This window comes from Saimiri boliviensis, chromosome X, assembly GCF_048565385.1.
Source record: "Saimiri boliviensis isolate mSaiBol1 chromosome X, mSaiBol1.pri, whole genome shotgun sequence".
NCBI lineage: Eukaryota > Metazoa > Chordata > Mammalia > Primates > Cebidae > Saimiri > Saimiri boliviensis.
This window is the reverse complement of record NC_133470.1, coordinates 95725665-95869843: the sequence shown is the minus strand read 5'-3', so window position 1 is coordinate 95869843 and position 144179 is coordinate 95725665. Positions and strand designations below refer to the sequence as shown.

General features: G+C 37.1%; 1 long non-coding RNA gene across 1 annotated transcript; it reads left to right on the top strand.

Annotated features, from left to right (window-relative positions):
* The first annotated feature begins 27228 nt into the window (after positions 1-27228).
* On the top strand, positions 27229-116989 carry LOC141582829 (uncharacterized). The gene is made up of 5 exons (XR_012515741.1): positions 27229-27308; positions 41470-41571; positions 42264-42317; positions 107097-107192; positions 108203-116989. It is a non-coding gene; the product is annotated as an uncharacterized LOC141582829 (long non-coding RNA).
* Positions 116990-144179: the final 27190 nt, after the last annotated feature.

The window sequence follows — 144179 nt, the reverse complement described above, 5'->3', positions numbered from 1 at the left end:
CTGCCATATCGCTGGTAACTGTTAACTGTTAACTCCTAATTCCCCTATCGCTGTTAACTGTTACCTCCCAACTGCCATATCACTGTTAACTATTAACTGTTAACTCCCAACACCCATATCGCTGTTAACTGTTAACTGTCAACTCACAACTGCCATATTGCTCTTAACTGTTAACTGTTAACTCCCAACTCCCATATTGCTGTTAACGGTTAGTTTCCAAGTGCCATATAACTGTTAACTGTTAACTCCGAATTCCCATATCGCTGTTAACTGTTAACTGTTAACTCCCAACTCCCATATTGCTGTTAACTGTTAACTGTTAACTCCCAACTGCCATATCGCTGTTAACTGTTAATTGTTAACTCCCAGCTGCAGTATCACTGTTTACTGATAACTGTTAACTCCCAACTCCAGTATCACTGTTAACTGTTAACTCCCAACTCCCATATAGCTGTTAACTGTCAACTCCCAACCCTGTATCGCTGTTAACTGTTAACCTGTTAACTCCAAACTCCCATATCGCTGTTAACTGTTCACTGTTAACTACCAACTCCCATATTTCTGTTAACTGTTAACTCTCAACTGCCATATCGCTGTTAACTCTTAACTTTCAACTCCTAGCTGCAATATCGCTGTCAACTGTTAATTGTTAACTCCCAACTCCCATATCACTCTTAACTGTTTACTCCCAACTCCCATATCTCTGTTAACTGTCAACTCCCAACTGCCATATCGCTGTTAAATGTTAACTCCCAACTGCCATATCGCTGTAAACTGTTAACTCCCAACTGCCATATGGCTGTTAACGGTTAACTCCCAACTCCCATATCGCTGTTATTGTTGACTCCCAACTGCCATATCACTGTTAACGGTTAACTCCCAACTCCCATATCGCTGTTAACTTTTAACTCCCAACTGCCATATCGCTGTTAACTGTTAACTGTTAACTCCCAACTCCCATATCGCTGATAATTGTTAACTCTCATCTCCCATACCACTGTTAACTCTTAAATGTTAACTCTCAACTCCCATATCGCTCTTAACTATTAACTGTTGACTCCCAACTGCCATATCGCTGTTAACTGTTAATTCCCAACTTCCATATGGCTCTTAACTGTTAACTGTTAACTCCCTACTCCCGTATTGCTGTTAACTGTTAACTCCCAACTGCCATGTCACTGTTAAGTGTTAACTGTTACCTCCCAACTCCCATATCACTGTTAACTGTTAACTTCCAACTGCCATATCACTGTTAACTGTTAACTGTAAACTCCCAACTCCCCTATCGCTGTTAACTGTTAACTTCCAACTGCCATATCACTGTTAACTGTTAACTGTTAACTCCCAACTCCCATATCGCTGTTAACTGTTAACTCGTAACTCCCAACTGCCATATCGCTGTTACCTGTTAAGTGTTAACTCCCAACTCCCATATCGCTGTTAACGGTTAGCTCCCAACTGCCATATTGCTGTTAACTGTTTGCTGTTAACTGTTCACTGTTAACTCCCAACTCCCATATTTCTGTTAGCTGTTAACTGTTAACTCCCAACCGCCATATCGCTGTTAACTCTTAACTGTCAACTCCCAGCTGCAATATCGCAGTAAACTGTTAACTTTTAACTCCGAACTCCCTTATCACTGTTAACTGTTTACTCCCAACTCCCATATCTCTGTTAACTGTCAACTCCCAACTGCCATATCACTGTAAACTGTTAAATGTTAACTCCCAACTCCCATATCGCTCTTAACTGTTAACTGTTAACTCCCAACACCCATATTGCTTTCAACTATTAACTGTTAACTCCCAACTGCCATATCGCTGTTAACTATTAACTCCCAACTGCCATATCGCTGTTAACTGTTAACTCCCAACTGCAATATCGCTGTTAACTGTTAACTCCCAACTCCCATATCGTTCTTAACTGTTAACTGTTAACTCCCAACTGCCATATCGCTGTTAACTGTTAACTCCCAACTGCCATATCGCTGGTAACCCAACTGTTAACTCCCAACGCCCATATCGCTGTTAACTGTTAACTCCCGACCGCCATATCACTGTTAACTGTTAACTCCCAACTCCCATATCGCTGTTAACTGTTAACTGTTAACTCCCAACTGCCATATTGCTGTTAACTGTTAAGTCCCAACTGCCATATCGCTGTTAACTGTTAACTGTTAACTCCCATATCTCTGATAACTGTTAATTCCCATTTCCCATATCGCTGTTAACTGTTAACTCCCAACTGCCATATCGCTGCTAACTGTTAACTGTTAACTCTGAACTCCCATGTCGCTGTTAACTGTTAACTCCGAATTCCCATATCGCTGTTAACTGTTAACTGTTAACTCCCAACTCCCATATTGCTGTTAACTGTTAACTGTTAACTCCCAACTGCCATATCGCTGTTAACTGTTAACTGTTAACTCCCAGCTGCAGTATCACTGTTTACTGATAACTGTTAACTCCCAACTCCAGTATCACTGTTAACTGTTAACTCCCAACTCCCATATAGCTGTTAACTGTCAACTCCCAACCCTGTATCGCTGTTAACTGTTAACCTGTTAACTCCAAACTCCCATATCGCTGTTAACTGTTCACTGTTAACTACCAACTCCCATATTTCTGTTAACTGTTAACTCTCAACTGCCATATCGCTGTTAACTCTTAACTTTCAACTCCTAGCTGCAATATCGCTGTCAACTGTTAATTGTTAACTCCCAACTCCCATATCACTCTTAACTGTTTACTCCCAACTCCCATATCTCTGTTAACTGTCAACTCCCAACTGCCATATCGCTGTTAAATGTTAACTCCCAACTGCCATATCGCTGTAAACTGTTAACTCCCAACTGCCATATGGCTGTTAACGGTTAACTCCCAACTCCCATATCGCTGTTATTGTTGACTCCCAACTGCCATATCACTGTTAACGGTTAACTCCCAACTCCCATATCGCTGTTAACTTTTAACTCCCAACTGCCATATCGCTGTTAACTGTTAACTGTTAACTCCCAACTCCCATATCGCTGATAATTGTTAACTCTCATCTCCCATACCACTGTTAACTCTTAAATGTTAACTCTCAACTCCCATATCGCTCTTAACTATTAACTGTTGACTCCCAACTGCCATATCGCTGTTAACTGTTAACTCCCAACTTCCATATGGCTCTTAACTGTTAACTGTTAACTCCCTACTCCCGTATTGCTGTTAACTGTTAACTCCCAACTGCCATGTCACTGTTAAGTGTTAACTGTTACCTCCCAACTCCCATATCACTGTTAACTGTTAACTCCCAACTGCCATATCACTGTTAACTGTTAACTGTAAACTCCCAACTCCCCTATCGCTGTTAACTGTTAACTTCCAACTGCCATATCACTGTTAACTGTTAACTGTTAACTCCCAACTCCCATATCGCTGTTAACTGTTAACTCGTAACTCCCAACTGCCATATCGCTGTTACCTGTTAAGTGTTAACTCCCAACTCCCATATCGCTGTTAACGGTTAGCTCCCAACTGCCATATTGCTGTTAACTGTTTGCTGTTAACTGTTCACTGTTAACTCCCAACTCCCATATTTCTGTTAGCTGTTAACTGTTAACTCCCAACCGCCATATCGCTGTTAACTCTTAACTGTCAACTCCCAGCTGCAATATCGCAGTAAACTGTTAACTTTTAACTCCGAACTCCCTTATCACTGTTAACTGTTTACTCCCAACTCCCATATCTCTGTTAACTGTCAACTCCCAACTGCCATATCACTGTAAACTGTTAAATGTTAACTCCCAACTCCCATATCGCTCTTAACTGTTAACTGTTAACTCCCAACACCCATATTGCTTTCAACTATTAACTGTTAACTCCCAACTGCCATATCGCTGTTAACTATTAACTCCCAACTGCCATATCGCTGTTAACTGTTAACTCCCAACTGCAATATCGCTGTTAACTGTTAACTCCCAACTCCCATATCGTTCTTAACTGTTAACTGTTAACTCCCAACTGCCATATCGCTGTTAACTGTTAACTCCCAACTGCCATATCGCTGGTAACCCAACTGTTAACTCCCAACGCCCATATCGCTGTTAACTGTTAACTCCCAACCGCCATATCACTGTTAACTGTTAACTCCCAACTCCCATATCGCTGTTAACTGTTAACTCCCAACTGCCATATTGCTGTTAACTGTTAAGTCCCAACTGCCATATCGCTGTTAACTGTTAACTGTTAACTCCCATATCTCTGATAACTGTTAATTCCCATTTCCCATATCGCTGTTAACTGTTAACTCCCAACTGCCATATCGCTGCTAACTGTGAACTGTTAACTCCGAACTCCCATGTCGCTGTTAACTGTTAACTCCGAACTCCCATATCGCTGTTAACTGTTAACTGTTAACTCCCAACTCCCGTATCGCTCTTAACTGTTAACTGTTGACTCTCAACTGACATATCGCTGTTAACTGTTAACTCCCAACTGCCATATGGCTGTTAACTGTTAACTGTTAACTCCTAACTCCCATATCACTCTTAACTGTTAACTCCCAACTGGCATATCACTGGTAAATGTTAACTATTAACTCCCAATTCCCATATTGCTGTGAACTCTTAACTCCCAACTGCCATATCTCTGTTAACTGTTAACTGTTAACTCCCAACTCCCATATCGCTGTTAACTGTTAACTCCCAACTGCCATATCGCTGTTAACTGTTAACTGTTAACTCCCAACTTTTTTATCGCTGTTAACTGTTAACTCCCAACTGCCATGTCACTGTTAACCGTTAACTCTTAACTCCCAACTCCCATATCGCTGTTAACTGTTAACTCCCAATTTCCATATCGCTGTAAACTGTTAACTGTTAACTCCCAACTTCCATATCGTTCTTAACTTGTAACTGTTGACTCCCAAGTGCCATATCGCTGTTAACTGTTAACTCCCAACTGCCATATGGCTGTTAACTGTTAACTGTTAACTCTCAACTCCCGTATCGCTGTTAACTGTTAACTCCCAACTGCCATATCTCTGTTAACTGTTAACTGTTAACTCCCAACTCCCATATCTCTGTTAACTGTTAACTCCCAACTCCCATATCGCTGTTAACTGTTAACTGTTAACTCTCAACTCCCATATCGCTTTCAACTGTTAGCTTTTAACTCCCAACTGCCATATCGTTGTTAACTGTTAACTCCCAACTGCCATATCGCTGTTAACTGTTAACTGTTAACTCCTATTTCCCATATCGCTGTTAACTGTTAACTCCCAACTGCCATATCGCTGTTAACTGTTAACTGTTAACTTCCAACTCCCATATCTCTGTTAACTGTTAACTCCCAACTCCCATATCGCTGTTAACTGTTAACTGTTAACTCTCAACTCCCATATTGCTCTTAACTGTTAACTGTTGACTCTCAACTGCCATATCGCTGTTAACTGTTACCTCCCAACTGCCATATGGCTGTTAACTGTTAACTGTTACCTCCTAACTCCCATATCACTGTTAACTGTTAACTCCCAACTGCCATATCGCTGGTAACTGTTAACGGTTAACTACCAATTCCCATATCGTTGTTAACTCTTCACTCCGAGCTGCCATATCACAGTTAACTGTTAACTGTTAAATCCCAACACCCATATTGCTGTTAACTGTTAACTCCCAACTGCCATATCGCTGTTAACTGTTAACTCCCAACTTTCGTATCACTGTTAACTGTTAACTCCCAACTCCCATATCACTGTTAACTGTTAACTGTTAACTCCCAACTGCCATGTGGCTGTTAACTGTTAACTTTTAACTCCCAACTGCCATATCGCTGTTAACTGTTAATTCCCAAGTGCCATATCGCTGTCAACTGTTAACTGTGAACTCCCAACTGCCATATCGTTGTTAACTGTTAACTCCCAACTGCCATATCGCTGTTAACGGTTAACTCCCAACTTTCGTATCACTGTTAACTGTTAACTCCCAACTCCCATATCACTGTTAACTGTTAACTGTTAACTCCCAACTGCCATGTGGCTGTTAACTGTTAACTTTTAACTCCCAACTGCCATATCGCTGTTAACTGTTAATTCCCAAGTGCCATATCGCTGTCAACTGTTAACTGTGAACTCCCAACTGCCATATCGTTGTTAACTGTTAACTCCCAACTGCCATATCGCTGTTAACGGTTAACTCCCAACTCCCATATCGCTGTTATTGTTGACTCCCAACTGCCATATCGCTGTTAACTGTTAACTTCCAACTCCCATATCGCTGTTAACTTTTAACTCCCAACTGCCGTATCGCTGTTAACTGTTAACTGTTGACTCCAAACTGCCATATCGCTGTTAACTGTTAACTCCAAAATGCCATATGGCTCTTAACTGTTAACTGTTAACTCCCAACTCCCGTATTGCTGTTAACTGTTAACTCCCAACTGCCATATCACTGTTAACTGTTAACGGTTACCTCTCTACTCCCATATCACTGTTAACTGTTAACTCCCAACTGCCATTTCACTGTTAACTGTTAATGTTAATTCCCAACTCCCATATCGCTGTTAACTGTTAATGGTTAACTTCCAACTGCCATATCGCTGTTAACTGTTAACTCCCAACAGCCATATCGCTGTTAACTGTTAACTGTTAACTCCCAACTCCCCTATCGCTGTTAACTGTTAACTCCCAACTGCCATATCACTGTTAACTGTTAACTGTTAACTCCCAACTTTCATATCGCTGTTAACTGTTAACTGTTAACTCCCAACTGCCATATCGCTGGTAACTGTTAACTGTTAACTCCCAACTCCCATATTGCTGTTAACGGTAAGCTCACAACTGCCATATCGCTGTTAACTGTTCCCTGTTAACTTCCAACTGCCATATCGCTGTTAACTGTTCACTCCCAACTCCCATATTGCTCTTAACTGTTCACTCTTAACTCCCAACTCCCATATTTCTGTTAACTGTTAACTGTTAACTCCCAACCGCCATATCGTTGTTAACTCTTAACTGTCAACTCCCAGCTGCAATATTGCTGTTAACTGTTAACTGTTAACTCTGAACTCCCATATCATTGTTAACTGTTTACTCCCAACTCCCATACCTCTCTTAACTGTCAACTCCCAACTGCCATATCGCTGTTAACTGTTAACTGTTAACTCCCAACTCCCATATCTCTCATAACTGTTAACTGTTGACTCCCAACTGCCATATCGCTGTTAACTGTTAACTCCCAACTGCCATATGGCTCTTAACTGTTAACTGTTAACTCCCAACTCCCGTATCACTGTTAACTGTTAACTCCCAACTGCCATGTGGCTGTTAACTGTTAGCTGTTACCTCCCAACTCCCAAATCGCTGTTAACTGTTAACTCCCAACTGCCATATCACGGTTAACTGTTAACTCCCAACTCCCATATCGCTGTCAACTCTTAACTGTTAACTCCCAACTGCCATATCGCTGTTAACTGTTAACTCCCAACTGCCATATCACTGTTAACTGTTAACTGTTAACTCCCATTTCCCATATCACTGTTAACTGTTAACTCTCAACTGCCATATCACTGTTAACTGTTAACTCCCAACTCGCATATCGCTGTTAACTGTTAACTCCCAACTGCCATCTCCCTGTTAACTGTTAACTCCCATCTGCCATATCACTGTTAACTGTTAACTGTTAACTCCCAACTCCCATATCGCTGTTAACTGTTAACTCCCAACTGCCATATCAATGTTAACTGTTAACTCCCAACTCCCATAGCGCTGTTAACTGTTAATTGTTAACTCCCACCTGCCATATCGCTGTGAACAGTTAACTCCCTACTGCCATATCGCTGTTAACTGTTAACTGTTAACTGCCATATCTCTGTTAACTGTTAACCCCCATTTACCATATTGCTGTTAACTGTTAACTCCCAACTGCCATATAGCTGTTAACTGTTAACTGTTAACTCCCAACTCCCATATCGCTGTTAACTGTTAACTCCCATCTCCCACATCACTGTTAACTTTTAACTCTTAACTCCCAACTCCCATATTGCTCTTAACAGTTAATTGTTGACTCTGAACTGCCATTTCGCTGTTAACTGTTAACTCCCAACTGCCATATGGCTGTTAACTGTTAACTTTTAACTCCTAACTCCCATATCACACTTAACTGTTAACTCCCAACTGCCATATCGCTGGTAATTGTTAACTATTAACTCCCAATTCCCATATCACTGTTAAATCTTAACTCCCAACTGCCATATCACTGTTAACTGTTAACTGTTAACTCCCAACTCCCATATCTCTGTTAACTGTTAACTCCCAACTGCCATATTACTGTTAACTGTTAACTGTTAACTCTCAACTCCCATATCGCTCTTAACTGTTAACTGTTGACTCTCAACTGCCATATCGCTGTTAACTGTTACCTCCCAACTGCCATATGGCTGTTAACTGTTAACTGTTACCTCCTAACTCCCATATCACTGTTAACTGTTAACTCCCAACTGCCATATCGCTGGTAACTGTTAACTCTAACTACCAATTCCCATATCGCTGTTAACTCTTTGCTCCCAACTGCCATATCACTGTTAACTGTTAGCTGTTAAATCCCAACACCCATATTGCTGTTAACTGTTAACTCCCAACCGCCATATCGCTGTTAACTGTTAACTCCCAACTTTCGTATCACTGTTAACTGTTATCTCCCAACTGCCATATCACTGTTAACTGTTAACTGTTAACTCCCAACTGCCATGTGGCTGTTAACTGTTAACTTTTAACTCCCAACTGCCATATCGCTGTTAACTATTAACTCCCAACTGCCATATCGCTGTCAACTGTTAACTGTTAACTCCCAACTGCCATATCGTTGTTAACTGTTAACTCCCAACTGCCATATCGCTGTTAACGGTTAACTCCCAACTCCCATATCGCTGTTATTGTTGACTCCCAACTGCCATATCGCTGTTAACTGTTAACTCCCAACTCCCATATCACTGTTAACTGTTAACTCCCAACTGCCGTATCGCTGTTAACTGTTAACTGTTAACTCCCAACTCCCATATCGCACTTAACTGTTATCTGTTGACTCCAAACTGCCATATCGCTGTTAACTGTTAACTCCAAAATGCCATATGGCTCTTAACTGTTAACTGTTAACTCCCAACTCCCGTATTGCTATTAACTGTTAATTCCCAACTGCCATATTGCTGTTAACTGTTAACGGTTACCTCTCTACTCCCATATCACTGTCAACTGTTAACTCCCAACTGCCATTTCACTGTTAACTGTTAACTGTTAATTCCCAACTCCCATATCGCTGTTAACTGTTAACTGTTAACTCCCAACTCCCGTATCACTCTTAACCGTTAACTGTTGACTCTCAACTGACATATCGCTGTTAACTGTTAACTCCCAACTGCCATATGGCTGTTAACTGTTAACTGTTAACTCCTAACTCCCATATCACTCTTAACTGTTAACTCCCAACTGCCATATCACTGGTAAATGTTAACTATTAACTCCCAATTCCCATATTGCTGTGAACTCTTAACTCCCAACTCCCATATCGCTGTTAACTGTTAACTCCCAACTGCCATATCGCTGTTAACTGTTAACTCCCAACTTTTTTATCGCTGTTAACTGTTAACTCCCAACTGCCATATCACTGTTAACCGTTAACTCTTAACTCCCAACTCCCATATCACTGTTAACTGTTAACTCCCAATTTCCATATCGCTGTAAACTGTTAACTGTTAACTCCCAACTCCCATATCGTTCTTAACTGTTAACTGTTGACTCCCAAGTGCCATATCACTGTTAACTGTTAACTCCCAACTGCCATATGGCTGTTAACTGTTAACGGTTAACTCTCAACTCCCGTATCGCTGTTAACTGTTAACTCCCAACTCCCATATCTCTGATAACTGTTAACTCCTAACTCCTATATCGCTGTTAAATGTTAACTGTTAACTCTCAACTCCCCTATCGCTCTTAACTGTTACTTGTTGACTCTCAACTGCCATATCGCTGTTAACTGTTACCTCCCAACTGCCATATGGCTGTTAACTGTTAACTGTTAACTCCTAACTCCCATATCACTGTTAACTGTTAACTCCCAACTGCCATATCGCTGGTAACTGTTAACGGTTAACTACCAATTCCCATATCGCTGTTAACTCTTCACTCCGAGCTGCCATATCACAGTTAACTATTAACTGTTAAATCCCAACACCCATATTGCTGTTAACTGTTAACTCCCAACTGCCATATCGCTGTTAACTGTTAACTCCCAACTTTCGTATCACTGTTAACTGTTAACTCCCAACTCCCATATCACTGTTAACTGTTAACTGTTAACTCCCAACTGCCATGTGGCTGTTAACTGTTAACTTTTAACTCCCAACTGCCATATCGCTGTTAACTGTTAATTCCCAACTGCCATATCGCTGTCAACTGTTAACTGTTAACTCCCAACTGCCATATCGTTGTTAACTGTTAACTCCCAACTGCCATATCGCTGTTAACGGTTAACTCCCAACTCCCATATCGCTGTTATTGTTGACTCCCAACTGCCATATCACTGTTAACTGTTAACTTCCAACTCCCATATCGCTGTTAACTTTTAACTCCCAACTGCCGTATCGCTGTTAACTGTTAACTGTTAACTCCCAACTCCCATATCACACTTAACTGTTAACTGTTGACTCCAAACTGCCATATCGCTGTTAACTGTTAACTCCAAAATGCCATATGGCTCTTAACTGTTAACTGTTAACTCCCAACTCCCGTATTGCTGTTAGCTGTTAACTCCCAACTGCCATATCGCTGTTAACTGTTAACGGTTACCTCTCTACTCCCATATCACTGTTAACTGTTAACTCCCAACTGCCATTTCACTGTTAACTGTTAACTGTTAATTCCCAACTCCCATATCGCTGTTAACTGTTAACTGTTAACTTCCAACTGCCATATCGCTGTTAACTGTTAACTCCCAACAGCCATATCGCTGTTAACTGTTAACTGTTAACTCCCAACTCCCCTATCGCTGTTAACTGTTAACTCCCAACTGCCATATCACTGTTAACTGTTAACTGTTAACTCCCAACTTTCATATCGCTGTTAACTGTTAACTGTTAACTCCCAACTGCCATATCTCTGGTAACTGTTACCTGTTAACTCCCAACTCCCATATTGCTGTTAACGGTAAGCTCACAACTGCCATATCGCTGTTAACTGTTCCCTGTTAACTTCCAACTGCCATATCGCTGTTAACTGTTCACTCCCAACTCCCATATTGCTCTTAACTGTTCACTGTTAACTCCCAACTCCCATATTTCTGTTAACTGTTAACTGTTAACTCCCAACCGCCATATCGTTGTTAACTCTTAACTGTCAACTCCCAGCTGCAATATCGCTGTTAACTGTTAACTGTTAACTCTGAACTCCCATATCATTGTTAACTGTTTACTCCCAACTCCCATACCTCTCTTAACTGTCAACTCCCAACTGCCATATCGCTGTTAACTGTTAACTGTTAACTCCCAACTCCCATATCTCTCGTAACTGTTAACTGTTGACTCCCAACTGCCATATCGCTGTTAACTGTTAACTCCCAACTGCCATATGGCTGTTAACTGTTAACTGTTAACTCCCAACTCCCGTATCACTGTTAACTGTTAACTCCCAACTGCCATGTGACTGTTAACTGTTAACTGTTACCTCCCAACTCCCAAATCGCTGTTAACTGTTAACTCCCAACTGCCATATCACTGTTAACTGTTAACTGTTAACTCCCATTTCCCATATCACTGTTAACTGTTACCTCTCAACTGCCATATCACTGTTAACTGTTAACTCCCAACTCGCATATCGCTGTTAACTGTTAACTCCCAACTGCCATATCCCTGTTAACTGTTAACTCCCAACTGCCATATCACTGTTAACTGTTAACTGTTAACTCCCAACTCCCATATCGCTGTTAACAGTTAACTCCGAACTGCCATATCAATGTTAACTGTTAACTCCCAACTCCCATATCGCTGTTAACTGTTAATTGTTAACTCCCACCTGCCATATCGCTGTGAACAGTTAACTCCCTACTGCCATATCGCTGTTAACTGTTAACTATTAACTGCCATATCTCTGTTAACTGTTAACCCCCATTTACCATATTGCTGTTAACTGTTAACTCCCAACTGCCATATAGCTGTTAACTGTTAACTGTTAACTCCCAACTCCCATATCGCTGTTAACTGTTAACTCCCATCTCCCACATCGCTGTTAACTGTTAACTCTTAACTCCCAACTTTCATATTGCTCTTAACAGTTAATTGTTGACTCTGAACTGCCATTTCGCTGTTAACTGTTAACTCCCAACTGCCATATGGCTGTTAACTGTTAACTGTTAACTCCTAACTCCCATATCACACTTAACTGTTAACTCCCAACTGCCATATTGCTGGTAATTGTTAACTATTAACTCCCAATTCCCATATCGCTATTAACTCTTAACTCCCAACTGCCATATCACTATTAACTGTTAACTGTTAACTCCCCACTCCCATATCGCTTTTAACTGTTAACTCCCAACTCCCATATCGCTGTAAACTGTTAACTGTTGACTCCCAACTGCCATATGGCTGTTAACTGTTAACTGTTAGCTCCTAACTCCCGTATTGCTGTTAACTGCTAACTCCCAACTGCCATATCGCTGTTAACCGTTAACTGTTAACTCCCAACTCCCATATCGCTTTCAACTGTTAACTGTTAACTCCCAAATCCCATATTGCTGTTAACTGTTGACTGTTAACTCCCAACTGCCATATCGCTGTTGACTGTTAACTTTTAACTCCCAGCTGCAATATCACTGTTAACTGTTAACTCCCATCTCCAGTAGCACTGTTAACTGTTAACTCCCAACTCCCATATAGCTGTTAACTGTCAACTCCCAACTGCCTTATCACTCTTAACTGTTAACTCCCAACTCCCATATTGCTGTTAACTGTTAACTGTTAACTCCCATCTCCCATATCTTTGTTAACTCCCAACTCCCATATCGCTGTTAACTGTTAACTCCCAACTCCCACATCGCTGTTAACTGTTAACTCTTAACTCCCAACTCCCATATTGCTCTTAACAGTTAATTGTTGACTCTGAACTGCCATTTTGCTGTTAACTGTTAACTCCCAACTGCCATATGGCTGTTAACTGTTAACTGTTAACTCCTAACTCCCATATCACTCTTAACTGTTAACTCCCAACTGCCATATCGCTGGTAATTGTTAACTATTAACTCCCAATTCCCATATTGCTGTTAACTCTTAACTCCCAACTGCCATATCACTGTTAACTGTTAACTGTTAACTTCCCACTCCCATATCGCTGTTAACTGTTAACTCCCAACTCCCATATCGCTGTAAACTGTTAACTGTTGACTCCCAACTGCCATATCGCTGTTAACTGTTAACTCCCAACTGCCATATGGCTGTTAACTGTTAACTGTTAACTCCTAACTCCCGTATCGCTGTTAACTGTTAACTCCCAACTGCCATATCGCTGTTAACTGTTAACTGTTAACTCCCAACTCCCATATCGCTTTCAACTGTTAACTGTTAACTCCCAAATCCCATATTGCTGTTAACTGTTAACTGTTAACTCCCAACTGCCATATCACTGTTAACTGTTAACTTTTAACTCCCAGCTGCAATATCACTGTTAACTGTTAACTGTTAACTCCCATCTCCAGTAGCACTGTTAACTGTTAACTCCGAACTCCCATATAGCTGTTAACTGTCAACTCCCAACTGCTGTATCACTGTTAACTGTTAACTCCCAACTCCCATATTGCTGTTAACTGTTAACTGTTAACTCCCAACTACCATATCGCTGTTAACTGTTAACTCCCAACTGCCATATCGCTGTTAACTGTTCACTGTTAACTCCCAACTCCCATATCACTGTTAACTGTTAACTGTTAACTCCCAGCTCCCATATCGCTGTTAACTGTTAACTCCCAACTCCCATATCACTGTTAACTATTAACTCCCAACTGCCATATCGCTGTTAACTGTTAAGTGTTAACTTCCAGCTCCCATATCGCTGTTAACTGTTAACTCCCAACTGCCATATCGCTGTTAACTGTTAACTCCCAACTGCCATATCACTGTTTACTGTTAACTGTTAACTCCCAACTCCCATATCGCTGTTAACTGTTAACTCCCAACTGCCATATCGCTGTTAACTGTTAACTGTTAACTCCCAACTCTGATATCACTGTTAACTGTTAACTCTTAACTCCCAACTCCCATATCGCTGTTAACTGTTAACTCCCAACTGACATATTGCTTTTAACTGTTAACTGTTAACTCCCAACTCCCATATCGCTGTTAACTGTTAACTGTTAACTCCCAACTGCCATGTCGCTATTAACTGTTAACTGTTAACTCCCAACTCCCATATCACTGTTAACTGTTAATTCCCAACACCCATATCTCTGTTAACTGTTAACTCAGGACTCCCATATCACTGTTAACTGTTAACTCCCAACTGCCATATCGCTCTTAACTGTTAATTCCACCTGCCATATCGCTGTTAACTGTTAACTCCCAATTGCCATATCGCTGTTAACTGTTAACTGTTAACTCCCAACTCCCATATCGCTGTTAACTGTTAACTTCGAACTGCCATATCACTGTTAACAGTTAACTGTTAACTCCCAACTCCCATATCACTGTTAACTGTTACCTGTTAACTCCCAACTGCCCTATCGCTGTTTAGTGTTAACTGTTAACTCCCAAATCCCATATCACTGTTAACTGTTGAATGCCAACTCTCATATCGCTGTTAACTGTTAACTCCAAACTTCCATATCACTGTTAACTGTTAACTCCCAACTGCCATATTGCTGTTAACTGTTAACTGTTAACTCCCAACTCCCATATCGCTGTTAACTGTTATTTGTTAACTCCCAACTGCCATATCGCTGTTTACTGTTAACTCCCAACTGCCATATCACTGTTAACTGTTAACTCCCAACTGCCATATCGCTGTTACCTGTTAACTCCCAACTCCCATATCACTGTTAGCTGTTAACTTCCAACTTCCATATTGCTGTTATCTGTTAACTGTTTAGTCCCAACTCCCATATCACTGTTAATTGTTAACTGTTAACTCCCAACTTCCATATCGCTGTTAACTGTTAACTCCCAACTCCCATATCGCTGTTAACTGTTAACTGTTAACTCCCAAGTCCCATTTCGCTTTTAACTGTTAACTCCCAACTGCCAAATCACTGCTAACTGTTAACTGTTAACTCCCAACCCACATATCGCTGTTAACTGTTAACTCCCAACTGCCATATCGCTGTTTACTGTGAAATCCCAACTGCCATATCGCTGGTAACTGTTAACTGTTAACTCCCAACTCCCATATTACTGTTAACTGTTAACTCCCAACTCCTGTATCGCTGTTAACTGTTAACTCCCAACTCCCATATCGCTGTTAACTGTGAACTCCCAAGTGCCATATCGCTGTTAACTGTTAACTGTTAACTCCCAACTGCCATATCGCTCTTAACTGTTAACTCCCAACTGCCATATCGCTGTTAACTGTTAACTGTTAACTCCCAACTCTCATATCACTGTTAACTGTTAACTGTTAACTCCCAACTCCCATATCGCTGTTAAGTGTTAACTCCCAAATGTCATATCGCTTTTAACTGTTAACTGTTAACTCCCAACTGCCATATCGCTGTTAACTGTTAACTGTTAACTCCCAACTCCCATATCACTGTTAACTGTTAATTCCCAACACCCATATCGCTGTTAACTGTTAACTCACAACTCCCATATCGCTGTTAACTGTTAACTCCCAACTGCCATATCGCTGTTAACTGTTAACTCCCAACTGCCATATTGATGTTAACGGTTAAATCCCAACTGCCATATTGCTGTTAACTGTTAACTCTTAACTCCCAACTCCCTTATCGCTGTTAACTGTTAACTTCGAACTGCCATATCACTGTTAACTGTTAACTCCCAACTCCCATATCACTGTTAACTGTTACCTGTTAACTCCCAACTGCCCTATCGCTGTCAAGTGTTAACTGTTAACTCCCAACTCCCATATCACTGTTAACTGTTAACTCCCAACTCCCATATCGCTGTTTACTGTTAATTGTTAACTCCCAACTGCCATATTGCTGTTAACTGTTAACTCCCAACTGCCATATCACTGTTAACTGTTAACTCCCAACTGCCATATCGCTGTTACCTGTTAACTCCCAACTCTCATATCACTGTTAACTGTTAACTCCCAACTGCCATCTTGCTGTTAACTGTTAACTGTTTAGTCCCAACTCCCATATCACTGTTAACTGTTAACTGTTAACTCCCAACTGCCATATCGCTGTTAACTGTTCACTCTCAACTCCCATATCGCTGTTAACTGTTAACTGTTAACTCCCAAGTCCCATATCGCTGTTAACTGTTAACTCCCAACTGCCAAATCACTGTTAACTGTTAACTCCCAACTCACATATCGCTGTTAACTGTTAACTGTTAACTGCCAACTGCCATATCGCTGTTTACTGTTAACTCCCAACTGCCATATCGCTTCTAACTGTTAACTGTTAACTCCCAACTCCCACATTGCTGTTAACTGTTTACTCCCAACTCCTATGTCACTGTTAACTGTCAACTCCCAAGTGTCATATCGCTGTTAACTGTTAACTGTTAACTCGCAACTCCCATATTGCTGTTAAATGTTAAGTGTTAAGTCCCAACTGCCATTTCGCTGTTAACTTTTAACTGTTAACTCCCAACTCCCATATCGCTGTTAGCTGTTAACTGTTAACTCCCAACTCCCACATTGCTGTTAACTGTTAACTCCCAACTCCCATATCACTGTTAACTGTTAACTGTTAACTCCCAACTCCCATATTGCTCTTAACTCTTAACTCCCAACTCCCATATCGCTGTTAACTGTTAACTGTTAACTCCCATATCGGTGCTAACTGTTAACTGTTAACTCCCATATGGGAATTGGGAGTTAACTGTTAACTTTTAACATATGAGAGTTAACTGTTACCTTTTAACTGTTGACTCCCACAAAGAAAATTTGGAGCATAGTTGTTTCTCTCTACCTGATTTTCTCCATAATTTGGAAACCATCTGTGAGTATTCTTATGTTATTGCAAGATAGTTATTTGCATACGTGTAGCGAGAATCTATTTTCTTTTGTGACAGGACCCAATTGGAAAAACTGGTTATTTTTCCCAAGGCTTTAACTGGAATGGTGTGCTTTCCTTTAAGGAATCAAACTTAACTTACTAAGGCAATAAAACCCTTTAAAAACTGGCCTTGTATTTTGTGTACACAGTCCCTGTACTGGGTATCTAATCTGTGGTAAGTAAAAGATGTCACTTTCTAACAGGCTGGGGACGTCAAGTTATCTTGAAACATTAAGTGGAGAGGAATTCACCCAACTCATAGGTATTTAATGGTGCAAATCCTTGGCTGGGCTTGGCTTTAAAAACGTCTTATTTCAGATTCATTCTACAAAACAAAGTTACATCAAAATCAATTTAAAAGTAACAAATAACTATGTAACAATAATTACTCTTGCTGCACTGTATGCAAATAATAAAGCCAAGTATATTAAAGCAAACCAGTCCTGCCATAATTTGTCTTTTAACAAAAATGGGAAACTGGGGAGAAAAAATTATGTTTCCAAAACTGTAACACACCTAATGTTAATTTCTAGTGTTGCCTGTTTTTCAGTTCTTATTATTTTCTGCTGTTTAAATTAAATTGTAATTTTTCTGCATACAAGTCTCCAAAATAAGGTGTGCTTTCTTAAAGTGCTATAAACTAAAAACTGGATTTTTCAGCAGGTGCTGCCTCTAAGACCCCTACTTCTCACAGGAGAAAATAAAGAAATAGGAAACCTTAAGCTAAAATCATAAAAATTAACCAAGTAAGAATTACTCTTCTTACTCTATCTCACCCTACTTCACCAAATACTTTTGTTATTCATACCTCTCTTTTTAAGCCAAATATTAAAACTTTTTAATGGAAAGTATTTACTATGCCACCCTTGTAGAAATTGCTTTTACCCACTCTACTATTTGTAGTAAAACTATATGCTGTAGCACCCTCAGGGTCAAATATCAGACAAAACATCTCAATTACTGTAGCATTTTGCTCAATTATTAACCTCCTAGCTGGAGTAATGGTTACTAACAGAAACTAACTCATGGGCCTTTCTAAACCTTCGCTTCTGCCTCTCATTAGGTAAGGAATGTTGTTTCTATATCAATCAATCAGACCCAGTAAAAAAACACTGCTAAAAGGCTTAAAGAAAAGACTAAAAAGTTAAGGGAGTACCAGCACAACCAACTAAATTATTGGTTTGGGAACAAAATCATAGCATGGGCCACCCATTCCCGGGCCCTCTTCTAATAATATTCCTGGGACTAATGTTCTTACCCTGCCTAATTAACCTTTTTCAAAAATTTTTGACTAAGAGGATCATGGCCATTTCACAGACAACTGCCCAAAAACATCTACAGACGTCATTGCACCTACAGTCAACCCAAAATAAAAATACTCTCCATCCCCTCGTCAGCAGGAAGTAGCCAAAAAGAACATGCTATCCTCATCCTTTTTATAACTATAGGGTCTGGATTGACAAAGCAGGAGTATCGCCATCTTGAACAAACACTGTCATTTTAAAATTCACCTTAATCCAAAACTGCCTAAATCCAAAGGGCATTGTCCTAATGGCTAAGGTCAGCATGACCACAAACCACAAATAACATCTGCAAGCAGACATATTCCAAACTCCTCCCAAATGAGAGACAAGCTAGCCCCAAGGTTACCCCTGCTCTGGCTAGGAAGATGCCTGCCCCACGATAACCTCCCTTCCACCCTGAGGCATTCCAACCCTGCCATAAACGTCTCCCCTACACCAAAACATTCCAAGCTTGTGATGAGCCCCCTCACCTTAAAACCAACATACACTTTTAGTCTGTAAAAAAAAGTGCTCCTAACCGAAATCAGCCAGAAGCCCATCTCAGTTTTTTTCTAAAATAAACCTGTCTTTAACTGTCAAGCCATGTTTCATGTTTCTTTCTTCTCTCTTTAACTCTTACAATCATAATATTCATTAGATTGCCCCACAAATGCCTCCCAAATAAGCATATCCAGGTAAGAAACTGTGAGTTCTCTATGTGACTTCAGCCCAGGACAAGGCCTTTTAGCCTTTTACTCTAATGTCCTCAATCAATTGCTGATAGCAGCGATCTCTATTGTTGTCACTGACATGCATTGAATAGAGATTTTAATGTAATTTCAAGAGTAAATCATTTATAGAATTTTTACATTTTTGAGTCACACAGGATTTTGAAAAATGTAAGTATGCCTTCATATGAATGGAGAAATAATGTCATAGATGTAGGCTTACTTACGTGTAATTTCCTTTTCTAAATGATAGGAGTGAGAGTGAGTTTGCAGCTGGGATGAACAAACATTCCAATTCAAGTGTCAGGTCCCTAAAGAAGGGAAATTAAGAGTCTTATTATTAGTTAATTCCAAAACTTCAATGTATCAAACACACATACAATGGTGTTTATAGCAAAAGCATTCACCTCCATCATTATGTCTAGTTCTGTTGATTGAATGACCAGTTCCTGCTGTTACTAAGAAGGAAATTGCTGCTCTGCTTCCCTGTGGAGAGGAGCTATAATTTACTCAGTGGAGTGGCTTTCCAAAATTTATTGGCTCTGTCAATGTGGCCGACTTACATTAAGGGAATAACTTGTCTTTAGTAAAACCTTGCTGGGTAGACAACATGTGTAGTCTATTTGGTTCCACTATGAAGTCATATTATTTATATATACAGTTAGCTTTGTTTTTTAATCTCAATAGTGATTATTTTTCCTTGTACTTAAAGGAATATAGGTTATTTATTTTCATTTTTGACCTGGGAGCACATGAGCAGCACCTCACTCAAAATGGGAGTCCTAGAGGAGGCTTCTCAGAGGCAGTAAAAAGAATAATTGCTTAAAGCGGACCTTTTAGGACTAGCAGGAGAGTGTATATTCCCAGTACTTGTGCAGAAGCAAAGAAGCAAAAAAGAAGGAAGTCTATTTGTTTGAGAATTGTAAATAATTCACTATTTGTGTTGATTTGAAGATTTCAGTGCAACATGGCAAGAGCTAAGACACTTTGCAAATTATGTTAAAGAAATTTCAATAACCTCCTAAGGGTTTTTGAATTAATCTGGAAGGTTATGGGAAACCCTTGAATGGTTTTGAATGGAGAAGTATCATAAACAGTCTTTTTTGAAGAATGAGTCAGGAGACGGATATGGGAAGAGATGGATGTGGCTGTAAGTAAGATGTGTCAACAAAAAGAGTCAAACTTTGTAAAAATCTTTGAAGAGATTTACTCTGAGCCAAGTACGCGTGACCAGCCCTCAGGAGATCCTGAGATCATGTGCCCAAGATGGCCAGGCCACAGCTTGGTTTTACACATTTTAGGGAGACATAAGACATCAATGAATACATGTAAGATATATATTGGCTCAGTCTGGAAAGGTGTGACAACCAGAAGCAGGGACTTCCAGGTCATAGGTAGATTCAAAGATGTTCTTATTGGCAATTGATTGAAAGAGTTTATCTAAGGATTTGGAATCAATAGAAAGTAATGTCTTGTTTAAGATAAGAGGTTGTGGAGAACAAGGTTTTATCATGCAGGTGAAGTCTATAGGTAGCAGGCTTCAGAGAGAAGAGACTATAAATGTTTCTTATCAGATTTAAAGAGTCTCTTCTATCAGTAATTCCAAAAGGGAGGACCATATGATGAGGCATGTCCAACCCCCTCTTCTTAACATGGCCTGAAGTTAATTTAAGAATGCCTTTTGCCCAGAGGAGGGGTCCATTCATATGGTTGAAGAGGGGGTGTGTTTAGAATTTTATTTTTGGTTTTCAGTTTCATGCTTTTGAATTAAAGCCTTTTAATACATATATAAACAGATTCTTTCAAAGTAAAGTGAATTCAAGTTTTAAACCTGCCTCCAAATGAAAAGTTTAGGGGCAGAAGAATACATATCCCTTAAACATGTAACTGACAAGTGAGTTAGTCGCTGGCTGCATGTAGAGTCCAATTAACGACAGCAAGTTCTGGTACAATAAAAGTGAAAAGCGAATTTATTTCTGAAGCTAGTTTAAAGGAAGCGCACAAAGTATCTGCTTTAAATGTGCCTTCTGGCCTTTGGAACAAAAAGCAGACACTTGTATAATTACTTTTATAAGGTAAGGGGGGAAGTGAGCAAGGCCAGGGGTTCTCCTTGCTATTGGGCACTTACCTATTGGGCAGTTGTCCAAGTGGGCATGCTTTTGGCATATCCTCTTGAGGTGAATACCTGGATGTGAGAGTTCCACAGGGGCATGCTTTGATTTGCAAACAGGCTGTCAACTCTAGAGGAGAGATCCAGAGCACATAGATGAACTTGCCCCATAAAGAATGTCTGCTGAGGGAGACATGAGAAGTTATTTTTGCATTTCAAAAAGCACTAAGAAGGAAGTGTAAAGTGAACAGGGGTGGGGGGGAAGAGAAAAGAAAAGCATTAAATTATCTCTTAGAAAAATGGGGGTACTTGATTACAAAAAGTCAGAAAAGCTTTTATTTCTTATTTTTCTTTTTGTTTACACTTATTTTACATGCAAAGAGTCCAACATTTTCTCATAGTTATATTTATTTTTATTATGAATATTGTGCCCTGTATGAATTTTATACCTATCTTACAATTTAATTTCATTTGACTCTTTTTTGGCCCAAACCTAGAGCATAATCATTTAGCACTGGTAGTATCCATAGCTTCATCCTATAATCCTGGTCCAACCTTAATGTTTTGTATTAACATTATAGAAATGTTTTCTATTAACAATAAGAACAAGATACAATATGTGTAATTAAATAAAGAAAACTATTTTCTTTGTTGTTGTTGTTCTAGTCAAAGCAGTCTGAGATTTTTAAATGATAGCAATTCAGATGACTTGTAGCTGCAAAGACTGACTCAAAAGTTTTAATGTAAAAACTCTCTGAGGGTATTTTTCTATCAAAACACATCAGTTAATAAATTTCTCTGTATAAGTCCATAATATCACCTAACTCTTTAATATCATTTGAATAGACGCTTGTACCATTCTCCCATAGGCAGACATTTGAAATCAGAATAACACTTTGGCTCAGTGGAGACATTTTATTATTCAAATTCAAGGTGATTTGATAGTGAGATAGAGATGTTCAGCATATTAATTTGGTTTCATCACAAAGCTATATTATAACCCAATGTTTCAACATTTTTTCATAGAAAAGAAACTGTCACCAATTACAATATTGATGTTACTCTTCCTTTACAATTATAGAAAAGTTAATTAAAATATAAAATGTGAGTTTTTACTTTAGATTAGAAATGGGTTTCTAAAAATGTTCCCTGTGTTTTTGAGAACATTTAAAAAAACCATACATATTTGAGTATACTTGATTATTTAACTTCTTCAACAATATGTATTGATTATAAATTATATGGTACTCATTATGCTAGAAAATATTTATACAATGTTGAACACAGACATGGTTCTCATAGATCTTATATTCTAATAGGTGAAATAGATATTAATTAGCCAATTATATAAGTATTTCATTCCAATCTAAAATAAATTTTATTAAGGCCAAGAACATGATTACATGGAACATATTATAAAAGAGCCTAACCTAGTCTAGAGGGGGAAAGGCTGTCCAGGAAAAATTTCCTGAAGGAGTGTTCCTTGAGCTAAGACTCACAGTATCAGTATGCTTTAATTAGGTAAAGGGCATAGGTGTATGAGAACATTCCAGATGTTCTCAGTACATTGCAGAAGAAAGCAATATGTACAGTAACTGCACCGCAGGAGAGAATGACACTTTAAAGGCACTAAAATCAGGCTAGAGGGAGTGGAGTCTAGAGGGTGAGGATGAGAATGCTGCCAGACATCACTGGAAAAGTAAGGGGAGGGTTAAAAATTTGAGTCTGTCTTTATGAGTTTGGCATGCTCAGTTTTGTGTTTTGAAACACTATGGTTGCAGGAGGGTAAGTAGATTGAAGTATCCAGAGCAGAAACAAGATCAGATATGAGGTTATTTCAGTTGACTAAGGGAAAAATAATGGTAGCTTAGGTTAGACTTGTAACAATAGAGATGAAGGGAAAGAGATTTAAAAAATATCGGGGAGGAAACCTTGACAGTCTTAATGGATTGGAAATGTGTGGCAAGAAAAAGCATCAAGAATGACTGTGTGGCTTTTGAGAAGCAATACTGAGTGGGTATGATATGGAGACGTTAAAGACTTCTGGATAGGGCACTTCTATTTTAAAAATGGATCAGAATTCATTTGGAAACTGAGGTTAGAGCATAAGGAAACCAAAACCATTAGAAAATTCTACAAATAATGTATAGTCCACGTATCTGCTGTATGAAAGGACTAAAATGTTGCTATCTTGTAAATGTCATGCATTGCCAAGTGAATTATTGTCTCGTAGGTTAAAATGGTTAATCATTATTAACCTATTTATTCATAAGTCATGTTGACTGCACTATACAAAAAACTTTCATACTCCTTTTCTCCATCTTCTTTCTTCTTTTTTTGCATCTATGTCTTCCTTTGTTTTCCTTCCTTCTATTTTCATTTCATTTCATCCTTCTTTCCTCTCTCTCCCTCTCCACATATTTATGGAGCCTTTATTAGGAATCTTGCATTATGCTAGGCACTAGAGAAAATATGGCAAATCAAATGTATTTTTTGTCTTCAGGAAGTTTAAAACTGATCAGGGTAGACACTTTAAAACAGACAGTAAGAAAGAAAGAAAGATTTGATTATATCTTGATAAGTAGCATATAGAACCTTGTGGGTCTAATAAGTAAGTAAAACACATAGGATGCAATGAAGCTATAACCAGCATGTTTGGTCACTTGGGTATGAAGGGAAGATGGCTACCTTGTGGTGAAGTAGCCCATTGCCTTTTGAACTGTGTTTCCTGAAGAAAGAACAAAATGGACCATCATCTCCACAACAGGTCTTAACATGGAAAAATTATTTTGTACTGTCATGTCAGCTCCTGTATTTTCTCTTCGCTAGAATGAGTAATTACAATTCTAGACAAAAGCTGGATGCCTAAACTATGCTCTGAAATTTACTGAGATGTATAATGTTTCATTGTCATAATCCCTAAATAATTACCTACTGGAAATGGTCCTGTTTTAGGAAAACTATCCTAGTGTAATAGCATTTGGAGACTAGAATTGTCCGTTTGTTTGGGGTTATATTTTAAACCTTATGAGTTTATTATGTTATGCAATTAAGCACTTAAAACTGTGATCTGTTATATTAAGTAAAGCCTTTTAGATCCTATTGCATTCATACATGTGTATACAGTTGTTTTCCTTGAAAGAGCATAGCATAATTCGCCAGCTGAGATGCACTTTATGTAGGAATGTTACCTTCTCATGTAAGTGGACAAATATTAATTGAAAAGCATCCAGTGATCAGAGAAGGCCACTCAACATGTCTCTGCATTTCGCATTTACCATCATCTGTCCTATTAAGTCACATCTGTGTTTTGTGGGGCCCAAGCACTCAAGAAAGCCCAGGCATTGGCTTATCCTCCTTCACCTGAATTTTGTTCATTGCTAAGTGCTCTGGGCACACTGCTTCCAGATTGTACAGTCACATCTGTACACAGAGGGGATCTGGTGCCCTGAATGGAGAGGACAAAAGACCCACTACTCCACAACAAGCTCTCCCATCACATTTCTGGTGACCTCACCTAAACCCAGGCTTAGGTGCCAAGGGATTGGAGATGTAGAGTCACGCCTACTTATGACGTGTGGGCCACAGAAACACAGGTAGTTGGGATTGTTGGGCTGAGGATAGAAGGCAGGGACAGAGTAAGAATATCATCTTCTGAAGAAGAGCCAAGTGGAAGTACTTCTAGTATGTTTTTTCCAGGAAGGAAGAAACTGTCTAAAATCTCCATAGAGTGACCCAGTGCAATGGTAGTCAATCATAGGCCCCCAATTGCCATCTCATCCCTAGCTCCACCTGCTCCAGGTACCTTCTCTGGCCCTGACTGCATTTTTCATTCTGGCTCTGTGGGCCCCCATGTAACCTGCTGTGCCCCAGGCCTGGCCAAAAAATTCAGCCCTAATTACTTCCTTAGCCTTAGCTCCCTCCTGGCTTTAGCCTCCTCTTTGTCCCTGATCCTTCGGCTCTGTTTCCCACTCTGCCTCATTGGCCCCAATTACCTTATCAGCCCTGGCCCATTAGTATCTAGTGGCCCCAGGCCCCTCAGGCCCTGTGGGGCTCAGCCACCCCAAATGGAGGGAAGGACCCAATAACCATTTTTGAAGTCAAGGGGAGAAGAAAAAAAAAATTCAATTTTTCACTTTTTTTTTTTTTTTTTTTAACATTCTGTTGCTTCTTGAATGCAGTCTTCTGTGCGACTGGACCTGGAAGCCAGGAGCTGACCTTTCTATGGGATATACAGTTTTGTGCCCCAGGGTGAGGTGAAATCAGTGTCTTAGGGAAATATATTTTGTTCACTTTATGCTGTATACATGTCTCATGGCCCAGAAACATTTCTCCCCTTTGTTAACACAGTTCTTATAGCAATTTGAAGGGAATAAAATGGTGCCAGGAAAATATCTCGAATTAGATGTAGGGTAAGAAAAGAAAGTTTTAACTGGAAGAGCACTACTCCTTATGTGTTCCTCATCAGCCACGTTTTACGTGCAGTTCTTCATAAGTTGTGCAAGTGTAACTTGGTGAATGTCTGCTGTACATTATGAATTGCATCTACAAATTTTTAAAGCCTTGTTGAACTTTATATTTACGCATATAAAATCTTTCAGATGACAAGCCTCTGTTCTTTTTCCATAGACAGAAATAATGTTTTTCCAAAACTACCTATTTTCTAAGAGATTAAAAACCCTGTTTTCAGCAAATCTACTCAGTTCTTCAAATTGCACTGCAGTATTTGGCTGTGCAAATACAGATGCCACAGACAAAACCAATTGAGATGGGAGCATGGGTGAAAATAGCAATGATATTTCTCTAGGTATCCTGATGATATTTTTAATTCAAAACAGTCCATGTTGTGCTAGGAACAGCCTGCATGAGGAATTGAAAGGTCCCAACATTGCAAATTTTCATTCCCATTCTTTTCAAGAGGTGAAAGATTTCATGATTTTGCATTACTTTATATTCTTTAATTGTATTCCTGTATTTGCATGGTAATGTTTAAGACAACATGGTATCTTCTGGAAGCTCCCAGTGGTCCTGCTGGCCAACACTGCAATGTATCCTGTGACAGGGCTGTTTCTCTAGGGACAGTTTCTCTGTCCACCTTCTCTGACCATTTGACTTATAAGGCCTGCAAGCCACATTTTCTAACATTTTCCCCAGCTCTGTCAGTTAACAGACACTGTTATTCGCCTTTTAAATTCAGCTCTATATAGAATTACTACCAGTGATTTTATATTCTACCAAATAACATTTTTATGTTACCAACCTAATCAGAAAATCCCAGTTCAATCAGACTTTCCCAGAGCAAAGGTACAAAATGTCCTCCTATTCTAGTTTTTAATCTCTACCTTGAGAGAAATATGCAGAAAGGGTCTATAGGCAGCAGTTAATCTGACAGCAATTTCTTTACATCAAAAAATAGTTTCTAAAAATTATTTCTAAGTTTAAAAGAGTCACCTTAGGAAGAAAGCATGCAGCAGTCTTTGTAGATAGAATTTTGCATAAGGAAAGGCTCTTCAGATCGTGCTTTCCATTTCCAAAGCAGGATGGAAAGAAGGAAAGAAAGTGACATGTATTGAACACTTACTACATATAAAATGATGTACTGGACGTTTTCACTGACCTTAAAAAACTCATCTAATTTGACTTTTATCCCAACCCCTTGAGGTAGTTACTATGCCTCATTTTTACATGTAAAGACCCAGACTCAGAGAAGTTCAGTGACTTCCCTAAGTTCACACAGGTTTCAAGTTATTTTTTGAATCTAGGCCTGCTTAATTACAAAGCCTATACACTTTTCACTATGTAACACTTCCTCCTTATTTGGGGACATATTGCTTTCTTCATTCTAGTTAACTTTATAGTTTAACTAAATGTCAGCCTTCCACACTCATTTTGTTTCTTTCTCAGGTCATCATTATGCTTATTGTTCAACTGCTATCAACTTTCAGTGAAACAAGAGACAGATGAAGGTCAAGAGCACCAACGTAAGTCACCTGTCCTGTTATACTCTGTAGTTCCTTTTTTTTTTGTCAGCACAAGAAACAACTTTCTAAATTGGGTTTATTATACTGAAAAAACTCTGTCTCTTCAATTTCATAAAAACTTGTAAAGGAACTCAGGAGAAGTGAGTCAGTGAAAGTGCAGGAGAAGATTCATTCTTATCAAGTCATTTTTAAATAGCTGGGGCAGAATCATTAAGTTGGAAAAGCACAGGAACTTAAGTTCTTGGAACTGGAAGCCATTTTAGAGATTATTTCCAAGAAAGATGAGTAAGTTTCACCTTGGCATGTTAACTCTGATAGTCTGGTAGCAGCTGTCTGGATGGTTGAGTTTAGGATTGTGAAGATTATTGTATGTTTTGGTATACCTATTATGTAAAAGAGTGCGGTGAACCATTACGAGTATCTGCCTTAGCTGGAAGAGAAGCTAGTGGAAGCATGTAACTTTTTTGAATTTATTTTAAACTCTGTCAATGTCAAGATATACAAATTGAGACCCTAAGAGTGCATGCTTGAGTCAACTTACCTAACTTCTTAGATCTTATCAGAAAGCTGCTGATCACCAGTTTCGGGTGTTTTTTATCTATGGTGAGACTGCCTTATTCTGGCGCTGCCTGTGACCAATTACTATTTTAGAGAGACAGTTAACAACTGCCTTATCATCTGATGATTGCCTGACAGTCCTGGTGTGTGACAGGGGGAGGAAGAAGGGGGAATCCTCTCCTGCCCTGTTCATGCCTGACTAGCTACCTACTATAACAACAGTATTCGTGTCTTCTGGCTGCTATAACAAATGATTATGAACTTTATAGCTTAAAACAACATAAATGTATTATCTTACCATTGTACCTATCAGAAGTTGAAAATGCACATCAACTGGGCTAAATTCTGCAGAGGGTCTGCAGGCCTATGTTCTTTTCTGAAGGCTTTAGGGGAAAATCTGTTCTCTTGCCCCTTTCCAGCTTCTAGAGGTTTCTGCATTCCTTGACCTGTAGCTCTCTTTCATATTTAAAGTAAGGAATGGCCAGTGTAGTCTTAGGATGCCATCGCTCTAGTTCTGACTCATCTTTCTCCACCTCATTTAAGGAAGGACCTTTGTGATTACACTGATCCCACCTGGATAAGTGGGACCACTCCCCTCATCTCAAGGTCCTTATTTGCAATTTCTGATAATTAAAATTTAGAAATGTTTGGGCAGTCATTATTCTCTCTACATAGTTGATAAAAGGGGGTTAAGATAACATACTTAGGAAACTTAGTATCTTTTTTTCAGCATTGAAAAAATTTTTTTTTCAGCATTGAAAAAAATGTGGCCAGGCACAGCTGGGTTCAGAATAGATATAAGATTTTAAGTAACTTACTATATGGATATGGAAACAGACTTAACTACACATTGAACTATTTTTAACATTGGCAAAATCAGTTTCTACCTACTTGCTTCAGGCATGTCATTGCACCAATGAACACATTAAATGTGATTAATTTCTTTGTACATGGAAGTTAAAATTGCTATCAGCAAGGCCTGAATAAACAGGAAAAAATTAAACAAATCATTACCCTATTAATTTATTCTATCAAAGAAATAAATTGCATTTAATCTTATCTGTAAATGCTGTAAAATTTAACCTTACTTTGTCTAACTTACTGTATATTTTGGTTTACCTATTATGTTATGATAAAGGTAATTTTTGAGTTTATGGTATGATTTAGTTTATTATACTGAATGTCTCTATTATATGGAAAATACATCCTTGGGTTTTTTTTTTTTTTTTTTTTTGGCTCCTCTATGTACTCAAAGGAACTTGGGCTTAATAATGACTCCACAGATAACAGAGCTTTCCCATGATAGCAGAACCAAAGCAAATATTAAATCTGTGATTACTGATGGCCTGATTCCTTGATCGATTCATTTATTCAAATTTTGTATTGGTTCGTAACTGTTTATCACTAGTTAAGAAAGGCAAAATGAAAGAGAAAAAAGACATAATCATATAAATTCTGGTTTGCTTCCTTGTGAGGCTTGTAGTCCTCCAAGATGAAAAATAATCCAAAATCACATTGAGTATGGTTCGGCTAATTTTAACAAGTGTAGTCATACCATCAAATATGGCCAGCCAACTATCATAACAAACATATCACATCTATTTGGCCATGAAAGTTGTTGCCTTTGATTTTTACACAAGGTAAATAATTTCACTAAAATATGCAAATGAATTGGCAGACCAAACAAATGGCATTACAGGAAAAATATGAGTCAGGATGTGTTTCTAAACAACACAATGGAAAAAGATAAAGTGTTGATAGTTATAGAAATATGACTCCAGAGCTCTCATAGCATGTCTACCTTATACTTTACGGGCTGCTTCCTGAAACAAAAATGTCCTATAACTCTAGAGGGGCAAACTGAAACTGTGATTTTATTTATGAAAAGTTATTAGGCTCTCTGTTGCCACAGGAAGCTTACATGCCTTTTCTCAGTCCCTATTTCTGAAAAAAATCAGTATAGTTCTGGATGGGCTCTGTTCATGCCTCTTGTCAATTTTACTCTATTTCAGTCTACTAAGCTAGCATACTTTGGAGTTTTACTTTGTGGCCAGTGTGATTTCAAAATAATTATTTGGTTGAAAGGCAGAAAATTCCATTGATAGGCATTCATTTACCAGTTTACTGATTGTTTTGTATAGGTGGGGTCTTGCTGTATTGCCTAGGTTCAAGCAATCCACTTAAAGTGTTGAGATTACAGGCATGAGCTACCATGCCTGGTCATAATAATAATTTTAAAACTAAATTAAAAGGTATATCAATTTCAATGTATGGTCCTTATTTGGATTTTAATTCAAACAAACTGTAAAAATGAAAATTTATAAATTTGTGAAATAATTAGATATTTGAACTATGGCTGGATATTAGATGATATTCAAGAATTACTGTTAATTTTTTAGGTGTGATAATGATACTGTGGTTACATTTTTAAAACTCTAGTTACTAGAGATTTATACTAAAATTTTAATGGTTGAAATTATATAATGTCTAGCATTTGCTTCAGAATAACTGAGTAGCAGGGTAAAAGTAGAATGAGATATAAATGAAACAAAATTGGTCACAGATAGACAAATGTTAAAGCTGGGTGTTCAGTATATTGGGTTTCATTATGTCATTCTGTCAACTTTTGTGTATGTTTGAAATTGCCTATTAGAAATTAGTTGGGTCCGGGCGCGGTGGCTCAAGCCTGTAATCCCAGCACTTTGGGAGGCCAAGGCGGGTGGATCACGAGGTCGAGAGATCGAGACCATCCTGGTCAACATGGTGAAACCCTGTCCCTACTAAAAATACAAAAAATTAGCTGGGCATGGTGGTACATGCCTGTAATCCCAGTTACTCAGGAAGCTGAGGCAGGAGAATTGCCTGAACCCGGGAGGCGGAGGTTGCAATGAGCCAAGATCAGGCCATTGCACTCCAGCCTGGGTAACAAGAGCGAAACTCTGTCTCAAAAAAAAAAAAAAAAGAAATTAGGTGGAATGCTAGTTTGGATAGTTCCCTTAGGGCATTTTCAATTTTATTTTCACATATCTTTTCTAGAAACACAGCAACCATGTAAAGCAAATAATGTACATACCAAGTTCTATTTATTCTACCTCCTCCTGAATCTTTTTTATTTATTTATTTATATTTTTGAGACAGAGACTCATTGTGTTGCACAGGCTAGAATGCAATGGTGCAATCTCGGCTCACTGCAACCTCTGCCTCCCAGTTTCAAGAGATTTTCCTGCCTCAGCCTCCCGAGTAGCTGAGATTACAGGCCTCTCCCACCATGCGTGACTAATTTTTATATTTTTAGTAGAGATGGGGTTTTGCCATGTTAGCCAGGCTGGTCTCAAACTCCTGACCTCATGTGATCTGCATGTTTCTGCCTCCCAAAGTGCTGAGATTACAGGCGTGAGCCACTGTGCCCGGCCCCTAAACCTTTTTCTTAGTTTCATATTTTTACTTAAGAAAAATTAAGATATTATTTATATATAATAATATTCATTCATTTTAAGGGTAGCATTAGATGAATTTGATAATTGTATACAGTATGTAACCACAATCAAATATAAAAGAATTCATTCATCCTAAAATCTTTTTCATGCCCATTAAAAGTGAGCCTTCTCCCACCCCTACCTGCCAACCGCCAACCATCGATCTGCTTTCTGTCATTATAGTTTTGCCTTTTCTAGAATTTTATATAAATAGAATCAGACAGTATCAAAAATTTATTTAAATTCATTGATAGATTGACCTGTTTTAGACTCAGGTGGATATAGTGTTGCTATTCACATTTAGTAAAATCATGTTTTAGGGATAACTGAACAGCATGTATTAGATTATTATATTTCTCTTTTTTTTTTTTTTTTTGAGATGGAGTCTGGCTTTGTCACCCAGCCTGGAGTGCAGTGGCACAATCTTGGCTCACTGCAACTTCTACCTCCAGGGTTCAAGTGATTTTCTTGCCTCAGACTCCTGAGTAGCTGGGATTACAAATGTGCACCACCATGCCAGGCTAATTTTTGTATTTTTAGTAGAGATGGGGTTTCACCATGTTGGCCAGGCTGGCCTCAAAATCCCGACCTCAAGCAATCCACCTGCTTCAGCCTACCAAAGTGCTGGGATTACAGGTGTGAGCCACCAGCCCAGCCAAATTATTATATTTTTTAAACTGAAGTCAGATATGTTTGAAAGGTCACTGACTATTTTAGTCTCACAAACACTCTAGTTACCCATTTTGATGCCTTATGACAAGACACATACAACATATTGCTAGATAATACTCTCTTATCTTGTGGGGGAGTTTTATCTACTTGTATATTTCTTAAGTATCTTAAGGTTAGAAAAACACTGGGTTCATAGTCATGAACTAGGTCTTACTAGTTACTTATAGTCATCAGTTGTGTGCCTTTCTGTTTGAAATTTCTTGCCTCTTATCCCTCTGTAGAATCCTAATTGAGAAAGAGAACAATCTCAGGCCTTTGTGCAGTAGTGTATTGGTAAAAGTTTAACAAAGGATCTCTGCAAAAGTAAAGCCCTGGTGTTATGGGGTGAGCTGTGTACCATGCAGAATTTATATGTTGAAGTCCCAACCTCAGTAACTCAGAATGTGATCTTATTTGGAAATAAAGTCATGGCAGTTGTAATTATTAAGTTCAGATGAGGTCATAATGGGGTGGGGTGAGCCCTTAATCCAGTATAACTGGTGTCCCTATAAAAAGAATGCCATGCAAAAAGAAACAGATACATATAGAGGAAAGATGATATTAAGAGACATATACTAACAACTCTTCAAGGCTGGTTCAAATCAGCAGATCATGCCCAATCTAGGATACATATAAAAGCAGTGAACAGATAGGTGGTCCTAAGGTAAAAAAAGAATGCCTATTACTGAAATAATGTTTACACTTTTGTTTATTATCCATTCTGTAAGCCGATGTAATTACAAAAAGAAAAAATGCAAGTAAATTAAATAAACTGGAGGTTGAGTATTTATGGCCTGTGATCTTTTGTATGGCCATTGAGCTAACAATATGGCTTAAACATAGTTTTAATGTGTGGTGAAGAAGAAAAAGACCAAAAAAGCGAGGAAGAAGAGAAGGAAGAGTAGAAGGACTAACAGAAACCCTATGGCTCACAGAGGTTAAACTACTGTCTCGTCCTTTGCAGAAAAAGTTTACCAGCCCTCAAAGAGTAATTTGAAGTAGATAATCTCCTGGTCAAGTTAACACCACTCTGGGGAAAGATATTTGGAAAAAACTTGGTAGGATGTATGTCATTGACATTGAGACCACAATTGAATGATCTAATAAGTGTGCATTTTTAAGTAAATGCTTGTAATTGTTGGACATTAATGTTTTTGTAGAAAAAGAACCATGTGAGGGGTTTCAAAGATGCATCTTCATTTGTCTCGTAGAACTTAAATTTGCTTGTAGCTCTGCATTTGATTCATAGAGTCAATATTTGTAATCTTTAGTCTAGGTCCAAGAAAAAATGAAGATTAATCTGACTAACCCTCATAGAAGAGATTTGATGGCTGTATGGTTTGAAGAGCTCAGGAAGAAAGTAGCCCCAACAAGGAAGGTTGGCACATTCAGACTAGGAGAAAAGAAAAAGAATAGTAAATTCTGATGTCAGATATTTATATTGGCCTTACAAGCTGTGCCTCAAGGTTGCAGGGCCTTGGATGCCAATGACTGGAGGAGGTGGGACAGCTATGGTTTGGAAAACGTTGGTCGGGGAGCCACACCACTGAGATCCTGAGAAACATTATGAAGGAGATCTCTATAGTCAACTGAAGCAACAGTTCCTAAAAATTATGGAGAACTTTAATCTAGCAGTGCTGCTGGACAGCAAGAAAAGCCATGGTATTTAACAAGATCACTTTCGTTACCCAGTAACATCTCCTTTGTTGTCCCAAATTCTAATTCCTAAGGTTCGAGGTTCGATATTATTTAAACATAACAAAGCAAAGCAAACATGTACCGTATATCATGCCCTATGGATTTAGGGGCATTCGGTATCTGCTGTAGAAGAAATCAAGGAATATAAATTAAGACATAGTTTTCATCTAAAATTCAGCAAAAGACAAAAAATGAATGAGAAAGTAGTGTAGAACATTTTGAGTCACCAATTTTGGCTACAAATACCAATTCTGCTTCCTCCCACTTCTGTGTCCTTCAGCAAGCAATGTAACCTCTCAGCCTCAGTTTCCTTATTGGTAAAGTAAAACCAGTAATAAAACCTACTTCATAGGATTGTTAGGGGGATCAGTTAAAGCAATGCATGTAAAGTGCTTAGAACAGCGTCTGGGACATGGTAACATCTTGTTCAATGCTAGCTCTAATGACATTATTACTGAAGAAATTGTTCCGGATAGTGGCATGCTGGTCGGGCAACATGAGGTGGCTCTGAGGAATCTGATAGAGAAGCTTTCAGCATGGCAGTGACGTTGGCATGGCCCAGCAAGATCATGGACAAGAGGAATTTATAAGAGACAAAGCCAAAAAGATAGTAAAATGGATCTGATTCCATAAGCACGAGTGAACCCAATGAATTGACACAGAAGATGGGAGGAGTGAACAGAAATAATGCTACCAGACCAGAGTAAATCTATAAAGAGATTTTCCTCTCAGGGACAATCTCTGTGACCTTCAGGTCATCCTGTTCTCAAAAGCAGCATCCTGCCATTTCTTCCAAGGATTAAAATTTTCACACTGACCTGTCACATGCTTACATCTTGACAAGACAAGTAGAGACTTGCTGCTGGGCACAGCTTAACAGACAGCCTGTAATGTATGTTTTGCTTTTGTTAATGTTTCTGTTAAGTTAGTTTAAAACAGCTAGAACTCCAGAGCTAAAGCATAATGTTGGAGCTATATATGAAGACTGAGACTTTTATAGACAATTCTTTGCTACATTTCTGAATAAAATTTTAAGGTGTAAAAATGTGTTTTATTCCACTGTAGAAAAATTTAAGCTTGATTACAAAAGTACATATGGTTATTTTTAAATTCAGTGAATGCGTTTCTACTTTATAGAATGAAATTTGAAAGGCTTCATAGATTTTGTAAAAAGTCACACATCTGGGCCGGGCATGGTGGTTTACATCTGTAATCCCAGTGCTTTGGGAGGCCAGGGCGGGTGGATCATTTGCAGTCAGGAGTTTGAGACCAGCCTGCCAACATGGTGAAACCCCGACTCTACTAAAATGCAAAAATTAGCTGGGCATGGTGGTGGGTGCCTGTAATCCCACCTACTTAGGAGGCTGAGGCAGGAGAATCACTTGAACCTGGCAGGCGGTGGTTGCAGTGAGCCGAGATCATGACACTGCATGACATGACTGAGACTCCATCTCAAAACAAATAAAAGTCACACATCTGGATGGATGGTATAGGGCTGTGGCAAAATGGTTCTTCTCTTTAATCCCTGGCGTGAATAACATAATTTGTTCCAGCAGGGATTTTGTGGAGGTTTCATCTTCCTTTTTTATATTAAAAGCAGCTGTGTATTGATTTCCAAGCACATCTTGACATGTTATTCAACATCTTGTATTTTTTTTTCTTTTTCTATTTAAGTCACTGATTTTGAGCAAATCTGAAAAACACAAAACCCTTTAAAAGTAAAAGACTTCACAATAGCACGATCTTGAATTAGCTCATAAGAGTTTTCACTTCTGATGTTAGCAAGCATATTCATTAAATCACATTTATTCCATTGACTTCACTTAACGATTTTCTTATAGGTAGCCAAAGAGAGCAGCAAAGAAATACCAGTGGCTTATTAAACAAAAGAAATAAGAACTAGTATTTGATAGTCCCAAAGCATGACTACAATAAACAATAATTTATTGTACAATTTAAAATGACTAAAAGAGTACAAGTGGAATGTTTGTAATAGAAAGAAATGGTAAGTGTTTGACTTGATGCCTACCCCATTTACCATGATGTAATTATTACACATTTTATGCCTTTATCAAAATATCTCATGTACTCCATAAATATATACATTTGCTATGTACCACAAAAATAAAAAGTAAAAGAGGAGTATCTTCTAACTCAATGAGCATCAGTGACTTGTATCTATCTGCAAGCTACCTCTAGAAGACAATGAGAATAAAAATGCAACCTTTTGTGTAGTGCTCCCCTCCCTGTGTCCATGGGGAGGTGGGAAGAGATAGCATGGGGAGAAATGACAGATACAGGTGAGGGGACGGAAGGCAGCAAACCACACTGCCAAGTGTGTACCTATGCAACAATCTTGCATGTTCATCACATGTACCCCAAAACCTAAAATGCAATTAAAAAAAATAAATTAAAAAAAATAAAAAATAAAAAATAAAAAGAAAACAAAAAAATAAAATAAAATAAAATAAAATAAAATAAAATAAAAATGCAACCTTTTGGAATACTTCACATTTTGGCAGCTGACAATATTTAAGCAGCAAACATTATTATTAGAAGCAATTTCCAGGAACTGTTTTATATTTTAAATGAAATTATTAACATATAAACATTGGAAAGATCTTTTGTGGGCATTTGAATATGCCAGACATTAGCTCTAAATAGGGGAAAGTAATTTTTTGCTGAGTGCCAATCACTGTATTGGCCTCAGCACATATCTTATTTTGTTTACTTATAATAATAATTATATGAGGCAGGCACCATTATTATCTCCATCTTATAGATGAGGAAACCAGGAAATTAATGTGCTCATATGTTAGTGATGGTAGATCCATAATTGTCTGGCTCCGAAGATCATTTCCTCGATGATAATCATCTCTTGGTCACATTTAATTTCTTACTACCAATCTAGTCATTTGCTATGGATTGATTTTGAAACTGACAAACTGAATTGGTCTGAAGAATATTGTAAATGGTGGTAAAATAATAATGGATGCTATTTAATTAGCATTTATTGTGTTCTGGGTGCTGTGCTGCACACTTTTTCTTTCTTGAGTTACTGCAACTCTGCTCCACTAACCCTTGCTAGCACACAGGCTTTTAAAACAGCTTTATTGAGATATAATCAATGTACCATATGATTTATCCATTTGAAATGTATAATTATATGTTTGTTAGTATTTCAGACATATGTGCAATCATATCTCTGAACAGTCAATTTTAGAACATTTTTATCACTTCATAAAGAAACCCTGTACCCTTTAGCTGTCATCCCCCTGCGCCACCAACTCCCACCCCCAGCCCTAAGCAACTCTTCTAGTACTTTTTGTTTATAGATTTTTTTGTTCTGGTTATTTAATATAAATGAAATCATATAATATGTGGTCTTGTTTGTCTGGCTTATTTCACTTAAGATAATGTTTTCAAGGCCCATGCCTGTTGTAGTATGTACCAGTACTTCAGCCCTTTTGATGGCTGAATAATATTCTGTTACATGGATTATCAAACTTTGTTTATCCATTCATCAGTTGATTAGCATTTGGGTTGTTTTCACCTTTTGGCTATTGTGAATACTTTTGAAAGGTAAATTTATGTAAAAGTTTTTGTGTGAACATATTTTCAGTTTCTTGGATACATACCTAAGGGAGGAATCTCTGGGCTATATGTTAATTTCCTAGGAATCTCTGTGCTATATGTTAATTTTACGTTTAACATTTTTAGGAACTTCTGAACTATTTTCTACAGCAGCTGCACCATTTTACACTCCCATTATCACTGTATGAGGGCTATAATTTCTCTGTCCTCATCAACTCTTGCGAATATCTGACTTTTGGATTCTAGTTATCTTCCAGAGTGTGAAGTTCTATCTTTGTGGTTTTGATTTGCAATTTCTTGATGATTGATGATGTCAAGCATTTTCTAATGTGCTTGTTAGCTGTTTGCATATCTTTCTTGGGTGAAATGTCTGTTCATATCCTTTATCCACTTTAAACTGGATTACTTATCTTTTCTTCATTGAATTGTATGTTTACATTATATATTTTGGATAAAAATCCCTTATTAGGAATATGATTTGCAATTATTTTCTCTCATCTGTGGATTGTGGTGCTACAGTGTTTTCATGTATCACTTTATCTTTACCATAGCCTCATATGGAATTATCCACTCATCTCTAGCTCTTTTCATTTTTTTTAGAAATGCAAAAATAGGCTGAGTGGGTGAGCACTGAACTCAAAGTGTGACTAAGGGATTCCAGGGTTTGAGCTCATATCTCTATTGGGGATTCAGTGAATGTTTTCCTTCTCCTGCCATTATGTTCACATACATTGTGAGCATTTGACCAAAAACATTTAAACCTTAGGATTGCATTGCCCTGACTGTGCTTCGCTCCTAGACATTCAAGTAAATACACATTGAAAAACACACAAAAACAACACTTTGACAATACTCTCCAAATTTATTCTCTGGAGACTGTGCTGATTCCTAGCAGGAAGGTATAACCACAAAGCACCTGAGGCAGGTTGAATTCATGTTCTGAGTCAGGATTTATAAGCATGGGGAACTGTTCTTTTAAAAGACAATAACAAAGGTAAACCTTTTAATGCGAGCCAGATGCAGTCATGATTTTGATTAAATGTTTGCTAGTAACTATACTTATGTGAGAACATCTGCCCACTGATGAGCTCCCTGGAGTTTTAGCAGGTGAATTTATGTAGGAAATACAACTTCAAGTGCTTCTTCCTGAGGAGAAAAGTTAAATAAAAGGCCTCACTTACCTTTCTTTCATTCTTCTCCCATCTGCCATTTAGAAGGCCCAAGTAAATATATTCCTACATTGAGCTAATATGCTTCCCTTCAGCCTCCCTGCATCCCCTGCTTTGGGTCTGCAGGTGACCAGTAAGTGTTGGTGTCTGTATCTGGGCCCTGCGTGTACAGGCATGTTGGGTTGTTCAAGAATAGTGCAGAGCTTCATATGCCTATAATAGCAACCCACTGCTGTTTTTTTTTTTTTTTTATTCGCACCCACACTCCTGAACATACACACTCCTCTCTTTTGAAATCTTCCCTCTTAAATTTTTCAATAGTTTGTCTTTGGAAGGCTGGGTCAGAAAGCAGAATACATGGTATTTAGAAAAAGATTTTATTGGTGTTTTTGAATTTTTCTGAGCTCTAGGTCAATCTTAATTGAGCAGTCAACAGGCAGGAGGTTTTTACTTACTTCCCAGACTGTCATACAAGGTACAGAAAAGAACAGTCTCAATTATCTCTCATATTCCAGATACTCTGGACCTTAGCTTAATCTGATTAGTGACTTTCTTCTGCGACCATCAGGATTACTTCCGTCTTGTCTCATCACTTTTAAGTCACCAACCTGCAGATTATTCATCATTGCCTGGTCACTTATCTACGTACTGTTATACACATAACAAAATTAATCCCAGCTCTTTCTCCGTCATCATTAGCCCTTCTTTTCTGCCCTCTGTAACTCATAGTCTGTCATTAAGAAACTCCCTAGTAGCTTCAAACTCTTCCCTTCTCTTGTTATAACTGGAATATAGCTGTGTTCTGAGGGAATAATTTCCTCTGCAGTTCTTTCATGTGAACCCCAGTTTCTCTCACCTACCCCAGAGACTAGATGTGGAATAAGTGGCTACTTTGCTCTTTTGTTACTTACAAATCATTTCTGTTTCTTCTTCAAAATTCAGAGCTCATTTGAAGTATAGAAATTTTCAGGAGTAGACTGACTGATGTCACCTGAAATTCTTGACCGCATATCTTAAATGAGCAATCTTTCTGTTATGTGTCCTTAAAACCAACTATTCCATACCTTATCCTCTTCTCATTTCCTCAGAAACCCTCCCTCTCATGCCTGTCATTTTATGACCTTTCCTCTTCCTTCACTGAGAGAATAGAAGAATCAACAAAGAATTCCCTTATATCTTTATCACCAAATTCACCATCTTACCTGAATTCCTACCCATATCATAATAATTTCCTTTTCTTCTGTACAATGTACTAACATAACCTGTTCTCATGTAAGGCCAGACCTTCTACTTTTAGTATAGATCCCATCTACTAGTGCTCTGATACTCCTCTTGCTTTATCAATATTTTTGTTTCTTCTGCATTTATCCTCTTGCTCTTTACAATCATCAATTTCCCTTAGTCATTCACACCAGCACACAGGTATGCTCTACATCTATCCTCTTAAAAATTCACTCTCGTACCACCAAATCAACTTCCAGCTATCATCCCATGTATTTCCTTTTCTTAGCATCAAACCTCTCACTTCCTCACCTCATATTATGTTCTTAATATACATCATTCAGGCTTGCACTAAGTATTTTCCATTCTTTTATTCTCCTTTTTTTGCAAGGTTACCAATAACTTCCATACTATCAAATTCAATGGTGATTTGTGGTTCCCCATGTTAGCTGTGAAAAGTATTTAATGAAGCTGACTATTTTTTCTTCTTAAAACATTATTTGCCCTTGGCTGTTGTATGCTCCACTCAACTGTTTTCTTCTGTTTTCAGTTATTTTGGTTATATACCTAGGAGTATTATGTTGGGTTATATGGTAAGTTTATGTTTAACTTTTTGTGGAATTGCCAAACTGTTTTACATGGAGGCTTCACCATTACATTTCCTCCTGAGATGTATGATGGTTCCAGTTTATCCACATCCTCACCAACACTTGTTATTGTCCATCTAAAAATTATTTATATAATTATCTTAGTAGGTATGAAGTGGTATCTGCTTGTGGTTTTGATTTGCATTTTCCATAATGGCTGATGATGCTAAGCATCTTTTCATGTATTCGTTGGTTATTTATATATCTTCCTTAGATAAATGTCAGCTTAAGTTCTTTACGTAACTTTTAATTGGATGTTTTATCTTTTTGTTGTTGAATTGTAAGAGTCTTTTATGTATTCTGCATACTAGATCTTTACAAATTACATAATTTGCAAATATGTTTCTCCTTTTCTTCTGGTTGCTTTTTCAGTTTTTTGGTGAATTTTTTGCAGCAGATTTTAAAATTTGATATAGTCCAATTTAATCTTTGTATTACTTAACCAAGTTCTTTATGTTTCTGACCTAGTTCTATATGTTTCTGTGTAATTCTGACCAAAAAAGTCAAACCTATTCACTCAACAGATATATTTGTGACCACTTACTACATACCAGTCCCTACTGTATGCACTAGGAATAAAGTGATGATGGGACAGTTGGAACAGATTGCTAGCTGATCACCAGCATTCAAATTATCCTATTCTTCTTGGTAGATTCCATATATCCTTCTCTCTTGAAGTTAAATGTGGCTTTGTGAGCTCTTGCCAATTAAATGTTAGTGGGAGTGATACATGTTCCTTTCAACTTGGCCTATAAATATTCCCATGTGCTCTCCTCCATGATCATTTCTGCTTCCACAATTGGAATGGAGGTGGCAAAAAGTGCTATTTTGCAAATTACCTCAATAGGGTTGTGACAAGCATTGAATATGGATATGGTTATAGCTGTGGTTTAAATGTTTCCTCCAAAATTCGGGTGTTGCCAATGTGATAGTATTAAGAGGTGGGGTCATTAAGAGGTGATTAGGGCTCGAGAGCTCCTTGCTCATGAATAGGATCAGGGCTCTTAAACACAGGCTTTATACAACTTTAGACTGGCTTTTCCTTCTGCCTCCTTCCATGTGAAAACAAAGTGTTCCTCCCCACCAGAGGATGCAGTAAAAATGTACCATCTTGGAAGCAGAAAGAAGGCCTTACCAGACAACCAGATCTGCTGGCACCTTGATCTTGGACTTCTCAACATCTGGAATTGTGAGAAAGAAATTTCTTATTTTTATAACTTACCCAGTCTCAGATATGACAATTATTTAGCATAATTTCAGCATATATTTAGTGATCAATAAATGTTGGCTTTTGTAATTATTATCACAGTCTTTGAATTGTTCGGTAATCATCTGAGATAGGAAGAAGGTAAGAACCCTCACATAATGCATCAGATACTGAAATTAGGTCTGGACTCCTGTAAACAGAGTAGCAGACTGGCTGATGGTAACAGTTTTGTCTTTCTGCACAGTTTCTCTGTTGATAAACCAAGATAATCTGAAGCTATCTTAAAGAGTATTTAAAGGACCATAATTTGGTTATGCTAATGTAATGAAATGCAGCTTAAACCAAAAACAATATGAGAAGCTTGGTTACAGTGGTTGCGAAAATTCTAAATTATGCTAGAACATTTTGCATTTATACAACACTTCTGTAAAATAGCTCTGTAGCAGAATCAGACTCCATGTTTTACATTTTACTACTAACAACTTCCAAGACCCACCACTTCCTCTTCCTCTTCTTACCTATATCTGATAAGAAAGCCCGGGTAATTCCTTTTTTAGGGCTAGTGTGAAGTTCAAACCTTGCAAACCCTAGTCTTTGTGTGAGATATTCATAGCCTTACCCCCTAACCATCATAAAAGCCAAACCAGTTTTTTTTTTCTCTTTGTTCTCTCAAGCATTTTTGTACTTGCTTGGAAACCTGCCCTGATCTCCCCAGGAAGCCTCATTATGTGAGTAATAAACTTTTCCATTTCCTTTTGGTGCATTTATCATCAGTTTTGATATCCAAACCAAATTTTTAGTGTAGAATCCATCCTGCCTTTCTAGGGTGATCACACAATTGAATCTGTGAATAGGATATCTAGGCACTGTTCACTACCACCAGGGGTCTTTTTTTCTTTTACTTCAGCTTCCTAACTGGCACTGCTACCTGCTGGTGACATGTAGTTTGAGCTACTGCCTGCTGCCTAGCTTTTACTTTAAACTGTACTGCTTTGTGCAGCATTGGTAGAGTCCTACCAAACCTATGCTAAAGATTTCAGCAACGTAAGTCAGCAGTTTAACTAACTGACATTAACTGAAAAGAATATTGGGTTGGAGCCCTTCTTAAAGCAGCCGTGAATCTTGTGTTTCAGCTTGGATCTGTGAATTCAGATTGAATCATGTGTCTCAATTCCAATATAAGATATAACTAAAACTAAACTCAAGACTGCAACTCGGGCCAGGCATGGTGGCTTATGCCTGTAATCCCGGCACTTTGGGAGGCCGAGGCAGGTGGATCGCCTGAGGTCTAGAGTTAGAGACCAGCCTGGCCAACATAACAAAACTGTGTCTCTATGAAAAATACAAAAATGAGCCAGGTGTGGTGGCAGGCGCCTGTAATCACAGTTACTGGGGAGGCTGAGGCAGGAGAATTGCTTGAACCTGGCAGGTGGAGGTTGCAGTGAGCCGAGATCTATCGTGCCACTGCGCTCCAGCCTGGGCAACAAGAGCGAGACTCCATCTCCAAAAAAAAAAAAAAAGAAAGAATGCAACTCTTTCCTTTTTGCCATCAGTTGTTTCTAAACCAGGTATTAGTATCCTTTCTATAGACAGCTCAGGAGAAAGACTGAAAGTCTGTTCAACATACAGGCCCATTGCTTGGTCATTCATATGGCAGGAGAGCAGTTACTATTTGAAATGCTGAGAACACACTCCTAAAAGCAGATAACTCACTAGGAGCTTTAAAAATCCTTCTTGTGATGCTGCTTAGGTCACTGTCACAAAAAAGATTCTGATTATCAGTGTTTTAGGGAGAAACATCCATGTCACACTTGTGAAAAAAAACAAGGGATTAATTCAAACATTTTCATGGAGGAGTCCCATAATCCTGATGATATTGACTTAATATCAGGTTGTCTGAAAGAAACTTATGAATAAGGTAGAGAGGAATGTCCATGAATTGTATCTGGTAGCCACATGCACAAACACACAGGCTCTGGGAAAGTTGCCTGGTAGAGGCAAGTGTTGGAGAAAAGTGAGATAACTCACGTATCTATTGATACTTAAATATGGGCATATCAGCTCAGAAGGATTTTAGATAAGATATACAAAATACCCAGTATTGGTGAAGTCTGGGAGACAACAGAATGAATGACTGAGTGGTGTAGCCAAACCATGGGGAATGGCTTGGGGAAAACACCCTTCTTCTTTTATTTTTGGAGAGGGGGGACAGAGTCTTGCCCTTGTGGCCCAGGCTGGAGTGCAATGGCATAGTCTTGGCTCACTACAACCTCCGCCTCCTGGGTTCAAGTGATTCTTCAGCCTCAGCCTCCCAAGTAGCTGGGATTACAGGCACGTGCCACCACGCCTGGCTAATTTTTGTATTTTAATAGAAATGGGTTTCCTCATGTTGGCCAGGCTGGTCTTAAACTCCTGACCTTGCAATCCACCTGCCTCGGCCTCCCGAAGTGCTGGGATTACACGTGTGAGACACCATGCCCGGCCAAAACACCCTTCTAAGCCATATGCCATACCACAATTAAACTAGACAAGATGAAGAAGGGTCACTTTAACATGACCATTAGTGGTGTTGAGGAAGCTCTCCTTTTTCTCTAACCAGAGCATTTATACTTCTCTGTACCCTTTCCCTCCCCCCATGGAATTGTCAGGAGTGGTGCTTTGTGATGTCTAAGACACCCCAGGGCTACCATTGGCAGAGGAGTTTCTTGCTGGCCAATCAGAGCTGTAGAATGTGGCATGTCATTGTCCTGAGAAGGATATAAAGAGATCAGGAGGCCTGGAGTAGGCTACTCCTGCTCTACGATGGCAGAGGTTACTGAAGAACCAGTAGAGGGAGAAGACCCCTGTTGCTCTACGATGGCAGAGGTTACTGAAGAACCAGTAGAGGGAGAAGACCCCTGTTGCTCTACGACGGCACAGGTTACTGAAGAACCAGCAGAGGGAGAAGACCCCTGTTGCTCTACGATGGCAGAGGTTACTGAAGAACCAGTAGATGGAGAAGATCCCTGTTGCTCTACTATGGCAGAGGTTACTGAAGAACCAGTAGAGGGAGAAGACCCCTGTTGCTCTATGATGGCAGAGGTTACTGAAGAACCAGTAGAGGGAGAAGACCCCTGTTGCTCTATGATGGCAGAGGTTACTGAAGACCCAGCAGAGGGAGAAGACCCCTGTTGCTCTACGATGGCAGAGGTTACTGAAGAACCAGTAGAGGGAGAAGACCCCTGTTACTCTACGATGGCAGAGCTTACTGAAGAACCAGCTGAGAGAGAAGACCCAGCAGAGGTTGAAGACCCCCATAGCTCTATGATGGCAGAGGTTACTGAAGAACCAGTAGAGGGAGAAGACCCCTGTTCCTCTATGATGGCAGAGGTTACTGAAAAACCAGCAGATGGAGAAGACCCTTGTTGCTCTATGGTTGCAGAGGTTGCTGAAGAACCAGTAGAGGGAGAAGACCCCTGTAGCTCTACAACGGCAGACGTTACTAAAGAACCTGAACAGGTAGAACGTCCCTTTTGCTCTAAGATGGCAGAGGTTACTGAAAAACTACAAATGGGAATAGGCTACGTTTTCTCTAGGATAGCAAAGGTTACTAAAGAAGTAAAAGAAGTTGTAGGCAACTTTTGCTCCAGGATGGCAGAGACTACTGACGAACCAGAAGAGGATAGTTCAGACATGCCTGAACCATCTACAGGCAGAAGCCAAGAAATGCCCAGCATGAAAGGGAGGAAGAGACTTTCTTCGGAAGCTAATGAAAGTGAAACTGATGAGGTCAGATATCCCTAATTATATGACTCTTCCTCCCCATTGATACCTAACCCAAGATTCCTACCTTGTCCTTATCTGGCATAAAATGTTTCCTTAACCTGCATTAATCTTCATGAAAATCTCCCTTACCACACATTCCCCATCCACTTCCCCAAATTAATGTCTCTGTTGGTGCACCCTGTTTTTCTTCCTTCCAGATATTGAAAGTAGCGAAAAGTGTAAAATCATTCCTTCAGCAGAATTCAGAAAGACGTAAAGCAGGAAAAAAATCAACAGTATTAGTTGTCTATCATAGAAATTATAAAAAAAGGAATGGAAATCAGTCAAATGAGGATGAAGAGAGCAATGAATTGCCTACCTCAAGTAATGTCCAGGGCCCATCAGAAGCACAAGACTGGTAACTATCTGTCTCATCTCTGGATTAACCTCTAGAAAGGGTCTCCTGTGCAGAGAAATTAAATATCACACCAAGATTCTTGGATGTTCATGATTAAAATTCAATCAAAAGATTTTGAAAAGGTCTGTGTGTCTCTAATAATAGTTTTCTAATAATGGGTAGAGGGGGAAAGAAGGGGAAGAGAATGTGTATGATGAGGGAGGGAGTTGAGAACCTTCCAGGTTGTGAGACAAGCTGGCAGCCACAGTTAGCCAGACATTGGGATTAAGGACTAGATGAGGAATGAGCACTGAAGGCAAATTTCCTGCTTAATACTATATCACACAGTAAAAGAGGAAAAGGAATTGGTGCTTTTTTGTGTGTGGGAGGGTGGGGATGAGGGTGTAGATTGGGAGAGTTGCTATGTGTGTCGGGTAGTAGTATGCAGTAATGAGTTTGATTCCATTTTTGATGTTTGTCTGCTGACAGATTTTGAGCTTCATCTCATTCCCTTCTCCTACCCCACATCTGGGAAAGCTGATAAAAACAGCTGGAGAGTTACTAAATTTGAAATGAAAATGAACAGATATGCCTAGTCTCAACTATTGGAATTATTGCCTTGCCTAAAATTCCCTTATCCATAGCATTAATTCTTTCAAAATATCTCCTACTGAGTATGGACAATTTGACCTAATGAGTAATAAATTAAAAGTAATTCTTTGGCACTTGTAATCAGCTTGAAAAATGAGACCCTATGGACTGCTTCCCCCAGTTAAAATAAGTTAATAATTAACATCTTCCTCAGTTTTATAAAAAAGCTCAATCTAAATTAAAATAGAATCTTCAATAATTGAAACCCATTATATAAGACCTATTTAGAGAATTAGACCTATATAGATGATTATCCTCACTGCTTATGGATTTAACAGCCAAATTTGGATTGTTCTTAAATCTGGAAAAAATAAAATGGTGCCTCAGTGTAGATTACTGTAACCTTAATGCCATGGTCCCCCTCGTCAGGTCTCCATACCTAATATTATTCAAATTACTGACTCCGTCCAATAAGTAACTGGTAAATACTTCACAGTAATAGCAAAGTATTTGGCAAAATGTTCTGTTCAGTTCCTGTTTCAACAGCCTCTCACCTGCAGTGTACTTACCTTCACCTTCAAAAGGACATGGTAGACCTCTACCAGGGTACTTGGTGTGGTACCTTTCCACTCCCATCATCTCATATAATCTTCACAGGCAGAATATTAACTATATCTAGACTTTCCCAGATGCTCAGATATGATATTACACTGATGACAACCTCTTCTGAGGAGTTTCCTATGACACACTTATTCAGGACATAAACATTAGCAAAAAAGGTCACAAAAAGAAAATCATCCCTTGCCCCCACACATAGTACATAGCCACAATACCTCAGTTAAATTTCTGAAAATTATTTGGTAATCTGAGGGCTGCTCCAATCCAACATTGTCAAGAAAAAGCTTGTAGTCTCAGCACCCACATTTTAAAAACAAGCCTAATATCATTTAGACATTTTTGGATCCTGGAGGTAATGTATTCCTCACATACAAATTTTAATTAAGTTAATTGATTCTGTCATTTGTAAATTGGTCCATCTAGGATGAGGCCACCTGCAACAAAAGACTGTAGAATTTGTCTAAATTGCTATGCAACAGGCATTTGTGATAGGACCCCCAGAGACTTCTTCACTATAGTGACTTTAGCAACCTTGTACTTACTGAAGTTGGGACTCTGGCAAGATGGCTGAATAGGAACAGCTCCAGTGTGCAGCTCCCAGCAAGAGCGATGCATAAGGCAGGTGATCTCTGCATTTCTAACTTAGGTACCTGGTTCATCTCATTGGGACTGATTAGACAGTGGATGCAGCCCAAGGAGGGCAAGACAAAGCAGGGTGAGGCATTGCCTCACCTGGGAGGTTCAAGGGGCCACGGAACTCCCTCTTCTAGCCAAGGGAAGCCATTAGGGACTTTTTCTCAGCACTCTGGCACTCTGGCTCAGATACTGTGCTTTTCCCATGGTCTTCTGGCAGATCAGGAAATTCCCTCTGGTGCCTATAACACCAGCACCTTAGGTTTCCAGCACAAAGCTGGGCAGCCATTTGGGAAGACACTGAGCTAGCCACAGCAGTTATATTTCATACCCCAGTGGCACCTGGAATGCCAGCAAAACAGAACTACTCATTCTCCTGAAAAAGGGGGCTGAAGCCAGGGAACCAAGTGATCTGGCTTGGCAGGTCCCACCCGATGAAGACCAGCAAGCTAAGATCCACTGGCTTGAAATTCTTGCAGCCAGCACAGCAATCTTAGATTGACCTGGGATGTTCTAGCTCAGTGGGGGAAGGGGCATCCACCATTGCTGAGGCTTGGGTAGGCAGTTTTAACCTCACCTGTGTAAACAAAGTCACCAAGAATTGTACCCAGTGATTGGATGGAGTCCATGGCAGCTCAGCAAGGCCAATGCAGGCAGACTGTCACTAGACTCCCTCCTCACAGGACATGACATCTCTGAAAAAAAGGCAGTAGCCCATCAGGGACTTATAAATAAAGCCCTCATCTTCCTGGGACAGAGCACCTGGGAAAAGGGGCAATTGTGCGTTCAGCTTCAGCAGACTTAAGCATCCCTGCCTGGCAGCTCTGAAGGGAGCAATGGATCTCCCAGCACAGTGTTCAAGCTCTGGTAAGGGATGGACTGCCTCCTCAAGTGTCTCCCTGACCCCCATGTATCTTGACTGGGAGACACCTCCTAGCAGGTGCTGACAAACACCTCATACAGGAGAGCTCTGGTTGCATATGGTGGGTACTCTTCTAGGATGAAGGATACTAAAGGAGGGAACAGGCAGCAATCTCTGATGTTCTGTAGCCCCACAGGTCATTCCCAGGCAAACAGGGTCTGGAGTGGACCTCCAGCAAATTCCAGCAGACTTGCAGCAGAGGGGCCTGACTGTTAGAAGGAAAACTAACAAACAGAAAGAAATAGTTCCAACATCAACAGAAAGGACATTCACTCAGAGACTCCATCAAAAGGTCACCAACTTCAAAGACCAAAGGTTGATAAATCCATAAAGATAGGAAGAAACCATTACAAAAAGGCTCAGAACTCCAAAAGCCAGAATGCCTCTTTTCCTTTAAGGGATCACAACTCCTCACCAGCAAGGGAACAAAACAAAACTGGATGGAGAATGAGTTTGATGAATTGACAGAAGCAGGCTTCAGAAGTTGGGTAATAACAAACTTCTCTGAGCTAAAGGAGGATGTTCTAACCCAATGCAAGGAAGCTAAGAACCTTGAAAAAAGGTTAGACAAAATGCTACCTGGAATAACCAGCTTAGAGAAGAACATAAATGATTTGATGGAGCTGAAAAACACAGCATGAGAACTTTGTGAAGCATATACAAGTTTCAGTAGCAGAATTGATTAAGCAGAATAAACAATATCAGATTGAAGATCAACTCAATGAAATATAGTGAGAAGGCAAATATATTAGAGAAAAAAAGCAGTAAAAAGAAATAAACAAAGCCTCCAAGAAATATGGGATTATGTGAAAAGACCAAATCTGCATTTGATTTGTGTACCTGAAAGTGACAGGGAGAATGAAACTAAGGTGGAAAACTGTCTTTAGGATATTATGCAGGAGAACTTTCCCAACCTAGCAAGGCAGTTTAACATTGAAATTCAGGAAATATAGAGAACAACACCACAAAGATACTCCTCGAGAAGAGCAACCCCCAGACACATAATTGTCAGATTCACCAGGGTTGAAATGAAGGAACAAATGCTAAGGACAGCCAGAAGAAAGGTCGGGTTACTCACAAAGGGAAGCAAGCCCATCAGACTCACAATGGATCTCTTGGCAGAAACCCTACAAGCCAGATGAAAGTGGGGGCCAATATTCAATATCCTTTTAAAAAAAGTTTTCAACCCAGAATTTCATATCCTGCCAAACAAAGCTTTATAAATGAAGGAGACATAAAATCCTTTACAGACAAGCAAATGCTGACACCACCAGGCCTGCCTTATAAGAGCTCCTGAAGGAAGCACTAAACATGGAAAGGAACAACCAGTACCAGCCACAGCAAAAACATACCAAATTATAAAGACCATTGACACTATGAAGAAACTGCATCAGCTAATGGACAAAACAACTAGTTAACATCAAAATGGAAGGTTCAAATTAACACATATTAACCTTAAATGTAAATAGGCTAAATGTCCCGATTAAAAGACATAGACTGGCAAATTGGATACAGAGTTGAGACACATTGCTGTACTGCATTCAGGAGACCCATCTCACATGCAAAGACACACATAGGCTAAAAATAAAAGGATGGAAGATTTACCATCTTGGAAGATTTACCAAGAAAATGGAAAGCAAAAAAAAGAAGCAGGAGTCATAAACCTATTATCTGATAAAACAGACTTTAAACCAACAAAGGTCAGGAGAGACAAAGAAGGGCATTACACAATGGTTCATCATTGCATCTCACTTTCTCACTACGGGATGGAGCCACACCTGATTTTTCTGTATATTCTATATAGTCTCACCTACAGGGGAGGGTAACTTCCTCCATTGTCTTGTGATTAACAATAGGCTCTTCTTTACTTATGCAAATTTTTGCAGCTGGCTTAAATTTCTCCCTGCAAAATGGGTGTTTCTTTTCTATTGCATTGGCAGGCTGCAAATTATCTAAACTTTTATGCTCTGCTTCCTCTTGAACACTTTACCACTTAGAAATTTCTTCTGTCAGATACCCTAAATCAGGTGTCCCCAAACTACAGCCCACGGGCTGCATGTGGCCCCCTGAAGCCGTTTATCCGGCACCCTGCTGCACTTCAGGAAGGGGCACCTCTTTCATTGGTGGTGAGAGGAGCACAGTATGTGGCGGCCCTCCAATGGTCTGAGGGACAGTGAACTGGCCCCCTGTGTAAAAAGTTTGGGGACGCCTGCCCTAAATCATCTCTGTGAAGTTCAAAGTTCCATAGATCTCTAGGGCAGGGGCAAAATGCTACCAGTCTCTTTGCTAAACAGAGCGAGAGCAATCTTTATTCCAGTTCCCAATAAGTTTCTCATCTCCATCTGTGACCACCTCAGCCTGGACTTGATTGTTCACATCACTATCCACATTTTGGTCAAAACCATACAAGTCTCTAGGAAGCTCCAAACTTTCTCACATTTTTCTGCCTTCTTCTGAGCCTTCCCAACTGTTTCAACCTCTGCCCTTTACCCAGTTCCAAAGTTGCTTTCACATTTTCAAGTACGTTTATAGCAGCACCCCACTCTCTGTGCTATCAATTTACTGTATTAGTCTATTTTCACACTGCTATAAAGATATTATTCAAGACTGGGTAATTCATGAACAAAGGAGGTTTAATTGACTCACAGTTCTGGATGGCTGGGGAGACCTCAGGAAATTTACAACCATGGCAGAAGGGAAAGCAGGCACACCTTACATGGTGGCAGGTGAGAGAGCCAGTGAACGATTGAGAAACTTGCCAAACACTTACAAAACCATTGGATCTCATGAGAATTCAGTCATTATCATAACAGCATGAGGGAAACTGCCCCCGTTATCCAAATCATCCACCACCAGGTTCCCCTCCCAACACCTGGGGATTACAATTTGAAATGAGATTTAAGTGGGAACACAGAGCCAAACCATATCAGGGGGACTAGGGCTTCCACATAAGAGTTTTGGGAAGACATAAATATGTAGTCCATACCTCTCTCATGTGCTGCATACTGAGTCATATGCTGCATACCAATATTTCAGTCAACGATGCACTGCATATACTATGGTGTTCTTATAAGATTATAATAGAACTGAAAAGTTCCTTTTGCATAGTAACATCATAGCAAAATGCATTAGTCATATGTTTGTGGTGATTCTGTTATAAACAAACCTACTGTATTGCCAGTAATAGAAATGTATAGCTCATACAATTCTGTATAGTAAATAATATTTGATGATGACAACAATCAGATATGTTTCTGGTTATATATTGTGAAAGGAAAATACATCTTGGGACCCTAAGATCACTAAGCTAAAGGGAAATGTTAAGCTGGGAACTGCTTAGGGCAAACCTGGGTCCCATTCTATTCAATGTCATTTTTCTGCTCACTGAGATATATGTATATCTGATTGCATCCTTTGGAAAGACTAATCAGAAACTCAAAAGAATACAACCATTCGTCTCACCTACTTGTGACCTAGAAGCCTCTTCCCTTACTTTGAGTTTTCCTGCTTTTCTGGACAGAACCAATGTTCATCTTACATATATTGATTGATGTCCTGTGTCTTCCTAAATTGTATAAAACCAACCTGTACCCCGACCACCTTAGGCACATGTCTTCAGGACCTCCTGAGCCTGTGTTATGGGTGTGCATCCTTAACTTTGGCAAAATAAACTTCCTAATTGTCTGAGACCTGTATCAGATATTTGGGGTTTATGGAATTTACTATGCTATCTGTAATTTTCATCACTATTTTAGAATGCACTTCTTCTAAAATAATGTTAACTATCAAACAGTCTGAGGCTAATCCTTCAGGAAATTCCAGAATAAGGCAATGTTATCATAAAAGATGACAGCTCCATGCCTGTTATTGCCCCTGAAAAACTTCCAGTGGGACAAGTTGTGGAGGTGGAAAACAGTGATATTTCGTGTTATTATGAAACAGCATTTTGAGATACGCATCATTAACCCCAAGCTCCAGATGGGGAATCTGAGAACAAGTCAGGTTAGGTAAGATGTACTGCTTAAAGTCATATAGGTTAGAAATAGTAAATCTAAGCCAGAACCTGGATCTAGATCACACATTTCTGTGGCCTCTCATTAGAGAGAGCAACAGCAAATAAATTCAGTTGGTAATAGACACTGTTCTAAACACTTAATATGAAATTAATGAATTTAATTGTACAATAGGTTTATTAGGTAGTTGATATATGACTGTTATCTCCATTTTACAAATGAGAAAACAGAGGCAGAGGGAGCATAAATAGCACTCAGTAGACTCAGAATTCCAATCCTGGAAGACTAACTCTGAAGTCCACAGCCATAATCCACACTATAATGCAAAAAGCTAAAACCTGCTGCTTGGGAATATTCAGAGTCTGAAACAGGAATTTGTCTTGACCTTTAAAAATATATATTCTTAGACATAGTCACAGAGAGGTATGTTATTCTGCACCTTCACACATTAGGATATGTTATCATTGGGAGAAAACAGTAGTTTTCATTGACAGGATTAAAAACAAATAATCCTACTGTAGGGAAATGCCAGCAACTGTTAATAAGAATTGCTTTTCTTTTCCACTGTGTAAAACAAGAAAAAAGTGTATTTTATCATTTTCATCTCAACTTGAATGCATTCTCAATGACTTCTCTGCAACTTTCTGCATTAACTCAGTGGTAGTAAATAGTGTGCCAGCTATTGACAAACGTTAATAAATTGTTCTACATCAAGAGCAACAACTATTCCTCACCTACATATTACACAGTGGTGACAAAAGTGAAAAAGTAAAACCATGTAATCTTTATGCTCTCTAATCAGTTGTGAATGAAGTTAATTTGAGACCTTTTGGAATGAGAAGCCAGGTTTTTGCCAAACAGCAATCACAAAGAGCATTACCCTTTTGCTGCTGACAGGAAAGTTCAAAACTTCCATCATGCTCCAGTTTCTCAGCATTTTATAAAGGTTAATAAAACAAGGTTTTAGGAAGGCAGTGTTTGTACATTTGTTATGCTTTTAAAGGACACTTCTCATTAGCTCCACATGGCTCAGTTCTCATACTCTTCTCATATTTCAAGTAGAGCGTGTTCCTACTTTCTGCTTGCATGGACCAATAAACCATGGATAGAGCTCCCAATTCTGATAGCGGAGGAAAGAGATGATGCCCTTTAAGTAATCTCAGCTAGTGACAGTAAATAGTAAGAGGAGATAAGATTTGCACTAATGTCTCACGGGAAGAGAACATCTGCTTTGTGGAATTATAAACATTAAATTAAAATGGGCAATTGATTATTTCATAGAACTCCTGAGGTAGCTGGGTAGCAGTTTTTTTAATGGGATTTTACAAAATGACAAGTAATTTCTTCCAGCATAAGGAAACATCTCATATTTAACAATGTCTATATGTTTTGTTCTTTTATACCTCAGCAATTTGATATTTAAATTTGAATAACACTGTTGTTTCAGAAAGTATTGTATTAATTTTCAAATTATATTGAGAATATGCTACATGGCAAAATACTATACCTTTAAGAGTATAAGTGCGGCCGGGCGCGGTGGCTCAAGCCTGTAATCCCAGCACTTTGGGAGGCCGAGGTGGGTGGATCACGAGGTCAAGAGATCGAGACCATCCTGGTCAATATGGTGAAACCCCCGTCTCTACTAAAAATACAAAAAATTAGCTGGGCATGGTGGCACATGCCTGTAATCTGAGCTACTCAGGAGGCTGAGGCAGGAGAATTGCCTGAACCCAGGAGGCGGAGGTTGCGGTGAGCCGAGATCGCGCCATTGCACTCCAGCCTGGGTAACAAGAGCGAAACTCCGTCTCAAAAAAAAAAAAAAAAAAAAAGAGGATAAGTGCACTCTTAGCTTACAAAAAATAAAAACTTCTTTGAGTTTACAACAGTAACAGTAACTTATTTCAGAGTAATTATAATTTCTTCTAACTTAATTTTTCTGGACTTTGGTTTGTTATCTTCAAAATGTGAACATAATGCTTATATTTCAGGTTTTTTAGGGGGGATTAGAGGAACTATTTCATATAAATGCTTATCATACTGTATAGCACATAATAAGCACTCAACAAATATTAACTGTTACTACTGTCATTTTAGTATATTTGTTATTATTAGGTAGTTTAGTAGCTTATTAGATAAGGTGTATGCAGGTAACAAAATACATATGGATCTCAGCAGCTCATTTGAAAATTATTTTTCGTAATATATTTGTAGACAACATGAAGAAATACAAGCATAACTGTGTTTCTAACTGGTTGCATTGTACCTGATTGTGCTGTAATACAACTGGAGAGAAATTTATAATTGTATACCACAGGACACTAGCCCAAACCTTGTCTGGGTTAGAGTTATTTTCACTGAGTTAGATAAAGCAGTTAAGTATTTGCTCATCAAATTAATGGATAATATAAAATTGTAAGGGAGAACAAGTAGCTGTGGTGAGGGAATCAGAATCTAAAAACATATTGACAAGCTGGGATGATAGACACAAATCTATCAAAATGAAATTTAATAATAATTGATATAAATCTACACCTTTGGGATCAAAAATCCAATATAGACATTCATATTCAAGGGCATCATTTTGTAGCAGCACTTGTAGAAGACATCTGGTGTAGTGTCAGTTGTACGCTCAGTATGAATCACAGTATAATTTGTGTCATTTTCCAAAAGAATGAATGCTATTTTAGATGGCATAAATGAAAGTATAGTGACTAAAATGAGAGAGACACTTAAGTTCACTTTGTCTAATCATAGTTAACAATCTACTCAGTTTGGAGGGGTGTTAAAATGTTTAAAGTGAATAATAAGAAATGAAGACTATTCAGAGTCGAATGATTTTCCAAGATGATGGAAGGAACTGAGGCTGTCTAACCTGGAGAGGGAGGACTAAGAAAGGGATGGGGTACCAGTTCTCTGAAAATCAGTTATGTGCAGGATTGTTGGATGTTTAAAACATAAGAATAATGTTCTGCCTTTCTGTTGTCTTCCACTCAGGAGGAAAACATTAAAAAACACAATTGTTAAAAGTCTTAAATGTGAGTACTGTAAAGGCAGAAAAACAAAGGGCTAGAGAATGTAAGTAAGAGAGTTGTTACTTTATTTTACATTCCCAGAAATGACCTTCTGAGGAGGTGAGTTTTGAGATAGGAACTGAAAGATGAGTAAATAAGATAAAGATATTCCAAGAAACAAGTATCACAAGAATAACAAAAATGGTTTGATTGGTTTGTTCAAGGAATAAATTTAGGTCAATGTGGATGATGATTAGGAAGAGAAGGACAAAGTTATTACACACAAACACACAATGTAAAAAGTGCATAATGTTTTATTTTATGTGGGTTCTTTTACGGAAAATACGCAATATATTATATGTCCCCTAAATTGTGATTAACAAATCATGTTAGCATATATGACTTTATTCTTGAACAACTTTCTGCATATTCCTCCACATTATGGATATACCTCATTGTATTATTCATGGATCTATGCAAAATTCTATTTTTTTGTTAAAATTTTCTGCCCATTTTCTCTTTTATTGAGTAATCTATCACTTCCTTAATGATTTGTCAAAAATTTTTATATGCTGGATAGGAATTCTTTGTCTAGTATATGCACTGAAAATATGTTTTCCTAGTGATTTGCCTCTTCATTTTATTGTCATTTCAAGAAAAGAAGTTCCTATATGTAATATAGTAAAAGTTATTACTGTTTTCTCTTAGCAATTAATTGTTTTGAATGTGTAGAAGATGTGATTGTAGACAAGATCATATAGGGAGAGAATGTACAGAGAAAAGAGAGAGAGGCTACGACCAGGTCTTGAAATCTTCATGATTTACTGTCTCCATTTTGTGTTCCAGATGAAACATTTGAGAAAAGCCCAATTTATTTTCCTTTGAAGATCACTTGTGTTCCTACTTAGATGACTGTAGAATTTTTTGTGCTTGTCTCTCAAAAACAGTTTGCCAGTTTATGGCTACCCCAGTTGTCTTTTCATTGACTTTTCTTATCACATGATGAGACTTTTCAAAGTATTTATTCAGCTCTTCCACCAGTTCAGAAACCTTGCATTTGATTAGATAGCTTCAGTTCCATGACTTCTTGTTTCTTCTTCTGGACACTACATACCTGCATCTGTCGATTTCTCATGATTTTCACTTCTTCATTCTCTATCACTACATTGTGGTGAAGTTTCTTAAGCCTGTCATTCTCATTGCTAGCTTGACTGCTCATGTTTTTGTCTTGTTATTGCTTGAAGTAAAGGTTTTCATTGTGCCATTAAAATTTGATGTTTTTAAATATTTTTTGTTCATTTTTTTATTTAACCAACTGGAGGCTCCTTGTTCTTCCAGTGTTTTGACTTACCTTCACTTCTTATTTCATAATCTTTTCAAAAAATTGTATTAAGAAGGCAAAAGTTCACCCTCTTATTTCTGCCAATAAGGAATGCCCTTGTGTAAAATAAGTATATTAATGTCTCTTTATTCTATTTCCTGTTGTATCACCAGAACTGTCACTTGTCATAATTCCTAGTAATGGATAGAGATGAACTTCAAACTAAACTATTAATTATAGATTTTATCATTAGCTAAAATGCTTTGAGTTTAGTTTATGTTTCTTTAATATGTTTATCAACATAGTTTTATACTATATACACAGAATCTGAATGTACTATTTAATTTTTTGTTTCTTCCAACCCTCAAGAAATGATAATATTACTTAATGGGGTAGAAGAAAGTGAATTTAGGTATAGGAATATACCATTTTTCAAGGGACTATCTTAGTGTTAAACAGGTAAAATGAGTGAGAAATTCACTATGTTCAGACCCAGGCTGTTCAGATAAACCCCCACAAGGGGGAAGCCTCAGTGTTGTGGGTCAAACCCAGATGAATAATTAGATTTTATAGACTATATAAAATAATTAGACAAATTAGATTTTTCTCATAGGAAATTGTGGAGAAAACAGTAGTATATATCTGCAAGATTAAGAATTGGACACCACCTGATAAAGATTCTAGAGAATCAGTAGTGCCTTTATTTATTTATTTATTTTTGAGACGGAGTTTCGCTCTTGTTACCCAGGCTGGAGTGCAATGGCGCGATCTCGGCTCACCGCAACCTCCGCCTCCTGGGTTCAGGCAATTCTCCTGCCTCAGCCTCCTGAGTAGCTGGGATTACAGGCACGTGCCACCATGCCCAGCTAATTTTTTGTATTTTTAGTAGAGACGGGGTTTCACCATATTGACCAGGATGGTCTCGATCTCTTGACCTCGTGATCCACCCACCTCGGCCTCCCAAAGTGCTGGGATTACAGGCTTGAGCCACCGCGCCCGGCCAATAGTGCCTTTATTAAAAGACTTTGACTTCTCACAATTAATATAATAGCCAGGGCAAAAATTCTCAAATTATCATTCTTGGCACAGCATATAGTACAGTACTTTCACATGCACTCATTAAATCCTTTCTTTGATAATAGTGATAATGTTAGGAATGATCCAGACAAAATGAAATGTCACCAAGTGACCAGTTAAAGACAGAAACAGCCATTCAAATTCCACTAACATTGACTGAATACTTGCAAGCTCTGTGCTGGATGGGAGTATGCAAGGCTTGGTGATACCACAATTTTGCCCCCTGGGAAGATCTCATAATGGACATTCTCGGTGCCCTTCACTTTTTCATCTTCACGTATGCTTCTCTTTGTTTTTTTTTTCAGGAGGGAAAATTGAAAATCTGATGTAGCACAGAAAAAAATAAAATATTTGTTTTACTTACAGCAGTGGTCAACAAACCATAGCCTATGGGCCAAATCTTGTCTGCTATCAGCTTTTGTCAATAAAGCTTTATTGGCATGAAGCCACACCCATTAATTTATGTATTTTCTATGGTTGCTTTTGTGCTATGATAGTGGAAATAAGTAGTTGGCACAGAAACAATATGACCCACCAAGCTAAAAAAAATTACTAAATTACTATCTGGTTTATTACAGGAAAAAGTTTGGTGATCCTCTCAAAATACTGTTAATCTACATTGGCTGATAGAATTCCATCCCCCGTTAGTGACCAGTATTCATATCTTGATAAATTTTAAGTGTTTCTTCCACTCTGACTTTTATATCCCCTCTTTTATTATTCTCATGTATGGACATAAATAAGTTAGTTCAAATAGAAACAATAATGGATTTAAATTATCACATCAACATTACTGGGTAAAATTGCCTGTATACGCCACTGGATTATATCATTACCAAGAAGAGCATTGTTTTAGCATTGGCATGAATATTCTGACTCTGTCTCCTAATACTTTGCCCACTACCATTATGCTTTAGCTACACTGGCCTTTTTGTCATTCTTTGAACTTGCAAAGCATGATCATTTTGGATGTACATTTTGCAAAGTGTACATTTTGGGACTGTACATTTGCCCTTCTCTGTGCCTAGGATGCTTTTAACTCCCTTGTTTGTTCAACTATTTATTTTATTTATTTATTTTGTATTGTACTTTAGATTCTGGTGTACATGTGCAGATCATGCAGTATTGTTGCATTGGTACATACATGACAACTGTCTTTTATGTTCAAATATTACCTTCACTGAAAGACTTTCCTTGACCACCTAACCTGTGATAGCCTCCTTCTTTCCCAGAACTCTGTTTAAAACACTCAGCTTTTCTTCAAGACCCCCATTATTTGTTGATGTTATATGGAATAATTATATTTCTTGTGTCTCCCTACCAGAGTGTTGTCTCCACTAGAATAGGGGCATTTTATTTGACTAGATATTACATTCCCACAGCTTATAACAGTGGTAGGAATTTATTAGGTACTCAACCAATATTTATAGAATGAATGAATAAATGGATCTAAGAAATACATTTAAGAGACAGCATACCTAAGTGGTTAGGTAAATATAGCTGATATTAATTTAACTTTTTCTAGGTGAACTTGAACAAGATATTTTTCTGAACCTCAATTTCCTCATTTGAAAAATGGGGACAATAACAGTACTTATCCTCCTAGAGTTTCTGCATGAATTAAAGACTGTATGTAAAAGTTCAAATATATTGTACAGCATGATAAGTGCTTAGAGAAGAAAATTATTACCATTAATGTGGTCATTCTTGGCATTACCAAAATGCCAAGGATAACCAGGAAAGCTGGGACATGGAAAGCTTAGTGCTAGTCATTGGGAAAATCCGTTTTTTTTAAATCATTAATCAGATTATGTTACATCAGGCAATCTATGATCTTGCAAGTTAGCGTTGCCACAAACTGAATCCTTGGAAATGGGACTATTAAGTTATTGCATTGAAAAATATTCACTGAGAGCCTAAATTCTGTGTTAGGACCTGTTGAGCAAATTAGTAATTTTCTATAGTTTTTTATTTTTTATTTTTTGCAATCTCTTCTGATATGTTCACCAAAGAAAGTGGTCCCTAAGCCAAGATTTTGGCAAGAACCAGCATCAAGGGGATGTTCATCCAGTAATCCTGAAATGTTGGACACCCAAGAGGAGATTAAAGATGAATACCTGTGCAGTACTTTGCTCTGCTTACACTTCAAAAGTATGCTACACTTTCAACTTAGTGTAGCATTGTCGTATGTATTTCTTGAGTATAGTGACTAACTCCTGATTTTCTCAGTACTAAAGAAGTTTCAGGAACACGAAAATTATAGTTTTAAAAACAGGACAGCCCCAGCAAACTGGGACAAGTTGGTCACACCATCCATGAGGATGTGTATGTATGCACATTTTATGTATGCTAATGCATATGTCATAATTTACATACCATATTTATGAATCAGGTGTGTTAAATCCCATGATACACATATGTTTATATTCCAAACTCTATGTAATTACCATATATTTCTAAAAAAATTCGAGGGACAAAAGTAATTATGAAATGCTATTTTAATATATTTTGGACCATATATCATCATACCATATTTTGGACCTCATTTCTTAAGGCTGAGTACCTGAAACTCTTGAGCAGCCACAAGTTTAACCCATTTCATGGGACTCATTACAGCAAATGTTCGTTTCTCTTACCCTCTGTTCATATCCCCAATTATATGAACAGGAATTTTTTGTTAGAATAGAACAAATTGTTTATTTTTGCTTTTTTACAGATAATGGAAAAGCTTGCATACATAGCCACTTTCAAGGAGTAGACACTTTTTCTCATTTAACAAAATAGGGTAAATACATAAAACCATGTCATCATTTTTATTAATCAATGCTGTTAGCTTTTCTGAAAGACTTGTTCTATTTCCTTGAGCTCATTGTGATGAATCTTGAATCTCCCCTTGAGAATTAAGCTGTGTTCTGGAAGACAAAAAGCAGCCCTCCCCGGAGTTTTACCAAGACATATTTGAATATGCTTTTCAATTATATCTAGATGTCTGGATGGAAAAATTTGACTGGGGATTTATTTTAAAAAGAGATACATTTCATACTTGGTATTTGAAAATATGCTAGCACAGTGCTTGGAAATAAGCAGTAATCTAACAAGTCTGGTGTGATATACTACTGCCGAATGTTGTTTCTTCTTTTTATTGGATTGGTTCAATTACTTTGAACCAGGATAATATATTTTGATTACAATTTTCTGCCACCCTCTTCTTGATGTGAGTGATGTCATTAGAGAATTACAAGTTTCTTGAAGACAGATAACTGGTTTATGCTTGTGTTTCTAGCAGTTAGCATGATGTCTGGTAAAGGAAGGTATTCAAGAAATGTTAGTTAAATACGTAAAGAAGAAAATATAGGTTAAAATTATTCCCCAAGAATATCTAAATTTTATCCCCCAAAATTTCAAATGCAACAGTAGCTATATATTACATATATTTACATACACAAAGCATTGAACATCCCCAATGATCTCATTGAATCTCAAGACTTTACCAAGGCCAATTTTTGTAGCTTTGTTTCTGGGTGATTTTGTCTGGTCAGTATACAGAAATAATAATATTAATGGTAACAATAGAAAGAACAGTGACTTTTTGTCTTTGTGTATCAATTTATTCAACAAATTTGACCAAGCGCCTACTATCTGTCAAACCCTTTTGGTGCTGTGGGTAAGATGATGAGAATGACAAAGTTCCTCCTCTCAAGGAGATTACAGTCTTTATCTTTCTTTTGAGCTCCACTTCCATCATCCTCAATGCAAAATGAGTATTTATGCCTCAGTGTTCCATAGTGATCACAAACTCAACATGTTTCAAACTGACTTCAACTCCCTCCACCAAACCAAATCCTCTCTTATTTTTAATTTTAGAGTAAATCCCACAGGGGCAGGGATAACGTATATCTTATTCTTACTGTGTATAATTGGTGCCTCCTATTGAGCCTGGCCTATAGAAGATTATAAATTAATGTATGAGACAACATCTTACCACCAGCCCTATCACTACCCAACAGAGGCAAGTCCTGTGCCTTCTAAATTCTTACAGTCTCCTCTCCATATATAATATAGCAGCATTTACAGACAGTTCTTTACCAAATTGTTCATCTATATTTACTCTTAATTTGTAAGCTATTTAGGAATAAAAGCTGTCTGAATTATGTCATTACCACAGATCCCTGAATATTGTAAAATAACAGTAAATGCTTATTGAATTAAATAATGTTCAAAATACCTCAGTTCAAAAAAACCCCTCAGTTTATTGTGACTGTGTACTTATTTTTGAAGAATTCTAATGACCTTATGATGATTCTGTAGGATCAGTCTAGAGAAATAATAGCAATAATAATAATAGTTAATATCTATGATGACACATGCAAAGTGCCAAGCATACTGTTAAATGCTTTCCTCAATTACTGTACAAAATATTTCCCAAATTTATTATTACACCCATTTTACAGATGAGAAACCTGAAACAAAAACAAGGCAAGTGACTTAACGTTTATGCAAATAGGAAGTAAGTCACCACAGGTTACCTAGTTACATAATCCCATTATATTTTTTCGTGTATAATTTTTCACTGAAGAAGCACATTCATTCTTACGTAGGTTGGTTAAATAAAAGATGCGTTGATTTGCATTCCAAGATATTCTTACTGGCTATTCAGAACCCCAAAGTTGTGAGATAGTGCACAGATCATCATTTTAGCAGGCAATTTCTGTAGTCTGGAAGGTGAACCAGAAATTCTTCTGGTGTTAATTTGAATTTACCTTTGAATGTAAGCCACTAGAGATGAGCCATACTTTTGGTTGTGTGAAGTGAGAGGGCAGGCCACTGATAACCTAAGGCTGGGGAGAAGTCAGTAGGCACCTTCTTATCACTGTAATGCCTTTTGTAGGAGGAATTAGGGATAGAGGGTTATTAAAAAATTCAGGAAAGGAAAATATGCCATACTTCTATGATTGACTTTGACATGGATATTTGAAATAAAAGTAAACATTTGTGTAACTAAGCAACTTTTCCACCGTAGCATCTATGACAGCCTTTTGTTCAGCTTTGTGTGGTGAAAGAAAACCCTTATACTTTTACTGACGGAAAGGTGTCAGAGCTTAAGTGCTTCTAACTATGCCCAGGCTTCTTCAAAATGTCCTCATTTAAGGTCAATAAAGCAAAGCTTTTATCTATTTTACTATGAAAACCTTTCAGTTGGAAATCTCTAAATTCTCGCTGGAAATCTGAGTGCTTAATGCCTAAACAACAAAAGGGCTTGGCATTTTAGATAATTACTTTGATAAAGAATGTACTTGCTTAGTGCACAGTTTCAGATGGACATGGGAAAGCCATTGCAATATACCTAATGACAACTGAAGATAAATGGCTCTGAGCTTACTGTCTTGAAACAGTGGTGTGTTCTGCTTTGATTAATGGATTTATTTTACATCGTCTTTCCCCACCGCTTACCATGTCCTAGCCAACAGAATGCCACACTTCAGTGTCATGCCCTGCTCCTTTATGCTTTAGCTATATGATAGAGTTCTTCATTTCCTAGGCATAGCCCTACCTCTTTGTTTTTGTTTTCTGAGGGTAGTATGCCCTCTTTCCCGTGATAAATGCTTACTCATTCATCAAGGCTCCATTGAAATTGTCACCTCTTTTAGGAAATCTCCAAAAGACAACCCCAAATTCCAAAATGAGTTAAACCTCCTCTATATGTTTTATGGTACATATCTCAATTGCACTATGTATCACACTGTGTTGCATTTGTTAATGGGTGTGTAAAACTCTTTGTAAAAGCCTTCTACAAGAGTAAGGACTTGTTTATGTGTATATGTATTTATAAATGAACTAAATACTTATTTTTTATGCTGGATCTTATTTGGCAAGAATTTAAGACCACTAAAAGGCTATACAACAAAATAACAAGAAATAGATGAGATGAAGGTAAGTAATAAGTTAATTGGGATGAAAATAGAGCTGTGAGTGAGGCAGATGAGGCCTGTGATGATATTTTATCCATCTTCATATTTCCATAATGCTGCAAAGTGACTAGCTTTTAGAAGACAGCTAGCATGCATAATTTAAATTCATTTATTTATTGAATTAATTATTAATTACTATTATCCTTGAATGTCACTAAGCAATATTTTACTAAAGCATTAAGCTTTCTCCTATTTATAGACCGTTCAGTCACCAACACCAGGACATGAACTGTCAAGCACTGCAATTTGTCACTTTTATTTTTCCCAAAAGTTATCCCCATTTATAGATGTGGAACCCGAGTCCTAGAGAGATTAAATTATTTGATCAGTATAACACAGTTCAAACACTGGTAAAATCACCACTCAAGACCTCATCTGCAAAATGACAAAAGTGAAAGGGAGCTCAGCATTCATTCAGCTCAAGTTTTCACAATATATGATTCTAAAGTAATCTTGAATGCAATATATTAAAAGTCATTTCTCATTTTCACTCACTGTAATTCCCTAGTGTTCTTTTATTTTCAGTCTCTTCATAATTGGGCCGATTCCTGTAGAAATTTCATGCATTATTAAATTATTTGATTTATCTTGCTTCCCATATTTGTGAAAGGCTCTGTGTCATGTAACTGCTTACTTGCAGGCCATTAAACTGGTCTCTTCTGATATGGACTTGCATTTGCTGTTGTGGTAAGAGGTGAGCCACATGAGCCAAGTGCATGGGTGTTGGATGTCTGCGTCGCACAGGCACGTTACAGGAGCAGGTGTGCTACTGTCCCTTGTTGCACTTCAGAGTATGATTATTTCATCTACACCCGGGGAACTAGTGACTTCTTTTCAAAGCCCAGGAGATTTTGGTTGATATGAGAAAAGAAACAGTGGCTACAGGGAAGGGAAAGGAGAAGAAAAAAATGTCAGACTTGAGGAGGAAGTAGGAAAAGGGCCATTGATCCTGACAGACTGCTAAAGGCAAAAGAGTCATTTGTTTGGACATCATTTTGTAATCAGTCACTTTGCAATCAGTCACAATTATCAAAACCACAAATGGAACACTGGGAAGAGACAGCCTCTAGGTGTCCTATACCACATCCTTCAGAGTGTGAAACTGTAAGAGAAGACAGATGAAATTGAATGTCTATGAGGTGATGACCAATTTCCTTATTTATATTTTGTTCTCAGGAACTAATCCAGGAGTGATTCGGAATGCAGTCTTACAATGTTTTGGCCCTATCAGCGTGCTTATCAGAGAAAGTTTTTTACTGTTCCCACAGTCTCTAAGTCTTTTTTAGCCACAGAAAAATTGAATAGTTGAGAGAGTTTTGTGTAGCTTCTTTAAAGAAGGAAAGTGAATTTTAACCAGCCTCAGCATGAATCTTACAAAAGTCTATCTTCCCTAGTCTGCAATTATAATCCTGGATGAGCTTATTATTTAGTCAGTGGCTTCCAAAACATAATACTATATCTATTACAACGTGTGTTTTAAAAATGAAGCAAATCATTATGCTAAGTGAAGTTAGCCAGTTACAGAAGAACAGATACCGTATGATTCTACTTATATGAGAAATATAAAATATTCACACTCATAGAAACAGGTTGTAGAATGATGATTGTGAGGGGGGAGGGGGAAGGTAAAATGAGGAGCTGCTAATCAATGTGTGTAAAGTTTCAGTTACTCATGATGAATACGTTTAGCGATGTGCAACATTGTGCCTGCAGTTGATAATTCTTAAAAACTTGTTAAGAGGATAGATCTCATGATAATTATTCTTAGCACAAAGAAATTCTATTTATAAAGCAGAGTTTCCAAATTGATGTTACACAATGCTTTAAAGTGCACGTCATGTTTTAAAGCTCTTGGATATTTAATGTTTCTCAACAGGCTATCTCTAGGTAGAGTTGGGTGCTCTGGTTCACAGTGAATTGAAGTGGTTTAATATTAAGTTACCAGAAATTGTGTAATTAAAACAGAAGGATGCTTCACCTCATTACTCTGGTTAATTGATGGTAAATTTCATTCAAAGTAGGTAAATAAATTTTGAATTATAGCCCTTTAAACAGAAAATATAAGATAAAGTACGCTGTCTTTTCTACATAGCTGTTTTGGTGATTTTACTTTAAAAAGAGAACTCATAGTTCTTGAGAGGGAAACTATAAAAACTCACTTTACAGCTGTGATAAAACATCCAAGATAATAAAAAAAAAGCAAGATTATTAAGGGAAAGATAGATAACCCTCTAAATAAAAATCAGCTTTGTATAGACAATATCAATGAATCTAATCTCAGTATACCTAATTATCTGCTCGCCTTAATTTAGATAAAACTGTTTCTAAAAATAGGTGAATATACATAATTTTTTTAATAATAAAGAGAAAAAAGCATTTGTTTCGCTTTATGACACAAAGTATTTGTAACTGGAAATTGTTCATCTAATTTAATAAAACAGAGAGCACTCAGTAGTTTTAGAATACTTTAAAAATCATCTTTTTATATTAAAATTTAAAAATTAGAGATTGAACAATTAAGGCATACTTGTTAAAAAGCACATATTTATCCAAGTCACCATGTCAGCAATTAAAATGCCTTTCTGGCATTTAATGAACATGCAACAAGAGAACTGCTCATAGTTTACCTACAGGATTTTAGTTTCTCCACATGATCCATTAAGTTTATCATGTAGATACAAATTTTTTAAGCAAAAAAGTGTGTTTGAAAATTTCTAACAGTATCTGAGGAGCCATTAACAACTATTATGCAAATATGTATTAGGAACCTCCAAAAGTTTCTTCTCTTTTCTGCCATTTCATCTTGCTAATATAGTCTAATTAGCTCCAACACATTTCCTAGATTAAGAGAGAGCAGTTATCCAGAATAGCAATTTTGCTGCTCTGGAATAACAGTTTTATAAGGTATCATAATGATTTTCTTGGATGAATCACCAACTTGCAACGTTAGTGTGAAGATTCCGTATTCATTAAATTTACTTCTACATTCATTTCATTGAGCTGAATGTGAGACAGGATGCTCACCAGAAGTGACTTTATGTGCTTTTTATATGATTTTTATAGTTGAAGTATAGATCCAATGTGTAGAAATCAAAATCCATGGGAGATTTCTTAGAGGGACTGCTTTGATTCAATCAATTCTTCTTAATATGCATTTCATATGTGTCAAACTCTGAGTTAGGAAGTCTGCAAGACAGATATGCAAAAAAAGAATTAGATACATACTCTTTTCAAGACAAATGGCTTCAGAGTTAGACTGTCTACGTAGTAATGGTCTAAGGTATTATGTACATAGTAATGATATAAGTTAGAACTGGGCATGATACATTAGACCTATTTGTTAAATAGACTTAATACACATTTTCTGAATGAATGAATAAATGTACTTCATAATAGAGGAATATGAAAATGTACTGAGTAGTCAAAAAAATAAGAGCTTGCATCTAACTTAGGGAGATAGTGGCTTGAATTTTGAGGAAAGCTTATCTTTTTTAGTGTAATATTGAAACAGCATGCAAAATAGTAATAGCCATCTATGCAAACCCCCAGCCAACATCATAGTAAATGGGCAAAAAGGGAACCATTCCTCTTGGAAACTGGCATAAGACAAGGAGGCCCCTCTCACCACTCCTATTATACATAGTACTAGAAATCCTAGCCAGAGCAATCAGGCAAAAGAAAGAATAAAAGGTATCCAAATACAAGATAAGAAGTCACTGCCTCTCTTTAGTGGTGATAATGATTCTATACATAGAAAACTCTAAAGACTCCACCAAAAGGCTCCTGGAACTAATAAACAACTTCAGTAAGGCTTCAGAAAACAAAGTAAATGTATAAAAATTAGTAGCATTTCTGTGCACCAGTAACATTCATGCTGAGAACCAAATCAAGAATACAATCCCATTTATAATAGCCAAAAGAAAAAAAGAAAGAAACACCTAAGAATTCATCCAACCAGAGAGGTGGAAAGTTCTACAAGGAGAACTACAAACCACTGAAAGAAATGAGAGATGACATAAATGAAAGAAAAAAATATTCTGTGCTGTTGGATTGGAAAAATAATTATTGTTAAGATGGCCACACAGCCCAAAGTAATTTAGAGATTCAATGTTATCCCCATCAAAATACCAATAATATTTTTCATAGAATTAGAAAAATCTATTTTAAAATTCATATGTAACTGCAAGAGAGCCCAAATAGCTAATGCAATCCTAAGCAAAAAGAACAAAGTCAGAGGTATTACATTACATGAATTCAAAATATAGTAACAAAAACACATGTTACTGGTACAAAAAGATATGTAGACTAACAGAATAGGTTAGAAAATGCAGAAATAAAGCCACAAAGCTACAAGTATCAGATCTTTGACAAAAATCAATAAATATATGCAATGAGGAAATGACTCCCTATTCTATAAGTGGTCTGGGATAAACTGGTGAGCAATTGCAGAAGAGTAAAACTGGACCCCTTCCTTATACACAAAACATAACTCAAGATGGATTAAAGATTGAAATGTAAGACCTCAAACTATAAAAATTCTAGAAAACCTAGAAAATACCCTTGTCAACATCAGCTTTGGCAAATAATTTTTGGCTAGGTCCCCAAAAGCAATTGCAACAAAACCAAAAATTGACGAGGGGCATAATTAAACTAAAGAGCCTCTGTACAGCAAAATAAACTGTCAGCAGTGTAAATAGACACTATGCATCTGACAAAGGTCTAATATCCAGAAACCAAGAGAAATTTAAGTTAAAAAGTAAAAGACAAAAAAGCTCCGTTAAAAATGGGCAACAGACATTAACAAACACTGCTCAAAGAAGCCATGCATGTGGCCAACAAACATATGAAAAAATGCTCAACATCACTAATCATTAGAGAAACAAATCAAAATTACAATGAGATACCATCTCACACCAGCCAGAATGGCTATTATTAAAAAGTAAAAAAAATAACACATGCTGGTGAGGTTGTAGGAAAAAAGGGAATGCAGATGCAATGTTGCTAGGTATACAAACCAGTTAAGCCACTGTGGAAGGCAGTTTTGAGACTTCTCAAAGTACTTAAAACTACCATTCAGCCCAGCAGTTCCATTACTGAGTATATACCCAAAAGAAAACAAAATTGTTTTACCAAATTGTTGTACCAAAAAAGACACATGCACTGACATGTTGATTGCAGCAGTACTCACAATAGAAAAAGACACGGATTCAACCTAGGTGCCCACCAATGGTGGAGTGGATTAAGAAAATGTGGTACACATACACAATGTAATAATACACAGTCATAAAAAAGAAAAAAAATCATATCCTTTCCAGCAACATGGATGCAACTGAAGGCCATTATCTCATGCCAATTAATGCAAGAACAGAAAATCGAATACCACACATTCTATCTGATCAAGCATTAGACCTTTGGAAAAAATCAATAAATATAAGCAAGGAGGAAATTACATCCTATTCAATAAATGGTGTTGGGATAAATGGGTGAGTTGTATGCAGAAGAGTGAAACTGGACCCAACTAGTAGTATCCACTATGTATTGTTTCCATCTTTATGTCTATGTGTATGCAATAATATGTATACATTATAAACACTGTATACACATAGACATAAAGATAGGAACAATACATAGTGGGGACTACTAGATGGGGAAAGGAGGGAGGGGGGCATAGGCTATAAAAACATCTATTGGTTATTATGCTTAGTACCTGGGTGACAGGACCACTTGTACCCCAATCCTCAGCATCACCCAGTGTACCCATGTAAGAAACTGCACACACACACCATTTTATCTATAACAAAAGGTGAAATTATTAAAAAAAATACAATTTTAATATTACTGAATTCATTAAAAATATCGATGTAAACTATAAATCTTTAAAATCTTAGACTCTTCACTCGACAGTTATTTTGAAATAAACATGTTCTTTGCTGTGGATGTAAATATTTAAGAGTCTATATCAGGAATTATGGAAAATTGGGAAGAAAAATAGCAAATATAAGAAAACATCTGTTTCTACCTGGGTCAAACCTGTGGGGAACTAAAAGAATGATGTTTAAGGGTATGACTGTCTCACTAATACAGACCTCAAAGGCTACGATGTCATTCCAAACATCTTAGTTTCCATTAATAACACAGTCATGGATAATGGATAAGTTACTTATCCATGAACTTGGTTAAGCATCTTTTCAGTATCCATTACCTCTTAAAGTAATGTAGTTTTATAAGATGGAAGATTTCCTTGTTCTTTTGTACTTCTCTCTTCAAGGTTAATTTATGTGAAATGCTATTCATAATGCATGAATACATAAAATATAGTATGAATTATGCTATTTTTCCAAAGTAGCTGAAAGATTCGACAAAATTTTATAGAAGTTATCATATTCATGTATTCATTTTTTAATTACAACTTATGAAATTCTATGTACAAGGTACTGGAACTGTATATTGGAGACATAAAGACAAGCAAGACAAATATGGTATCTGCCACAATGAAACTTATAGACCAGTTCCAAGTAGATAAACATACAGATTGTTTTGAGAAACATGAAGGAAGGAAACAGTATTTGGTAACAGAGTCCATGGGGCAGGACAGCTAATTTAGATTAGTGGGCAGAGAAGTGTTCTTTGAAGAGGTGAAACTTAAGCTGAGATCTGAAGGATGAGAAGGAGCTAGTCACTCAAAAAGCAGACACACAAATATGCCAGATAAAAAGAAACGTCATGTGCAAATACTTCAAAGTCAGACACTTATTGGTATGTTATAGGAACAGATATAAAGGTCAATGGCAGTAACAAAGGGGATATTGGTATGGTGAGATGAAGTTTGAGAGAAATAGTGCAGCTCATGCAGGTCATGGTAGTGGAATGATACTGAAAGCTTTTATGCAGGAGATAGTAATGGTATCATTTGATTCTTAAAATTATTCTGAATATTGTAAGGAGAATTAAGAGGAGTTGGAGAAGGAAAATGTTTTAAAATCAAAATTATATTTAAGTAGTTCAAGCAAGAAATGTGAGGTGTCTTGGAATTGTGGTGGTAGAAATTTAAGTAGAGGAATTGAAGAGATATTTGCAGGTGTATCTGGTAGGGTAATATAATTATATATCTACTTGTCTTTCTTCCCTTCCAGGCTAGCACTCATGTAGGGGTAATCTATGTTATATTAATCTCTAAATTTTCAATCCCATCTGTGCATATAAAATGAAAAATATTTTTCCATAATTTGGAGTATCTGGTGCATGGAAGGCACTCATTAAATCTGCAATTAGATGAATAAGTTTGTTATCTATAGTGGAATTCCCCTCTCTGTGCCCTAAAATTACTTTTTTTTTTCATACTTCAAAAGAGAACTACTGGTTTTGATGTAATACAATGTGGTGAACATAGCTACATCCTGTTTCTCCACCTCCCTTCAAGATCTTTCAGACTTCAATAACATGCGTTCAGTATTTTTATCTTGAAGGTTCAAGACATAGTCTTTGATTCTTATATGACACTTCTTTCATTTCACTGATCATTTCTGTTGCCTTCTTCAGAATTTTCATCTCATTTATATCTTATTTGAGATGTGATAACACTATGCTCCTGGCATACACACCACAATCCTGTATGTCAATTGGATGCTACATTTTGCCTTATTCCAATATATTTTCTAATAAAGCCTAATATTTTCTAGAATTTTTTTCTGTATAAAAAGCAGGGCCCAAAGACACACAAGTTTCATAGAGTAAAAATGTAATATCTTGTAGCTTGACATAGAATAGTGAGAATTTTTTCTTGCCCTTGTCAATAATGAAACTTATCTATAATTTTGTTCCTTTTTGATGTAGCCTTATGTAATTTTCTTACATTCTGTCCTGGCAGTTTGGCATCTCACTATCTCCGGAAGAGCTTAGTGTCAATTGCATTCTTTCCTTCAAATAACTTCTAAATACCGTCGGATTAGGCTGAACCCTGGGAGATTTCTCCATTTGTACTTTATGTCCAGAGCAATTTTCCCTTAGTCTTTGTTTCTTGTTAGGTAAGGTAATTCTCTACTCATGACAAAAACAGGCTTCTGAACTTCACAGAAACTCCAGTTGAAGATTATGTAAAGATATTTTGAAAATGAAAATAATACATCTGCTTGTTATATTTTGTTCATATTATTAGTTATTCACAATTATTTATAAAGAGCTCAATCATGTTAATCAGCTGGACAAGATACTTATAGAAAGCACATTCCTTTTTCATCAATACATTATGTCTTCTTGAATAAAGCAGTTAACCTATATATCTATCTCCCACTAACTTGCCTCATAGGCAGGTAAAATTTGTCATTCTTTAGATTTAGAATCTCCACTAAAACTCTTCTTATAGATGCTAGCTATCATCCTTTCAGGCTTTTTAATGACTTTTACATTTTTGACTAATAGCTCCACAATGTCACCCTTAGATTCTTTTAAAATTGTGGACGCATTTAATTTAATTTATTAATTAAATCTATGATGTGCTCTAATTTTATAATTATTATTGTTTTTTGAGATGGAGTCTCACTCTGTCGCCCAGGCTGGAGTACAGTGGTGCAATCTTGGCTCACTGCAACCTCCACCTCCCAGGTTGAAGCAATTCTCCTGCCTCAGCCTCCCAAGTAGCTGGGAGTACAGGTGACCACTGCCACGCCTGGCTAATTTTTGTAATATTTGAATAGATGAGGTTTCACCATGTTGGCCAGGCTGGTTTCAAATTCCTGACCTCAGGGAATCTGACTACCTTAGCCACTAGCCTGGTTTTATTATAAATCCTTTTCTGATTCTGTTTTCTCACTTATAAGGTGTCTTCTTGGACCTTTTAAAGATTACTTACTCATTTATTTAATTAACATTTATTGAATGGCTACTAAGGATTTGGAAACTAGCAGTGAACAAAGTAGGTAGAAATTTCTGCCTCCATATGTTTTTTTTAGAGTTGACCGATAATAAACAAACAAACATTAAATAAATAAACGATAGGCTGGGCATGGTGGCTCATGCCTGTAATCTGAGCACTTTGCGAGGCCGAGGTGGGTGGATCACAAGGTCAGGAGATCAAGACCCTCCTGGCTAACATGGTAAAACCCCGTCTCTACTAAAGGTCATGGGGGGATACTATTTAGTACCGAGGGACTAGGCAACGTTTTACTAAAAATGCAACATTTTAGCAGGCACTTGAATGATGTGAGGGCCTGAGTGATGTGAGGAAGCCATGTAGTTATATGGAGAAAAGGGAGTTCCAGGCAGAGGGAAAAGTAAGTGGATAGGCTCTGACATAGGCATGTGCTTGACTTCTTCAATGAACAGCAAGGAGTCTATTGCTACAGAAACAAAGTCAGTGAGTAGGAGAGTTGTAGGAAATGAGAACTAGGAATTTAGCTAGAGTCCAGGTGATACAAGACCTTACAGACCTCATTGAGGACTTTCAATTTTATTCTTAGTAAAATAAGAAACCAACTGATTGTTTTAAGCATGGGGGGATCATAATGGCACTTGTTTAAAAATAAACTCTCATTACAGTGTGTATAGAATATATTCGGGCGTGTGATGGTGGAAGCTGAAAGACAAATTAGGCAGCTCTTAGAGTAGGCAATTCAGATAAGAAACAATGATGACTTGAACATGGGTGTCAGTGGAAGTCATCGGATTATGAATGTATTTTGAAGATGTGCCAGATTGCATATGCTGATGGACAAATTGTGTAGTCTAAGAGAAAGCTAAAAAATGATTGCAAGTTTGAAGCCTAGGCATTTGTAAGCATGGAGTTGAAGTTTAATGAGATGAGGAAGACTATGGGAAGAGCAGGGTATTGCTGGGGAGTTGCAAAACGATCGTGCTTGGATTATGTTAGACTTTAGAAGCCTATTAGACATCCAAATAGAGATGTAAATCAGCTCGATATACATGTTCATATTTGGGAGAGAATTCTGGGCTAAACTTGTACATTTGCAAGTTGAGAGCTACTAGTATGCAGATAGTATTTAAAGCTATGTAACTTGTTGAGATCATTTAAAGAGTGAGTATCAGGCGTCCCCAAACTACGGCCCCGCGGGCCGCATGCGGCCCCCTGAGGCCATTTATCCGGCTCCCCGCTGCACTTTAGGAAGGGGCACCTCTTTCATTGGTGGTCAGTGAGAGGAGCACAGTATGTGGTGGCCCTCCAATGGTCTGAGGGACAGTGAACTGGCCCCCTGTGTAAAAAGTTTGGGGACGCCTGGTGAATATAGTCAGAAAAGAGAAGAGGATTCCTTCTGAGATGAGTCCTGAGGCACTCAATTGCTTTGAGGTTCATGAAAGAAACCAACAACAGTCTTAGAAGGAGTTGCCAGGAAGATCAACAGAGTAGTGGCCCAGGAGACAAATGATAGAAGTGGTTCAAGGAAGAGGATATGATCTGTTATGTCAAATATGACTGGCAGTTGAATAAAATGAGAAATGAAACTTGACCATTGGACATGGCAAGTGGGAGCTTATGGTCTCCTTGAAAAAAAAAACTATTTAAAAATGGAATAATGGGATCCAACGTCTAACTGGAGTAGACTAAAAGTAATTTGAAACCAAAAATATTGACAGCACTTTGAAGGGTTTTTCTCTAAAGAGGAAAAGGTTGAACGAAGGAATAGACTAAAAAAGAGTTGGGGTTGAATGCATGGGAGTCAGTGACATTAATGATGAGCAACCCAACCAATTGAGAGAATCAATGTGTTGGTAGTCCCAATGTGGTCAAAGAATTGTTTTCAAGACACTAGAGGGAGCGACTTAGAAGAATACGAGGTGGCAGATAATGACATATAAAATTGATACTTTGGAGAAGGTAAAATCTTAAGTAATGACCACGTCTATGGAATAACCATAGGCACATATCATTAAGGTGAGATGGATGACATTTGGATTGAAATTAGATCAGAGAAATCATATTCTTTTGAGGAATTGTCTAAGATATGTATGTTGAAGCTACTAAGAATTGTGACAGGTATAGAAATTATTTAGGGAACAAATCATTCAATAAATGGTAAGAAGAATAAAGAAGTCTCCATAATTAAAATAAGAATTGGAATTGGTGTGATTTGATGGCTTGCATTACACAGGAGCTGGGAATTTTGAAGTGAGAGATGAATGGTTTGCAAATGGTGATAGAAATAGGAAGACATCCACTCCGATCTCTGAGATTATTGATATGAGGAGTGTGAGAAAGAAAAAAACTTTCACTTATAGTGGCAAAGGGGAATCAGCGTTCTGAAGGGTTATCTAAAATCAAGTTAAAGCATATATATAAGATAAACATTATGAAAGGAGATTTAGAATAAAGTAGATATGGTTCATAATAGACAGTGAGTTCCAAGGCATACAGTGAAAGATTCTTCGGACTTAGAACACTGTGGAGATGGGGAATGAGCTGAGAGTCTTGGGCTGTTGTGGTGAAAATTTCAGGATGTCTTATAATCAGTAAACATTTATATGTATTTGATAACATTTCTTAAAGGCTATTATTTGAAAAAAAATTCAACTTTTATTTAGATATAGTGGGTACATGTGCAGATTTGTTACATGGGTGTATTGTGTGATGCTAAAGTTTGGGGTACGGATCCTGTCACCCATGTAGTGAAGATAATATGAAATAGGTAATTTTTCAACCCATCCTTCCTCCCTCCCCCATCTAGTAGTCTGCAGTGTCTATTGTTCCCATTTTTATGTCTGTGTATTGAATGTTTAGCTCCAAATTACAAGTGAGAACATGTGGTATTTGTTTTTCTGTTCCTGCATTCATCTGCTTATGATTATGGCCTCCAGCTGCATCTATGTCAGAACAAAGGGAATGATTTCATTGTTCCTTATGGCTGTGTAGAATTCCACGGTGTACATGCACCACAATTTCTTTATCCAATCCACCATTTGATGGTCACCAAGGCTGATTCCATGTCTTTGCTATTGTGAATAGTGCTGTGATGAAAAAACAAGTACATGTATCTCTTTGTAGAATGATTCATTTTCTTTTAGTTACATACTCACTAATGGGATTGCGGGATCAAATGATAGTTTTGTTATATACTTTGAGAAATCTCCAAACTGCGTTCCATAGTGAATGAACTAATTTGCATTCCCACCAACAGTGTATAATTGTTCCCTTTTCTCAGTAACTTAACCAGCATCTGTTGCTCTTTGACTTTAATAACAGCCATTCTAACTGGTGTGAGATACTTTGTTGTGGTTTTTATTTGCGTTTCTCTGATGATTAGTGATGATGAACATTTCTTAATATGTTTCTTGGCCACTTGTCCATATCCTTTTGAGAAGTGTCTGTTGGTGCCTTTTGCCCATTACTTAATGAAGGTATTTTTTTTGTGCTTATAGATTTAGATTCCTTGTAGATTCTGTATATTAGACTTATTAGTCCTTTGTCTGATGCATAGCTTGAGAATATATTCTCCCATTCTGTAGGTTTTCTGTTTACTCTGTTGGTAGTTTCATTTGCTGTGCAGAAGCTTTTTAGTTTCATTAAGTCCCACTTATCAATATTTGTTTTTGTTGCAATTGCTTTGGGGAACTTAGCCAGAGATTCTTTTTCAAAGCTAATGTTCAAGAAGGGTATTTCCTAGGTTTTCTTGTAGGACTTCTGTAATTTGAAATCTTACATTTAAATCATTAATTCATGTTGAGTTAATTTTCGTATATGGTCAAAGGTAGGGGTCCAATTTAATTCTCCTGCATATGGCTAGCCAAGTTTCAAAATTAGATGTTATGTCTTAAAATTAATGATGCCTTACAATCAAGAAAATATCGACATTACCATCAATAAAATAAATTTGAAATGATTTAGATGAAAGGTTACAAATCTATAGCCCAAAGTCTAGATGCATCCTGATGCCGGCTTTTATAAACAATATTTTATTGGAATATAGCCACATTTATTAATTAGTATTATCTATGACTGTTTTACAGTAATATGACAGAGTTGATAAGTGTAACAGAACTTGTATGGCCTGCAAAGGTGAAAATATTTACTATTGTGCCTTTGCAGAAAAAGTTCATCACATTTTGATCCAGATATATATCCATTGAATTTTATTGGGGAAATATTATTTTAATGTAAATTTATTTTATGCACCCCTTCCAGAGACTCTAATTTAGTCAGCCTGGGGTATATCCTAGGACGCTGTGCACCTCACAATTGCCTCAGGTAGTTCCCATGCAGAATAGCTAAAGAACAAACTTAAAGGCACTTTGCTATAGATCAGACTTGCTCAAATTTTCTTGCTGCTAAGAATACTCTTGGATGATTGACAAACGTATAGTTTTCCAGCCTCCTTACCTGGAGATTGTGATTCGCTGAGTTGAAGGCCTGGCAAGTGTACTTGGGTAAATATCCATGGGTGATCTGTATCTTCAGAAAGGTTTAGGAATCTTTGGACCGGATACTCAGTTTAACCAGGAGCTATGCCTGCAAATCAAATAGTCAGCACTTGATGATTGTATACCCTTTCTATAAGCATTGTTAGGCACTGAACTATTTTCTAAGGGGATAATCATCCAGTCAGTCATCCGCTGTCAGTTCAAAAAAGATAGCCCTTGCCCATCGCTTGATATTTTATTTTTTTATATTACTCCATTTATTCATTTAGCAAGCTCTGTAGTTCCTGCTTTCAAGGAGCTTATAGGTTAATGGGGAAAAAGGGCAGATATTAAATAAACAGTCACATGAAAACATCTTTACAACCCATTGACACTATGAAGAAATACTAAAGGCTGCAATGAAAGATTATAAGGGAACCTGATTGGTTGAGAGTGAGAATTCAGGAAATACTTTCCAAGAAAGTGATTTAAATGATTTTTAGTTAATTAGATACTGCAACTTGCTTCCGATCCTAGTGCACTGAATTACTAGTATAGATCTATTCCAGGGATCTTGATATTGGGCTCAGTTGTGAATAGATTGATAACTCTGGATTTATTGGTCCTTTTGTACTGATCAATGAAAATGTCACATATTCTTTGATGTATAGCTTCTAATAGACCTTAGCTTTCTTCCTTCTTGTTAAGTTGAACAGGCTGGTATGCAGATTGTAGATAGAATTTTATACCTCTATAAATGTGGTTAGTAAGAATCCTTTTTCTCCACTCCATTGCTTTGATCCTTTCATAAGCTTCCTGAGTTTTCTCACTGACTTTTCTAATATCCTCAGTCAGCAACACAATTGTCAACCTGAGTATCTCAGTATGTCCTTTGTGGTTCTGCTGTTCTCTTACCCTGTCTTGGCATTCAAGGACAGAACTTTTAATGAGCCATCATTCAAATACAAATTTAACCACTCCACTACTGAATTTATGGAACCCTACATTAAAGAAATAATCCAAACAATTAATTTTAGCTCTTCTGTAACTATGACTACATAAAAAAGAAAAACAAGGTCTTCTAACTATTATGAGAAAAAAATAGACCAAATGTAAGGATCAAGTGTTTTCATTAGCATGTTAACATACTTCAAAATTTCAAAAAGGTTTTATCACACATTTTCATTTGTGCCTGACAATCATCCTATATAGGGGAGGTGTTATTATCATTTTACTGATAATAAAACCAAGGCCCAGAGATAGAAATGTGTAGCCTCAGGTCAAAACCTCACCTGGTACAATCTGTTTCTATTTCTGATTATAATGACAAGGTAGCTCACTCAATTTTGTGGCTTGTCTTATCCTGTGTTCTCTTTTCTGGTCCCTGGGAACCTGTTTATTTGCAGTTCAACAAGGCTCCTGTAATTTCGATTTGCTTTCTCCAGCTGTTCCTGCTGTTTGAGAGCTGAGGCATCAAAGCTCTGCTTGAATCCTGACACTTTATCCATGGAAACCTTTATAATTTTAACTGCCCTACTTGGAATCTTAACTATACTGAAGTCCCTTTGTTTCTCAGTAGAGAAAGTGGTGGAGCAAGAACCCCACATGTTTTAGGTGGTTTCACTGAAGGTAACTTACACTCCCACAGGATGTGACCTGGTGGGAGGAACTTTCTAGCCAACTAACAGCATATGCTGCATCACTGCTTCTTAAAAACGCCTCTCCCATCTGTAGCTATGGTTGTTGTAAGGATTACTCTGTGCAGAATTTTCCATGTAATTCATAAAGCCAGCTTTTTGATCTAGGTTATCATTAGGAATTATTTCCATTATGACTACTTTTAAAAGAACAATGTAAGAACAGTATAGCATGCTTTTCAAATGTACAGAATGGGGTTTTCCTCTCAACTCTAATCTGCACTACCAAAGACAGAGAACTGGGTCCTTCCTGATGTCTTATGTCTACCTCAGTGAACATTGAAGCAGAAAGGAATCTGGCCTCACCAGACTCTTTTTCATCTTCAATTCCACCCTTTGCTCTTTATCTTTCAGTAGTTATCTCTGGTTCTCAGGCTGTCATCAAAAAGAAACTGCAGTCACTCAAGTGCTCTCCACAAATGTTTTCTGAAGTTCACTTTGGACCCAGATAAGATATCATACTCAGACACATGTCTGCTCTTTGCTTTTGGGTAATCTGACTATATTTGAAAACCTCTTCCCTTCAGCACTGGCTGGCCTTTGTGTTTTAGTTCCCATTGACCACTTTATCCTTCCTATCACCTTTGACCCCTCGTACCATGTACATAGCAATCACTAAAATAAACTTCTGATTCCGTTGTCTTTAGTGCCCAATATGGTTGAGAGTCAAAATGTCTGGATTTAAACCCTGGCTCCACTGCTTATGATTAAGTTGCCACATCTCTCTGGATCTTAGTCTCTTCATCTGTAGAATGAGATAATTGAAAGCATCTACCAACCTGGAGTTGCAATGAGAATGAAAAATGATAAGGCATGAAAAGTGCTTAGAATAGTGTTGAGCAGGTAATAAGAATGCAATATGTGTGAGCTATATTATCACCCCAATGTATGTTTCTGTTAGATAGAGTCAAGCTTATTGACGTCACAGGGCTACCATGAAAACTAGATCATAATCCCAGCACTTCGGGAGGCTAAGGCAGGTGGATCACGACATCAGGCATTCAAGACCGGCCTGGCCAGCATTTTGAAACCCCATCTCTACTAAAAAAAAGATACAAAAATTTAGCCAGCCATGGTGTCAGGTGCCTGTAATCCCAGCTACTTGGAAGGCTGAGGCAGGAGAATCACTTGAACCTGGGAGGTGGAGGTTGCAGTAAGCCAAGATTGCACTCTAGCCCAGGGGAAAGTGTGAGACTCTATCTCAAAAAAAAAAAAAAAAAAAAAAAAAAAGGAAAAGGAAAAAAAGAAAACTAGATCAGGTCTGGCATAAAACAGACATTCAGTAAATAGCTCCATTCTGCACGAAATCACTCCTCCCTTGCCATGCTTCCTTGAATCATTTGAAGAGTCCTTTTCCTCATGTATTTTTCCTTTATCTGTATTAACTATTATACTGCAATTCTAAAACTAACTTTGAAGTGCTGGTTTTGAATTGAGTCCAAAAAAATGGAAAAAAAAAAAAAGGTGAAAAGGAAAATTGTCAAGTAGCAGCTGTGTTCTCGGGCAAAAAGACATTAGATGGTGACTCATTTTTAAAGAAGTTTCTTTTAACTCCGCAGTGAAGTGAACATTGTAATAGCCCTTACCTTTTGGCCATAAGATACTTGAGAACTGCCAGAAAAACTGGCTGTTCTGCCTGAAGTCATTCCTTTTAATTGCATGAGGTCAAGTGTAAAGTGTAATGACTTCGCTTCTGTTCAATTGGTGCCACTTTTCATTTTCTTCTTTTTCATAGCCTCACAGATTGTTGGGCCTGGGAGAGGATAGGAAATGTCATATTCTCCTACTTGAGTTCTAGTGTTTGAACACCCACTAGTTCACTCCTGCCAGGTGGTCATCCAGTCTCAGTTGATGCCTTTTGGAAGGAAGTCCACAATATCCAGTTTGAGACAGACTTATCTGTGAGAAAACTTTTCCTTTGATGAGAAAACATCTGTCTCCACATCTTTTCTGTTATTTTTTTCTAAATTTTTTTTTTTTTTGAGATGGAGTTTCACTCTTGTTGCCCTTGCTGGAGTGCAATGATACTATCTTGGCTCACCGCAACGTCTGCCTCCCGGGTTCAAGCGATTCTCCTGCCTCAGCCTCCTGAGTGGCTGGGATTATAGGTGTGCACCACCACACCTGGCTATTTTTTTTGTATTTTTAGTAGAGACTGGGTTTCTCCATGTTGTTCAGGCTGGTCTCGAACTCCCAACCTCAGGTAATATGCTTGCCTTGGCCCCCCTAAAGTGCTAGGATTACAGGCCTGAGCTACCACCTCCAGCCCCACATCTTCTTTTCAAATGTCCTAACCTTGTCTCTTGAGACCTTATAGAACTAGTGTCCTCTTTCTTGTGAAATAATAGCCAATCTGTTACTGGAAGGAATTTCTCACATCCTTCGTAGATGTTTTTCTTTCTCCATCTGGCTACAATTCTAAGTTAATTAATATTTTTAAATTTAGGTAAGTATCCAGATAATGTGGACCCAGTGATGCATTTGTTCGTGGTATATAGTATGCCCTTAAAGAACTTTCAGATTTGGGAACCCACTGCATGCTTCCAGATGCCACTCTATAATTTATTGTTTGAGGGCATAGCATTTGATGTTTGTCTTAGTTCATTCAGACTTTTATAACAAAATACTATAAACTGGTGGCTTATAAAAAGCCAGAAATGTATTTCTCTTAGTTTTGGAGTTAGGGAAGTTCAAGAACAAGGTGACAGCAGAGTAGATGTCTGGTGAGGGCGCACTTCCTAGTTTATACATGGTGCCTTCTAGCTGTGTCCTCACGTTGTAGAAGGGGAAAGGCAGTTCTCTGGGGCTTCTTTTATAAGGGCACTCATTTCATGTATGAGAGCTCCACCCCCGTTACCTAATCACCCCCTGCAGATTTTACATTCTAATACCACCATATAAGTGATTAGTTCTTTAGTATATAAAATTTCGGGCAAGTGGAGTAAAAACAATCAGATCATAACAGTCTTAGCAAAATATAGGATCTGGGTACAAATGTTTATTCATTCATTCATTTATCCGTTTACTCCAAGTTGTAAAATATTTGACATAATTTTTATGACATAAAAAGTATATTTTTCAGCATAACATTTTACAATATTCTGTTCACATCAGCCCTCTTCCCAACTGTATAGTTAAATAATCCATGTTTTAAAAATGGGAGTAGAGGAGAAAATTATTTTAAAAGATGTAAATAACACTTTTGCCATTACAACTATTCGAACCACACTCCCTGTTCCATCAGTTTTCTTCTTCTTTGCCCTTCTGAGTTTGTGAACTTCAGCACTTCCCATAGGCATTGAAAGCTCTTGGCTCACAAGACAGCTTGGTGTTTGGGTCTCTTTTTCATATCTGGAATCAGTATGTCAGCTGGCACATACCTTGTCTTAGAGATTCACATATCAACTACACAAAAGTTGAAAAATCCTCTTAAGATAATGGAAAGGATTATTGTCATTAATTTGCTTTGTTCACTAGATAAGAAAATGCACCTTGAAGGCAGGAGGGCTCTAACATCGCTTTGTGCACAAAAGTATATAGTTGGGCTTTGCATATATCTGGAGTAATTATAATTTTAAACCACTGGTGCTTAGGCGGGATATCCAGAATACTGATTCAGTGAAAATTATTTGTCTATCCACTTTCCATTCTCTCCAGTCAGAGACCACCAGAAACACTTCTATGGTTGAACCACTTGGGTTTATTGCTCATTGAAGCAAGAAAGGAGAACGCACACCACGAGATATCTTAGTAAGATATGAGAAAATACTTTATAGGATTTAGGTTTATATTGGGAGATTTGGGGAAAGGTTTAAGGAAGCAAGGCAGTGTCGGAAAGCAGTGGATATTTTATGAGTGGGTATTTCAATAAGTGTTATGCAGAAAGAGGGGAGAATACAGCAAGCTTAAAGTGGTAGTTGGTGAAGAAGTGATCACTTCTAATGTGAGTGAAATGATCACTCACATTAGCAGCATAGGTGGATATTTGGTCATCTTTTTCTGACTTGAACAATGTTTCTGTTATGTATGGGTTTAGTTGTGACTATGGAGTGGTCTTGTTTTTGTCTTGATCCCTCATGATCACAGAGTGGCCTTATTTGATGTTGATGCTCTGTGAAATTGTTCATGTTCAACAGAAGAACATCAAGACCTTGCCATGAGCGACAGGCCAGCTCCTAGCCACACCCAGGTCAAGCTGATGGGACCAGGTCAACTCTCTGATATCAGGGCTACTCTTCTCCTTCTCAGTGCTGGACAATTGTAGTGCATCAGTGAAAACATTAGAGAACAAAGCAGATGGCAATATATCCATTCTCATTGGGAGAAGAGGATATAAAAAAACCAATGCAGTCAGTAAGTAAATTATGTAGTGTATTAAAATGCTATGGGAAAGAATACAAGAAAGTGGAACACTGCAAAAGGATAAGCAGTGGAGAAGGTATAGGGTAGGAAAGTTGCAGTTTTAAGTAGGAAAAAGCCAGAGCAGGCCTCATTGAGAAGGTGACATTTGAGTAAATACTTGAAATGAAGGTGAGAAAGTGAGCCATGAGAATAGCTGAGGGAATTCTGGTTCAGTTTCAGAAAAATTGCCCTAATATTGACTTTACATTGCTGACAGTCATCTGCTTACTCTGTAGGCAATTGAACGTATCCTCTACTTCATGTCTGGTTCTTTGTTTTTCTATTGACCTCTCTGAGGCCTTTCTGCCCTATACTAGGGAGAAAAGGATTGAATAGAGGGCACAGACAACCTAGGAGATGATTTCCTTTCCCTCAGAACTTCTGCTTTAACATCAAGGCAATGAGTAATCTTCTTATCCATCTTCCTCCCCAAAGCTGCTAAAATCAGTGGTCTGTCCTCCATGGGACTTCTTCTACTGCTTCTGTTTCTTCAGAGCATATTTATGGCTATTAGACTTATTTTTTTTTCTAGCAAAATCTGTAATTTCTCTTCAGTATGCATTATTATCAATTGTCAAATTTAAAAGTATAAATACAGGCTGATAATTTATCTGTACTTTGATCAAGATCACAGCTTATAAATGATAGAACTAAGTGAGTTCTAGCTTCATATTTTCTTAGCAATGGTTTTCTTCTAGATTCCAATGTATTCTAGCCTGGCATCTATGGTAAACTAAAAACCATGCAACAAAAATGTTAAAGGTTAAAATTCTTGATACCAAGTGACATAATATAGGTACCCTTCTGTGATAAACTGAATAACACTAACTTAAATTTGTACACATCACTAAAATGAAAGTAATGAAATGGGAGTGCCTTATTGATAACCAACATGGCAGTATGAGTGAAGGTATACTCTATAAATTTATGGTTTTTGAAATTGAATTTGTAGCTGAATTAAGACATCCAAACAATAATAAATGTCATCATTAAGATATAATTCTTGAATTGATATTTTTAATAATCAGAATGTGGCACCCATTTTTATTACTGAATTATAAAAATTATAGTAACTTACATTTATATGGGGCATCATGCCTTACTTTTATATTCAGTTTCCCATTTGAGTCTCTCTTTTTTTTATTTTATTTTATTTTATTTTTTTTTTGAGACGGAGTTTCGCTCTTGTTACCCAGACTGGAGTGCAATGGCGCGATCTCGGCTCACCGCAACCTCCGCCTCCTGGGTTCAGGCAATTCTTCTGCCTCAGCCTCCTGAGTAGCTGGGATTACAGGCATGAGCCACCATGCCCAGCTAATTTTTTGTATTTTTAGTAGAGACGGGGTTTCACCATGTTGACCAGGATGGTCTCAATCTCTCGACCTCGTGATCCACCCGACTCGGCCTCCCAAAGTGCTGGGATTACAGGCTTGAGCCACCGCACCCGGCCGAGTCTCTTAAGATCTCTGGAAGGTAGAGAATGTGTGGAGTTGTCTTCATTTTACTGTGAAGAAAGTAGGGCTCAAAGAAAATAGACTTGCAAATTTAGTAAGAGCTGGATGCAGGGATGGAATCCAATTCTCCTTAATATGAATGTATCATTCAAATAAAGGTCAAAAAGTTATTATTTCAATTTTCTATCTGTTGCTTACTATATATGTGACCTTGGACAAGTCCTCTAATTTCTGAGTTTCCATTTTCTTGAGGCTAATGACAATACCTACCTGAATATATTATTTGATAATGAATGTATAAACATGTATATCCATGGTAGTATAATACCTAGAAAACTCCATGTGCTCAATAAGTGATAGCCCTATTATTACTATGAGCAAAAGCAACATTTATAAAATTATTTGTTAATCTATAAAACAGGAAGACTAGCACTTGACTCATAGGGTTGTCATTGTTTTAAATGAAATATGAAAAGCAAAGTATTTAGCATAGTATGTATCACATATGCAGACAATGAATGCTAGCTAATCTTTTAATTATTTTCATTTGCATTTTAGGGTTCACTTTTCCTAACAGTGACTGAAATATGGTCTCATTTTTAAGATGAGGACATTGACTCAAGTAATTTAACAGTGAAGGGATAAATCTTGCTTCTGGTGTGCCTAAATAAAGGATATTAAATGATATCTTTAGAATCTCTCCCACTACGTGCCGTGCTCTTCTTGTTGACTCCATTAGCAAGTAGTTTCAATGTAGGCTTCATCAGTTCCCATGTCTACATACTCTGACATGCTGATTTGGTGGGAAAGAACAAAAATATATTTTTTTAATTGTACTTTAGGTTCTGGGGTACATGTGCAGATCATGCAGGGTTGTTGCATAAGTACATACATGGCAAGTTGGTTTGCTGCCTTCATCCCCCCTCACCTGTATCTGGTATTTCTCCCCATGTTATCCCTCCCTACCCTCCCTACCCCCTGATCTCCCTCCCCTAGCCCCCCTTAACTGACCACAGTGTGTGATGCTCCCTTCCCTGTGTCCACATGTTCTAATTGTTAAACACCCGCCTATGAGTAAGAACATGTGGTGCTTGTTTTTCTGTTCTTGTATCAGTTTGCTGAGAATAATGGTTTCCAGATTCATCCATGTCCTTATGAATGACATGAACTCATCGTTTTTTATGGCTGCGTAGTATTCCATGGCGTATATGTGCCACACATTTGGGTTGGTTCCAGGTCTTTGCAATTGTAAACAGTGCCGCAGTGAACATACGTTTACATGTGTCTTTATAATAAAACAATTTATAATTCTTTGGGTATATACCCAGTATTGGGATTGCTGGGTCAAGTGGAATTTCTCTTTCTAGGCCCTTGAGGAATGGCCACACTGTCTTCCACAATGGTTGCACTAATTGCCACTCCCACCAACAGTGTAAAAGTGTTCCTGTTTCTCCACATCCTCTCCAACATCTGTTGTCTCCTGATTTTTTAATGATCACCATTCTAACTGGTGTGAGATGGTATCGAAACAAAAATATTTATCCAGGCATTCCCATGTTAATGTCACAAGATTCATGTGATTGTATCAAGTTAAGTTCGGTGCTCACCTCTGTATCAATCACTTTGGCCAGAGAAAAATGATGCACATGTTGACGTGCATCCTGAGTAACATGCAAATATCTAGTATGCCATTAGTAAACTGTATACACTTGTTCTCAAGGAGATAGTTCCTTGTTATTGATCTGTGTAATTTGGTTCTTCCACCGTAGTTCCCTTAATCACAGTTCACCTTCGCCTATGCAGTCTCTCATTTCCTGCTTGATAGCACAACAAAGTGGAATTTGGCACAAAGGAATTGAACGAAACTCACTTAACATACTAACAAGATCACACTATTCATTGTAATTAGTATGTCTGTGATACATCCCTACATTGTGTAATCATCTGTCTTGAACACTGAAAGAAGATGAAAGAATGATTCTTGCATTCAAGAGGATCCCAAGCTCATAACAGAGGAGACAGCTCTTTTTAATATATGGGTGAGTGTGAGCAATAAGATAGAGCCATCCTGAAGTGCTCTGGAAATGCAAAAGATAATTCTGAATGGGACTGAACAAAGGCAAAAACTTGAGATGGCTAGAAATTTGATGAGAACAGTAGAGAAAACTGTTGGTTTAAGACACTAAAACACTTTAGTTTTCCGAAGTAGATCTGGGTGTTTGATGAGGAAGTTATTCTGAAGTCAGGGAGCATGTAGTTTGCCAATGAATGAGTGTATGCTTTCTTTTTTTTTCAAGACACTTTTTTTCTTCCCTTTTCTGCCTCTTGATAAAAGAAATCCCATAATGTTTGAAAATTTCCAGAGACAGTTCCTCACTTGACTCCATCCCCAGGACCTACTCTCAGGATTAAAATGGATTATGTAACAGCATTCATTCATTTAGTCTATCAGTCAGTGGGCCCCTATTTGATGTCAGTTGTGTGCCAGCCACATTAGGGAATAAAAAGATAGCTAAGATGTATTTTTGCCTGAAAATTAAGGTGTATACATTTTGCTTGAGGAGACAGATATATTAACAACTTAAAAGTACAATTTGAGCAATGTAGTACTAAGACACGTGGAAGGTATTTAGAGACATCAGAAGGAAAAATAACTCGTATTGCCTGGTGCAAGGTGCAGGTGGATAGTTGGTCAGGAAGTGAATACTTCCTGAAGGTCAGGAAGTGAATACTTCCTGAAACTATCCACCTGATAGTTTACATTTGAACTGGATCTCTAAGCAGAGGAAGAAGTTTATGCAAATGAAGAGAGGCATGAAAACACCACTTGAGAAATACATAAGGATTGGGCAGTAGCTTGGTATGCCTGGTATATGTGTAGCAATAGCAGGGAGTTGGGAGATTGGGGAGGGATAACATTAGGAGACATACCTAATGTAGGTGACAGGGGGATGAAGGTAGCAAACCACTATGGCATATGTATACCGATGTAACAATCCTGCAAGATCTGCACATATACCCCAGAACTTAGAGTATAATAATAAAAAAAACAAAAAGGAAAATGACATGGCGGCATTCAAAACCATCATTTGAAACAAAATGTGTAAATTTTTATCTGTTTGGATATAGATGTCTAGATAGGGCAATAAATTTTTGCCATTTTTTTCTTGCCAAAAATTTGTGAGACATGTCTCTACCACCATATTCTTAGCTTCAGGTCATCCCAGGAAAAAAAATAACTAACTATTATAAAATGGGAACCACTGCACACAGTTCTTCTTTCTGAGATTATGTAAGAACAAGCTAACTGAATACAATTATTTATTGTTAATGCAAAAGGCAGTACATGAACCTTCTTTCCTTCTACTTTATACAGCACAGAAATAGTTTCTTCTCCTGCAGTGATGACATGAAATATGTTTTTGGTCTCTGTTAGTTGACATGCAAATGTACTCACTGCATCTCAAGTGAAAACTCATTAATAGCCACTGGAATGCAATTGTGTTATCTACCAGGAACACAGAAAATAACATTAGTCATCACTCCCTATACATTTCCATTTGCTAACACAGTGAAATCACCAACCCCACCTTCATTCTCCTGAGGTTTCCATAGAAAATTTTCATATTTTATTCCAGTTCCATCAGACAGAAGCTCTAGGTGTCTATTTGTCACTAAGACATGTTTTAAATTTAAATTGTGAAATTCAGCCACACAATCACCTACACAACCATGGACACTTTTGTTTTCTAATCTTTCGAGTAGGTCTGACTTTGTAGATATTGTTGAAAATTTCCCACCAAGTAAGTGTTTGGAATTGTTGCTTAGATAATAAGTGTTTGGCTAAATTAGACACAAAAGAAGGGCTAATACATAAGAAAACTGACATGTATCATTTAAAAATATATATACTTTTCTCTAATATTTTACTAATTTTGGGAAACTAATTCCTTTTGCAAAGAGACTTCCAATACTCTTGGTTTTATGGGTACTCAGCAATTGTGCATATAATAGACATTTGGGCAAATCTTACCCCAGTTTACCTTTCCTGACTTCCCTATTTCTACTTATGATCACTTTACTGGCTTCCCTATTTCTACTTATGATCACTGTTGAATCTTGCAGCTGGAAGGAATTGTGGTAGCTATTATTCATTTGGCAAATATTCACAGGTTTATTGAATATCTCTTATGGACCAGGCTCTATTTTAGGCGCTGAGGATATACACATACTCTTGGGAAACTTCAGGGTGCGTATAATAAACAACGAAATGAGTGAGACAAGCTCAGATGGTAATGGTTGCTATAATGAAAACCGCTTGGGGAGATACTTAAATTAAGCTTTTGATAAGGAACTACTTCAATGAGGAGATGATATTTAGTCTTGAGAAAGAGTTGGCCAAGTGAAGATGTATGAGGAGAGCATCTGAGGTAGAAGAAACAGAGGTATATACAATAAGGTGCTCAACAATTTTTAATAAATGAGGAATTATCTTTAACTACCTTACAATTTTAAAGTATTTTTGTATTTAGTTTCCATCTATATTTTTAACTGCTATTTGCAGTTTTCTATGAGGGTGATCATATTTTAATAGAAAGGAATTTTTTGCCTTCAGGATATTAACCCTTTGTTACTGGAATTGCAGATACTCTCCCATTTAGTTAGTCATATCTTGACTAATTTTGTTCTTTTTTTAAATAAAGGTTATATGTTATATTTAATTCTATTAACCTTTTTCATGTTTCTTAACTTTTATTATATGCTTAGAAATAACCTCTCTACCTAAAGATATGTAGTGCTTAAGCTACTAGGAATTATTGTTGTTAATACTTCATTGTTGATTAAATGTTTTAAGGTATTTAATATATCTTTGCATTTATTTGAGTTAAACTATTTTAGTTTTAAAAAATAATTAGTAATCACAACGAAATTAAATAATTGACATCTTTCTGCTTATTATAAATGCTACCTTTTCATATACTAAATTACACATTCTTGAGTCTAAATCTAGACTTTGTACTCTATTCCTTTCAGCTATTGCTCTGTGCTGATAGCAACTGTTTTATTTTTTTCTGTCTTTATAATGCCGTTGATATATGTTGGGACTGGTCTTCCTCATTCTTTTTTATCAAAAGCATCTTAGTATCACCTAATATTTCAGATGTATCTTTGAGTCTGTTTGCCAATTTATTTTTAAATAATATTTTGATTGGAACAAAATAAAAATTATAATTACACTTACATAAAATATGCATTTTAACTTTGATTATTCCTAAATACATTTTGTCATTGTTTACTGTAATAAATGTGCCCACTTTCTACCATACTGAGCCTGTAATTAGTTCTAAAAATACATAGCATGAATTTTCTCAGATTTTCTAGGTATATAAGAATATAATGTACAGATAACTACAAACTTTAGAAGAAATTATACATTGTTGTTGCACATATGTTTATATTCATTTATTTCTTTATTTATTGGAGTTAGAGCTCATATGTTTTAATATGGCTTCACCACTTACCTGCTGTGATGCTTTACATCTCTTAACCTCAGCTTTCTGTAAAACAGACACAATTACTTACCAGACAGGATGATTTTATCTGTCAAAGTATCACATGAGTTTGTTTAGACAAAATGCTTAGAAGAGTGCCTGTTGCATAGTAAGCCCCATAAAGGGGTTTTTGTTGCTGTTACCATTATTAGTATTACTTTATTGGCTGCAACTTCAAAAAAAAAAAGATAAATAATAGTGGTGTGCATAAACATCTTTAGTTTGCTTTTTATCTTAGGGATGATACCCTTTAGAGGTTTTTTAACATGTTTAGTTCATCTATATTTTTATATTATGAAGTATTTAAACTTAAAGATATTTTGACATTTTGTAACTTTATTTATTGGTATGTGAATTAGTCCATTCTCATCCTGCTAATAAAGATATACCCTGTTCAGTCTATCATCGATGGGCATTTGGGTTGGTTCGAGGTCTTTGCTATTGTTAACAGTGCTGCAGTGAATATTTGTGTGCACGTGTCCTTATAGTAGAACGATTTATAATCCTTTGGATATATACCCAGTAATGGGATTGCTGGGTCTAATGGAATTTCTATTTCTAGGTCCTTGAGGAGTCGCCACACTGTCTTCCACAATGGTTGAACTAATTTACATTCCCACCAACAGTGTAAAAGTGTTCCTATTTCTCCACATCCTCTCCAGCATTTGTTGTCTCCAGATTTTTTAATGATCGCCATTCTAACTGGCATGAGATGATATCTCAATGTAGTTTTGATTTGCATTTCTCTAATGACCAGTGATGATGAGCATTTTTTCATATGTTTTTTGGCCTCATGTATGTCTTCTTTTTATCTGTTGAATGGGCTTGTTTTTGGACAGGGAAAATGTGACACATATACACCATGGAATACTATGCAGCCATCAAAAACGATGAGTTCGTGTCCTTTGTAGGGGCATGGATGAACCTGGAAACCATCATTCTCAGTAAACTGACATAAGAGCAGAAAATCAAACACCGCATGTTCTCACTCATAGATGGGTGTTGAACAATGAGAACACATGGACACAGGGAGGAGAGCACTACACACTGGGGTCTGTTGCGGGGAAATAGGGGAGAGACAGTGGGGGGTGGGGAGTTGGGGAGAGATAGCATGGGGAGAAAAACCAGATATAGGTGATGGGGAGGAAGGCAGCAAATCACACTGCCACGAGTGTATCTATGCAACAGTCTTGCATGTTCTTCACATGTACCCCAAAACCTAAAATGCAATTAAAAAAATATATACCCAAGACTGGGTTATTTATAAAGGAAAGAGGTTTAATTGACTCCCAGTTCAGCATGGCTGCAGAGGCCCCAGGAAACTTAAAAATCATAACAGAAGAGGATGCAAACACATTCTTCTTCAAATGGCATCAGGGAGAAAAATTAGTATTGTATTAGTCCATTTTCATGCTGCTGATAAAGACATACCTGATACTGGGCAATTTTACTATAAAAAGAGGTTTATTCCACTTACGGCTGAGGTAGCCTCACAATCATAGCAGAGGGCAAGGAGAAGCAAGTCATATCTTATGTGAATGGTGGCAGACAAAAAGAGAGCTTGTACAGGGAAACTCCACCTTACAAAGCCTTCAAATCTCATGAGATGTATTCACTATCAAGAGATCAGCATGGGAAAGACCTACCCCCATGATTCAATTACCTCCCACCAGGCAACTTCCACATGTGGAAATTCAAGATGAGATTTGGGTGGGGATAGGGCCAAACCATATTGTTAGGCCTCTGGCCCTTCCCAAATCTCATGTCCTCACATTTCAAAACAAATTATGCCTTCCCAGCAATCCCCCAGAGTCTTAACTCATTTGAGCATTAACTTAAAAGTCCACAGTCAAAAATCTCATCTGAGACAAGGCAAGTCTCTTCTACCTATGAGCCTGTAAAATCAAAAGTTAGTTACTTCCTAGACACAATGGAGATACAGGAATTGGGTAAATACAGCCATTCCAAATGGGAGAAATTAGCCTAAACAAGGGGCTACAGGCCCCAAACAAGTCCAAAATTCAGTGGGTCAGTCAAATATTGAAGCTCCAAAATGATCTCCTTTGACTTTGTGTCTTGCGTCTGAGTCACACTGATGCAAGAGGTGGGTTCCCATGGTCTTAGGAAGCTCCATTCCTATGGCTTTCCAGTGTACAGCCACTCCCTCCCAGCCGCTTTCACAGGCTTCTGTTGAGTGTCTGTGGCTTTTCCAGGCACATGGTGCAAGCTGTCAGTGGATCTGTCATTCTCGGGTCTGGAGGATGGTGGCCCTCTTCTCGCAGCTCCACTAAGTGGTGCCCCAGTAGGGACTCTGTGTGGGGACTCCAACCCCAGATTTCCCATCCACACTGCCCTAGTAGAGGTTATCCATGAGACCCCCCACCCCTGCAGCAAACTTATTTTTGGATATCCAGCCATTTCTATACATCTTCTGAAATCTAAGCAGAGGTTCCCAGACCTCTGTTCTTCTATGAACCCACAGGCTCAACACCATGTGGAAGCTGCCAAGGCTTGGAGCTTGCACTCTCTAAAGCCACAGCCTGAGCTGTACCTTGACCACTTTTAGTCATGGGTGGAGTAGCTGAGATGTAGGGCACCAAGTACCTAGACTGCACACAGCACAGGGACCCTGGGCCTGGTCCGAAAAACCGTGTTTTCCTCCTAGGCCTCCAGGCCTGTGATGAGAGAGGCTGCTGTGAAAACCTCTGACATGTCCTGGAGACATTTTCCCCATTGTCTTGGGGATTAACATTTGGCTCCTTGTTGCTCATGCAAAATTCTGCAGCTGGCTTGAATTAGTCTTCAGAAAATGGGATTATCTTTTCTATTGCATTGTCAAGCTGCAAATTTCCAAACTTTCGTGCTCTGCCTCCCTTATAAAACTAAATGCCTTTGTCAGCCCTCCAGTGACCTCTTGAATGTGTTTCTGCTTAGAAATGTCCTCTTCCAGATACCCAAAATCATCTCTCTCAAGTTCAAAGTTCCACAGATCTCTAGGGCAGGGGCAAAACGTCACCAGTCTTGTTGCTAAAACATAACAAGAGTCACCTTTGCTCCACTTCACAAGTTCCTTATCTCCATCTGAGATCACCTCAGCCTGGATTTCATTGTCCATATCATTATCAGCATTTGGTCAAAGCCATTCAGCAAGTCTCTGTGGAGTTCTAAGCTTTCCCATATTTTCCTGTCTTCTTCTGAGTCCTCCAGACTGTTCCAACCTCTTCCTGTTACTCAGTTCCAAAGTCACTTCCACATTTTTGGGTATATTTTCAGCAGTGCCCCACTCTACTGGCACCAACTTAATTGTATTTATTTTTTTCTGTGTTGCTGAAAAAGGCATATCTGAGTCTGGGCAGTTTTACAAAAGAAAGGGGTTTATTGGACTTACAGTTTCAGGTGGCTGGAGAGGCCTCACAATAATGGCGGAAGGCAAGGAAGAGCTCATCACATCTTACATGAATGGTGGCAGGCAAAGAGAGAGCTTGTGCAGGGAAATGCTGCCTTATAAAGCCATCAGATCTTGTGAGACTTATTCCCTATTAAGAGAACAGCATGGAAAGACCTGCCCTCATGAATTAAATACCTCCCAGCAGGTACCTCCCACAGTTGTGGGAATTTAAGATAAGATTTGGGTGGGGACACAGCCAAACCATATCAGTGTCCAGCAAAGGGGGAAGCCCCTTATAAAACCATCAGATCTTGTGAGAACAAACTCACTATCATGAGAACAATATAGGGGAATCTGCCCCTATAATTCAATTATCTCCATTTTTTTTTTTCTATGACACATGGGTATTGTGGGAACTACAATTCAATATGAGATTTTGGTGGGAACACAACCAAACCATATTAGTATGTATCTCTAAAAAGCAACATTAAAAAAAACTGCAATACTATTCAGATAGTAAACAAAAGTAATACATTCTAAGGCCAGGCACAGTGGCTCGTGCCTGTAATCTCAACGCTTTGGGACACCAAGGTGGGCAGATCCCTTGAGCCCAGGATTTCAAGACCAGCCTATGCAACGTGGTAAAACCTTATTTCTACAAAAAATACAAAAATTAGCTACTGTGGAGGTTGAGGTGGAAGGATCTCTTGAGCCCAGGAGGTGAAGGTTGCAGTAAGCTGAGATTGTGCCACTGCACCACAGCCTGGGTGACAGATTGAAACAGAGAAAAAAAAAAGTAATTATCTTCTAATATCCTGTTCATATTTAAATTTGGCTGAACTCTTTTTCACAGCTGGTTCACTGAAACATACATCTCATCAAGGATTATGCATTTCACTTAGTTATTACGTCTCAAAACTCAATCGGGAGTAGTTTCTACCTTTATTTTAATGATACTGAAAAAAGGATCCCATCTTCTGAAATTGTGTGCTTGTTTACTCATAGAGTAATTTACTTTCTTCTGATATATATTTTCTATAAATTGGTAGTTCAATCTAAATGACTGGAATACAGTTATAAATATTTTGTGAAAGAGCACCCTATACTACATTGTGTGTCATTTCTGGTACTCTGGGAAGCATACGTCGAGGCATAACTAGAAGTGCAAAAGATTTGTTGGGAAAAATGCCTGGAAGGGATAGAGGGGAGAGGGAGCAAGAGTGGGCAGAGAGAACCTCAGACCCAGTGCAGATCTGACTTCTCTAAAGGGAGAGAGGGGAGAAAGTAGGAATAGGTAGTAAGACTCTCAGTCTGCGGCACAATTCTGAGAATGTTTTGGCTAGGCCAAAGTGATGGGAAAACCATAGAACCAAGTTTGCCCATTGGAAGAGTCTCACAATGTGCTGAAATTGCCTTACTCTAGTATTCCTGCTATGCTCAGTTATTGTTTGAAAGCAGTTTAAACAAACATAGCTTCTATATGAACATTGCATTGGACCCTGAAAATACAACAGATGGAGGATGACAGCCCACTACATTCCTCACAGTAGGGTCTTCCTTGAAAGGAGATCTGAGTGATGCTCCCCTGGTTATAACACATCACATCAGAAGGTATATATGATTGTCCCACTCTAAGAGATGCTAAAGTTAAAGTAGTTATAGTTTGATTACATTTTGCCTTTTCTTTGTTTCTTTCTTTCTTTTTTTTTTTTTTTTTTACTAGAAAATAACCTGAAAGTTGATGTGAGAGCACCATAAGAAAGTCTGTTTCCCCATCAACTTTTCATCTAATGGTTTGAGGATCTCTTAATGATCCCTGCCTGAATAGAGTATTTTCTTAGGGGCTATAAAATGGTGATTTTTAAATTCTTTCTTTTAGTTTTTCCAAACTACCTATAATATTTACTATGAATTTGTGTCAGAAATTTATATGATATGTTAATTAGAGTTTAGAATATTAAAGCTGCTCTTTGACATCTTTATCAAGCAATCTTACAGGCATTTCAAATTCAATATGTCCAAAATAAATGCATCTTTGGCAATCGTTAAATTTGTTCTTTTGCATTTCCAGCCTCAGGAAATGGCAATATCATTTATGTCACTACCAACACTGAACCTTTGGCATCACACTTTATTTCTTCTTTCACTTCATTCCCATGTCCAATCAGTCACTAAGTTATGTTGATGCAACATCCTTGATAGTTTTCAAATACAGTCCCTACTCTATATCATTGTTGCCATGGACACAGTTATGGCCTTCACATTTTCTGTCCAGGAACTATAGCAGGTCTCTTGAGTACTCCTTGATGCCTCTTTCTTTCTTTCAATTTAATCGCTACATCAAACTCAGAGAGTTCTTTCAAAAATCAATCTGATTCTGTTGTTTTTCTATGTAAATTTCATAGAGTTTTAGGATCTGCACAAAAATTCTGGAACCTTTAAAAAGATATAAATTATTTAGGATTTGCACCCCATTGTCTTTCATATCTTCATCTACTTCCCTTTTTCCTCAGAAAACCTTATTTGCAAATTTGAATTTCTCTAAGTTTTTGAGTGGGCTATGATCTTTGTCATTTCTAATACTTCCACATGCTATTGGTTCCTTTGCTTGGAATATTCTTTCTGTCTTGGTCAACGTGAACTCTTAATTATACTATAAAGGTAACTTAAATATCATCTTCTGTAGCAAACTCACCTTCTTATAACTGGAGACTGGTTGACTGATTCGTTCTTTAAATTTCTGTAAATCCTCATATGTGTGTCTGTAACAGTGCTTACCTTATGATTTATCACAAATTATATGTGTTTTTGTGTCCTGATTTAACTGTGGGTCGGGAGGCCTGCAAATATGCTGTTTTGTTTGTATATTATTATCATTTTTTTTTGAGACAGAGTCTCATTCCGTTGCCAGGCGCCAGGCTGGAATGAAGTGACATGATCTCGGCTCACTGCAACCTCTGCCCCAGGTTCAAGCAATTCTCTTGCCTCAGCCTCCCGAGTAGCTGAGACTACAGGCACACGCCACCACGCCCAGCTAATTTTTGTATTTTTAGTACAGATGGGTTTTCACCATGTTAGCCAGGATGGTTTCGATCTCTTGACCTCGTTATCTGCCCGCCTCGGCCTCCCCAAGTTCTGGGATTACAGGCATAAACCACTGCGCCTGGCCTTATTTGTATATTATTAGTGGTGAGTACAGAGCTTGGTCAATATTGGCTGTTTTAAAGAATGAGTATGTAATTCCTCAGTGAAGTGTAGCTTTGAAGCCAGTTTCTCTACTCTCTTGCTCTCTGATTAAATATTCATCTTTCAAACTATTAATCAAACTGCATTTTAGGGACAATAAACACTTAGTGGTTACACACAAGGGCTCTGAAGCCAAATATCTGGAGTTAAAATCCTATCTAAGCCACTTACTGTGTGACCCTAACCACCTGGGACTTATTTTCTACATCTGTGAAATAATAATTAGATTATCAATTTTATATAGTTTGCTTCTAGGATTAAATAATAGGTAAACATTCAATAAACAGTTACCATTTCCAAAGATCACATCTCATTATAAAATCTCTGTATTTACCTACCCCTTCCACACATGCATCACATGCTTTAGTCACTTTAACATCACTGTTATTAATAATTCTATTAATTGGCCGGGCACAGTGACTCATGCCTGTAATTCCAGCACTTTGGGAGGCCTAGGCAGGAGGATCACAAGGTCAGGAGTTCGAGACCAGCCTGACCAACATGGTGAAACCCTGCCTCTACTAAAAATACAAAAATTAGCTGGGCTTGGTAGTGGGTACCTGTAGTCCCAGCTACTCAGGAGGCTGAGGCAGGAGAATCGCTTGAACCCAGGAGGCAGAGGTTGCAGTGAGCCAAGATTGTGCCACTGCACTCTATCCGGGGTAACAGAGCAAGACTCCATCTCAAAATAATAAATAATAATAATAATAATTCTATTAGCTTATAATTATTTACTATGTTCATTGCATAATTCAGTTGAGCACATATTTTGAATCAGGCACAGCTCTAGATATTAGAGATATGGCAGTGAACAAACATTAAATTTTTTTGCCTCACATGGCTTATATTCTAGGGAGAGGAGGCAGGCAATAAGCAAACATAAACATGCTAAGTATATACTATGTGAGATAGTAATACAATGAAATGGAGGAAATAATGCAGAATGTGGGGGTTCAGAGAATGCTGGGAGATAGGGTTTTAAATACAGAGTTCAAATAAAACCTCACTGAAAAGGTGGTATCTGAGAAAAATCCTGGAGAAGATGAGGGAGCAAGTCATGTAGATATTTGAGGAAAAGAAGTTCAAAAAAAATAATGAACTGCTTTTCATTCAGAACAATCCTGAATTCTTGAGGCAGAAATGTGCTTGGCATATGCAGAGAATCAAGGGGAGGTCATATTGACCAAAGAAGAATAAGAAACAGGCACAATAATGGACGCTAAAGTCACAGAGGTAGCAGCACGACATAAAGTGTTTTTTTTCTTACTTTGAGTGAGCTGGAAAGCCATTGCCAGTTTTGAGTGAAGGAGTGATGTGATGAATTTTTAAAAGATCATTCTAGAAGCTGTGTGCAGAATAAATTGTGGATTTTTAAGGGCGGTAGCAGAAATATTAAGTAGGAGTCTCTTCCAGTAATCCAGATGAGGGATAATGATGATTTGGTCCAGAGTTGTAATGGTAGAGATGGTGAGAAGTGAGCCAGCTTGGAAAGTATTTTAAAAGAGCATATAGGATTTGGGAATGAATTGGATTTGGGGTCTGATAAAAGGAGAAGTTAGGCATAATAATAATAATAATAGCTAATGCATTTGTACTTAATATGTATTCAACACCATTAGATTTTTAAATAAGTATTAGTTAGTTTAGTTTTCAGAAACAATGAAGAAATAATTCCTGGCACATATGAGTACTCAGTATTTAGTAATTGAGGCACAGAGAGGATAACTAACTTACCATGCCATGCAGCTAGTAAACAGCAGATCCAAGATTCAAACCGAGACAGTGTAGCTACAGAATCCTTGATTTTAAGTACTGTATGATGGATGGATGCTTTGAAAGATTGTTAGGGCCAGAGTCTTGGATCCATGAGAATAAAGCAGGCAAGTGTTTGCGTGAGCTCAGCAGCCAAGAGCAAGAATGGTGCTAAGAGGCTCATGGAGATACCTGCTACCCCAAACATTGACTCTTTTCCTTGTGCAGGATGTTGGAAGCCCCCAAAACTCCAGTAGTGTTCTACAGAGAGATAGTCAATAGACCATTTCTTAATTAGCCATATTTTTTAAAATAGGCTTTCTATTTCATCCATACCTAAGCATGTGCTTATTTTGCCTAAAAAGATATAACACAATTTGTCAACCAAAATGAGCTTAATGTGGAAATTTTGTTGTTTGCTAAAATGGCACATTGGGGAATTATTTCACAGTTTTGATGAGTGAGCAGATATTAATTGAGAGACAGAGTGATCAGAGAAGGTCAGTCAACCTGTATGTGTTTATGAGCAGCTGCTCCACTATGTCACATCTGTGTTCTGTGGAGGCCAACTACCCACGAAAGCTCAGGCCTTGGCTTCACCTCTTCTCAGAAGCTCATCTGAGCTACAGCCATTGCTAAGTGCTCTGAGCATGCTGCATCTGTGATGCTGGTCATGTTGGGGTCACCACCTGCCAGGGACTGTCCCACAGACCCCAGCTGCATGATGAATGAATAAATGCACTCACACACAGAGTACAGTGAATGAATGGGCAGAGGTGTTGTGAGCATCTCACAGAGAGAGATTGCAGCTACATAACACTCAGCAGCTCACCTCTTCCCCATTTATTCAGTATAGATTTAATAAGAAAGGCTGTAAGAGAATCTTTCTTTTCACTTGTAGAGAAACATTAAAGGCCAAGTTCCGATGTCCAAATACCATTAGTGGATACCGGTTAACCTCCCTCCAAGAGGGCCATCCAGCTCAAACACCACATGTGTAAATAAGTTAGTTAAGTAAACTCCCCCACATTCCCTAGCTATTTGCTTTACTTAGTAACTAAATGTAATGAGGATTTAGGCTGCCTTCGGCCAAAACTTCTACTGAAACTATGAAAAAACCCTTAGGCCTTCCAAAAGGGTTTGAGACTATATTCTATAAGCTTTCTCTACTATTTTTCCCTTAATATTTTTGCCACCACCCTGAGTGAATTCCTTCAGTTATCCATAGTGTACACTCACACCTGGACACAGAGCATGTCCTGGTGCCCTGTATGAGGAGGACAAAAGACCCACTGGCCCACACCAAACTCTCCTACAAAATCCCTGCTCATTTCCCATCAGGGTAATTATCCAACTTGGAGTGATTTCCACCTCCTGCTTTCTGGGAACATACGTCAACGTCTGGAGATCTTTTTGGTTGCTATAACTGGTGGGTGGTGAGTGCTACTGACAGTGGGTGAAGGCCAGGGATGCTTCTGAATATCCTGCAATGCACAGCAGAGTTTCTGTGCAAAGAATTATCAGGCTTAAAACGTGAATAGTACTAACAATGAAAACTCTGGTATAGGATGAAACCTTCCTTATCTTAGTTTAGGTTGGGCTATAGGGGTGGGGCAGATTACCTCAGAGCTTATAGGACACACAGAAATCTCAGTGGGAATAGTTGGGGCTATTGGTATGAGGTTAAAAGCCAGGAAAGTCAGAAGGTGATTGGCTGAAGAAGAACTCAGCAGAATCCATTCCCCTTGTCTTTCCCATTATTGCTAGGGAAAGAGAGAGTGGCAAAACCTGAAGGGACGTGGTACAGTAGTAGCCAATGATAAAATGTTGCTGATAAGAAAATGATTGCAACATATCACAAAAATTTTTTTTAATAATAAGTCACAGATATATAGCCATTATGTAGCTATCTTCTCTCCTGTTAGCATCAAGCTCTCTAAGCTCTTCCTTCCCAGAAAGAGGCAATTAATGGCATCTGCCTTAAAGTTTATTTTTCTCTTACTTCTTTCTCTTTGAGAAACAGGTTTTTTTTTTTTTTTTTTTTTAACCTGTCTCTTTTCTCTTCCTTCTCTACTAAAATCAAGTTGGTGCTATCTGTGTTAGACTTCCAACTTTAAGTGAATGTGAAAGTGTCTTATCAGTTATACATTCTTACATCTGTTGAGATCAAGGAATCAGTCATGTTCTTGTAGCAGTAGGAAAGTGAGGTGCCAGGAAAAAACATATTAAAAATGGATGATTACCTAACAGAGACAGGGTTAATCATCTATTAAATGATTCTCCAAAATAATACTGAAACACACACATGCATACACATGCACACAGACACACCACATTTTGGGGGACTAAACCCTATGAAAGCTTATATATTAAACTCTACCAGTCATTTATATAACTACGTGAGTGGTTTTATCATCTCACCTTTGGAAAGCACATTGGATTTGCCATTTGTCACTAAAGGTAGGATTTGATAGTATTGATTTATAACTGCTGGTGACAAGGAAAGAAAACTAGTAGTCCTATGACTTAGATGTCTAGAGGATTCAATGAGATGGTTATTAGGGTAGCAAAGTGAAATTGTAGGACAAGGGAGGCTCCTGGCTTCTGGTGAATGAGGAAGTCAGAATGAAGGCAGTCTGCTGAGAAATGTTCTTACTTGTTCTGCCAGCCTGACCCAGGTGAAGCAATCAGAGTGGCCATGAAGACAGTTGGCTAGTCTAGGAAAAAACAAAATAATTTATGTAAATAAATAGTGTTATAGAATTGGGGTAATTTCTATCCTTCCATAATAGAATTGGACAGACTATGGCCACTTAAAAGACAAAGGTACAGAGTGATGTCACCAAGATGGCTAACAAGAGTTACCTGTTACTTGTCTTCTCCTCCACAAAAAGGGACAAAAAACAAATAAACAACTATATTTTGAGTACAGTGACTGAGGAAGCACTCTGGAGAGCACCAGGGGAGTGGTGAAAAATCCCACAGAGCAATGAAATCCAGGACAGCACCCTAGAGAGGGGGATGAGGAAGCCTGCCTTTGCAGCTCCCCCACTGGGATCAGCTCAGAGTCCGGGGGAAATTTATCTTACAGTTAAAAAGTAAGCTGGAGATCCCCAGTAGTCCTCATTTCTGCCAAAAACATTAACAATCCTTGCTACAAGAGAGTCCCCGAGTCCTCACAGTCTTTGAATCCAGTTTGGAAGATAGCTTGGAGTTTGTGCAGCTGCATCGCCTCAGAGTAGGAGCACCCTCCACACCAGTGACCTAAACTGCCATGACTCAGCACCCTCTTCAAATGGAGCCATGAATACAATGCATCCTGCTCTGGGGACCAGTAGCAACAGACTTTCTTCATCTCTGAGGTTGCACCATCACGCCACCAGGTGCATATGGTTGCCTGCAGCATCATGACCCCAGCTGCCCAGAGCCTAGGCCGGACTGAAGGACTGAGACCTTGACATCCAAACCTGCATGGCAACCCCAGTCCCTCAAGAAACAAGCAGAACTGCACAGCACGCAGGGAGTAGGACAAAGCTGAAATGGTGTATTATTCATTGAACATTAAAAGTGATAAGGACTACAGGGGGTTTCTGATGAAGTAGTCATTTCCCTAATCCTGAGCATTTTTTTTGCCATGTCTAACTGAAAAACAATAATGCATTCAGTTTCTATGGAATCCAGGATGTTAAAAAATTCAAATTTTATTATCAGTATAAATTGATACATAATTTATAAGTGCACTGCTGATTAAAGTAAAACAGGGAAGGTATAAGCAGGTTTTCCTGACAATCAGATGTCAGGAAGTAACTTTGTTACCGCTCAGAGTTCCCTGGGTTAACCACACTCTGAATCAAAATCAGATGCTACTATGGGAACTCAAAAGGAAGTGAAATAAAAATACACTCTCCTGATATGACTACCAGTAAGCATCACAGTAGAAACAGTCCAGGCTCTGAAATCAGGCAAACCTGGATTACAGTATTCTACTCTGCATTTTAGCAGTCTTACACAGAAACCTCTCAGAACCTTACTTAGATTCTATCTGTAGTATAGGAATATTGTCTTCTGATTCGTAAGCTTATTTTAAAGGTTAAACAATGAGACAATATATGTAAAATGCCTAGCATATAACAGGTGCATGCAAATAGTAGGTACTACATAAAATTTATTGATTTGCTTTATTCTCAGCTAATTTATCTTCGCATAGAATCTAATCTATAAATTTAAAATCAATTCCCAAAGATTATCTTTTTTCTCTTGAGAATGCATGGCTTATTTGTTATTTTTGCTATCACTATTATTATTTCATTATTAGTAGTAGTATTTTAATTGATCAATTTATGATGATTTTGTGGAAATGGCTTTGTGTGTGTGTGTGTGTGTGTGTGTATGTGTGTGTACACACACATGTGCATATTTGTGTATGTATTGGGAGGGTTAGTGAGTGAAAACCTCTGGGGTGCCTAAAGAGGACTGGTGATGGTGATATCTTATTCTTAATCATGGTACAAGTTACATGGGGTTCATTCAGTTTGTGAAAATTCAGCAAGATAAATTCTCTTAATGTGTTCAATTCTCTGTATATGTACTATATTAAATACAAACTTTGAAATACATGATCTTGGCAAAAAAATTATATATGTATTTTTTAGAATGATTGAAAAAAATACAGAAAGAGAGCTAAAAGTTACCCAAAATTCTGCCGCCAACTTATAGCCAGTCCTGACATTTTATTTTATTATTCTGCTATTTTTACTCTTTTTAAACAAAACTAGAGTCATGGTAAATGTGGAATTTTGTATCCTACTTTTGATAATTTACATTATTCTTCATAAATAACGAATGCCATGAAATACATTTTGAAAATATGATTTATGATACACATGTAGTATTGCATTATATGGATATGCCATATCTTCTACTACTAGTCTCGTCTGCATAGTGTTTAAGTTGTTTTCTTTGTTTTATTTTGTTTTTTTGAGATGGAGTCTAGCTCTGTCACCCAGGCTGAAATGCAGTGGTGCCATCTTGGCTCACTGCAACTTCCACTTCCTGGATTCAAGCAATTCTCTCACCTCAGCCTCCCAAGTGACTGGGATGGCAAGTGTGCACCACTATGCCCGACTATTTTTTTTATTCTTAGTAGAGACAGAGTTTCACCATGTTGGCCAGGCTGCTCTCAAACTCCTGACCTCAAGTGATCCGTCCCACTCAACATCCCAAAGTGCTGGGACTGTAGACATGAGCCACCGCCCCTGCCTGTTTTTATGTTTTTGTGCTTATAAATAATGCTCTTGTTATAAATAATGCTCTTGTTAACAATATTGCACATAAGTCTTTGTGCCTCTCCGAACATTCCCTTAAAATAAATTCTTATAAGTGAAATTACTGAGTCCAGAGGTTTAAGTTCTTGATAAATATTATCATTTTACTCTCTTTAAAAATGCTGTGAATTTATACTCTTACCAGCAGTATTCAAAGGTACCAATTTCTCTGCATCATTATCATTACAAGTTGAGGTAGTTAATATTTATCAATGTTTTACTAGCTCCATCTTCTACCAAGTTCCTTTCCTCATGTATCTCTAGAAATCCCTGAGGAATCTGGCTATGTTTCACGCATCCAGCTTGTTCTTATTTTCTATCTCAACCAGTTGTCTGATTCCAGATTGTTATCTACTTATTGCCAGCTTCTAAGTTGCTCAGCTGTCATTCTTCCCTTTACTGTTTTTCTACAAGTATAGTAAAAGGCCTTTTCTTCAATTCTCTACAGTTTAAGATGAGTCTGTGTTAAAACAGTTTAACCAGACTTTAACGAATGCTTGGAGAAAACATAAAAGGTTCAAATTCCAGATATGTAAAATCGTGTTGTCGTTTTAGATACACTCGTACCCCTAAGCCGCAAACCTTTCAATCAGAGTAATGGGTAGTTTTAGGTTAATTCTGACACCTTGCAATTATATCTGTAATCTCTAACTATTATCCAGGTACCAATTTCAGGGAGCAGCTTACCCCCTCTACGGAATAATGGTCTTGAATATGTGTCCTATAACATGTAACCATGACTCTAGCTTGTATAGATTTATTATATCTGTATGATGACAATTCAGTATAAAAAAAATCTAGTACTATTTCTGTATTTAGTGATGTCACAGTTCAGCCATGGTGGGAATATTTACACTACGGAAATTTAAAAATTCTTCAAATAAAAACTTAGTTTATTGTTTTGCTGATTATCTACACTTAAAAATACGATGGAGAAAATGTTAACAATGCAAGATTAAACCTAAAAGGTTGTCATGGCTGTCCGCATTGCATTATGAATAGTAAAAAATTGACAAAATATCATTCCACTATTTGAAAACTATTATCTGATGCAGTGAAGAAGCCATTTCTGTCATTTGATGAACCAGTGATGTTCCAACATATATCTTTGTTGTTTCACTTTTCATTTTACTTATTAAAATACATAAAAATATCAATCAATATTTATGTGGAAATTAAATGCATGGCTGGGTGTGGTGCCTCACTCCTGTAATCCCAGCACTTTAGGAGGCCAATTGGATCACTTGAGGCCAGAAGTTCGAGACCAGCCTTGTCAACATGGTGAAACCTCATCTCTACTGAAAATACAAAAATAAGATGGGTTTGGTGGTGCATGCCCGTAATCCAATCCCAGCTTCTTGGGAGGCTGAGGCAGGAGAATCGCCTCAGCGATGAACCTAGGAGGCACGGGTTGAGGTGAGCCAAGATTGTGCCACTGTACTCCAGACTGGGCAACAGAGTGAGACACATCTCAGAAAAAAAAAAAAAAAGAAAGAAAGAAAAAAGAAACTAAATACATTCATCAATTGCGGCCATAGTTTGCTTATGGATACAAGAGTGGCAAATTCAATAAAAGCATTTTGTAAGAATCAATAGGTTCTTTGATATTTTCAAAAAAGTGTTGTATATTTAAGTAATATTTGTAAATTATATGCTAGTACTTCTTTAAAACAATAAACTTTAAATATGAATATGTGTGCATACATATACTGGTGGGTATCACTCACACCCACATACAGTAATTTTGTTTTAATATAAAACTGGTTGTTAAGCATTTGCCAGTGCACTATTGATATAGAATCTATGTGACATTCTGGATTTTATTTATAGTGAGATAGAAATGCATGGAGGGGGTTTTTAGGAGAAGAAATAACATAATTTAACTTACGATTTAACAGGATATAACAGAATCATTCTAGCTTTCATGCTGAGAACAGACTTGAGACCACAATGATAGACACAGAAAAACCTAGGAGACTACTGGCAATAATCTAGGTCATAGAATCAGGATACTGTGAGTGGGGATCACAATGTCAGCTCTTGCATGTATTTTAAAGTTAGAATCCACAGGATTGTTGATGGATTAAATGTACATTTTGAAAGGAACCATGGAATTAAAAATTAGTCCCAGGTTTTTGACCTAAGCAATAGGAAATTTGGAGTTGTCATTCACTGAGTTAGAAAAGACTAAGAGTAGATAGGGAAGACTAACACACGAAATTTTTGTTGATACTTGTATTTACATTAATCATCAGAGTTGAGGAGATTGTAAAAAACTCATTTTGGGATGTATTGACTTTAAGATTCTTGTTAAACTTTCAAGTGGCGGTATTGATTAGGCAGTTGGATGTAAGAATGTGTATCAGTTTAGACTATAGACATAAATCTGGAAGTCATCAAAATATAAATGTCTAAAGTCATGTGACTGAATAAAATCAACTTGTGAGTAAAAGTAGAAAGAAAAGCAAAATAATTCAATGACTGGAACTAAAATATTCTAATGTTTAGGGGGCAGAACATGAAGAAGAACTAGAAAAAGAGACTTGCAAGACTGGTAAAAAATTCAGGGAAAACAAAATGAGTGTGATGTCTTAGAAGCCAGTTGAGAAGAATATTTGAAGAAATCAGGGGTCATCAACTGTATCAAATCCTGCTGATGGCTCAGATGAGATGAAGACAGAAATAATTATTATATCTAGCAATATAAATATTATTTGGCAACCTGGGATAAGAGCAGCTTCCGTGGAGTGGTGTGGTAAAAATCTTATTTGGATAGTTCAAGAGAAAACAAGAAGAGATACAATTCTGGCAAGGAATACAGATAGCTGTTTCAACGAGTTTTTCTGTAAAGAGAAGAAGAAAATGGGGCATTTGTTGTAGGTTAAAATTAGGTAAAGGCAGAGCTTTTTTGTAAACACAATGAGAGCAATATTGAAATGTTGTATACTAAAGGCAGTGATCTAGCAGAGATGGGTTGCTTTTGTCTGTGTTATGTTGCCATAATCAAATTCCATAGATTGGAAAATGTATAATAAAAATTTATTGTGTTACAGTTCTGCAAGCTAAGAAGACCAAGACCATGGTCCTAGCATCTAGCGGGAGCTTCATGCTGTGTCATCTCATGGTGAAAGGCAGAAAGGCAAGATAAGGTGAGGTTAAGCCACTCTCATCATAACTAACTGACTCCAGTAATCATGACATTAATTTATTTGTAAAAGCAGAGCTGGCCGAACGTAGGGGCTCACGCCTGTAATCCCAGAACTTTGGGAGGCCAAGGCGAGTGGATCACGAGTTAAGGAGTTTGAGACCAGCCTGGTAAACACAGTGAAACCGCATCTATACCAAAAATACAAAAATTAACCAGGCATGATGGTGGGTGCCTGTAATTCCAGCTACTTGGGAGGCTGAGGCAGGAGAATCACTTGAACCAAGGAAGGCAGAGGTTGCAGTGAGCCAAGATTGTGCCACTCCACTCTAGCCTGGGCAACAGAGCGAGACTCCATCTCAAAAACAGAAAAAAAAGCAGACCCCTCCTGACTCAGTCATCTCTTATTATACTCCACCTCCCAACACATCAAGTTTTCAACCCGTGAACCTTCGGGAACACATTCAAATGATAGCAGGGGAGAATTTGATGATGCAGAAGAGAAAGGAGCTATTGTTTGAGTAGGCAATAATGGACAGGATCTAGTGCATAAATGGGAGTGAGCTCTGTAGTTAGTCAGGATCATGGACAATCACGTATAGCAACCAGAAAGAAGGTAGAATACATGGCCATAATCACAGGTGGTTGTCTAGATGAAGAAGTAAGAGCTTTAGAAAATTCTGACTGTTTCTAGCTTTTGCAGAGCATGAGCATAGGCAAAGAGCTTTTAAAATATGAAAAAGAGAAAAGAAAGTATAATATGGTCCTCTAGGAAAGTGGAAAAGTAGGTTCTAGGGAGGTGATATGGTTTGGCTGTGTCCTCACCCAAAATCTCGTCTTGAATTGTAATCCCCATAAACCACATGTTTCAAGGGCAGGATCAGATGGAGGTAATTGGATCATGGGGGAGGTTTCCCTCATGCTGTTCTCATGATAGTGAGTGAGTCTCACAAGATCTGATGCTTTTATCCTGTGTGGCATTTATCCTGCTCTTACTTATTCTCTCTCCTGCAGCCCTGTGAAGAGGTGTCTTCCACCATGATTATAAGTTTCCTAAGGCCTCCCAAGCAATGCAGAACTGTGAGTCAATTAAATCTTTTTTCTTTATAAATTACCCAATCTCAGGTACTTATTCATAGCAGTGTGCAAGTGGACTAATACAGGAGATAAATGTGATTGGATGTCTTTCACGTAACTGAAATCTATGTACTAAAAATTAAATCCCAGCTTTCTTTCATCTGCATTACTATTCAGTGCTAGCTAGTATCTAAAGTTCTTCAAGTGGGACACTATGCTTAACACTGTATCATTATCTTATTTTATCTTCACCATAACCCTATTTGTTAGAGATGGCTGTTTTTCACATTTTACACATGAGGAAATCAGAGCTGCGAGACATATATGTATATGTTTACCAGGCTATTAAGTGGCAGTGCATTACTCAAATTCAGTCTAAATTCAGGGTCATAGTCCTTAACTACATAGTGAACCACATAGGACACTGTCAGAACTCTAGATTTTACTCAGCATGAGATGTACATTTTACACTACAACAATATCTCAGTTACCCAAGTAAGAATTTGAGAAGTCACTCTGGTAGGCAGAGAAGTGCACCCTGCCTGCAGATATCTATGTCCTAATCCCTGTCATCTATAAATCTATTACATTACATGGCAAAGAGGAATTAGGGTTACAGATGGAATTAATGTTACTAATCAACAGATAGGAAAATTGTCTGGGTATGGCCAAAGTAGTCAGAAGGGTTCTTAAAAGTGAAATAAGTATGCAGAATAAAAGATAATTAAAGAGATGACATTGTGAGGGGCCATATCTGACATTGCTGGCCTGAAATGGAAAACGGGGCCCTTAGCCAAGGAATGTGGATAGCCTCTGGAAAGTGGAAAAAGCAAATAATCCAGATTTTCCCCTACCATCCTCTAAAAGAATACAGCTCTTTGTACCTTGATTTTCGTCCAATGAGATCCATTAATACTTCTGACTCCTAGAATTGTATGATAATACATTTTTGCTATCTTAAGCCACTAAGTTTGTGGTAATTTGTTACAGCAACACTAGGAAACTGATAGTCATTGTTAACTTTTCTTTGTATCTCTCCACCATCTCTGTCAAAGTCATAATGAAAATTTGTGTGAGTTTTATCCTTAATTTTTGTTGGCATCTCACTCCCTCAACACCATGTTGTCTTAGAAGAGATTTAACATTCTTATATGGTTAATATCTTCAAAAAAGTTCATCTTCTTTTCTAACTTCATTTTTGTTTAATCCAGTACCTCATTCTCTCTCCACTGAATATTTGTGATTATATCTTTGCTAGTTTTCTTGCCTTCTGTACTTAAGCCTTGTTCCACATTTGTGCAAAGTGATTCATCATTCTAAAATGCAAGCAATGTCACAGGGATGTATGTAGAAGTAGAGGAGAGAAGCTTTAGCAAGAGCCACCAGCATGAAGGAAGTTGTTTCCTTTCTCCTATTTCCGTGTGAGATTTGTTTTATTTAGACCATTCATTATGCATTAACTTACTCTTGCTATTGCTTACAAATAGGATACTTTATTTTGTTTATAAACTACAAGAATTGCAAAGCACAGGAATGTAGATGATCACCACAACTGACAGTGACGTGGGTGTTTCTCTACTTCCTATTCTCATCACAGGACGTTACAGTGCAAAAGAGAGATGACTTTTCACATTCCTAGTTAAGAAACCATTCATAAGCAGCAAAAGAAAAAAACATTATTCCAACTGATTCCTAAATCCTAATAATCTGTATTTAAATTGTTTATTTAGCATTATAGAATGAAAACCAAACTTGTAATCTTAAACATCAAAGGCGAATTCTACATTCTAACTCTTATTGCGTATATGGTCTCAGTACAAATCAGTGCACCTGTCAAACCTGTTTCCTCATCTGGAAAAATGAAGGTAGAAAGGAAATTAACTTGTGTTGGGTGCTGGGCTACACACACATGTACATTGTCTCATCTAATTTCAGAAAAAAACAAAGAACCATTAGCGCATAGACTTGTCTTTTCATACTTTTGTCTTAAAAAACCAAAAACTTTTGTGAATTATAATAATAGAATACGCTGAAATATGAACTCCAAATAACTGTGGACCTTAGCTATAATTCTGGGAGGCAATATCCATTTCTCCCAATGGACATCAGGAAACCTGGCATCTAGTAACTACTTTCTTGTTCATAAAATGTGTGACTTTAGACAAGCTAGGGCTCAGTTTCTACCCCCTTCTTAAAATGAAAGGATTTGATTATTTCTACAAACCCTTCCCTTTGATATTCTGTGCCAGGAACTGACAACTGTCTTCTACATAGGGCCAGATAGTAAATATTTTAGGCTTTTCAGACCATAATGTCTCTTCAAAACTACTCAACTTTATCTGTACAGAACAAAGACAGCTGTAGATGATATGTAAGTTAATTGGCATGACTGCATTAGAGTAAAACTCTACTTACAAAACAGATTGTAGCCTGAATTTAGCCCAGAGAACTTAGTTTGATGAGGCCTGGTCTGTGCAGCAATGAAGAATTTTGTGTGACCAATTCTACACTCTTCCTTTTTCTGTTTGGATCAATATAGTCAGAACTAATTTTGTTCATGCCTTGCCTAACGATGTCTCTCTGTTGAAGTGGAGTTTATTTATATGCCTCAATCTTTTTTGTTTAAGTCAAGATTAAGCTGAAAATTTTGAGAAGTAAATAGACAGGTTTTGGGCTGTAGCTTGTTAAGAACAGCATTGGCTATTTTAAGTATGCATGAATACTATCATGTTCTATATATGAACATGACAGAAATGAATATTTCACAAAGGATGGGGAACAGAGGGGATTTAAGATTTTTCACGTATTTCTGCAGATGGTAGATGGACAAATGGCCTGTTAAAGGTATTTGATTAGGTTAAACAACTGTAACTGGAAAGTAACCTGGAAATCACTGTCAAAGCCAGCATTTGAACAATAATATAACTTTAGGTCTGTGTACTATAAGTTTTTCTTTGTGTATGGCTTGGCCAGTTCAACAATGGTAGCATTACTTTAGGACTTTCTTTTTCTTTTGCTGTTGTTTAATTCAGCTACCTATTTGTGCTACAGATGAATCTGATGGCAATGTGTATCACCAAAAGTTTTCATCACAGCAGGAAGTTCTTCTGAAGCTGGAGGAAGCTTTGGGCACATTGACAAATTTCCCCAAAGCAAGATTCAATATGGGCTCCTAAATCAGCAAATGTTTTGATATTTACACGTTCTCTTTATTTTACATTCTCATTGTTTCTTTCTGTTCAGCTATGCCTTCAACTTTACTTGTTCAGTGACTTCAGTCATAGAAAATATTCAGAGGGCATGGGCAGATGGTGAATTCACCAGGGAGTTTATGCAATTCTCTGATTCATTTCATCATTCTAAAATTATACAGAAATAAGCCCAGTATGAACTTAAGCATATTCTGCCTTGAAGAATAAATAAAAGAAAAAGCACTAAAAAATGATTAAAACATAAATTCAAGTAGTCTTCTATTTGCCCTGTAGAATACTTCTAATTAGATTTTAGCTGAATTCTGTCGGTTCATCACCCCTGATAGCTGCATTTTTCAATTCTGGAAAGCATTTTTATCAGTGCTTGTTTTTCTGATAATGACATTTTTTCTTATGATTTCTTATCTGATCAGCCTTTCATGAATTTTATGAATAAATATGTATTTATTTTATGAGCTTCAACATTATTGTGCTTACTTTTGGCATGATCCATTTTTGTTATTTTACAAATTGCAAACACAAAATTTAACATATAATACAAAAATATGCATATTATGCACACACACACACACACACACACACACTCACACACACACACACTCTCTCTCTCTCTCTCTCTCTCTCTCTCATCCATATACAATCTTGTGCCACATAAAAAAAATCTGTCAATTCCACTGGTTCTCAATAAGATGCAGTTTTGTCCCATATCACACATTTGGCAATGTTTGGCAACATTTTTGGCTGTCACAACCTGGGATGAGAGGGGACAGGAAGAGATTCTACTTGCATTGAATGGGTATTTTGTCAATGGTCTTGATATGCATAGTCCAGACCCTGATCCCCAACAAGGCAAAAGAATTATCCAGCCCAAATTACCAATAGTTCTCAGGTTTAAAAAGTTCTGGTCTTCTCTAAAAGCATGTAAAAATGTACACAGATAATTCAAGCAATTCTATGTCATATCATAGTTCTTTAACATACCATCAGTCCTTACAGTACCTATGGGAAAGTTTTACAGGAAAGTGCTAGAAGCTTTTTTTTTTTTTTTGATGGTATACAATCTATTCTTATATTAAGAAATCTGCAAAGTAGAAAGTCTTACAATGCACTCAGATTAATATATTTTTCCTTGAGAAATGACCAGGAAGGTTTGATTAAAATATGTATTTATTTATAGTTATCTTCATAGCTGTATCTGTGCAGAACATATTTTTCTATTAATTGCTGTTCCTCATTCTATTCCATTTCTTTACTACCTGTACTTAAGAAATAGAGGATCTACCATAGTAATTCAATATAAGCTTTGACCTTGGAAATTTGGGGAAAGACACTGGGAATGAGAATCTACTCTCTCTTTCTTTCCCTATGGCTACTAGACCTATAATATACAATGTACCAGGTATTTCTAAGGCTGTACTTTCGATTACATGAATTGAAGAAGCACTGAAGATCTAGAGGGAGACAGAGATAAAGAAAAAGTGTAAGAAGCTGTGTAATTAGCTCTTTTGTGCATTATGCATGTATTCTCTGCTTTGGCACTTTTTCAAAGGTAGGAAATAAAAAAGTTGCTTTTTGCATATTGGCAATGATAGACTGTTTTTTCTTTGAATGAGAAACACTGCAAATAGACTTCAATGAGAGACCATGAAGGTCAAGATTCTTTTAGTCATACATTCATATATGTGCACACACACTTTTACACATATAAATTCATAGTGTATATGTTATCTGCTACTTTGCTACTTTTACTCATCAATGTGTTATAAACCCCTTTTTTTCCACTTACATCACTATTTTCATAACTGCTGAATGGTTCATGGCTTTACAGCTCCTTACTAAGTTATGCTTTACTTGATTGGAATTTAGGTGGTTTGTTATCAGAAGCTCCCTGATAAAGCAATGCTGTAGTGATCATGCTTGTGCATGCTCTTTATGCATTTTTTTGCTATCATCTTCAGAAATATTTCGAGAAAATCTGTTGAGCCAAATAATATTTAATTGAAACAATTTTGAAGCATGATGCTAATTGCCCTTCTGGAAAGGCTGGGACAAGTTGCATTCCCACCAGTACACAGATATGCCCACATCATATACCTTTCCTGACAGCGAGAGACCTCATGCTCTTCCATCTTTGTTAATATTTTTCCTAATTATCACTGTGAAGGATAAAAAAAATCATTTTCAACTAGTTTTTTATAATTAGTGAAGGTGAACATCTTTTCATTTTTACTAACCATTTTCAATTCTTATTTTTGAATTGGCTTTTCAAGATTTTTGCTCAGTTTTAAAATAATGCTACCCATCTTTTTAGTTTTGATTCATGCAAGCTCTTTGAATATTAAGAAAATTAACCTGTCAAGTGTATTACAAATACTTTTTCCTAGATTGTCTTTTAACTCTCATTATGGTAAGTTTTAACTAAAAAGAAGCTTTACATTTTTATGCCATCATATTTATCAATTTTTTATAAGTTCTTGGTATGCCAATGAGGTTTAGAAAGGCATGACCTACATCAAGATTATAAAAAGTATTCATACATAACTTCTTCAACTATAATTTAATGTTAACATTTAAATATTTGATCTATCTGGAATTGATTTGAGAGCTTTAGAGTGAGGTGCTGTAATCAAACTTGGTAGCTACTGGTTAGGCTATAAGATAAGAAAGACTTGTATTAATTGCCAGTGACCACTTAATTGCAAAGTGACCTTGAAAAAAACACTTAATCTTTTGAAGTCTGTTTCTCCATCTGTGAAAAGGGACAGTCGTACTCCCTAAATCACAAGTTTGTGATGAAAGTAACAGTTCAAAGAATTTAGAGCAAACATTGGAACATATTAAGCATATTATTAATATTAACTGGACTTACTCTTGTTACTATTACTATTCCAAGTAGGTAAACGGTTTTCCCCAAATGATTTATTGATTAGTCTACATTTTACTCAAAGATTGAAAATCTTCGGTATATACTTAATGACAATATATGATTAGATATATATCTAAATGTCTAAACCCCTAATCTGTTACATTGTTCTGCCTGTGTATCTGAGAAATATTTCAATTACAATAGCATTTAGGGTAGTCTTTAATGTCTAGTGGGCAAGGTTTCTGCCATTACTTTACTTACTTAGTCTTTGTATAGATATTCTCCCATGTTATTTCCTTCCAGTTAAATTTTGAAATTATTGGGTTGAGATTCACACACACACAGAATCCCATTCAGTAATATTTTTAACTTGTTTTTTTAAATAAAAAATGATATTAATTGGATGTTAATTTGCAATCAGCTGCATTCATTTCTGATGTGTAAAAAAATGATGTTGTCTTTTCCAGAAACATTAGAGTACTCTCAAAAGAATTTTTAATAACAGTAAGCACCCTTCACTTGTTTCCTGAATTAATTTTGAACTTCCTTTATTTTGCATGATTAAATATGCTGTTTTTAGTTTGAGTCATATATATAAGTTGTTAAGAAAACACAATGCTAACTGCCCATCCAAAAAGCTAGAAAAATTTGCATTTGCAGTAGTATGCGTAAATATGCCCACATTCCATGATGGCCCTGACAGCAGATTTCCTTACGTTGTTTCCTTTTCGCTAATGTTTTTCTTTGTTACCAATTTGAAAGGTCAAAATATCTCATTTTAATCTCTTTATAGACACAAGAAAAACTGGTATCTTTAAATCACTGCCTTTTCTATGCTTCTTTACTTTTGTATTGTTTTGTTTTTTTTAATTTTTTGAGTGATTGCCATTATATTTTATTACAATTTCAAATTTTAATTTAGATTCGGGGGCACATGTGCAGATTTGTTACATGATATATTGCATGATGCACAGGTTTGAAGTATAAATGATCCTATTGCCCAGGTACTGAACTTAGTACCCAGTAGGTAGTTTTTTAGTCTTGTCCCCCTCTCTCCCTTCTCCCTCTGGTAGTCCCATGTCTGTTTTTTCCATCTTTATGTCTATTTTTCCCATCTGTATAATTGGGAGCCACCCAATGTTTTGCTCCCAATTATGTGAGAACCTGATATATATTTTTTTTCTGTTCTTGTATTCATTTGCTTAGAATAATGAACTCCAGCTGCAAAGGACATGATCTTATTCTTTTTTATGGCTGCATAGTATTCCATGGTGCACCTTGAATATTCTTAGAAATTGCTAAGAAATACTGGTGTGTATTTCACTGCAAGAAAAAGACATTCAAATGTCTGAGACGCTGCAAGGTGAAAAAGTTTTCCTTGAGAATCCATGAGCTAGGGCTTAGGGATATTTGCTAGTGATGCTGTGGTGATAATTCAAGAATCAGATCAGTATTGTGTCATAATTATGCTTCTTGGTTGCATGGATGGACATCTGACATCTGAGTCACACATTTTTGGTGTCACTATAGCATTCTGGAGATAGGAAAATAAATCGAAAAAATCTGGAGAAAGGAGTTGATGGCAGCTGGCCAAAGGAGATTCAAGGCATGCCATGGATCCTCTGGGTTGGGGTAGAGGTACTTTTATTCAGACCTTTTTCTTTTAATGTCTCCCAGTAAGGTTTTATATAGTAGTTTTCTTCATTTAGTACTCATGCATTGCTTATTTAATTTACTCGTTTTTTGTTTTGTTTTGTTTTGTTTTTTAATTTTACTTTTGACTGTTGGGTGAATGGGCTTTTTCTTTGCATTTTAGGTTTTTGTTAGTATGAAAGGAAGATATTACACACATATATATTAATTTTACAGCCACTTTTATATCAAATAGGTAAATTGTTTCTACTCTTTTCTTTTATTTTTGAGACAGACTCTCTCTGTTTCCCAGGTTGGAGTGCAGTGGCATGATCTTGGCTCACTGCAACCTATACCTTCCAGGTTCTAGTGATTCTTGTGCCTCACTCTCCTGAGTATCTGGGATTACAGGCACACACCACCATGCCCAACAAATTTTTGTATTTTTAGTAGAGACAGGGTTTCACCAAGTTGGCCTGACTGGTCTTGAACTCCTGACCTCAGGTGATCCACCAACCTTGGCCTCTCAAAATGCTGGGATTACAGGTATGAGCTACCCTGCTGGCCTTTTTCTTTTCTTTTCTAAATGTATTATTTAGCAATTCTTATAAAATAATATTTTGCATATATTCGAGGTATGAAACATAGTGTTTTAAAATATACACAGAGCATAAAATCTATCAATTTTAAAATAATTTTAAATAACTATCAAAAGCCATATCCTAATTATGTTTATATATAAATTTTTAATTTTTCAATTACGTTTACAATTAAACATAAGGCTTTTAATTTGAATCATATATTACACATTTTAGGAAAGTACTCATATTTAAGTGAAGGTTTAACTTTATAAATTCCCTCATTGACATCTACCAGAATGACCATATTTTTCTCCTCCTTTGGCTTATTAATATGATAAATTATATTTATGTAATTCTTTTTAGGATTCCTGTTTTTGAATGCTTTTCATTCTTAGAATGTCTCCCACTTCATCATTTTATATTATTTTATTGATATACTGTTGGATTATGTTTACAAATATTTTCAAATACTTGATTTCAGACTTTTCCTTTAAGACATATTTTTCAGTAGATTTCTTTGCATTCATTATTGTCATTAGGTTCATTTGAGTATTAATATTAAGATTCCTTAATGAAATAATTAGAAAAGTTTTGTTGTCTTCCACACTCTGAAACAGTTTAAAATGTGTAGAAATTATACTAGTTAAAGGAATCACCTCTCTAGCCAGAGAAAGGGTGGGGGGCAGAGAGAGACAAAGATTCAAAATCTGGATTTACCTACTATTCTACCAACTCTTTGTTTTTACATTTATAAAATGGTTATAATTGATACAGTTTGACTGTGTCCCCACCCAAATCTCTTCTTGAATTGTAGCTCCCATAATTTCCATGTGTTTTGGGAGGGACCTTGTGGGAGATAATTGAAATGTAGGGGCTGTTTCCCCTATTCTGTTCTTGTAGTAGTGAATAAGTCTCATGAGATCTGATGGTTTTATAAGGGGAAACCCCTTTCTCTTGGTTCTCATATTTTCTTTTGTCTGACACCATGTAAGGTGTGTGTTTTGCCTTCTGCCATGATTGTGAGGCCTCCCGAGCCATGTGGAACTGTGAGTCCATTAAACTTATTTTTCTTTGAAAATTACCCAACCTCGGGTATGTCTTCATTAGCAGTGTGAAAATTGACTAATACAATAATAAAACACATTGAGTAGGCCTCGTTGAAAGGCCTAATGTAAAACAGGCTAATGTAATAATTCAAATGTAACACACTTAGCATCTGACTTTTAAAGGCACTGAATAAATGCAAATCATATTATTAAGTTTTTGAAATAAGCAAAATTTCACCTGTGAAATCTAGTACTGAATATCTGGTAAAGAAGCAATATAGCTCTTTGATATCTGATATGGTTTGGCTGTGTGCCCACCCAAATATCATCTTGAATTCCCATGTTTTGTGGGAGAGAGCTGGTAGGAGGTAATTGAATAATGGGGACAGGTCTTTCCCATGCTGTTCTTGTGATAGTGAGTAAGTCTCTTGAGATGTGATGGCCGTAAAAACGGGAGTTTCTGTGTGCAAGCTTTCTCTCTCTTTGCCTGCTGCCATCTATGTAAGATATGACTTTCTCCTTGACTTCCAGCATGATTGTGAGGCCTCCTCACCCACATGGAACTGTACATTCATTAAAACCTCTTTTTCATCTCAGTCTCGGGTATGTATTTACCAGTAGTGTTCAAATGGACTAATACAGTAAATACTTACCAGTAAAGTGGGGCACTGCTGAAAAGATACCCAAAAATGAAACGACTTTGGAACTGGTTAACAGGAAGAAGTTAGGAAAGTTTGGACAACTCAGAAGAAGACAGGAAAATGTGGGAAGGTTTGGAACTCCATTGAGACTTATGGAATTGCTTTGATCAAAATGCTGATAATGATATAGACAATAAAATCCAGGCTGAGATGGTCTTAGATGGAGATGAGAAACTTGTTGGGAACTGAGCAAAGGTGACTTTTGTTATGTTTTAGTAAAGAGACTGGTGGTGTTTTGCTTCTGCCCTAGAGATTTGTCTTAATGGATTTGAAAACAGAGATTCACATGGGGAAAAAAAATCACTATATATTAGGCCCTATAATATATTACTAAAGTAAAAGAATAGATATTATTCACAGTATGTTCACTAGCCATAACAAAATTAAATCAGAAGTTGATAACAAAAACTTTGGGAAAATTAAAAAACAAAAAGAAAACCAACCAAACAAAACTGCTGAATAACTTGTGTGGATACACAAGAAATCACAAGTGAAATTAAAACATACTTTAAATGTATTCAAATGAAAATATCACAACAGATTTACCACAGCTAAGGCAGTATTTAGAGAGATATTTATATCTTTAAAAGCCTATTTAATAAAAAAGAATGTTCTCAAAAATAATCTAAATTTTCACCAGACAAAACTGGAAAAAGAAGAGAAAATCAAATTCAAAGCATCAAAGGAAAGAAATAATAAGCATCAGAGCAAAAATTAATGAACTAGAAAACAGAAATAAAATAGTGAAAATTAATGAAACCAAATTTGGTTATTTGAAAATAATCAAGAAAATGGCTACAATTTTACCTCAACTGACACATGCTACAGTGTAAAATTACTTTAAAAATATGCTAAGTTACAGTATACAAACTTCTCATACTCCATATTATGTGATTCTGTTCATATAAAATTTCCAGAACGGGAAAATCTATAAACATTATAGGCAGGTAAGTTTTTACCTTGGGCTGGGGGAAAGGATAGTGCATGTTAACTGCAAACTGACTTAAGAGCTCTTTTTGGAAAAATGAAAATATTCTACAACTGGATTCTTATGATGATTGCACAGCTGCATAAATTAATTAAATATCATTACATTGCACAATTTATCATTAATTATCTTTATAGTATGTTAATTATACCTCAGTAAAGATGTTAAAGTCAAGAAAGCATAGAAAACAGTTTATGCAATAATATTAAGAAATGATAGATTTGGTGATTTCATATGAGAGAATGGGGAATGAAAACACTTTTTTTAATAATACCCAAGGTTCTGTATTGAGTAACAGGGGTTACATTCTTGAAATTCACTATACTGAGGAACATGGGAGGAGAAACCAGATGCACGGAGAAGATAAATTTATGTTTAACAGTTGAGATGGAAGTGCCAGTGAGATTTTCCAGTGAATGTCTGTGAAGCAGTTCAGTATAAGAGTTGGAGATTAACAGATTGGTCTAAATGGTAATTTGGATTTCATTAGTGTTAGTGTTTTCACACTTCATTAGTGTTAGTGTTTTTCACTCTTTCTAAATAAGTAACTCTTGCAATCTTCCTTAATCTATTTTATTTCCCTACTATTTCATATTTTTACTGTTTATATTTAATATTCTATATTAAAATGATTGCTACTTGTAATATGTGTTTTCAAACTACATATTCTCCCCCATCATGCACTTCTAGATACTTTGATAATTCCTCTAGAGGCTTTTATTGAAACATTTCATCAATGGTAACTGAATCCATTGGAGTGGCTAAGTTTGCTCATAGCACAATGAGAAGTGGCCATAGATCTAAAGGCTGAGGAATATAGAAATCTTATTAATGAATTTATGAGAATAGTTTCAGAGGACTGGAAGGAACAGAATTCCAATTACAGTGGGAAGTTGGCTGTGAAGCAATTTTCAGCTAAGACAGAGGAAAGATATAGGGCAGCAGCTGGTGGGATTTGAAGAGAAGCAAAGGTTAAGATGAAAAATATGTTAGCATATTTATATGTAGATGTGACAGATCAATGACATAACTGGAGATAAAAAAATGGTGAATATTTAAAAAGTTAATTCTCTTAGAAGATGAAAGGAATTTGGTGCATACTTAAGAAAGGCAGTTTTTCTATTATAACCTGAAGAAAGGATGGAAGAATAGCTGCCCATATACAGATATTTGTAGTTGCTCCTCTGTGTTCATACCTAATCTCATTTTCTATTTGAAGTTTTGAGGATATTAGCCCCATTATGTTGCAATTATATATAAAATATCACATTGTAATTATTTATAAACTATTTTGCTCATTTTTCAAGGATGTGTCTGTGTGTCTGTGTCTGTGTGTGTCTGCCTGTATGTACATATATCCTATAATCATCAATTGCTTTATGAGTCAGTACATTGTTTTCTACACAGTAACCCCTAAACAGTAACAAAAGAGTTGCCTCAAGACTCTATTTAGGAAGCTGGGCCAGGAAAAACATGGTGATGTGTTTAGTCATGTGGCTATTCCTCTAGCCCTACCTTCTCTGTAGAGAGCTGACATCAGGGAATACAAAGCAAGTGGGGTATGCTAAGTATTTCTTATGATTTGCTTTTGTCTCCTGTCCCCAGCCCTTCAAGCTGAGACCTACCACTGGAAATCCTAATAACTTCATCCACTTACTTACTGATGAAAATAAGTTATACATACATCAAAACCTGCAGTCTGAATCGTTGTATCCACTCTCCTTTTGTTTTAACTGTATTGTTCTTGACCAGTAGTATTATCTAGAGATTCTAGCATGTTCTTGTGACATTTCCTGGTCTTTGTGGAGGTATATTCATTTTGCTTGTTTTGGTGGCTGTTAGTGAGAAAGCATTGTTGGTGTGCAATTATGCCACTTCCTTTCTCAGAAGTTCTAGAGAAGATTTTGAGGCCTTGATTAGTCTTTTTTAATTTCCCTGCTAACCAGTACACTATTCAGTTCCAAATAATGGTCCCTATGCAGCTTGGCAGAAATGACTTTGGGATAGTGTCTACTCCATCTATGTAATGACACATTTAAGTAAATTGATACTCGTGTGAGTAGTTTTTCACCTATAGAAATTTGGAAACTAGGTCACTTAATAGACCAATTAATTATCATTGTGTATATAAAGCATCTTTATACGCTACTACTGAAAAGAATATAACCCATTAATGAAATACATAAGTTTAGATTGTTTTAATAAGAATAATTCCTTACACTAGTATAGTATATAGTGTCCTGTTTAAAATATTCTTTCTCTACTAGCTAAATGAGTTATTACAATAAGAGTGTATAGAACAATGTTAACTAGGCTCTGTTCAAAGCACTTTTACATGAATTATATAATTTAATTTTTCTATTATTATCCTTATATTAGAGAAAAGGGAACTGAAAAACTTATGTGGCTGACATTTGCTCAAAATCACACAATTAGTTATCCAGGTTCAAATCCAAGCCCTATGCCATAGAGCTCACAGCTTCAACCATGATGGCAGTGTATGACGTCAAGTGGGATCCACAGCAGCAGTGTGAGGTAAAAATGACATATCATCCAGGCTCTCCAGATGAGGATCCTGAAATTCAGAGAGGTTAAGAAATTGTCCAAAATAGCCCCTTAGCAGCAAATATGATGCACCTGGTAATAAAACTCATGTATTAAGGAAGTTCATTGTTTTATTTTATTACACGGCCTCTGTCTACACCCTGCCCCTGAGTTATCTAGAAAATGACACTGGAAGCTTATTTCCTAAGTAGGAATACCACAGCTGTGTAATGCCAGTACATCCCTTATAGGTCAGTTGTGAGTTCTAAGTTAGATAGTGGCTGTAAATGCCTCTCACATTCCCTTATACCTAACAGATTCCATAAATGAAGTGCACTTCCTTTCACATCCTAGTACTGATCATTTGTCTTATTTTCTTGACTTTCTGTTCTTTATTCTGATTCACTTTATTACAAAGTAACAACATCTCTTTTTACATTTATATCTTTGACCTAATTCCTTAGTCAGTGCTACTTTGCTTAGCTTTCTACTTTCGTTGACTGCTAAGCTCAATTTACTGTGTGAATTCTACCAGTTGGAGAAAAAAGCATGTAATAAAGCACTAATAAAGAGATAAGGCTTGGGAACCTGGAGGATATAAGACATCAATGACAGGAAGTCTGAGGAGTTCCTATGAGTAGCGGTAAGCAGAGTTCAGAGCCATGGTGAATGCTAAGCAGACCTATAACACTGATATGATAAATGATGCAATAAGAAAGTAATGATCATCTTTTCCAAATTAATACATTCTGCAAAGCACCTACACCATAAAGATAGCAAATGCATTCTTGAGGTTTAAATCTGATACTTAGATGGGGTCTCTGATGGTCAATTTTAATTGCCAACTTGACTGGGCCACTGGGTGCCCATATATTTAGTTAAATATGCTGGGTGTGTCTGTGAAGGTGTTTTCAGATGGATTTGAGTAAAGAAGATTGCCCTCCCTGATATGGGTGGGCGTCATCCAATCAATTGAGGTCCTGAATAAAACAAAAGGGCAGAATTAAGAGAATTGATTCACCACCTTACTGATTGAGCTGGGGTATCAGTCTTCTCCTGCCTTATGTAATAGGACTTACATAATCAACACTCCCGGTTCTTAGGTCTTAAAACATGGACTGGAATTTACACCATTGGTTTTCCTTGTTTTCTAGCTTGCAGAGAGCAGATTGTGAGATTTCTCACTATAAAATATGGAAATGACTCATGTGATTTTGGAGGCTGATACACACGCACACACACACACACGCACACACATATATCTTATATTACATATATAAGAACCGTATATTACATATATAAGAATAAATATATATGTATTTTATTTGTTTTGTTTTTCTGGAAAACTCTGACTAATGCAGTGCCTAAGTCATTAAGATTTTAATCATTTGGGAACTATAATTGCAGATTGATTGTACTAGCCATGTATGTAAAATGTCAGTTAAAAATATATGTACTACTGGCCCACTTTTTCATGCATTATTATATTTAAACTTCATAACAAACCAGGCAAACAGGAAAGCAACTATAATCTCCATTTTAACATAGGGAAGAATCAAGGTTCAGAGTTCAAATAATTAGCTCCAAATTACACATCATTAAGTGGTGGAAGGTGATTTGATTCTGTTTGTCTGACTCCAGATTCCTCCTTTTTTCATTTTTCCACACTGTCTCACTAAAATGAAATGTAGTGGTTTGTTAGTGAATAAGTTAACAAATAATTGATAATAGGAGTACTCAGAGTTTTTGGCTTCAGTGTAAGTGACTTTGTTTGATGTTCTTGTTTTAGGCTTGAGTTACCTAAGCAGGTTTCGGTCTCATGTTAAACATCTTCTCTCCACAGAATCTGTGCTATACTCAGCACAGGGTCTAGAAAATCTGTGTTTTCTTGTGGTTGTGACTCATTTAGAGCAGTCTTGCAAACAGACAGATACCTTTAACAAAGCTACTGATATATCAGCACTGCTCTCATTTCCTTTTTCATTTCTCTACACATTATTCTCTAATTCTTCCAGCAACAAGGATATTTTCCAAATGGTCTGTTAGTTTTTTCACTTTGCTAGAAATCTCAACTTCATAGGCTCCTGATCGGAACAGGCAGGAGATTATTTGGGTGTATAACTAGGAAGAGCCACTCATTATTATTTTCTTTCTCTGAAGTAAATTGCCAGGATTTCAATCCATTATTTCGTACTAAATTTTTTTGGAGGGAGCATGGTGTCTGTTTTCTCTTCTTCCATCAAAATGTAGATATGGAAATATGGTAACTTGAGGAACAGTATCTTCTTGGTCTAAAAATAGAGTATGTCAACAATACTGGTAGAATAAGGTTGTTTTTGATGTATGTGTGTGTGTGTATGTGTGTGTGCACGTGTGTGCATTTATTTAGAAGAGATCCTTTTCATTTAACCACTGAGAGTCCTCATGTGAATGAGGACCTGGACACAATCTCGATATTATCATTAGAGCACAGGCTCACTAAAAATACAGAGGTAGAGGGCCTCTCCACCCTTTGCTGGTCTCCTTTCTGAAAGTTTGAGCACTTCAATGGTATTCCCTATGCTGGACGTATCATTATATCCCTGGAACCTGGCACAGATGTTTGACAAGGTAGTTGCTCAGTAAGTGTTTCTAAAATAGACGAATAAGTAAGTAACTGTAAAGGAATGAGTAAATGAATGGATAAGTGAATGAATAAATGAATACAGCATTAAAAATAGAAGCTAGGATGGCTGGAAAGCAGAAAGGGCCACATTGGGCTAAAGATGTAACTCCTAAGGAGTCAGGAAAATGAACTCCTTTGATGTCTTCCAAGAGGGTACTCAGAAAGTCTGATTTAGTCATCGTAAAAAACACAAGTTATATTTCTTATTCATATGGTGGATTAGCTTCTCATGTTTACCATCTCTCTCTCTTCAAAAACATTGTTTAAATGGTTGTAAGGGAACAAAAATTGTGTAAAACCCAAGGATAAAGAAAATAAGAGAAGTCACTGGCCAAAAAGGGATTTCAGCATTCGTTCCTTTTGCAAATATGTCCTGAATGCCTTGTTATGCACCATGTAAATCAGTAAGCTGAACAGACAGAAATTCCTACCATCAGGTACCCAGTGTTCTAGTGGCTAGAGCACATTTTCAAAAGGACCCTGAAAGTATTGGCAGGATAGTGATTGATTTAGCAAAGTACAGGAAGTTAAAAATGTCAACATGGGGAAGACATAAAAGAAGGTGAGACAATTTGCCACACAGACTCTGACAGGATAAATCAGGTCTTGAGGCATCCGATACTGCAGAAGACAGTGATGGAAAGCTAGAATTAAAACAGAGAGAGTTGTTGAAAGTCTGTGTTTACAGGTGATAGAGTTCCAGGCCTCGCCCTGCTACCCTCCCCTTTCTGCCCCTCTTAGATAAGAGACCAAATGTTTTTTTCTGAAAATTGAACTTGTGAAGTTCTAGACTTTGGGACATCTAACAGTGGCTGGCAGTGGCAAGATCCAAAGTGGATCAAAAAAGAATGAAGTGAAGATATGCATACTGAGATTCCCATGTGTCTGTCAGTTTCTTCTTCCCAGAACACTAGGTTATGACAACCTGACATGATATTGGTGAACTTTTCTATTGAGAAACTGACTGACCTCATAAAAATTATTTCCACTGAATACTGATATTCAGTGGTCCCTCAATAAGAAGAGTCAAACACATCTCTCAATGAGCATGTGTTTGATTTAATCTTAAATGTGAATAAGCAACCCACAGATGATCAGACATTTTGGAAATCTAGAGACAGTGTAGGAAAAACATTGAAAGAGTAGACAGAGAAAATAGGGAGACAGAAATTATCAAAGAGAGAGCAGTACAGAAATTAGGGACTCAGGTCTACCTACCAAAAAACTAGTGTTCAGAGGCTAGTGTCTATAAATTCAGATATATTGACTGGTAAGGAGCAGGGTCCATACGTTGGTATGTTTTATATAGCCCCCACAAATGCTTTTAATGCATAGCTAGGAATGAAAAAAAACCTATTATACCTATTAATGTGCCCCTTCTGCATTTAGGCTACTTGGGTTAGCACACACAGTGACATGTAGTTTTTCTGGCATGGTGGAACTTATGGAAAACCAATGCCAGAAAAGTGGATCTTCTTTCTCCCAGTCTAGGATTCATATATTGCCTATTTCTTTTTCCCATGCTGCGTAAAATATATAACAAGCAACAAAACTAAAGTTTTTTATGATGAGCCTGTAAAATAGTTAAGAAGTCCCTTTTGCTATAAGCTTGTATCTTTCCTCTTACAAAAGCTTTTATTAAAAAAAATTTAAAACTGTTTTTTGAAACTTTGCCTATATCTTATGTGGGTTTCTTCCTAGAATGTTGGAACTCAGAGGCCATGTCAAACCTGAATTACAACCCAGAAGGCAAAGCCCAATGTAAGGGAGGGGGAAGGAACTTTTAAATACCTGTTATAAAGAGTTAGTTATATAAAATCAATATAAATACTACAATTTCTGGAGCACATAGGACAGCCTGACAAGGTAGAGCAAAGGTGGCTGGTACTATAGGCCTTCCAAATGTATTTGATGTCTTCTTTTACTTAACCACTAATTTAAAGCAATAGTGCTCTGACCAGAAAGGGGGAAGGACAATGCTTATCACAGCTGTATGGTTTGCTTTGTCCACTATTTTACTCTCTGCTGTGAACTGGACATGTTCTCTGGGTTGATGGCAATAAAATGTTAGAGTTACTAACTTGAAAATTAGTTATGAGAATCTTCTATTGTTAAAAACGTCACCCCTCAGTAGAATGAGAATGAACTAGAATTAAGGCAGAAAGTGCACCAGCAGAACCCATGCAAGTAATCCTCTGAGCAGAGCTTTCAACGGTTCTCGCCTTAGATATGAGCTATTACCCCATTTCTCAGCTGAGCAACATTGTACCTTACCCAAACTCTCCTTTACAATTAAGAATACACACACACACACACACACACACACACACACACACACGTATTTTGTTTTTTGTTTGTTTTTGGAGACAGAGTCTCGCTCTGTTGCCCAGGCTGGAGTGCAGTGGCATGGTCTTGGCTCACTGCAGCCTCTGCCTCCTGGGTTCAAGCTATTCTCCTGCCTCAGCCTCCTGAGTAGCTAGGACTACAGGCATGGGCCACCACACATGACTATTTTTTTTTTTCTATTTTTGGTAGAGATGGTATATCACCGTGTTGGCCAGGATGGTCTCGATCTTCTGACCTCATGATCCACCTGCTTCAGCCTTCCAAAGTGCTGTGATTACAGGTGTGAGCCACCATGCCCAGCTGAGAATAATGAAATATATTAATAGAAAATCATAAGACTTCCTGAATAGTAAGTGTGGAACCAGAATTCAAAGCCAGTTCAGTTGTTTCCTACACATGTATAAACATTTTCCTGCATCATTTGGAGGTATAATTAAAGTACACCGGGAGTATAGGGAAAGGAGAACTTCAGTGTCACTAAAGGAGTCAGGGAAAGTTACTCAGAGGAAGTAACACTTGACATATAAAACTAAGCAAGGTAGATAGAGAAGGGGAAGCAAGAAAGACGTTACAGGTGGAGGGAAAAGGCTGCCCAAAGTCATGATGTCTGGTGAAAGCCGAAGGTGATCTTAGAGATTACATAACTCTTTCACTTTACCCTTAGGAAGAAATTGGTCCCAAGATGGTGCCAGGTACTAGGAATATAGAGATAATTACGTTCCCGTCATCAAAAGCACACAGTAGAGTGTGAAAATAATTTTATTTTTTCCTACCAGTGTCTCTGTTTTGCTTCTATTTTATATGATGTGAATACAGTCCAGTAAGCTTAGTTCTGTTTCCTGGCTAACGGTGATATCTCTGATTCTTGTTACTCATATTGCCAGTGGTGCTAGAATGAGACACCAACTGCAGTTTTCTTCCAACTACAAGAGAAACATAGCTCAGAGTGTGGACTACTGATGGCAGGATCAATATCTTCATATTTGTACCTTACGATCAGTTTTCCAAAATACACTGATTGCTCACATTACATTTTGATTTTTTTTTTTTTTTTTTTTTTTTTTGAGACGGAGTTTCGCTCTTGTTACCCAGGCTGGAGTGCAATGGTGCGATCTCGGATCACCGCAACCTCCGCCTCCTGGACTCAGGCAATTCTCCTGTCTCAGCCTCCTGAGTAGCTGGAATTACAGGCACGCACCACCATGCCCAGCTAATTTTTTGTATTTTTAGTAGAGACGAGGTTTCACTATGTTGACCAGGATGGTCTCGATCTCTTGACCTCATGATCCACCCGCCTCGGCCTCCCAAAGTGCTGGGATTACAGGCTTGAGCCACCGCACCCGGCACATTTTGATTTTTATTGCCATTTGTTGAGATCATTATTCACTAGTTCATTTCACTAATCCCCATCCATTGAGCATCAGACAGTTACACAGCATTGAGTCAAGTGTTGTGAGGCAGCAAAAATTAACTAGATGAAGTTTATGCCCTACAGGAGATAAAGGTTTCACTGAGATAAATGTGTGTATTACAAAAATAAAATATAGCACGGCATACATTGCCTTAGTGTGGTCTAAGGGAGTCCTCATGGTATAGGAAAAGAACATTAATTTCACAGTAATATAGACCCAAGTGTGAGACCTAACTATTTTTTGGTTTGGGACAATTTATTAAACTTCAAGCCCCAATTTTTTCCAACTGTAAAGCGGAAATAATGGAAACTCCTACCTCAATAGTGCATATGTGTGTGCATATATGTGTGTACTGAGCAAATCAAATAATATACAAAATATACTGAAGTGGAATATACTAGGACTTCAGTATATTTTTACCTAGTCACTGGTCCCTGCCAAACCATCCCAACACCCTAAGTAGTTAACATCTGAGAAGCCAGAGGAACATAAAATATTTGGTGATGTTTTACTTCTTTCATGAAAATAGCACATGACAACACATACAGTTCTTCCAAATTCAAAATAATGCCTTTACTAAAACAATTTGGAGGGGTGACTTACTATGTCCTTGCATACTGCTTCAGAGATTTGGCATATATTATCAAGAATACCATTTTATTTAAAAAGCTCATAAAGCTTCATCCTCAGCTATTATGGATTTAGGAGTAGCAGATATATGGAAACTTTCACACTCTATTGAACGGGATTATGCATTCTTCTCTAGCCCACATAACTCATTTTTCCAGGATCATTCTAAATTCTTCACTTTCTGATTAATGATGTGGATAGCATGGCTCCATGTAGTGTTCTCTTATCTGACTATGCCACAGACTCACTTTCAACTGACCTTCAGAAAGCATTAGGCAGCATTTTGGCAAAATTTCCTTTAGTAATGAATACTGGAAAAAAGTTATAATTTGTAATACTAAAACTACATACAAAGTGCACACACACATATCCAAGGACTCTAGATTGCTGACATATATGTATCTCCCCTTAGATATGAGCTATAATCACTCTTATTATATAGTACTGCTATAAGGATGACCGATATAATGTATGCAAATAATGTATTGTAAACATTGACACATAGTAGACACTCAACAAATATTTGCTGAAATGAATTTTTCCATTTTATCATGTGAGGATATTGCAATACAGTTTAAGTAGCTTTCTCAAGGTCATACAGATTTTAATAACAGTTATATATGTGTGTATATATATCAGCAATCCAGAGTCCTTGTATATTTTATATATAAAATATAAAATGACTTTATATAAATATGTGTGTGTGTGCATGTGTGTGTAAATTAAGCCTATATAGGCTCTCTTTTCGTTATTGTTGATTGACATCAATTTTTTTCTGGAGCACAGTATTATTAATTACAAAAATAAATTAACTGGCAAAGTTCTCATTAAGGATAAATGTGAAATGGGAGTACTATATAGATAAATCGTTGCTTGCCTCATTCAGATTGAAAGAAACATTTAGACTCTGGAGGGAACAGTGAAAAAAGTGTATATTATAGAGTTATATGTTTTAATAACCTCACCTCATTCTATTAAGCCTCTAACCCCATTGGAATCATAAAAGGTTAATATTGAGATGAACCCTAAAGGCGTAAATTAGGCTTTGCCATTACTTGCCCCCGAATGAGCCTTAAGCTATGTAATACTTGGTCAGCAGGACTTTCCTTTATTATTAAAGAAATGAAGATACACTGCATTGAATGATATTATTGAAAATGCCTAAATTTTCTCATTATGCTACAAGTGCTTAAAAGTGCTATTACAGATTTCTGTAGGCAAAATCCCAGGTCCCAGCAGACCCCTGCAGAATGTTATGAAGTATTAGTAGGGAATGTGTTTCAATTACCCACAAAAATATACTTAAATAGCCATATTGGGTATTTTCAGGAGGAAATGAAATATTTTATTTTTATTCTACTATAAAGAAGGGTCAATCTGAAATAGCCTGCTGGAGTTACAGGCTACAAATCAAAACTGAGGCATTATCAAAAATATTTCTCATTTATGAACTTTTTATGATATTAAAAAAGCACCAAATTATCTATCACTTCTTGCTCCTTGGGTAGCTTCATTTTTCAATATTAGATATTACTACTTCACGTTTGCTATTCATCAAGTTTAAAAGTGACACTTGTCCAATAAAAATAGTTGGATATCCTTGGCAAAGACATGGCACTTTTGGATTGCCATATATATCATTAACTTCTTGTAAGAAGAAATCCTTGGGTTGTAAATAATGAAAGGACAGCTCTATCATAGGTAAAACAGTTTTACACAAATCTTTCTTAACATCTTTTTTTTAAAAAAAAAAAAAGTTTAATTTGTAGATTTCAATAATCTCTTTTTCTTCAACATTTGTGCTAAAATAAAAAGTTCCACACATTTAAAAAATATGTAAATCTTACCTGTTTTCATTTGTGGGACAAAGATTTAATGGTATATAGTATAAATTTCTAGAGCAGTGACATTTATCTAATCTAAAACTTATTTTTCTTTTAAAGCTTCCCTTTAATATTCAATTAATAGTCTTAATTATAAGACCATGATTTTAATTGGATCATCATATCTAACTCTAGAAACAATTAGCAGTGGTTATGATTATTCAGATTTTCCATCAAACCACAGGGGGAAAGAATAGACAACAATTTAATCACTGAAATGATAATGCTTTGTTAAAACAAATACATGAAATTTAAAGTAATACTGTATTTGGTGAGTACTTTCTAGTTTATAAAACACTTTCACATTTTTGCCTATTTGGTCCTCTTAACCCAAGGAGATAGGCAAGGCCTTAATATTTTTCTGCTACTCAAAAAGAACAAAGCTGGAAGCATCATGGAAGCATCATGCTATGGGGCTTCAAACTATACTACCAGGCTATAGTAACCAAAACAGCATGGTACTGGAAAAAAAAAAAAAAAAAAAAAAAAAAAAAAAAAGAAAAAGAAAAAAAAATTAGATCAATGTAACAGAATAGAGAACTCAGAAATAAAACTACACACCTACAACCATCTGATCTTTGACAAACCTGACAAAAACAAGCAGTGGGGAAAGGATTTAATAAATGGTGCTCAGAGAAGTGGGCAGCCATGTGCAGAAAATTGAAACTGGACTTCTTCCTTATACCTCATGGAGAAATGAAGATGGTTTAAAGCCTTAAATGTAAAACTCAAAACTATAACAACCCTACAACAATATATGGGTAATACCATTCAGCACATAGGCATGAGCGAAGATTTCATGATGAAAACGCCAAAAACAATTGCAACAAAAGCAAAAATTAACAAATGGGATCTAATTAAACTAAAGAGCTTCTGCACAGCAAAAAAAATTATGATCAGAGTGAACAGAAAGGCTACAGAATGAGAGAAAATTTTAGCAACCTGTCCATCTGACAAAGGGCTAATATCCAGAGACTACAAGAAAGTTAAACAAATTTACAAGAAAAAACAAACAACCTCATTAAAAGTAGACAAAGGACATGAACAGACACTTCATAAAAGAAGACATTTGTGTGGCCAACAAACATACAAAAAAAACCCCTCATCACTGATCATTAGAGAAATCCAAATCAAAACACAGTGAGATACCATCTCACGCCAGTTAGAATGGCAATTATTACAAAGTCAAGAAATAAGAGATGCTGGAGAGGTTGTAGAGAAAAAGGAATGCATTCACACTGTTGGTGGGAATCTAAATTAGTTCAACCACTGTGGAAGAGAGTGTAGTGATTCCTCAAAGATCTTGAACCGGGAATACCATTTGACCCAGCAATCCCATTATTGGGTATATACCCAAAGGAATAGAAATCACTCTGTTGTAAAGATACCTGCCTGCATATATTCACTGCAGCACATTTACAATATCGAAAACATGGAATCAACCAAAATGTCCATCAATGATGGACTGGATAAAGAAAATATGGTACATATATATCATATATCACACACACACACACACACACACACACACACACACACACACCATGGGGTAGTATGGAGCCATAAAAAGGAACAAGATCATGTCCTTTGCAGGGACATGGATGGAGCTGGAAGCTGTTATCTTCATCAAACTAATGCTGGAACAGAAATCCAAACACCACATGTTCTCACTTATAAGTGGAGAGCTGAATGATAAGAACACACCGGGGTCTGGCGGGGGAGGGGGGCGGTAGTGAGGGGAAGGAGAGCATCAGGAAGAATAGTTAATGAATGCTGGACTTAATACCTAGGTGATGTCATGTATTGATCTGTGGAGCAAACCACCATGACACATGTTTACCGATGTAATAAACCTGCACATCCTGAAGATGTACCCCAGAACTTAAAAGTTGGAGGCAAATATATGTATTTTGTGCTACTAAATCAGGATAATCACTCTTATTATATAGTACTGCTATAAGGATGACTGATATAATGTTTTCAAGTCATCTACTGTAGACACTGACACGTAGTAGATGCTCAACAAATATTTGCTGAAATCAATTTTTGCATTTTATCATGTGAAGATATTGCAATTCAATTTAAGTAGCCTTATCAAGGTCATACAGATTTCAATAACAGTTGTATTATTAGAAGTCAAGTGTTCATGGTTCAGCTGAGTTATTGCTGAATATGAAGATTTAAATGTCACTGTTAGTTATGATATTGTATTAATCAATGTGATTTGGACTTATTAAATTTATTGTAGTTAATATTGTTAGCAACATATTCCAAAGAACAAATGAATTAAAGTATGTTTCAAAATTACTATAATTAAATATGAAATAATTCAAATCACAAATTTGACTTATGTCACTTAGTCCTGTCATGTGAAGATAGTAGAAATAATAAATCATTAATAATTTATGTATCACTTATTTTGGCCAAGATACATAAGTGATTTATATGGGTCATCTAAATTAGTCCTTTCAACATCTTAATAAGGCTATTCTCATTATTATTTTATGATCTAGACAAATACAGCACAGTGAGAGGTTAAGTAACTTTTCTCAAGATTATTGAAGTAGGAAGCAGTGGAAGAAGGAATTTTAACCCAGGCACACTGACTCTAGTCTAGAGTTAATACTCTTAATCCTCATACTCCCTAGCTTCTATGAATGGTATGTAGGTTATAATGACTCCACTGAATTGCAGAGAAATCCGGAGTGCAAAGCAAGATGATCAAAATTTGACTGTTAGGACAATATAGAAAAGAGGAAGTAGAATGTTTTGAAGAAGAAGGGGAATGTAAATGGACAGCAGAACAGGCCTGGGATTTTGCAAAACAGCCTTGCATGAGAGTATAAAAGCTGAGGGCTATGTGAAGGTTGTACTTTTGCATCTGTCACAAGGCTGAGGTGTGTAGAGAGGTTGATAGTCCTAGAAAAGAACATTCCAGAATGTTCTGGTGTGTTCTACAATAGACAAAGTCATTGTCTGCCAGGTTGGGGAAGGTATGCAGCTGTAACTCAGTGGGCCAAGGAAGGGAACTGAGACTGTATATCATCAGTGTGTAGTCATGGGGCAGGGAGAGCTCTACTGGTGCAAAAATAAAGGAGTGAAGACTTTTCAACTTATTCTTCTACACTAATCACATTTCTGAAGCCAGACCAGTAGGACTCAGAAGAAGTGAGGTAACAAGGAAGAGTTCATTAAGTGAGAGCTGGCAGGAATGAGAAGGCTATCAAAACATAGTGATAAACAAACCAGGTATGTTTTGATCTGAATGTGCAGTCAATACTTCACACACACACACACACACACACACACACTCTCTCTCTCTCTCTCTCTCTCTCTCTCTGTCTCTGTCTCTTATATACACATGCATGCACATGCACATTAATCTATAATCCCAAACCTAATTTTTCCTTAGGAGTATTTTTAAAATTTTGTTATATTGCAAGTTGAAATTATCTAATACGTGTGAATTCTTCCATAAAATTTAGGATTTGCTTGGTAGCACTTGTAGATAGCTAATATATAGTTTGAGGAATATGTTTTGTTCCAGACATATGGTATCAAAATCTGCTTGAGCTGCCGTAATATAATACTGTAGAATGGTTGGCATAAACAACAGAATTTTATTTCTCATAATTATGGAAGCTGGGAAGTCCAAGGTCAAAGGACCAGCAAATGGCTGGGTGCAGTGGCTCACGCCTGTAATCCCAGCACTTTAAGAAGCTGAGGCAAATGGATCACCTGAGGTCAGGAGTTAGAGACCAGCCTGGCCAGCATGGTGAAACTCCATCTCCAGTAAAAATACAAAAAAAAAAAAAATAGCTGGGAGTGGTGGCATGCACCTGTAGTCCTAGCTACTCTGGAGACTGAGGCAGGAGAATCACTTGAACCCAGGAGGCAGGGATTGCAGTGAGCTGAGATCGCGCCTTTGCACTCCAACCTGAGCAACAGAGGGAGACTTCGTCAAAAAAAAAAAAAAAAAAGGTACCAGAAAATAAGGCCTCATTCTGAAGCTTTTTCTCTTGGCATATAGGCAGCTACCATCTCACAGTGTGCTCACACTACCTCTCTGGTGTCTCTTCTTATAAGGCCCTTTATGAGGGCCTTACCCTTATGTCATCTAACCCTAATGACTTCCCAAATGCTCTGTCTCCAAATGTTATCACATTGGGGGTTAGAGCTTCAACATATGCATTTTGAGGAGACACAAACATTCAGTTCATAACATATAGGAACTATATATATATATATTCTATATATATAATATATATGGTGAAATTTATGCTAAATGCTGATGAAAGAGTTTCAACTATTTTCAAGTAATTGTGAGATTAAAAATTACTTATTTTGTTTTATTTTAACTTTATATCCTCCTATAAAGATGAACAAAAATGTATTCTCCAGATCTTAATAATTTGTCTACGCTGTGCCATTATTTTTCCTCTATTCATACATTTTTGTCAGTCAGCCAGATTTGGATCTATCCAAAATAGGTGCTATGGTAGCAAGAGATTTAAATTGGGAGTCAGTGATACAGAGTGAGGAGTGTGAAGTTTGGCACTAATTTGCTATGTAACCTTCACTTGCTCTTTCTTAGCCTTACTTTACTCATTAGAAAAAAAGTATGGTTGAACTCAATTATGGTTATTTTAATGAATCACTTGAATGACCAAGTGACTGGGTTTTCCTGAGACTGTCTTGGCTTTAGCCCTAAAAAGTCCCACTTACCAGAAAACCTCCAGCCTGAGATGTATAAAGACCCAGTTTGTCTTTATCATTGTATCATTGGAGAGGGATGGGAAGGAAATGGGCGGCCCCCACAATAGAGACTGAAAATACTATTTTCAGTGTTAAATGGATAAGTCTCAGATCATTTGCCTTCTGTGTTTTCTGTTGTTCCCCGCTCCCCCGCACCTTATTGCTAATATTGCAACCCTGATCTCTGCTACACAGTAATAGATCATTCATTGTTGCCTCACTTTAAGTGATGCTGACTAAAGGGTGTGCAACTTATGTACACTGTAATTGTGTTAACAGTTCAGTTTTTAATTTGCCTGTAGATTACCTGTTGTGCTTTGTATAAAGATATTATTAGTTTAACTTTTTAACATTGTGAGTCATGTTACCATGTACAGTTCAGATAATGACAAAGAGACAATTGCAATATCAACACAGACCTTACCCAGATATCGCTGAAGAAGAAGGCTAAATGTGTGATTTGAATACTGACAGAAGGACTCAGCTATGAGATAAAGGGAGTAAATAACTCAAACAGAGAGTATTGTACAATATGCAGAAAATAATTTGGGATTAGGCCTAATGGAGAAGGGAATGTGAAAGCACATATGTAGAGTGAATTTCGGAAGTCTTGGGTGAGACAGGTGAGGAAAGTTTTGTCTCCCCAAGAGACACCAATGCTAAGTTGAAAACACTTGCTACTGAATTAACCTGGACGCACCACCTGAAAGTACATTAATTATCATATTATTCCTTTGATTGCTCTATAAATCTGAATAAACTTACATTTCCTGATTCAGAGGTTTTCGCTAAAATGTCTTTATGAATGAGAAAACGGATGTGATAACGGATGTGTTTGTTTCTTACAGTGTAAAGCTGACTCTGTCGGTTTTTTACCGTCTAGCATTCTTTCTACAGTCTAGCAATTGATACTTTGAATCATGGCAACAAGTGTTCTCTAGCTTTTAGGTGCTATGATTTGAAATACGAGTTTCAATCAGTTCTCTTATATGGAGATTGTAATAATGATATAGGAAACATAAAACAAAAGATAAAAATTATATTTTGCTCATTTATCTGCATATTCAGCAGAGAGTACAAAGCTAAATTTTGGGCAGTTTCTTTCAATTTATACACCTCTTACCAAAGAAGATTAAAAGATCTTATCTAGTAAATGTTCTTTAGGCCTTGCCCACAGCACTTCTTAAAAAGGGTGTGATTTGCTTACTTGTATCGTTAAGGATTTTGTAATTGAATGTTTTTGGTTTCCCAAAATGTGCAGCAGCACTTGATGAATTTTGTTTTTTAACTTTATAGAAACAGAAGGCATCTGTAGACCTTTGCTTACAAGATAGCTGCCATCATTGTTGCTGCCTGTAAAAAAGATTAAAATTTTGTTCTGCCATAAAATCAAATCTTCAAGGTGGGGCATAAAAAAAACTGGCTTTTCTCTCATTTGTAAATACATTGAGGATGGAGATGAAGAAAAATACTCATCTTATTTAGTATTTTCTATTTGTCCCATTTTATAGCTTTTATCTTCTTGCATACTTGATTACTTTTGGTTTGATCCTGATTCTTTCCCTTGGTTTCATTTCTCATGGTACCATTCTGGAAGTTGTACAGTATATATTATTTAGTAGTTAATTGAGGCAATTTAATGTGTTTTTAAAACGTCAAAAATTCTAAAATTAATCACATCTTTCTCTTTCCTTAAGTTATGCAAAAATATTAGAATGTTTGAACTCTAATCACAACATTCCAAATTATATACTTGTATTATTCAATATTTTCATTTCTGTTTTGATTTTTTGTGAAGATACAGTCTTTCTTATTAATAGGAGGCCAATAAAAATATATTTTATTAAATATTTTTCTCTTACATCATTTTAATTACGTAGTGTTCAATTAATTATTTTGATAAATTAGCATTTGTCCAACTCACTTTTCTTGAGCATTCAGATGGTTTCCAAATTTCACTATTACCAACAGTAGTCTTGGTTGCCTGAAAATTACCTGGAAGTAAACCTAATAGCTCATAATACCAGTTAAATTTTGACAGTTTAATATCACCTATATGGAGCAGTACAAAAATAAATCAGGAAACTGAAACTCTGAAAACAAATAACTTGGTTAAGTTCAAACAGCTCTTAAGTGGTGAAAGTGGGCTTTGAACCCAGACAGTTTATATTTTGAGACCTATAGCAAAGATGTGGAAATTAAACACACGCACACACAATTTCCAAGTTCTATTTAAGGAATAAAAACTGATGTACAACTATTCTAAGACACACACACACACACACACACACACACACAAATATCAATTAGTGACAAAATGTGTGAAGTAGGAACATTCATTTTTGACTGATTGTTTTGAGTCTTGACTATCCAGGTGTTTTTCTTTTTGCCAAACTTTTATCTATGCAGGTTATTTTGGACAATTGGACAATTTGCTTTCAAATATCTGTTCTTACCAAGGCAACACCATTGAGTGACTACAATTCACATTGCCTAATTCTTAAAATTTCTAGTATATAGACATGTCTGCTGTAACCTTCAGGCCTCTCCAACAAAGGTGTTTTCTCAATCACAAAATAGATATTCATTATGAAGATATGCACTTTACAAAAAAAAAGAAATCTTAGCTTTCTAGTTTCAATTGAAATAGAATTAAATGAACATGAACATCTTTTATATTACTATTCAGAAACATTCCTCTAGCATGACAATAAGAATATCCATAATATAATTTAGTTTTAGATAAGAAGCTTGAAATAAAAGTGTTTAAAATATTGACGACCTTAATCTAAGCTGAAGATGGAAAATTGATTGACTTAAGGAAAAAATAAGATTTTGAAATTTAAATTTACTAAAATTGACACCATCTTACTGATTTTTCTATTGGCTACCTTGTATCACATACCATTAAGTATGATTTCAGGCTTTTATTAACAACAATTTAAATATACTTGAAAATAAAATATGCATTTTGTAAAATTAGTATATCTCCCATTCAACCTAAGTTGGAAGATATTTATAGCTAGAAGACCAAAATATATGGAGCATGGAAACAGGAATTTTTGCCTGTTTGTTCACTACTATAATTGTAGTTTCTTAGTACATGGCACAGAGTATGCACTCAGTAAACATTTCTTGAATGAATACACAAGTGAATAATTATTTCTCAGCAGTCACTATTTGGTGCATATGAATTGTGTGTTATCAATGAACAAAGGACCCAAAGTGCCTTGCTCTAAAGCAGCAGTTTTCAACATGTGGGCTAGCTGCTCCAAAAATATATCTGGGGCAGGAGTTGCAGTTTGAAAACCTTAACTTGGTAATTCAGAATTACAACCATGCTTTACAAGTTTTCCTGGTGTCATAAGGGCAAGCCAGTTATCATGTTTCTCTAAGAGTAGATTCTTTTTTCTATCGAACAGTGACTCTCAAAGTCTTGAATATGGCCTAGCATGTCTGATAGCATTTTCTCATTGTGAATCATCTTTTGTCCTTTATTCAATAAAATATGTCTGTCTTGTGCAGTAGCAGATGTGGGAAGGAATTGGTAAGCAGTCGTATAGGGTCAGCTGGGATGAAAGGAGATAGCAGACAGAATGTTAACACATGGTGGGTACAATTACCAATATCGGAAGAGCCATTTTAAGTATTCCATTTGTGTGTCACTGATTTGCAGATGTTCTGGAAAACATCCTGTCATTTCATTTTTAGCGTCTGAATCAAGAGACCATTCTAATCATTTTAAAAGCTTTCATTATAAAAAGTTTTAAAAGAAGCTGTGTGTTATTAACAGCTATTGAATATATATGTTTTGAAAAAGTATATTTTTGAATGGTTTTCCTTGCCCTCCTCATAGAAAACTGGGCAACTTTGTCCATCGTTTCTCTACGGGAAATGTAGATTTAAGTCAATATAAGTGTGCCCCAATATATGAAGTTCCAATTTATGAAAACATGAATTTAAAACCTTAGTTGGTTTGTTAAATTTTCTGTCTAGAGATAATCTTTCTGTTCAGGAAAATAGAGCAAGACCTAATTGTGATCATAGAAACAAAGTTTTGCCTTTCTGTCTTGGTTTTGCCTTATAAGATCAGATTATATCCCTCTGGGACTTGATTTTCTTATTTGTAATATAAGGCACAAAAATTTCTCTAATAAGCATCAATGAAGTAGTTAAAGCCCCATCAAATTTTCTTACAAATAATTTTTCCCAATGGCAGGCTTGCTACTACTGCACCTTCTGAAGAGCTATTTAATATTTTAGGTAGTATGACCCCACTTTTAGATATTCTGGAGGTCTGTAGTTTTGTTAAATGTTTTGTTTAATGTGTTCTCTATGTGAATCTCATGGACCCTCTTTCCCAAAGACCCAAATTTTGGAACCCCTGTTTTAAACACTTTTGAGAGCTGTTTAATTGACCACAGACATACATTGGTCAAATTTTAAAACAGACATTTTACTGCATGTGTTTTCATGTAGCTGATTTGATTATTCTTTCAGATTCTTTTGTCTTTAATACTGCAAATAGACTTATTGTTTAATGATTCTTTTTCCTTTTCTCGTCTTATTTCCTGTGTTCTTGTTTGGTTCACTTTTCAGACATGGAATAACTAGATCAAAGGCTATGAACATTGCCAGGCAGGTCGATACTAAGTACACAGGTACTAAATACAAGGGAGGCATTTACCTTAGACCAAAGATTTTTAATAATGTTTAACTGCAATATTTAAAACAATATTATAGCAAAGACCCATGATGAACAAAATCACATTTCAAATAAAGACAGGCTCCAATTTCTTCATTTTGCCTCAGGTTCCACTATGGCTGGGCACAGCACTGGTTCCAGCATAATTTGAATATTATCATTTCTGAAGACATTTACAAATTTGAAAGCTGGAAAATAATCTCTTTATATCATTATTTGTCTCATATGTATTTATTTATACACATCTTTATACCACAATTCCACAGTAAAGTATGGTGTCTTCCAAATGACATGTAATATGGCAAAATTATGTAAATTACAAGCAGGTGAGAAAAGACAAGTGATGCTATTTTGTCTGTGTAATTCTTTCTGGATTTGTTTTATATTGTTCAAATCTAGGTATTTGGTCCATATGAGTTCATGATTATCATGTTCTTGGTGGACTGTTTTTTTACTAGTGTGGAATCTTTGTCTGTGTTCACATTAATGCTTTTTCACTTTCAATTATATTTTGCTGAATAGTAATATTTCTTTGATTTCTTTGTTAATAATTTACTTGATATTTTATTTTACACATGTTATTTTGTCTAGATGTGACTGTAGTAAATAGTACATAGTAGGAATTATTTTGGTTCTGATTTCAGCACTTGCCTTTTAATAGGCATGGTTAATTTATTTTCTTTTCCTGAGGTCATTGATCTGTTTTAATGTGTGTTTCTATATACCATCTTCAGCATCACTTCTGTTTTCCTTTCCTGTTTCATATTGGATTGTGGAGCTTATTCCATGTACTTCTCTGTTAGATTACACTTTGATTTTCTACTGTTTCTCTAATTTTTCTTACATTTTTAACATTTAAACAAAAGTCTGAAATTAGTAAGACAACTAGATATCTACCTGTTAAATAATGAAGTTTGATCTCTATCTTAAACAATATATAAAAATCGACTCAAAATGCTTCATAGACCTAAATGTAAGAGCTGAAACTACAAGATTTAGGACAGTATGTATGTGTAAGCTTTTGTGACTTGAAATTAGGCAACAGTTTTTTACATATCGTATCAAAAACAAAAGCAACAACAACAACAAAAAAAACATAAATTGAACTTCGTTAAAAAGAAAACTTTTATACTTCAGAGGATACCATTAAGCAAGTGAAAATACAACCTAAGGAATAGTTGACAATATTTGCAAGTCATATATCTGATAAGATACTTGTATCTAGAATATAGAAAGGATCTTTACAACTCAACAATAAAAAGAATAATCTAATTACAAATGGGAAAACAACTTGAATATTTTCTCTATTAAGGTATGCAGATGGCTCACACCTGTAATCCCAGCACTTTGGGAGGCCAAGGTGGGTGGATCATCTGAGGTCAGATGTTCGAGACCAGCCCGACCAACATGGAGAAACCTCATCTCTACCAAAAATACAAAATTAGCTGGGCGTGGTGGTGCATGCCTGTAATCCCAGCTACTCAGGAGGCTGAGGCAGCAGAAATCTCTTGACCCCAGAAGGTGGAGGTTGTGGTGAGCCAAGATCACGCCACTGCACTCCAGTCTAGGCCATAAGAGTGAAACCCTGTCTCAAAACAAAACAAAACAAAAAAAAGATATGCAGATGTCAAATGATTACATGAAAAGATACTCAACATTTTTCATCATTAGGGAAATGCAAATCAAATGAGATACCAATTTACACCCACTAGTATGACTAGAATAAAAGAGACATTAGCAAGTGTTGGTGAGGATGTGGAGTAATTGGAATTCTCATACACTAGTGGTGCAGTTTTTAAATGACACAGCCACTCTGAAAAACATTTTGGTAGCTTGATGGACATAGCACTGAATCTATAAATTACTTTGGGCAGTATGGCCATCTTCATGATACAGATTCTTCCTATCCATGAACAAAGATTGTTTTTCAATTTGTTTGTGTCCTCTCTTATTTCCTTGACCAGTGGTTTGTAGTTCTCCTTGAAGAGGTCCTTCACATCCCTTGTAAGTTGTACTCCTAGATATTTTATTCTCTTTGTAGCAATTGTGAATGGGAGTTTATTCATGATTTAGCTCTCTGTTTGTCTATTGTTGGTGTATAGAAATGCTTGTGATTTTTGCACATTGATTTTGTATCCTGAGACTTTGCTGAAGTTGCTTATCAGCTTAAGGAGTTTTTGGGCTAAAATGATGAAGTTTTCTAAATATGCCATCATATCATCTACAAACAGAGACAATTTGACTTTGTCTCTTTCTATTTGAATACGATTTCTTTCTTTCTCTTGCCTGATTGCCCTGCCCAGAACTTTCAATACTATGTTGAATAGGAGTGGTGAGAGAGGGTATCCTTGTCTGTGCCAGTTTTCAAAGGGAATACTTCCAGCTTTTGTCCATTTGTTATGATATTGGCTATCAGTTTGTCATAAATAGCTCTTATTATTTTGAGATATGTTTCATCAATATCTAGTTTTTTGAGAGTTTTCTTTCTTTGAAGAATTAGAAAAAACACTTTAAATTTTATATGGAACCAAAAAAGAGCCCATATATCCAAGACAATCCTAAGCCAAAAGAACAAAGCTGGATCACACTACCTAACTTCAAGCTATACTACAAGGCTACAGTAACCAAAACAGCATAGTACTGGTACCAAAACAGATCTATATAGACCAATGGAACAGAAAAGAGAACTCAGAAATAACACCACAAATCTGCAATCATCTGATCTTTGACAAACCTGACAAAAACAAGCAAAAGAGAAAAGATTCCCTATTTAATAAATGGTGTTGGGAAAACTGACTAGCCACATGCAGAAAACTGACCGTGGACCCATTCCTTACACCTTACACAAAAATTAACTCAAGATAGATTAAACCCCAAACCATAAAAGCCCTAGAAGAAAACTTAGGCAATACCATTCAGTGCATAGGCATGGGGAAAGACTTCATGACTAAAACACCAAAAGCAATTGTAACAAAAGCAAAATTGACAAATGGGATCTAAGTAAACTAAAGAGCTTCTGCATAGCAAACGAAACTAGCATGAGTGTCAACAGGCAACTTACAGAATGGAAGAAAATTTTTGCAATCTACCATTCTGACAAAGGTCTAATATTCATAATCTACAAGGAACCAAAACAAATTTACAAGAAAAAAACAAGCAGCCCCATCAAAAAGTGGACAAAGTATATGAACAGACACTTCTCAAAAGAAGACATTTATGTGGCCAACAAACATATGAAAAAAAAAAGCTCATCCTCACTGGTCATTAGAGAAATGTAAATAAAAACCAAGATGAGATACCATCTCAAGCCAGCCAGAATGGTGATCATTAAAAAGTGAGGAAACAATAGATGCTAGCGAGGCTGTGGAGAAATATGAACAATTTTACGCTGTTGATGGGAGTGTAAATTAGTTCAACCATTGTGGAAGACAGTGTGGTGATTCCTCAAAGATCTAGACCCAGAAATACTATTTGACCCAGCAATCCCATTACTTGGTATATACCCAAGGGATTATGAATCATTCTACTATAAAGACACATGCACACGTATGTTTACTGCAGCACTCTTCACAATAGCAAAGACTTGGAACCAACCCAAATGCCCATCAGTGATAGACTGGATAAAGAAAATGTGGCACATATACACCATGAAATACTATGCAGCCATGAAGAATAAGATCATGTCCTTTGTAGGGAAATGGATGAAGCTGGAAGTCATTCTCAGCAAACTAACACAGGAACAGAAAACAAAAGACTGCATGTCCTCACTCATAAATGAGAGTTGAATAATGAGAACACATGAACACAGGATGGGGAATAACACACACCAGGGCCTATCAGGGGGTGGGGGGCAAGGGGAGGGAGAGCATTAGGGCAAATGCCTAATACATGTTGGGCTTAAAACCTAGATGATGGGTTGATAGGTACAGCAAAACACCATGGCACATG